Below are 144,179 nucleotides of genomic sequence, written 5' to 3' on the forward strand. Positions count from 1 at the left end.
CAAAACATTCAGTATTCCTCAAAATGAATAAAAACAGTGAAATGTAATCTCAGAATTTTACACAGACCTGTAATAATTAACTATATTAAATTACACAAATGTATTTAATCTCACTTTATTAACCAATGTCTTTGCTGCTGACCTTCAATGATCCAATTCAACCAAACTAATAAACAAAAATTACTTTAGATTAAATTTAGAAATAAGAGTGTTGAACTTTCTTCTCCTATTCTTCTTTAATCCAGAATGGCAGCACAGCTGAAAGGTTTGTTTGTTCTCTACTGTACAGGCATAAATATGCTCACTTTTGGGGTGAAAGGACCTTTACATTTGCCAAAAAAATAACCTTTTTTGTTGTTATTAAAAACAAAAAAGCAAGCCCAGCCCAGGTGAGAAAACGTAACGCAAAAGTAACTCATGCAATTCTGAGTAATGTAACATAACTTTTCACAAAAAGTGACTAAGTAACGCAATTAGTTTCTTTTTTAGGGAGTAAAGCAATACTGTAATGCATTACCTTTAAAAGTAACTTTCCCCAACACTGTTGCCTACTGACTTACCTAAACTGTACAAAGACAAAACATTTGGTCAGTCAAATCACATATATTGACTGAAGTGCATTTTGTGGCACTGATGGGAATTAGAAATCACTGTTTTCAAACAGGTTTCCTAAACACTCCTCCCCATCTGCCATTGGTTGGACAAACTTATAGACCAGCCCCAAACTCATGATTGAGCCAATGCTGCTGTATTATATAGAAGCTTATTTCAGCTATGGAATAAAAAAAGGTAATTGCTATTTATCTCACAATTATGAAAAAAGTCAGAATTGCAGGATATAAATATTTCCCGCAATTCTGACTTTTTTTCTCAGAATTGTGAGATATAAACTTAATTGCGAGAAAATGTCAGAAATGTGAGCTGACTTTTTTTAGTTTTTTTGAGTTTATATCTTGCAATTTGGACTTTATATCTCAGTTCTGAGAAATAAACTCGCAATTCAGACTTTTTCCTTGCAATTGTGAGTTTATATCCCGAAATTCTGATTTTTTCCTTAGAATTGGAAGTCATAAAGTCCAAATTGTGAGATAAAAAGTCACCTTTTTAATTTTTGTAATTTGTGGTGTAACTAAGTTTCCATAGCAGTCTGATTGAGGCATCAATCTGATTACTTATAGATTATTTGGTTGCATGTAAATGTAGCTACTGTATGGGACAAAAAATTAATTTTTCAAAATGTCTTGTGTTCCACAAAAGAAAGCAAGTCATACAGGTTTGGAGCAACATGAGGGTAAGTAAATGATGACAGATTTGTCATTTTTGGGTGAACTATCTCTTGAAGGTACCTTGTTTTGGACACATGTCCTTCATAGAGAAGGCAATTCCATAATGCAATGCAATGCATAATCTTAGTGAACAAATATATCTATGAATGTGGATGAAGCAAGATAAATGTTGATTATAAATACAGTATACTTCATATTTCATTCAACATAAAGTATTAATAAAATTAGATTCTCTAATTATTTGAGTGTTTTTTGCTTATAAGAGTATCGTGTCAAGTATGTATAAGAGTATCACGTATAAGTAGGAGTATTAGTTTAACATTACACTAACAGCAAGGAAATCACATACTTCCTTACTATATATAGTAGGCAAAAAACAGTGTGTGACAAAAGAAGTATTTCTGAATTCACAGTACATATTAAAGTCCCCCTGAAATCAAAATTTAAGTTTTTTAGCTTTTAGTATGAATATGTTAGCCTTAAGGTTATGAATAAGCTGGTGTATTCCAAAACAATGACAAAATGTGAAATTGGTCACTTATTCACATTTACTATTTTCTATATGGTGAATGGCACAGAGTGCACCATATAGGTGATAGGGAACGATTCAGACAGTGTAAATATGCTTTCCACTGAGCCGAATGAAGTCTGATTTCATGTTAGTGTCACGTGAACCACAGTGCACACAGTCTGCTCCGGTCCAGAGACACGATAGCACATATTTTTCATATATGCTATATTTTAAAGCGATATGGAGGAGATTAGGAGGAGAAACGGTAAAGTGAGCCTCTTTGATGCGTCGTTGAGTAGTTCACACATAAAGATTAGCAAGCGCTGATCACCCGCTGATTTTCCCCCGATCACAGCCCGACCTGTCGACAAGCTCGTTAACTTGCAAATCGGGCTTAAATCTGGCTTAAAATCCTGTAGTGTAAACTTCGCATTAGAGATTAAAAGGAAACTGGGGTTTTAACGAGCTCAACGGCTCTGGCCGAGCTGTGATATAAATGAAACGCAATTGGCTATTTTAAAAAAGGGGGGAGCTGTTCGATATGTCCCGCCCTGTCAAATGAAATTACGTCAACACATTAAATAATGCTGTGCGTTCCAAGGCACTTCAGTGGGCCTTTAAAGAGTAGGCAAAATGTACCCAGATGACCTACTTCAGGGGTGTCCAAACTCGGTCCTGGAGGGCCACTGTCCTGCAGAATTTAGCTCCAACTTGCCTCAACAGCTTCTAGTAAGACCTTGATTAGCTGGTTCAGGTGTGTTTAATTAGGGTTGGAGCTGAACTCTGCAGGACAGTGGCCCTCCAGGAGCAGGATTGGACACCCCTAAACCTACTTTTTCGGTGAGATTCTGAAGAGTGCATATGATGGACACTTTACTATCCCATGAGGCCACGGGAGAGGATTTGTGAATGGCAGTGACACAACTGACACTGGTAGGTCACGTGATAATGGCAACATGGCAAATATAGTATGTCCAGATTATATTCATACACATTCAGAACATACATTTTTAGCAGTCATAAATTACTTATTCAAAATAATTACCTACTCAAGAAAGTATGCAATTTTAGACACAGCCCATCTCTTTAAAACTGAAATTAGTTGTGAATTGAGCCCATGTGTAGGAGACTATTTGTGTGCTGAGCTGCTGCCTGTAGAGCGTTCCAAATCAGCTACTTATGAGGTTTGTTGAGATGTTGCCTTAAGGGCGCAAGTATGCTTCAGCTGTTCTTTTGCAGCTATGTTTTGCACATGGTATATAATGTACAATTCAATATCAACAGAGTTCACTCACACTGTGCTTATGCAGCCCACATTTTCTAGATTCATGCACATTTGCACATCTGAACCCTTTGCACATGTCCCTGGAATTTACTGCACTAATTGGTGGGTCAAATAGGTGACAACACAGTTGGGCTGTTGCTTTTAAGAACTACTCAAAGAAAAAAAAATTGAAAATGCTAATAAAAAAAAAAAAAAAAACAAGACAACAAAAAGATATGTTTACAACTCTAGTTTGAAAAAGCATAAAGTTGACAAATTAGTTCACAAGGTTTTGGAAAAGAGCTAGTCACAATCTATCAATGTTTCACAAAACTAAGTAATCTATGTAAAAGTGCTTCATGTTCTACAACCATTCCCTCCTTACAGACCTGTTTCCAGCCTGTAGTTTTGAAAGTATCCACTTTTATTTCTCATGCAACTTTAAGTGTTTTGACCTAGCATTTCCCTCCTTCCATTCAATCTTTATCAGATGATAAACACTGAAAACAGAAGGGGAACTGAATCGATGACAGGAGGGTGAAAATCTGGCCTTGCTGTGGAACTGGCACAATTCTTACACATACATCACAGGTTTCACCATATCTAGCAGCACTCTCAATAGAGATCCTCCAGAGCATTGCTGCAGAGATTTAAAGTAGGTCGCCCTGAACTTGCACACCATGATTTATGTTATGTGGACACAGCGGCCAAGTCAATTTTATGGAAATGGCAGTGGAATTTTTGACAGGCATGGATAATTTATACATTTTTAAAAATGGAACAAAAAAAGAATAAAAAGAATATTATAACATATAATAACAAGATTAAACATACAGTTCAAAACTCTGAAACCACAGTGAAATTCTAGGATTCGTAATCCTATTTAAATGGAAATATATAGAAAAGTGTCGATTTAAAAAAAAAAAAAAAGAGAAAAAAAAGAATGCATTAGAAGAAATGTAAATAATTGCATTTACGAAATATTACTTCCATTGAAACACAACATGCTCTTTGGAACATTCTTATAACATGCTGGATAACACAGAACATCAGGTTTTAAAGAAATTTGTTAAGCTCATGCAACTTGAATGCTGTCATTAAAGGCACACTATGTACATTTTCACCACTAGAGGTCGCCTATTCAAAACAAAGGCGTAGCTTGATGACGCGGAGATTGAGCACGGAATCTTGGGAGTTGTTGTCTTCACCTCACAGCCGGTGGAAAAGAATCCGACGGGACTCGGGCAGAAATCATGGTTGAGATTATTAACATTACTGTAGTATGAAGCAGAGCAGGACCGAATGCTGTGGGAGCAGAAACGAGGCCGCTAGAGCGATTGCTAATGAGAGACGAGCACGGCACACCTCAAGAACAGTGGAACTTTTATTATGCCACAGTCGCCGCTTCCGCTTTTTCCGGTCAAGCGCATGTGGGGTAACAGCGCTATTTATCATGTTAGATACATTTAACTGTGTTAAATGTTATAACGTTACTCTGTGTGCTCGTTCGGCGGCTGTTATGAGACACTTGTTGCACACTGCATTAATATAGATCGATATTAGAACATCATATTAATAAATGCTGATGGCTTATGTTGATGAATGGCATGCAATTAATTTGAAAACATATTGTATGTGTTACAGACATATACTCAGGAGAACAGGTATATCACAAAGAGGGTGTTTATTTACAACAACAGGGTGAATACAACGATGCAGGTAAGTAAACTGGATGAAGGGATGTGCAGATGTAATGATGATGATGATAGTGATACAGTCTTTTCTTACAGGTGTAGGAGGTTGTGGATGGATGGATGACGGAGGGATGCACACACACTCAACCGGAGGTAAGTTGTCACACGAAGACACAGACAAGGAGAACACACTGGAGGATCGTTGGAGAACAGTACCAGGAAACGTATGAGATAATCACAAGGAGGACTCGTAGGAGATCGCTGGAGAAACACAAGGAGAAGGTCCTCTACATTCAAACGAGATCAGAAGTGCAGCTTGTGTGACGAGGTGATGACGATCAGGTGCGGGTGATTGCTGAGTGTGAGCAGGAGGGATTATGGGAAATGGAGTTCAGTGAAGGCAAGACAGACGGTGACCGTGACAGTATGACTGAGAAAATGCTGTATTACTGTTTCTAAAAATAAAGCTGGTTATGCTATGTTAGCCACTTGACACTTGTTTTTCTCTGAGGCATGGTAAAAAACATGCAATCGCGGAAAATCAAGAAAACGAGATTCAAACAATAAGACTAAACGTGTTGAGCTATATAACAATGATTAGTTTTCTGTCTATAAATGTATCCAAGCATTTGTTCTCGTCTAATAAAACATGTCGGCCTAATATATTAAAGCGTCTTTGGTGTTTCCATGGTTTCTACAAAATAAAACCGGAAATTGAGGGTAACGCAGGTATGACGTCACTGATAGTCCTTAATTCAAAAATCTTACATATTGTGCCTTTAAAACAATAGCGGAGGTAAACCAAATAGAAATTCTTAAATTCATTTTTTTTTAGTTTAAATGTTATTATAATTATTTTTTTCTTCTTCAAATATTTATATATTGATATGTTTTCATGGAGAAAAAAGCAGCATTTTCACTATGGTTCTAGACTTAAGGACCCCAGGAAACCCCAGTTTCTTCTTGTCAAGATGTGTAACAGATCATGACAAGTCTTTGTCTAACAGGTTGATTTCAAATAACATGTTACAGTACACAAGCCTCTCCACTCTTTTTAGCTGATAAAATGGGTCAGTAGTTGCTTAACTGCACACCACATGAGCAGTTAATTTTTAACAAGTCCAAAAAAAACAAATATAAAGAAGCCTTGCCGTTTTATATTAAGAAAAAAAAGAAAGCGTTTGCCAGGAGTGGGTTGGCCTCACAAACAGGAACTTTAGAGTCAGGTAACCAGAAACCTCTGACTCCCTCTGTCCCTTCATTCGTTGTGCATGAAACGCGTGAAGTGCGTCGAGGTGGGAGAGGCACAAAGTTTTCAGTGGATGTTTGAAATTTATTTCTTGTTTTTTTTTTTTCATGTCATAACGACGTTTTTATGTCGCTTGTTAGCAGTTTCGAACTAACCGGTTTTAAGCGTTGAATTGAAGCCATAAAATCCTGCCTTTGTTTTTTGGCGACACTCCTCAGGTGTTTTGTTCTTCCAGCAGAAGAAGTTTGCGGATTACGTCCATTCGGCGTAGATCTTCGTTCGTGCTGTAAACTCGTCTTCATTTGAACTATATTAGTTCCGCTTTCAGTTTTGTTTGTAGATTTTTTTTTTAACACTTCATTACCTACTCAGCAGGACATACGGGCCAGTACATCAGGTAAGGATGTTTTAAAGCTATAGAGGGGTGTTGGTTACTTGATTTACGTTAGTCAACAGGTTGCGTCTTTATTGGTTTTACGGGGATTTTCTTCGCGCGTTCACGTATAGCTAAGGCTATTAGTGAAAAGCACATTTGTTTATTGCTCGCGGTTTTACGATCGGGGCTGCGTGATTATCTGCAATAAGTATTATTCATTTGTAAAATGACAAATGAGGATGGCTTTTTAAAAAAAAAAAAAAAAAATCTAGTTTAAAACACATTTGGAAAGAAATGTAATCTTTGTATGCATGTTGGTTTTAGCCTGTGTTATTTAAAAATATTATTTAAACCATTTTATCTAAGTTATTTTTGTGTTGCTCTAACTTGAGATGACTATCCAACCATGGGGGTCAAATGGGGTCATCTCTGTTTTGTTGTTTTGTTTTTGTCACATGACAAAATAATGATACCTTTTACAGTTAACAGTTACACCACCTAGACATTTTTGACATTAAACCCCACAAAAAAAAATATCAAAATGACTTTAAGAATGCAAAAATTGAAAACATGTTAATCACAGAAAAGGTTTAAGTCATTTTTTTAAATGAATTGTGTTTCTTGTGTTTTTGAATAGTGAAATAGGCCTACATCTGGGTAATAATGATGAAAATAAGCATCATGTCACTGACTCAATTATAAGAAAAAAAAGTGGTCTTAAAAAAATGAAAGAAAAAAAAAACACTTAGTCATAGGTTGTTGTAATTTCACATTGCGTACAATATGAAAATAGCATGCATATGAAACTTGGATTGACGGTGTCAAGTAACCCTTAAAAAATGACTACAGTTTTGCCACAATGCCACAATAACTACAGTTATTCTTGCGATAGTAAAACTACAAAAGGGATAAGGGACACTTTTTAGACACTGCTGTCATTGAAATTGTTTTTTTTTTTTTTTTTTGTTAATTTTAAGGGGTTTAATGTTCAATGCACAAATATTGTACTTTGTTTAAAGTTAATCTCATATGGCTTAATGTAACTTGACGTGCCAAGCAGGGAGTCTCTATGTTTAAAGTGGGAGTTTGCAACACTCTGTGTTGTAATCTCATCAGCCTGCATGGTAACAGAACTAAAGACATCAGTTTAGTTTTCACAGACTGAGTTGTTATTTGATGCAAGGATCAGTACGTAAATGTAAGGTGCTGGATTTGTTCAGCCTGTGTAATCCATAGCAGAACAAAAGTATTATAACCGCTAAATAAGTACCAAGTTTACATATTCAATATTTTAGGTAAGAATATGTCTGATACTTGGCAGGATTAGCTGCCAACCCAATTTCATGCTGCAGTCATTTTTAAAAGCATACACTTGCAGAATTTGGATATTGTAGGTATATGTGTGTCACAACATGAACAGCAAAATGGAGCTCTTAAAATTCACTGAACTGAATGATTGGAGAGAAAAAGAGAATCCACCTGAAGCTTTCCTCGCTTCTTAAGTTGCCTGCTTGTCTGTGCAAGAACTCCTTACCATTGACAAAAAAAAAGCTTTATCTGGAATTGACAAAAAAAAACCCACAGCAGGCCTGAAACAACTGGTAGCAAAACTGGAAACCTTCCTTGACATTGCAGTTGCAACCTGTTCAAGTGATTTAAACAAATTCCATCCGGTGCTTTCCCACCCATGAAGGGAAGAACTTTAAAGTGCAGTTCAGGTCCACCAGAGTGAGAAGTACAGAGATTTAGAAAATGAAAATAAAAGTGCAGACAGTCAGCAAGAAAAAATTGAGTGGTATAGAGAAGGAACAGTCTCACTTGGCCATCGTGTCCTGGTGAAGATTCTCTGAAGCGCCCTTTGCCCCTAGATGATGAATGTTCTGTTTGCTGAGGGGAAATTTCTTACTGCCATGGAGTCTCCATGCTGTCAAATACTCATTTACACAAAGAAAAATGACCTGTGCAACTTGAAGCATTGCTTTGCCTCTGGATTTAAAGGATTAGTTCACTTCTGAATTAAAATTTCCTGATAATTTTCTCACCCCCATGTCATCCAAGATGTTCATGTCTTTCTTTCTTCAGTTGAAAAGAAATTAAAGTTTTTGAGGAAAACATTCAAGGATTCTTCTCCATATAGTGAACTTCAGTAGGGTTCACTGGGTGGAAGGTCCAAATTGCAGTTTTAAAGCGCTCTACGCGATCCCAGACAAGGAATAAGGGTCTAATCTAGCTAAACGATCAGTCATTTTCAAAAAAAAAAAAAAATGTATATACTTTTTAACTATAAATACTCATCTTGCACTGCTCTGCGATGCGCCACACATTATGTTGAAAGGTCACGCGTGACGTAGGTGGAAGTACCGCGGTAGGGTGAAAAATTTCATCTAATTTCTCCTCCAACTTTAAAATCATCCGACATCATTGTTTTACCTTTTTTTTTTTGTAAAGTGCGTTTAGCTTAATCTTTGCACATTCGCTTTGTAGACACTGGATCGGTACTTCCGCCTACGTCACGCATGACCTTTGTAACGTGATTACGTCATGCGTGCGGATCGCAGAGCTAGTGCAAGACGAGCATTTGTGGTTCTACCCGGTGAACCCCACTGAAGTCCACTATATGGAGAAGAATCCTGGAATGTTTTCCTTAAAAACCTTTATTTCTTTTCGACTGAAGAAAGAAAGACATGAACATCTTGGATGACATGGGGGTGAGTAAATTATCAGGAAATTTTCATTCAGAAGTGAACTAATCCTTTAAAGCAGGGCACACACATTGACAGACAGTGATTAACTGCTTATCTCTTACATTTAAAGCTGAAGTGTGTAATGTTTTTCCACATTAAAACATTTAAATCCCCAAAAATGCAGAGACAACTGTGTTTCTGTGGCGTTGTGAAAACATTACAGCCTGACATAGCAACATTGGGTCTCATTCACTAAGCATGCCTAAGCACATATTTGTGCGTGAAATGTGTGTAGGAACGATTTTAAGAACAAATCATGATTCACCAAAGATTTCGTGCTAAAAATCATTCTAAATTTAAGACAAAATATAGGAGCGACTGAAAGCACTCATACGCAAAAAAATAAAAAAAGCACTTACTCCTTATAATCGTCTTATATAAATATGAAATTTCATCCTAATAAGACTATAATTATATTATGGTATGTTAAGTATGTTACATTAATTGTATTATATGATTCATATAACAATTATATAATAAAATAATTAAATAATACAATTTAATCTTAAATACATTTCTTGATATACAGTGATTATGTTGAGCTGTGAAGTTTCTCTGAATAATGCAGATTTACGCGTATATACAGCTGGCTCGTGAGAGTTCTTTAATCTGGGTCTGTATGAAATTGTTTATTGTGAGAACTGGTGAGAATGGCAGGCTTGGCATTGCTCGAGGATCAGGCGAGAGCTCTTCTTTAAACAGCGACATGTCTGACAAAAGAATGATGTAAGCCTGTTAGGAAAGCGTGCATAAAAAGCCCTTATATGGACATGGTTTGGGCGTGTTTTATGCAAATGACTAACCTCGTGCACGCTGCCGCTCATTTAGAATACTCCAAATTCACTAAAATAAGAACGAGGTTAAGAAGAAATTCATGTGCGTACGAACATGTTGTGAATTAGGCGGAGATTTTTCGTGAGAAGTTCTCCTGTGCATACAAATATGAAATTATCCACACAATTATTAGTGAATGAGACCTAATGACTCAACCAACAGCATGAGTTTGGGGCAGGACTAGCTGTTTTTTCGGACCAATGACAAATAGGGGAAATTTGAAAAAAGTCAGTGTTTTAGCAATTATTTTAGGTGTCGCAAAAGGTGAAGAAATTACTTCAGATTTAATTGTTGCATTTAGAATGACTTTAAATTTTCTTTAAAGATGTTTGTTAGAAGCTACAGTATAAAAGTCAGTAGTTCTACATGTTTGATGAAGAACTAAAGTGATATTAGTCATTCAATAATGTGGCACATCCAAATCCTAACAAAACAGATTGAAGGGTTGATGTTGATTGGCGTGAAATCTGTGATATGCAAATTCAGATGGAATGCTGCAGGATGGTGCTGCGGGTGAGATGTTCCAGTTCTTTAGGTTCCTCTCAGGCCTGTTCTGTAGGCGTTGGACCTGTATGTTTGCCAGGATAATTTAAGAGAAATGAGAGAGTGCTACGATCAATCTGAGAATTCACCCCAAACCGTCAGCATAATCAGGAAAAAAATAAGCCAGAGAACTCTGGAGGCAACCTGTCTAAGAGTTTAAAAGCTTTTATTTCTTTTTTCCACATGGGATGGTGCAAACAGATCTACTTTGAGACTTGTGTTGTTGTGCTATTAGATGCATTTCAGGTTTGATGCTAAATTGTTGTTTATACATGCAACCTTCCAGAGAACCTCTTTGTACAACAGCCTGAGGCCAAAGACGCTTTTGCTCAGTGTGTAATTTTACACAGAATATTTCCCCCATCATCCCTAGCTGCTGTCTCAGTAGTCATTTCTCAGTGTGCGCTTGGACTGTTTCACAGCGTCCTGCTGGTTAAAGAATTGGCTAGCTGCTGGAGACGTGTTTACTTTTGATGGGGAACCACTGGAAAACCACAGGAGGACAATGGAACGACATCACATTGCTGATTTTTTGCTTGCACACCCATGCAAAAGTTGTTAAAGAAATAGTTAGCACAAAAATGAAAGCTTTGTCATCATTTATTCACTCACCCTTAAATTGTTCCACACCTATATTACTTTCTTTCCTGGAACACAAAAAGTCATATGGACAATTTTTATTGTGATTTTGTGTCAAATTATATTTTCATATTTGGGTGAACTATCTCTTTTAATGTCAATACAAATATTAATACAAACATAGATGATCAAAAAACATCTAAATTAGCCAAATTATCTGTTTCATGGGGAAAAGCCTCTTGTTCTCTCATGTTTGTCTCACATGGAAACTTTATTTCAGTGCATTTATAGTCTTACTTCTTCATAATAGTTTGTGGGTTTAGGTAATTGTGAAGTCAAGCTGTTAAAATCAAACTGCCTGTTCCCATCTTAATTTCGATGTGAAAATATGCAGTGGTATCATATCTCCACTGAACTCACTGTCACTCAGAGCTTATTATTATTTCATACAAGAGAAGCTGCCGGGCCTTAGGAAGCTAACACACCCTTCTCAACGGCCTGCAGGTAATAAATCTGAAGTTTACCAAGCGCCTCTGTCTATTTTTACTGGTGGGCTCAGTGGCCCTCAGAGAGGTTCTGCTCTGTGCTGTGTTAGCTTTATAAGAGTAAATCATGGTGAATTGACTACAACTTTATATAGTATAGATTTTTTTCTAGATAGTGTTTTACAATAAACTTATTACAGTTCTTCTGTAGCAGCCTTGCTTTAAAATAGTGATAGACTGATATATTGGTCAGGCCAAATGAATTAGCCAATATTTGGCCATTTTAGAGGTTGAGAATTGCATCAGCTGATAAACATGCCCACTTGGCTGATTAACAGGAGTAAACAAAGAGTTTCAGCTTTCTTGATAACTTTTTGTTTTGACTAAATATTGTGTATAGAGCCCCTATAGTGACATTTAAACTCTTATGTGTGCGCACAATATTTCTTAGGGTTTTTTCTGCAAATGTCACTCATTTCAATTGTCAAGACTCATTTGTTATTTTTAGTTATAAAACGGTTAGTTCCTGTCCTTGATTCTGATTGATTAATAGCTGTGTTTTATTCACAATAAAACACGGCTATGACCACTTCACCCAACGGTTCTGTGTATCACTACACAACACCCTTAGCAACCACTCTTAGCAACGTAAACTGTATGTTCTCAATTGATATTGTTCATTGAAGCTTACTGTATTATGTAGAATTGTGAGAAAGAGATCGAGTGAGCAAGTTTATTCCCTCCATTCAGATTTAGCATTTTCCTTCAGGTCAGTTCTATGTTCGTAATAAAAATTCTGTTTAAATGTCCGCTGCAATATCTTGTCCTTTTAACAGTTAAGGGGTTTTCCCGTGACTGACAGCGCTAGTCAAAGCATTTGTCAGTTGCATCTTGTTCCGTGTTCACAACAATTCAGTCTTTTCAATATAAAAGTCTTCGCTACTGACTGACACACACATAAAGACAGTCTTCGCCGCCATCTAATGGCGTAATAATGTAAGTTCTGTTGCTGTTCACGGTCAAGGACTATTTTTTTCTGGCGGAAGGAAGGCTTTTAGTGATTTTACTTCATGAAAGTTGCATTGATACATATATTTTTGGCTTTAATATTTGTATTGTGTGGTAACCGTTTTATAAAAGCAATAAGGTACTCGAGGTTAGTGCTGTATCATGAATAAGTCACGGCTGAAGATTCAGTCGTGACTTATTCACGATACAGCACAGCCCCTCGTACCTTATTGCTTACTTGCATTATCAGCATTATATCGGGAATTGACATGTCCCCTGAATGTCTATGGTGGTTATGGCCCTGGATATTGGTGTGAGCAATTGAGCATCAGCCATTGAAAATTCATAACAGTTGACTAGAGAACACAGCCAATTTTAAGGTCAATTCGCACTCCATCGACAGACAAAGACTGACAAAAAACACTTTGTCGACTTTCGTCAAATTAGTGTGTTGCCCCTGTCGGTGTCTGTTGGCTTTGGTCAGTGCTTGGGTTGGGTCGTGGAATGTCTGAAAAGTTTTGTACTGTAATCTGGTGATTGTCCATATTGTCCATATTCATCTGTTGGTGCTGTGTGAAGGGTTTAAGCATATCATCTAAATACTCAATCATAAAGTGACCTCTCCAAATTGACATATCAAAGACAGATCAAAAGACAGTTTGTGTTGAACTCTACAGTTTGACGCAAAAATATTCAATGAATAAGCCTCACGAAGAGGTTTTAAACCCAGCAGATGCTCAGATACCCTGCAGAGCGTGAAGGATATGAGGTCACAGCTCTTCTGTCATCTGTGCCGTATGGAGCTGGGAATTAGTAATGAAAACTATGAATATTTTGAAAGCAGGCTTGCTGTTAGAACGCTACCTGATTAATTTCCTCTGCTTGCATGAAGGGCAGATAGGGATGCTTGTAATTATTTATGAACAGCAGTGTGTTTTATGATTTATATTCAGCTGCTGCTGTTGCGTGCTTAAAATGCTCGAATTTAATGATGTGAAATTCCTTTGGTGTACCTTGTTTGCACACTTTTTGACTACGGATATTGATAATATTGTCTGCTAATTTGTTCAGTATACCAAATCATTGTGATTTTCATGCCAGGAAACCCTTTTCTCTTGTGTCTACTCATTTTCCACTAATGATCTCCTTAGTTGTTTACTTCAGCTGCTTTATTGACTTGAATGTGGAATCTCGTCAATGTTTTCTGACCTTTCTACCACCTCTTTATCCCGATTATCTTGTTGACATGCTACAAAGGTTTGCAGGATATCCCTATGAGATGTTGTCTCTCATTTCTCACACCCAAGTTCATGAGGGTACTAGTGTGTTGTTAAAAGACTTTACACGCTGTGTAGTTTGATGTCAGTTACCCTGTAAAGTGGGTTGAGCTATTAGGCATAATTAGCCATTGCTGTCAGTCAAAGATAACTAAAGATAACTTTTGTAGTTTGACAGTGCATGATAAAAGAAAACTTCAGAGAAATGCAAAAACATGATGATTTTGATGATTTAATGATATTATTTCAGGGTACATTTTATGTCGTGCTGGCAGATCAATCTGGAACTTAAATGCAGCATCATGCAAAAGCATTTTTCAATTACTGATGACATTGTCATCAAATGGGTTATTAATTTACTGCATAATTTTTTTCAAAACTATTAATTTCTTTATGCGCAAAACTTTTTTTAAATCAAGAAACAAATACTGAGTGCACCTTGTACATGAGTGCATATGTACTAAATTGTACATTTGTTATATAATAGTATCTTTTGCAATGATTTTAATTTGTTGATTTAAAAAAAAAACAAAGGATGATTTTATCTACTGCGTTACATTGAGTTTGAAATTTTTGCACTGCGGTAATTAGAATTGGGGAGAAAATGTGCCTATTCGTTATGAAAATAATGTCACAATCAACGAAATGTTACTCGTCCCTTTTCCCTTTAGATTTTGGGGTGAAATATGACCCATAGAGTTAAACAACTTTGTTTATTAAGGAAAAGCAAAGAAGTGTTAAAATAAGTACTTGTTGTCTCAACATTGTATAATCATATTTTGAGCGTCACTTTGTGTTGACGGTTTCGGTTGTTTCTGTGATTTCTGACTGGTTTTAATTTGTCTTTGCTAACTCAAGGGCAGCAGAGAAGCATATGTGTGTTAAACATTAGACACTTAATCCATGGAGACAAAACAATGACTCAGTGCTTCTAGATGCTAAAGGGCAGAAACGTTTTATTCTGAAAAGGTTAATCTATTTAAAATAATATAGTAGCAACACATGCACTCTGAACACATGTACAAAGTCAGGATTAAAGTCACATGAAACTGCATTCTGTTAATGTGACATTTTTCCGAGTGAAACATTGGACATTCTGTGAGGGGGAAGAAAGGTCTGAAATTGATTTTATCCATCAGGAATTGATTAGATTGTAAAAATTGGGTTTTCATACTGGTCACTGTGATTTTGCCAAGGAGCACATGTTCATGGATCAACATTCTTGTCTAAAAATTTAGTCCTATCCTTACCCCTAAACCTAACCCTACTCATAAGTTATCCCTAAAATCAGAAGGAAATGATGAATAACACTGATGTAGAAGCACCTAACCCTGGTTGTAAGGCTAAACTTGACATAAGCTGTAAACTTGTCCCTCAAATCTGACTGGTTCAAAGATGTTTATCCAGGAACGTGTTGTAATTGGTGAAATCATGTTCACCGTTCACACCAGACCCGAGCAAGACCTGAATGTGAGTTTGCAGTTGATGGGGACTCCTGAACTACTAGATTATACTTTGAGGAGTTTTGTTTTTTCTTTTCAAAGGGTTAGTTCACCCAAAAATGAAAATTCAGTCATTTATTACTCACCCTCATGTCGTTCCACACCCGTAAGACCTTCGCTCATCTTCAGAACACAAATTAAGATATTTTTGATAAAATTCGATGGCTCAGTGAGGCCTCCATTGACAGCAAGATCATTTCCTTTTTTCAGTGCCCAGAAAGGTACTAAAAACATATTTAAAACAGTTCATGTGACTACAGTGGTTCAAACTTAATATTTTAAAGTGATGAGAATTATTGTTGAATATTGACTGCAATATTCAACAATAATTTCAAAACACTGCTTCATGAAGCTTCGAAGCTTTATGAATCTTTTGTTTCGAATCAGTGGTTCGGAGTGCCAAAATCAGGTGATTTCAGTAAACGAGGCTTTGTTACATCATAAGTGTTTCGAAATTTCTCTTTGGCAGTTTACGGGTGTGGAACAACATGAGGCTGAGTAATAAATGACTGAATTTTTGGGTGAACTAACCCTTTAATGTTATTGCCATAACCTTTGATGTTTAGAAAGGCTGCATTAGCTACTGCAACACACAACCTAAATAGCTATTTGGCTATTGGTTAACATTAACCAACACTGGTTAACATTAACTAACAGCCTGTGAAGGTGACATTAACTCACTGAAAGATTACACAAACATTTTCTTTCTTTGAAATAACATGCACTGATACATTAAGTATAAGGCAGGGAACATTAAGAAAGTAAATGGAATCAGTTTTGGTTTCATGTTGACCTGTAAACTCATAAATGGGAGAAGGGCATTTCCATCTTCGGTTGTAATTTCCCACAATTACTGCTTACTGCTTTTGATTGGACTGACAGAGCAGACAGATATGTGCATTTAATTTGGCATATGGGCTCATTGAAAGTGTTGCTTAATTACCCCAGAAATGTACCACATATTCATCTAATGGACTACATGATTATTACTAATGGACAATTAGTGTGATATGCCATGTGTATAGTTGGGTTTGCTCAGATTGCTCATAGTAGGTGCACATCCTATCTTTATAGTATTTGTAACTGCAGGAAAGCAGGGCACAGCTCAGAGACAATTTCAGCAGCTTAAATGAAACAAGGCCATCTATAAGTGGACACAAGTATGTGAGGAAGGTCAATAATAATGTTTAACAGAGTAAAATGACATGTTTGAAGTGCTGCATGTTCTCCAGGTCCTGGTGATAAAGTGTGCTGATGGCAATCATTGTGTTTGGTTTAGGCAGGATTAGGCTAGTCTCACATTCTTCCCTAAACCTCTTTAAGAAAATCACTAATCCCAGACAACAACAGCAACATGCCGTTACATGTCACTTTGCCTGCTCATCTCAAGAATATCTGGTGAAATATCCTGAAATGATTCATTAAGAAAGTTTAGGTGGGAAAGTGTGCTTTGAGTTCCCGTTGGGAAAAGAGATGTTTAATCATTGACCGTGGCTTACTGAGTCTGTGTTCATTAAAGTCAAAATGAATAATTGACATTGAGCTTAAAAGAAGCTTGAATGAATGTCAGAAGTGTTAGTAACTTATCTTCATGTAGATATTCACTGTCTGCTGAAGGTTATTGTGGTTATAGTGTTTAAAACTCTAATATGATCTGATATGGCATAATAGGGCTGGTTTTGGATAGTCAGACTTTTGTCTTTTCAGCATAAAAGAGAGTCCACATTGCAGCATGTTATGGTCAGGGATAGGCTGATCAGCATATGCTGGTCAGCCAAAAGTAAAAATTCAATACCCTGCATATTGATAGCGGCTTCCTGATGTTATTGGTAATAGGCCTACTGGTGTGAAAATTTCCTCACCGTGACATGTTTGACTGACATGTTAAAGGTGGGGTAAGCCATATTTCAAAAACACTGTTAGGAAATTAGTCAGACCGACACCAACAACAAACATGTAGCCAATCAGCATTAGGGGGCGTATGACGGTCGAGGAGAGAGAACAAGCAACAGGGAGATTTGACGAAAGACTGCAGAAAGAGAGATCAGACACAATACAGAAGAGCTCAAAAGAATATCACGGGAATGAAGGTTATGACTGGGCAAGCGCTTTAGGACCCGCGTTAATATTAGAAAAGCTTTCCAGTGCTGGAGAGAGCTAAGCGGGAAAACCTGAAAACAGTCGCGGAGGCTGCTTTGATTCTGCTTCACTCGTGAGTAACACTGGGTTTTGAGTGTCATTGATTGTCTGGAGCTGCTGTGCTGTTGGTGACTAACAACAAACTCTTGTTTGTATTTACTCTTGTGTACTGTACGTTCATTTTTTGTGCTTCCTTGTCGTTCGTTCATCATCTGCGCTTTATTTTTCGTGAAGCATTAATTTGTTGCGCGTCAGCTGTGATAAACAGACATCCACTCTCGCAATGCGTGTGTAACAGTGGCCAGCTAGTGAGAGTTGTGCAAGTAAACCACTGCGCACTGATGACTGCTTGAGAATGCGATGTTTTGCGTCACTGTAGGCGAGTACACTCGCCTCACCTGCCAGCAGCGATCAGGGTTCGAGACCGTATCAGAGCAGGGTGGTTAGGATTGGAGGGCGAGTTTTGGAGGCGGAGCAATGAAGAGAGGGGTGGGTTTGTTTGGGTTGATTTTGAATATTAACAATGTCCAACAGCGTTTTTGAAATATTGCTAACCCCACCTTTAAATTAGAAAATTACTTTGCTTATAGGAAAACTGATAAAATTCGATAGATACTGGTATCATATTGTTTATCGCACAATATTAGAGTACTTTTTTAAAATTTATCATATGTTGGATGTTCAGTTGTGTCTGTTTACCATATTTTTACATTTAGATTACCTTTGCAATCATTAAACACTCACTTAAAGTTAATTGTATTGTATCCGGAGCTACTTCTCTCTGTTTATGTATATGATAACCGGTTGTTGTTCTGCCTGTCTAAAATAGTCAGAACGTAAACACTTATTATAGGTGTACCGTAGTGATTCAGGATAAGACAAAAACATGGTTTGGAAGATGGATTCATGATGTACTTACTCATTATATAAAGATTAATAGCACTGTTAAGTGTAAGTGTTTTTAAGTGTATTTTTATTGTTTTATTTTAGACAAAATAGTATCAAATTTTGACATTCATTGGTTGTTGTTCATAACATGAAAATAAATCTCAGAATTCAAATAGCTGTGCATCTCTAGATAAAATCTTGTGCACCTTGACTTACTGAAATTGTCTAGCAGCCAGCCAATCAGATTGGAACTTTCGGTATGTGGATGCGCATTTGAAGCCAAGACTATAATTTTGCAATATTACTGGGTGTGTTTTTAAAGGAAATTGCCCAGGAAAGTTTTGGTAAAACAGAAGTTCACTTTAACACGTTGATGTTAAACCGCTGTTGTTATCTAAGCCCATGTATCAGCAATAAACTGAATGAGCACAGGCACAACAGTGATGCTGAACATGCTGCAATATTAAAGGTGATAAATAAATAAAAGCTTCATTTTTATATGCTGTCAAGTCTCAGTATCAGAGCTGTTTGTTCCTGTGAATGTAGGTGATGTGCAGCAGAAGTGGAATGTCGGGTGTTTTCATCTAGAGGTGACGTGCTTTTTAATGCCTAAAGCCCCAAGGCGCTGTCAGGGCCCGTCAGAACAGGTGCGCACCATCTGGGTGTCTTTTGTACCTGCTTTTTTCCACCTTTGAATTTGGTTAGTAAAGTTCAAGATTTTATAATCTCTATATACTGTATAATGTTCTGTTCACATACAATACAAGTCAGGATACATTAGACATGAGTGACATGCTCATGTTAGTGCTTAAGTTGCACTGTTGGTTTTAACTGCCTGTTAAAAGTTTGGAATAATTAAGATTTTTTTTTTTTTTAAATGTTTTTAAACTAGTCTCTCAAATTTGCAATCAGAACACATTTGAATTAATGTTTGACTCCCAATTGACTCCATTAGTTAGTTTTTTGCTAAGCTAACGATTAATCTGTCAGACACAAAGCAAATTGATGCTAAAAAATACAACACATTTTGTATGTTTAGAATGCAACATTTTTCTTGCTTTGTCCACCATTTTTTCACTGAGCTCTGAGCTATGCACTCTGGGATTGCCTTCTTATCTGTGATGCTTCCTAAGATACCTATGAGGCTGCATAATTATGATGTCAAACAACCTTTGCATTGTGAGCATGCCTGCAGTATAATGCCTTTTTGGAAGAGAACTTTTCTGCATGTGAACAATTGACTCTTGTGCCTATTTTTATTTCTTGTGAGAAATTTTGTAGAATACATCTGAAACATGTTTATACTTGACTAAGTGTGCACTTCAACATAATTGAGAAGTCTCTTGAACTAAGAACCTCACTCCACCACTGCATTCCAGGCACCTGAACCGGTTCTTTAACATGCCGGAAGTGTGCCAAACATTTTTTGATTTATTTTTTGATGTATCCGTTCTTAGTACACCAGTAATACAGTAGTATATATATATATATACAGTAGTGTGTGTGTGTGTGTATGTATGTATGTATGTATGTATGTATATATATATATATATATATACATACATATATAATTGTATATATATATATATATTATATATATATATATTTGTTATGTTATCTATGTTCTTTTGTGAATAAAATATTGGCTCATGTGATTTGAAAGTCTTTTAGTTTTCAAATCACATGAGCCAATATTTTATTCACAAAAGAACATAGATAACATAACAAATTATTAAACGGAGAAATTTTACACTTTTATCCATTAAATGAGCTCATTTCAAATTTGATGCCTGCTACAGGTCTCAAAAAAGTTGGCACGGGGGCAACAAATGGCTGAAAAAGCAAGACATTTTGAAAAGATTCAGCTGGGAGAACATCTACCAACTAATTAAGTTAATTGATATCAGGTCTGTAACATGATTAGCTATAAAAGAGATGTCTTAGAGAGGCAGAGTCTCTCAGAAGTAAAGATGGGCAGAGCTGTGAAAGAGTGCATAAAAAGATTGTGGAATACTTTAAAAACAATGTTCCTCAACGTCAAATTGCAAAGGCTTTGCAAATCTCATCATCTACAGTGCATAACATCATCAAAAGATTCAGAGAAACTGGAGAAGTCTCTGTGCATAAGGGATAAGGTCGAAGACCTTTATTGGATGCCCGTGGTCTTCGGGCCCTCAGACGACACTGCATCACTCATCGACATGATTGTGTCATTACATTACTAAATGGGCCCAGGAATACTTCCAGAAACCACTGTCGGTAAACACAATCCGCTGTGCCATCTGCAGATGCCAACTAAAGCTCTATCATGCAAAAAGAAAGCCATATGTGAACATGGTCCAGAAGCACAGTCGTGTCCTGTGGGCCAAGACTCATTTAAAATGGACTGTTTCAAAGTGGAAAAGTGTTCTATGGTCAGATGAGTCCAAATTTGACATTCTTGTTGAAAATCACGGACGCTGTGTCCTCCGGGCTAAAGAAGAGGGAGACCTTCCAGCGTGTTATCAGTGTTCAGTTCAAAAGCCAGCATCTCTGATGGTATGGGGGTGCATAAGTGCATACCGTATGGGCAGCTTGCATGTTTTGGAAGGCACTATGAATGCTGAAAGGTACATAAAGGTTTTAGAGCAACATATGCTCCCCACCAGACAACGTCTATTCCAGGGAAGGCCTTGTGTATTTCAGCAGGACAATGCAAAACCACAAATTGCAGCTATTACAACAGCATGGTTTCGTCGTAGAAGAGTCCGGGTGCTGAATTGGCCTGCCTGCAGTCCAGAACTTTCACCTACAGAGAGAAATACGTTAAAGACGGCCATGAACTCTTCAGCAGCTGGAGACCTATATCAGGCAAGAATGGGACCAAATTTCAATGCCAAAACTCCAGAAACTCATAACCTCGATGCCCAGATGTCTTCAAACTGTTTTGAAAAGATGCTACACCATGGTAAACATGCCCCCATCCCAACTATTTTGAGACCTGTAGCAGGCATCAAATTTGAAATGAGCTCATTTTGGGCATAAAATTGTAAAATTTCTCCGTTTAAACATTTGTTATGTTATCTATGTTCTATTGTGAATAAAATATTGGCTCATGTGATTTGAAAGTCTTTTAGTTTTTATTTTATTCAAATTTAAAAAACGTCCCAACAATTTAAGATATATATATATGCTGGGAAATAAAAATCCCAGCCCAGTTTCAGGTAAATTTAAGTTTGTCTAAATTAAAAAAAACAAGTTCATAAAACTTAAAACAATGAAACAAGTCAGATTACTTCAAATCTGTCAGTTTCGTAAACTCAAAAGAAAAATAAAGTTCTAAATAGTCATAAAAGTTAATTAGATTGAACTAATTTGTTTAATTTGAGTTTGCCCTACTCAAACCAATTCTTTATTTTGAGCGTTAGGGTTTACAGTGTATAATAAGCTTAATTTACATGAAAGGAGATGTGTTTTCATGAAAATAATGACTTTGACTTTATTGGCACTGGAATAGCACTGCACCGTGGATTGAGTAGGTAGTGAATAATAAGAACATTGTTTGTGGTGAAAAAACACTTCCTATGCACTCTTTACACTGTAAAAACAAACAGTGAAATTAAATGAGTTCATTTAACTTGAATGTTACTGAAAGTCCTTTTGTACCTATTAGAAAAAAGTCGCATGGACATGTACTGTTTATATTAAGCTGAACTGAATGAGTTGCAGCAGATTTCTAGTTCCCAGCATTCTTTGCATCAGGCTGTATTAATGTTGAAATTAAGTGTTATTTTGTGTGTTTTTGCACTAAATATTGCTTATACATGCAAATGTATATCAATAGTTGCCTTGCTAGTTGCATTAGCTCTTGCTAGTGTGCTAGCTAGCTAGCTAGCTAGTAGTAAGTAGTATATGAGCTAGTAGATAACTGCAAAAGACTTGAGTTAATATGATGTTTATGCAATTTAATTGTATGAGGTAGCTTAGTCAATATGTAAAGATCTGCAAACTTAATCTTTGCATTTGTTAAATATAATTGATTACCCAAATTGAGTTCTGCTAACTTAGGGTTTACAGTATAGTGAAATTTCCTCAGACTGTTCAAATGCCCAGTTTAATTGCATCATTAAAAAAGAACATGAGAAACGTTTGACTGAAAATAACCTCGATAGAAACATAGCCTGGAGGTGTTTTTTGATTTGGAGACAGAGGATTGAATTAGAAACAGACCAAAAAGCAAACAGAATCTGGGCATTCCACCAGTACATAGAGAAAGAGAAAGAGCACTCACATTCCTGTCCTTGATAAGGGCTCTTCCCTTCCTCTGTAATGTGTGTGTGAGTCCTAGAAAGAGGAAAATAAAAAGCACAAAACACACTGTTTTCCGCCCTTCGAAGTCGCAAGCGTGTGAGTACCATAACAACATTTGAGTCATGCCTTTGCAGCATGACTGCAGAAACTTGACAATTGGCTTTATGCTGAACGTCACATGAACAAACAGGAAAACAGCTCTCATTGCATCCATTTGTCAGAGAAGGTCTTTACAGCATGAACTGACGGAGATATCTATCGAGGTAATCAGCTGACCTAGCTAGTTTTTTTTTATTGTTGGTGTTTTGTTCGATATAAATATCTAAATGTTAGTGAGAAGAGATCAACCTGCATATGCAATGGACATCGGTTATGCTCATCTTTGCTTGTTCCTTTGAAGGCATTGTGAGTAAAATGGCTCTACATTTAACAAAGCACATACAAGACCTGAACCGGAAGCGATGCAACCTGTTTTACAGAATATGGAAGTTTGTTGCACAGGACCCCTATTCAGTAAACATGAGCGGCAGGGAAATTTAAGGCACCTGACATCTGTTCTGTCATGGAAACAGCATGGCACTAATATGATGCACATGCACGTTGCACGCTGTGCTTGCAGTGTTGTGGTTGTGGTTATCTAGTCATGACTCAGAAGTTGCATCTCGATCCGTGGCCTTTGCTCGCACGTGGCTGCATTTCTCGCAAGCTGTTCAAACAGAGCTTAGTGGCTTGGCATGATAAAGAAAAATGAAAAGTCTCTAAAAATAATCTTCGATGATAATTGATAGTGGATTTGAGGGACGTTATCCTGTATGGCTTCAGAAGATTATAGACAGCCTAGAGGGTGACATTTTGTTGAACCTTCCAGAGATTTGACAACTTACAGCAACGTTAAAGCGCGTTTGGTTGCACTGTTTAAATATGAAATCCTCTTATGAATCAGAGGATTTGATGGCTTTTCCAGTTTATAATTAGCTGAACTGTCGTCTTGTGCATTTTGATGAGGGCTGACCTTTCCTTATGTGCCTTCATTTCCTTTTCTTTTTCCTGCATTCTAGCATTTCAACAAACATCCTAAATTTATTAAGCGAAGCTTGCTCAGACATTCTAGTGCAAGCCACAGAATATTTGAAATATTCCAGCTGACACCTGGAATCCACCATGAAATAAACTCATGCAGTGTTAAATCTCAAGTTAAAATCTCATCGGCTCTCCTGTTAAGCTGATGGAGAGCAGTACTTGCAGCAGTCTACAGATTTGGTGTTGAGAATCTCAGCTTGATGATTAGCTCACTATATGACTTATTGACTCCTCTTGTTTCAGTGCTTGTGCAAGAACCCAGTTTCTGATCTACGACCAGCCTTCCCCCAAAAATCTTTATGTAGCTTTCACAACATCCAAGTAGTGGAAGTTTACCAACAGGTAAAAACCAACCACTGTTGTTGTGGTTGTTGTTGTTGTTGTTGTTTTCAGTGACGTTTCAGGACATTTGCATGCTGATCAAGAACAAACAAATTTTACAGGAAAAGACAGACACCACTGCAGAAAATCCTATTTTTGTTCTAAAAGAAAAATCTGACATCATTTGCTCACCCTCATGTCATTCCAAACTATTTTTTTTTTTTCTTCTTACATTTCTTATATTTTGAAAAATGTGTTGTTTGTCCTTACAATATAAGCCACTGGGATCAGGTGTTGTTTTGGACCCCATTTCACCGAATGGACAAAAACAATCAAAACATTTTTCGAAATATTATAATAATTTAATGTTCTGCAAAATAAGAAAAGACATACAGGTTTGGAATTATGTGGGTGAGAAAATGATGTCAGAATTTAATATATATATTTAAAATATAAGTTTATTTTTTAAATTTTGTTTTATACTTAATACAAGTAAAAAGAGAAGTTCCAGTCAGTGTTGCCAAGTCTGCGGTTTTCCTGCAGAATTGGGCTGTTTTAACACTGTTGCCGTGGGTTGTTTTTCATGTCCGTGGGTTAAAGCAACCCCAAATAACATGCTATTTAGCCACTGGAATCCGAATTTTACCAGGGGAACGCCACCAAAAATGCGGATTTTAACCCCCAGAATGTGATTTTTACCGGGGGACCCCCCTGAAATGCGATTGGGATAGTTTAGGACTAGTTTTGAGTACCAATTGGGCAGGTTTTGTTGTGAAAATCTGGCAACCCTGCTGCCAGTTCAGTAATAAAAAAAGTGGTAACCCTTTACATTAAGGTGTTTTTTTTTTTTTCCCTTCATTCATTAACATTAGTTAATTACATTACTTAAGATTAAATCTTATTAATGATACTCTTATTAATGCATTCATTAATCTTGAAATGTTATTATAAATATAACAAGTAATAAAAACAACTAATTAAAACTAAATAAGAAGTATTTTTTTGCACTGTGACTGACATATAAAAAGATTCCAACCTGGCAACCTTGTTAAACCAAACTTTGTTCCCTGGTGGGCTGATAAAAACCTGTACACCATGACTCATGGAAATTGCGTAAAGCCAGCAAAACAGAGCTTGACAGTTTGAGAAAGCTTTTGGTATTTTTGTGTGCAATATGCATCAGACGGTCAGTGGGAGGTCCGAGGGTGTCCCATCAGACTAACACCAAACAAAATAGTATCAGAAACAGCAGCTGGCCTGATGACACTGTCAGGTTATCAATGGAGCTCATTAGATCACGGTCAGGAGGCCTTTCCTGCAGGCATTACATAGACACACCCTCCTTCCTCCTCTATGCATTCCATTTTAGGGTTAGCAGAAGGGCGCCTGAACTCCAGTGTTCATAAACTTCATTGAGCTTCTATGAAGTTGCGATATCACCGTTATGAGTTCCATTGAGTCTCACCTGGGTCTGGAACTGTGCAGAGGATATTACAGATGGAGAGCTTTAGATGCTTGTTCCTGTCTGAACAGAGACTCTATTGTGCCAGGCAACTAACGTTTAGCACAGAGGAGCACCTGACAGAGAGGCCATTGATCCATTTCTAGCAGCCCTGCACAGCTCAATAACATCCCATGCAAGAAAGAGAGACACCCAGGGAGGCCGACACAGTCAGCTGTCTGTTGGCCAGGAACCCCTGGTCCTCCCTAGAGAGATTTAAGAAATGTTATTACACCAGTGGTTGGACTGAAGTTGCAGGCCGGAGGGTCAAACGAAAATAAGTCAGCTTGTGATGGAAATTACTAGAGCATGTACTTTTTATTGATGAGCACAGGCTTAAATTGCACTTGTATGTTGCACCAGAGGACATTCCACAGTTAGTCTCAGCCTCAGACGTCACGCCCATGGACCGTTGTCTGAACGTCTGATGAATATGGCACATAAAATTGTAAACAGTTCAGAAGTTTTGAAGTCATCATCTGATTCTACAGGATTTCCGGTACAGCTGTGACAATGAACACTTATCAGGATCAACTAAACGCTGTATTTTCAAAAGTGAAGTATGTAAAGTTCAAGGCATAGACTCTTAAAAATATGTCCAAGAGTTTTACACACCAGTCTGTTATTGCAGGGACATCGACCTAAACATGATGTGGAACAAAACAAACTGTGATTGGTTGCTTTACATGTCAGTCAGATGGCCTCTGGGCAGTCTTTGGCCAATGAAAGCTGCTATGGAGTCCAGACCTTATGCTGTCATTCTGAAGGTCTGGCTACATGAGACTATTCCACATAGGGATGTGCACCATGACTAATTTCATCAGTATTTAACTGGAAATTTTGTAATTGAGAAGTCCAGGAGTTCTCAAACCTGTCCTGGAGAACCCCCACATTTTGTATGTCTCTCTCATCTAACACACCAGATTCAACTAATCAGCTCATTAGTAGAGACTGCAAAACTCCAGGACAAGTTTGAGAACCCCTGGACTATAGTTGACTAGTCTAACATCCCCCCAGAGGAAAGTCAAAAAAGTCTGTATATGCAATCCATTTGAAATAGCCTGCAATCAAACAAAAGTCCCTTTAAGGCAATTCATTTCTCTCGGCGGCCATCTTTGAAATGCCTCTCGGGCAGCTTTTTCAGTCATGCATATACAGCTCTTGTCTTTTTGAATGGGAAAACATCAAATTGTCCAAAGCTGTTTACCAAGCTTACGATTAAATTTCATATTTGAAATCACCAATGAAACCTGTCAACAACTGTCTCGTAAATTTTGTTTCTAAACGCTCAAATTATGACAAAAAACAGAGCTTCTAACAGCAGTTGCAGTGACGTAATGACTTTTGACGCAATGACTCTTTTATTGAGAAGGCGGGACTTATTCCACCATATTGCGCATTGCATTTTCTCCCATTCGTAGAAATATGAGTGCACCGTCTTCGTATATCTAAAGTCTTTGATCAATCTGCCAATTCACGTACTGAATGCCACTGAAAAATATATGCTATGTACTTATTTAATATGTGATGTACTTGCCTTGCATTATGATCATTGTACATTAAACTTATTATCACTTAATCGATATTAACAAATATAGACATATTTATTAAAATCAACTGAATCGAAAAGCATTGTAGGGCCAATTTGTACAAACTGATGTAAACACAAGTGATCAAATAAAAGTTAGCCAACATAAATCAGCACATCAAGGTATTGTTGTGCATTATCACCACTTGAGCGTCCAGGTTTGAATGCGATTCTTGTGTATGAAAAGTACCTGTACACATGACATTCAGTAAAATCGCAAGAAAAGCTTGACATGTGCCAGCAACTAGACATTATTTTGGCTTGATTGTTGATTGAATGTTTGATTCTGATTGGTTGATGAACGTTCTGAGGGTGCCCAATCCTGTTACTGGAGATACCTACTCGCAGAGTTCAGATCCAACCCTGATCAAATGATTTCAGTTATTTCAAAGGTCATTAAAGCCTACATGAACCAAAACCTACAAAGATACTGAACAATCAAATAAATATAACAAACAATAAGATAAAAATGACAGACTATTTCCATGTTTCCCTCATTAAATTACGTTTCATTATCTATGGAAATCATGCTTTCATTCTCCTGCTCTTTTTCCCATACAGACACACACACATACAATACACTCACGAAAACATTCACGCGCACAGAAACTTGTTGTCAGCACTGCCCCGCAGCTTTATCAATAAAATAGTTTCGCATCTGCAAAACCACATGACATTTATCACTATCGAGGTAGTAACATCACTATTGAAGCAGTTAAAAAAGACGCTGCTCCCGAACACATTTGAGAGACACACAGACTCAGACGCAGTTCAAGCAATCTTTCAGTCTCTCTCTCCAATAACTGCATTAGTCTGCTATCAATGGCTCAAGCCTCTGTTACTAGCTCTAAAATGCATTTTGGATGCATAAGAAATTAGTCCTACACAAAAGAGTGTTTTAAGGACAAAATCCTGACAATTGTCTTGAAATAAAACGTTAGATCAATGCCTTGAGTTGTAGGGGAGAGTGGGGTAAGATGAACCAGTGGGTAAGTTGACCCACCCCCTGTATCTTGGCAACCATACCATTTTATTGTCATGTGACCATATATTTTAGAACCACCCATCATTTCTGCCAGACTGTGAAAAGGAGAAGCACATGGGAGGAGTGGAAGTCGCTTATTTACTTTAAAAACTGTTTTTGGCTTGTCAAAGTAAAATTTTAACACAGCGGATGTAATGGCTGTTTCATCAAAGCAAATTTGTCCAGGTCTAAAACTATTTATGATGCATATTGGTGATTTAGTAACGTATAAAACCATGCAAGTCATTTAGCTAAATATTATTCTGAATTGGTAAGCTAGTTAGCTTTTCCTAAAATGACAGCTATGGGGCAAAGTGAGCCAAATGCTGTGGGGTAAGTTGAGCCAGCGTTTTAACTTACCCCACCATAAGGCATTAAATTTAAGTTAAATCTGAAGCATAAACTGGTGTCATTTCAATGTAATATTATGCAACTGGTTTAGTTTATCTTTATTTTCGAGTTTACTTGATAGGAATAGTGTACAAGTACACCAAATCCTTCTCTGATACGAACCAGAGGATGTTTAATCATATATATCTTTCCACCTGTAGTCTCTAATGGCCTAACATGGTCGACATTGCAGAAAAACTACCATGTCAAGAACCTTTTGACTAAAATGTTTATTAGTTTCAGTGACATTTATTCATTCTTATTTAGTTTTTATTTAATTTTACTCAATAAAGTCTGTTCATGGGAAGGTTACAACTTTGATGTTCAACATATTGTTTCAGAAATGCAAACAATTAAAGATACTGAAATTTCAAATTCATTTGGTTGGTTTTGTGTTGTTTAATTTAGCTTTAAAAAAAGATATATTTGTAAAATATTTTTACAAAGAATATTTGTAAAAGGAAATGTGATTATTAAATTAGTTTTTAAAATAGGTACATTATCTTTCAAATTTCACATGGGTTTGATTCAGATTCAGTTAGATGGTCAGTTTACACCCACCTACTACCCTAACCTGGGGTAAATTGAGCCACAGGAACACTTTTTTTTATAAGAAGCCATATTTTTAGAACCCTTTGTCATAGATGTATTCTGATCATTTAAAATGATAGGAAACATCCTGAAATTACTTTAAATACTTTTATTGTACTTCTGCTTCATTTTCCTAATCTTGAGGACCACATAAGTAAAAAAAATGGCTCATCTTACCCCACTCTCCCCTGTATAAGCGACTCCATAACTAATAACTGACTCCAGGCCAGTGAATTATTAGAAAATTAATGCACACCCAAAATTCAGCTGCACGTCGTCAGTTGTTCCTTATGTATTCTATTCATTAGCATACTGATATAGGTTTTGCATACTGATATACAGTAGGTTTTGTACTGATATTGTAAAGTAAACTTATTCATAATGATCAATAATCAAGTTTCATATCAGTAGGCAATTTTCCCCTATTTTAAACTGTAGTATAAACGAGACTTATTGATATATACCAGTTACACATAACATAGACTACACAAAACCGTTGCATTTTCTTCTAAGTCAAAATAAACACATGCAAAGTCTGAGGTAAAATGAAATGATTTTGTTTTCCGCTCCAGATATACCATAAAATGTATTATTTTAAAATCTAACATTAACATGATTGTAAAAATATAAAGCAAAACATAAATATGCAAAAAAGATTTAATGTAAATGACTTGTATTTTCAATGTTGACTAGCAGCAGCAGTTTAGTTGACAAGTCTCACACATCCCTAGTCCACAGTACATATGGCACCTGTGAGAAAATATCACATTGTTTCTGTTTTCTGTTGTTTCCAGGCATACATGTCATCACACCATGCAATATCACCTATTGGAATCTGCCCGCAGGGGTGTCTAAAACTAGTTGGGCTATTTGTGACATAGCCACAGTCTCTTTCACACACGTTCACACATGCATATTCTACTTGGATTCACACACAAACTTCGTTGGAATCCTGTGTTTTCATACACTGTCCGTTTACAGTGTCACTCACAGAGAGCTGGCAGCATTGTTACAACCGCCACACTAAACGTTTCAAATTCCTCTCATACCCCCCCAGTGTACACAAACACACACAGTTATGCACACTCAGACATACACAGGCACTCACACACACACAAAAGCAGTGTTCTTCAGTGCTACGGTCAAATTCCACAAACACTATTTTGGTGTCTCTGGCCTAAGAAGAATCAAACGGGGCCAGACTGCAGAAAACAGCCGCAGTGAATCGATGCTCGTAGAAGAGCAGCCTCTAGAGAAGTAATAAAGTCAGAAATATGAACCAGGGCTCTGCTGATGGAAGAAATGCAAAGAAAGTTGAAACTTCCTCAGACTTGAGGGTGACACAAACCACTGCAACACATTTAAAATGGAGAGCTACTGTAATTTAATATGTTTCACTATTATGAACATTTAATAATGTAATATGCTCTTTTTATATGTTTATATGTAATATGTTCATATATATATATATATATATATATATATATATATATAATATATAAATATAATGAAGTAAGATTGTGGTCATATCGTCCACCTCATGGTAACCTCATGCTTCTTTTCTTTGTCTTGTTTTCTTTCATTGTTAATATTTTTTAAAATAATGCATTGCATTCCCGGACTAGCAGCAAAAATTCAGAAAACCACTGCACTGAAAAAGCATTCACTAAATAAACCACAGTTATGTCTATATTATAACATGCTTTGCATTTACATAATCACAGGACATTTGCACACAGCAAACCATGTTGGCACTATTGTATATACTGTATAATCTCTGCCTCATTTAGGTCACAAGGCATTGTATTGAAAGAGTCTCCACAAAGAGCTTTGCTTTTGCTGGTGCACAAAACAACCATGGGTATTCAAAATAGACGATACGGATTATGCGATAGAATAAGAAACATATTTTTATTGTACTGTGTCTCTCAGTTTAACTGAAAAGACTTGACGTGTTCTTCACTCCAAGACAAATCTGATAAATATGCCTGTGTTATCGAACATCAGGTCAGATCACTCAGCCTGTATCTAAATGTGGGGTGCTGGGAAAAGAATTTCAACAACACCTAGCTGTCAACATTGCAAGCAGGTGATAAACTAGATGTCTGTTTTAGACAAGCCGTGACGTGGCATTAGCACGTCACATTGAAAGACAGATTGCAAACAAGCCTGTCATCTGTGTTCTCTGAAGTGCACTTAAATAATGAGTAATTGTTACTACACACACGCATACTTTATAGAATGTACTTATAGAGGTTGCAAAGAAATTTTGAATGCACTGAAAGTGTACACTTAAAAATATGATTTTTTTTTTATGCTGTTCACTTTATTGTTTCAATTCATTTTGATTTAACACCACTGTATCAGGTTTCTGGTTCAAATGTGATTGCTTTATGCTAAATGGACTTGAAACAGTTACTCTTGACTTAATTTGATGTTTTCATTTTGAAATAACATTTCAATCAAGCAACCCAATCAAACAGGACATTTTAACTTCCCATCATGCTTTGCATGGAGATTGAAATAAAAAAGTGTTATTTTATGCATTTTCTAGCAAGACGAGAAAATGGAGAGACTTGTTAATGTTTAATGTTCTATTATGTTGGTATTTCAAAGTTTCTGTCATGTTAGTGGTTTTGGGGGTTAACATTGTGGTGAAGTGTTAAGCTTGTGCTTGGGTTGAGGACCTGCTAACAAGAATTCATATTGCTTTAATAATAAAGTAACCTAACCACTACACTTAAAAATAACTTGTAGGATTTACTTGATAAAATCCTCATAGCAATTTGCACTAAAACACATTTTAAGTAAATTTTACTGCTACTGCTCTGTGCAACTTATTATCAAGTAAAATCTACATACTATTGAACTTAAAAGGATAGTTCACCCAAAAAATGGAAATTTGATGTTTATCTGCTTACCCCCAGGGCATCCAAGATGTAGGTGACTTTGTTTCTTCAGTAGAACACAAATTATGATTTTTAACTCCAACCATTGCGGTCTGTCAGTCTTATAATGCATGTCAATGGGAACTTCGTCTATAAGAGTAAAAAAAAACATGCACAGACAATTCCAAATAAAACCCTGCGGCTCGTGACGACACATTGATGTTCTAAGACACGAAACGATTGGTTTGTGCGAGACACTGAACAGTATTTATATCATTTTTTTTTACCTCTAATACACCACTATGTCCAACTGCCTTGAGCATCCGGTGTGTGAGGTCTGAACGCGCTCTGACAACGGAAGAGATGTCTCGCACTTGTTGAAGTATTTTAAGATATGACAGTGCAAGTTCCTTTCAGTTAAAACAGCTCAAACATGCATTTTAGTCTAGGACTAGCTTAAGCTTTGTCTGTGAAACCGGGGTTATATATAATTAAGTAAAATCTACTTAACTAAATTTAACAAAATTAACATTTTACTAATATAACATTGAATTAAGCCATGCTTTTGAGGTGTATGCTTTACTTAGAAACATAGATATCATGAAGACACCATATATACATAATAGAAGCAATGCACAGAGCTGAACACAGAGACTTCAGTGCTTGGTACACAATACACAATGACGGTAACATTCGATAGATTGTTTTTGAGTATGAACGTGTCATTTTGAGTAGAAAATGAACTGCAGATGTCACATAATCGCAAGTTACTAAACCTAGCAACAAAAGCAATGATAAAACAATGTAAATAATAAAAAAAAACTCAACAGTGCATGATGGAAACACCAGTATCAGAAAAGTTGAGTAGGTTGTACTTAATTTTATATCGTTGATATTTAAGCTTTGATTTCTACAAGCTTGAATTGAGTACTAATATAGAATTTACTTGTTTTTTCAATTCTTGCCTGAACTGACTTTTTCATGTAGAAATTAGATTTGTTTTTTTCTGTAGTATTTACTCCACCATAGAATCATTTTTTATCAGTGTATAGTAGTGCTCTGGATGAAACCAGTATCACTTCTAGACTGCCAACACCGAACATCGAAGTTACATTTAGTTTGTTGTTATGTAAATCACAGGACTAAACAAGAAGCATTGATATATAAAAAAAACATTTATTCAAGTTAAACTAAAACCATTCATTCATGAACACCATTGATTCTAGTTAGATATATATGGTTTGATTCTGGGTTTTACTTGCTTCAATCACATGGAACCACTGTCCATGATTGAATCATGTTCAGCCAAAGAGCTATTTTTTGAGTGTATATAAAGTAGACACTGAAAAAAAAGTGAGACATAACATTACGGCCAATACATATTTGAAGCTGATATTTTTAAGTCTTTAGAAACTACCTGTGTATATAGTTGACATCAAAGCACTGGTTTTGGAAGAGAGACGTAAAAACTAGACGTCTGGAACAGCATGAAGTCCACATGAGTTTAGAAGCACAATCAGTAACAGCAGGATTTAAACCTCTAGGTTGAGAAAAAAATGAGCAGTTGCTATAGAGATATCTGAAAATGTTGTTATTGTTTGGAAGTGTTTATTACAGTAGACTGCTGGTATTAAGCTGCCAGTGGCTAATGCTCTGTTTGAAATTCTCTGCATGCACAAATGTGGGAAATGAACACTCAGTCAGGTCAAGACTACAAAAACTCAACAATCGCATCAATGCAGTTTCCTGTTGCCGTTTCAGCCGTGGATGTTCAAGGCTAGTTGAGCACAGATGTGTTTCCTCTCCCTGCAGAGGGCTGCGTGCCCTGCTCCAGGTGCCCTGTTGACAGGTTTATGAGCTTTAGTACGGCTGTCAGAATTCCTGCTAGGAATCTTTTCAACATGCTAGTTGGCACTAGCATTGTGATAGCTGCTTTTAAATCAATTGGTAGGTGAAAAAATGTGGGAAAAGTCAACCCAGAATCATTTGAAAAAATGCCTGTGGTGACATTTCTGCAATATGATATTGCGTTGCTTCTTGCACATTTCGCAACATTTTTTCAGTGAAATGTCCAGTGAGTGATGCTAAAAGCATGTTCATCACGTTGGTTGTTGTACGTATCATAGCAGTTTAGAAATGAAATGTCCGATGTCCCGCATCACAAGTTCAGTGCTGTACCAGTTTATAGTATAGCATTGTGCAAGAAACCACCTGACTGCTTTTATTAATTGATAATCTGTCCCTGTACTTATAATTTGTGTGAAAAGGAATAAAAGTTGTTGGTGTTTTACTACAATGAATTGTATGTATATGTACATTTTTAGAGTTTTGCAATAACGTAGGTAGAGGCAGTTTTTTCCAATGAGTATTTTGGGAAAAGAGATTTCTCGTACTGAAATACTTTGGTCAACTACTTGAAGAGTCTTGAAGTGCAGCTCAGTAGTAAACAATTCTATTTTTACACTCAGCAGTTGCTAAGACTACCAAATCATTCCCAGCGTTATCGATAAACATTCGTAAAGCAACACCGTTCATTGCCACATGGTGCACAGTCATGGCTGACAACTCATTCAGCCAAGCACAGGGCCGTAGCACAGCTGTGGAGAACCTCTGCTCAGTCATATGGGGCTAAAATGAGGTAAACTACATTGCTTTGTAAAAATGGAGAATATAAAAGCAGAAAGCATGCAAGGCAGTGTGGGGAAGTGTGTCACTCTGTGCCAGGGGCAGAAGCTTAACAGCGGTGGCTTCCACGCTTTCTACTCGATGTTTGGATTGTGACATTTCTGTCATTTGCTGCTTGTAATGGCAAGCTATTATTATAATTTCTGTACATTTAAGTAATGCATCATGAATAAAGAATTGGACCAGGCAGAAAATAGACAAATGACCCTCAGTTAACTATTTCAGCTTGAGGGGATTGAGTATATCATTCTGTGTTTTTAGTCTTGTTTGCTAAAGTATGCATCACAATTTCTATTGTTCAATACATAATATTTAGATTTTTACAAAACTCCTGACCCTAAATATTAAACTATGATGCATGACTCATCATGCACAGTTTGTGCCACAGACATGAATGGTACCTGAAATCATGGAACTTGTTTTAGAGACTTGTTCTTGTTCCCTCGGCCGAAATCGCTTTCCGGGGGGGAGAAATGGGAATGCGGTTGCACCGCGATGCGACCGCAAATGCCCCCCCCGTGCACGCCACTGGTTAGTAGATATTAAGCAGAAAGTCTGCTAATACTCTAATGACTGCTAGTTGAAATGTAGTTGCAAAGTTACTTATAGTTAGTAGAATGTCTAAAGTGGACTATAAATAGTGTTACCAAAATAAATAAATGCAAAAGCCCACCAAAAATCAAGATTTTATCAAGGAATAATGTGATTAAGGTGTTTACATGCCTGTATATTGCAAATAAAATCGGCGTACATCACTTAGTTTAATGCGATTATGCTTACTACGATTATGAGCTTAATCGCATTACTTTAATCGAAGTATTGAGGTTACATGAGGTAAAGTTTAATCGCAATATTGCCAAAATCCCATTATAATCGCATGTAAATGCACTGATATGACTTTATACTTTTGATACACTGAGGATTTTAATGATTTTAATGGACTGGCCCCATTCACTTCAATTGTAAGTGTATCATTGTATCACAGATTTTTATTTTTTTAAGAAAAAGAGAGAAGAGTTATTAAATTAATTATGAATTTTTTTTGTAGTAATCAACATTCAGTGCGTTCACATGCACTCTCATAATGTGATTATAATGGGATTTTGGCAATATTCCGATTAAACTTTAACCGCCCCACCCCAGAACCTAGATTTCTTAAAGATTTTCAGGCAAAAAACCCCCACAGACTTACATTGAGAAAAGACCTGAACCATATAGAGATCAGAATATCAGAGAGACTTGTGGGTGGGCTGTTTTGACTAGCAAGTAACCAGCTTGACACTCTCGACATCTTAGTAACTCTATAGCACTGCCCTGGCAAACTTCTAGTATGTGGGTGTTTGTGGTGGCGAGGCAGTATATAAAAGTTTTGTTAATTTCTCAGTTCCCTCTTTCTAAAATGTGAAGCTGACATTGAAAACGAAAGAATTTTTGGAGAAAATACACAAAGACGGTGCTGACTTGCTTTGTTTCCTCAGGGTTTACTGCGGTTTCTCATGAATGTGCATAATTCAGAGGATGGGTAGTGTAGATTACAACAGTAAAGCTATGTGATGAAAGAGCCATCATTATATTTTCTGCTACTTTTGCAGCCTTCCTTCATGTAAACGGTTGAAAATTGTCAATATTATTGTCAGGGGGCGTGTCAGTATGTGTGTGTGCATCTGAAGGTGAGCGAGTGTTTCATCTCAGTTCCCATGATCCCCTTCCCCCAGAGGCTCTATTCATCTCTCACGGTTTCCAGTGGGGTATGTCAGTCAGGCCTGGTCTCCAGCAGGGTAAATATACACGCTGTCCAACCACCCCAAACACATATTTGACCTAAAACCATGTCATCTCTGCTCATTGCTGTATTTACAAGTGCACTGCAGCATGACTTAATTTGAAGACTGAAGTCATCACTTGCTAGTTAGTGGTTTTTGCACACCCACACACTGCAAGAAAAACAGTCTTTGTTTATTTATTTTTTTTACTTAAAGGGTTAGTTCACCCAAAAATGAAAATTCTGTCATTAATTACTCACCTTCATGTCGTACCACACCCGTAAGACCTTTGTTCATCTTCAGAACACAAATTAAGATATTTTTGCTAAAATCCAATGGCTCAGTGAGGCCTCCATTGCCAAATTAACACTTTCAGATTCCCAGAAAGCTACTAAAGGCATATTTAAAACAGTTCATGTGGCTACAGTGGTTCAACCTTAATATTATAAAGAGACGAGAATACTTTTTGTGCACCAAAAAAAACCCAACAAAATAACGACTTTATTCAACAATATCTAGTGATGGGCGATTTCAAAACACTGCTTCATGAAGCTTTGAAGCTTTACGAATCTTTTGTTTCAATCAGTGGTTCGGAGCGTGTATCAAACTGCCAAACTCATGTGATTTCAGTAAACAAGGCTTCGTTACATCATAAGGGTTTCGAAATTTCAGTGGTTCACTGGGGGGCGCTCCGAACCACTGATTCGAAACAAAAGATCCGTAAAGCTCCGAAGCTTCATGAAGCAGTGTTTTGAAATCGCCCATCACTATATATTTTTGAATAAAGTCGTTTTTTTGGCGCACAAAAAGTATTCTTGTCGCTTCATAACATTAAGGTTGAACCACTGTAGTCACATGAACTGTTTTAAATATGTCTTCAGTAGCTTTCTGGGCATCTGAAAGAGTTAATTATCTTGCTGGCAATGCAGGCCTCACTGAGCCATCGGATTTTATCAAAAATATCTTAATTCGTGTTCTGAAGATGAACGAAGGTCTTACGGGTGTGGAACGACATGAGGGTATGGAAGCCCGTTTCCGCCACTAAATAAAAAAATAAAAATAGTAATTGCGACTTTTTATTTCAGAATTCTGACTTTTTATCTCGCAATTGCGAATTTATATCTCACAATTCTGACTTTTTTTCTCACAATTGCGAGTTATAAAGTCAGAATTCTGAGATATAAACTCGCAATTGTGAGGAAAAAAAGTCAGAATTGCGAGGGGAAAAAGTCAGAATTGCAAGGAAAAAAAAGTCAGAATTGTGACTTTATATCACGCAATTACGAGTTTATATCTCAGAATTCTGACTTTTTTTCTCACAATTGTGTTATAAAGTCAGAAATAAGATATTTTCAAAAGAAGCAACACTCCATAAGATGTTAAAAATGGTTTCCATTGACTGTATATTGAATATAAGTTATTCTTTATTCTTGTTTCTTTAGTTCCTAGATGTTCTGCTCCTTGTGTTTTTGGTTGTTTTGTTAATAAATGATTACTGCAATACTCTCCTGCATCTTTAGAGTTCACCAAACATGACACTTGTCAAGTAATCTTTTTTTTACTGTAAAATTATTATTTCTTATTAGTTTATTGGAGGGACAGCGTACATTAATAAACATTACTGTAAATGTGTCAGAGTTATTTTTCATCTGTAATCCCAGACAGAATATCACCCTATAAAACAAATTTAACCTTTGAAATTACAAAGATATTAAAATTATGTTATAAACATGAAGAAAAAAATTGTTCCAGCCTTCACAGTGCAAACAATTATTTTGTTAATCATTGTTTTTCCTTGTTTTTCAATAAACATCTAAGCATCCTTAAAACAATATATATTTACTAGAAAACTACAAAATTGTGTTTTGATTTTAAGATATTAAGACTTGTTTTCAGAGAACATATATTAAGTTAATATGTTTTTACATAATTTTTGTGAGGTTTATGCTTAAAATAAAATCACTTTGCCAGTATGGTGAGATATTTTCTAAAATTAAATCTAATTAAGCAAATTTAGAGGATTTGTCTGGAAAACATAAATACATAAGACCATTGTTTTTGAGGCACATATGTGAGCAGCAGCATTAGAGGATAATAAACGTTTATCATATTGCATAATCATAATATCATTTAGCTCTCCGGGTGAGTTTCCAGGTCACAATAGTAATTAAGCGGGTGTTGGTGTCATTCATATTTAACGGCTCTGGTTGTACCTTTTGTAGATGGTGGCATGTTTCCATAGCAACAGCTTGGGTGGACACACCTGATAATAAAGGGTGTATGCGAACGAGAAAGCAGAGGAGTGCATTGTTCCTCTTGCCTTTTCTGTTGTGTTTTTTAATTCTCTTTTTGCCTTTAATTCTCTCTTCTCCTCTTCTCTTTATTTGTGCCTGACGGATACGCAAAGCTCCACATTTTAATTAGCATCGAACTTTCTGTTGAGACCTGAAGAGAGTGAATCATCAAAGGCTCGTTTTTGTTTATTCCTCGGTGCTATTCTCGGCAAAGTTTGTCTCCAGAACTCAGATGAGACGGCTTGTTCCCCTCGCGGCCGTTTGGAAGTTACCCATTAGCCTTGGGGAAGAAAATGAGTAAACACTTTCATTCTTGGTAAAAGCATATCTCTCCTCTCTCGCAAAGCACATGAGAGACACCGGAAGGTTCCTTGTCACAGTCAGGGCCTCATTTGACATAGTTTATAAGTCCTGTGATTCCCTGCCATAGAAACCCGGAGGTCTCCAGAACCTGTATAAAAACAAGCTCTGCAACAAGCTATAGTGAGAAAGAAAAGAGAAGCGTTTTGTTTAAACTTCCTGTATTTACTGGTCTGGTTGTATTCATTGGCATAAACTCAAACAAAGGTGAGTTTATTCTGTTTAGCCTTTGCACTTCCATATATTTATTATACACACCCATATTTTTTCCCTCCTCAAGAAACAGGCTCTCTCCTGCAGGGTGTTCCAGGTACGAACATCAACAATGATCAAACGACTCGATCTGTGTGTGTTCATGTATGAAGACTCGAACGTGACCTAAAAGGAACGGCTTCTGTTCTCAGCTCTCTGTTCTCTGTTAGCGCTTCAGGCCTGTATGACAGCTATGAGAATGATCAAATGTCTTCCTGAAAACATTTCATATTTGCTCAGTCAATGTATAATATATATAATATATTAAATATATGCATTTGATTCCTAGGAAATACATTCCTAGGAAAAGAGTTATAGCCGCGGCTTCCCTGCGAACAAAAGCATGTTCTAAGAACGCTTTGCTAATGTTATAAAAACGTTATTTCTGAATGTTCTCTGAACATTCAAGACATTCAGTTTTTTAATGTTTTAAAAACATTTTATCTTGGTTATGTGAACGTTACAGGAACATTCCATTTTATCATTTTGCAAGCATTATGGGAACGTTAGTTTTGAAGGTTCTCTGAACGTTCTGAAACAAGTAGTAACATTTAAAAAATGTTAGATAAACATCCAACTGAAATGTTTCAGAAAAAAAGTACATTGAATGATGTATAAATAAAATTTTTATGCTAATGTTTTGAGAAATTTATTAAAGACCAGAAAATGAATGAACATTTTATTAATGTTACTGGAACAGCATTTGTTCGTAACTTTGAGAGAACTTTGCTAAACGTTAGCCAGAGATCAGAGAACGTTCCCTGCTTGCTGGGTTTGCGGTTAATGCACATACTCTGGTGCTCATAGTTATGAGTTTAATGCTGGGTACACACTAAAAGATTTTTAAAATCTTATAAGATTTCAAAAAAATGTGAGAGACCACAAACATGAGGACAAAAAATCCTAGATTTAACCATTTTGCTCCTATAGTGTTTGGTGTGCTGTGATGTGACAAAGTCCCGACTGTGAATATGGGAAATCTCGCAAAATCTCTCAAGACTTCAGAATAAACATGGCAGACGATAGGCAGGAGGAAATTGCGATGATAGTGTTTGGAATGATTTTGACAGAAAATTCATGGAAAAAAAAGAAAAGGGTTTGGGTGAAGTTGTGGAGATGGCGGGAACATGGTCTTTACTTTGTGCTGCGCCATGACTAAGTTTGTTATGCTTCTGTCTTCTGTCAGCTCGCTTACTGATTGGATATTGTTTCGTTTCACGTGATCTCCAGAGCGTGCACGTGTTTGTCCTCGGGGTTCCCCCCACACATCAGGATTTCTGATCGTAAATATTCAACATGTTGTTGAATATATATTACATTTTAAAATACATGTAATCAGACTATTGTTACTTTTTTATTGATTACATGATTACATGGTATTCTAACAATGGCAGCAAATTATTCATAATTCATTCCTACTACTTTTTCCTTTCTATAAAAGTCTACTGTTTATATACATTCAGAAGGTCTTCCAGGTTTGTGGAATAGACCCTTTTCACATTTCCGGGTTTCTCAGAAGCGGAAGTCGTCATAGTTGGGTAAAATTCAATAGCGGTGAATGAGAGAATACATTAAATATATTTTTTGTGTTTCCGTTTGCTCAAATAGCAAAAGAAAAACTCAACAACGGTGTTTTCATAACTTTCAAAAAGATGAAAAAAAATAGAGAGAGATTGATAATGGCAGACAGAAGAGAGAAAGATATCAACTTTACCGTTACTCCCACAGCCGTTGTATTAGAAACCCTCACAGCAGTGTTAACTAGTTTTTTGTAATTTGATGCAAAGGTAATATAATACTAAGTATAGTGTTATAAATATACATACATTTTAAAAAAAAAATGAAACTATAAAAAACAGTGCAAGATTTACGATGCTGATGACCGTTAAAACGCTGTGAAAAGGGTCTATTGCACTAGTCATGTGACTTTCCATGAAAACTGAGCAAAACACAGCATTTGATCTCTGGATTTACAGAAATCATTTTACTTTTAGGAAATCTTTTCTCAATATTGCAACATTGCATATCTAATCAACTCCCAGTCGAACACATTATTTAACTGAATTATCACTCAGTCATTTGACCATGTTTTGTCTTTTGTCTTTCAAACACATTAGAATGTACAAATTCATGTAATTTCATATTTACATGCAATGCAGGGATTCCCCACCTTTTTTGTCATTTGAACCTCTTTCACCTAGTATTTTTACTTAAGTACCCCCTGAGATTTTAAGTTAATAAGTTAGGTCAATAATAATAATAATAAATAAATAAATATGATGTCGATTAATGGTCACATGACCTGCAGGTAAACAAATAAAATATTTAATCTTTTTTAGTAAGTGTTTTATTTTGATTTTTTTTATTTAAAAAATATTATTTTCAAATCAATGTGATAAACAAGTTAGGTCAAAAGTAATCAAAAAGTAGTCAGATTATATTAGCTTAAATATGTAATGTAATGGACTACTTTATTAACTACATTTTTTTGTCATGTAATTTGGAATCAGTAACCAGCTACAATTTGTAAGTAATCTACCCAGCACTGCAACGGATCATGGCTTAGTTGGTTAGCACGGCACATGTAGCCCCAACTGCCGTTGAGATGAATGGGAATGCTAACAGATAGCATTCTTATCCTATCAATAAAGAGGCAAAAGACCAAAATAAATCACAATGAAATTCCATAGAACTAAATCTTGATTATTACTGTTTGAAACAAGTTTTCTTTTTACATATATTTCAAAATTACATATGCTGTAATGGCAAAGCCCCATTTTCTGCAGCCGTTATTCTAGTCTTGTAAGAAAATATTGTTACATAATTCTTCTAATGTGCTAATTTGGTTCTCAAGCAACATTTTTAAAAAAAATTTTTTATAATTAGCACAGCTGAAAAAGGTTTGTGCAGCTTAATGAAGTATAAAAAGTGCAATACTGTCTCTTTTTTCTTTTTTTAAGTATGTAGCTAGACACTTGGCAAGGTTAGGGTTGGTAAGAATTTTTTTTTTTTTTGAAAGAAATGATTCTTATTCTCACCAAGGCTGCATTTATTTGATAAAAAATATAGTAAAAGCAGACCAGGTTGTTTCTATTTTAATATATTTCAAAATGTAATTTATTCATGTGATGCAAAGCTGAATTTTTGTTTTTAGCATCATTACTCCAGTCTTCAGTGTCACATGATCCTTCAGAAATCATTCTAATATGCTAATTTGCTGCTCAAGAAACATTTATTATTATTATCAATATTGAAAACAGTTGCACTGCTTAATATATTTGTGGAAACTGTGATACATTTTTTCATGATTCGTTGATAAATAGAAGTTTTTGTAACTTTAAGCAGAGTTTCAAAGCAAGACATCTGACACTGATAAAAAGAAAGACTTGTTGGTAAATGATTAGAGCATTTTTTTTTTTTTTTTTTTACAGTTTTTACAGTAAGTGAGCAGTTTTGGGGGTAGTTTATGAGAAGTGCTAGAAGTTAATAACGAAATACAAGATGAAATTTTACCTGAATATCTACATAAACTCCTCAAATGCAAAAAGTCTTGCTTTTCTTGCTTTCGTTGCTGCACATGGATTCTTTGAACAATACAGCATTTATGAAATACAGATAGTCATTAACATTATAAATGTGTCTACAGCAACTTTTATATAACACTGCATCCTTATTGAACAAAAGTGCTAATTTCTTAAAAAATATCCTGTAATTTTATAGTGATTCCTCAAATCCATTATATCTGACCCTTCGCAGGGAGTTTGATTGACAAGCGATCTTACCAATCATAACGCCGAATCCGCCATTTTGTCCGACAAAGCAGTCAGTAGTTAGAAGATTAACCTCGGTGGACTTGAACTTGAAAAATGGTGTGTACTTACGTCTTTCCGCGTTTGAAACAACATTCCTTCTCATGTTCATTTATGTTTATTTGATGCTATAAATTAACTAGTAAGAAGAAATGATCGGTTCACGAGCCGCTTGAGCTGAGGCGCTACAGCAATCTGTCACGACACATTAAAGAGCCACAAAACGGTTTTTATTGTTCGAATTTCTTAAAAATACACAGTTCGAAAGCTGGGGCTTTGTTTAATATCATAAGTAACCTGCTCTGTCTTGTCTGTCGACGTATTGTCAGTGTCTTCTTTGCTCCGCGGCGTGACAGCGGGCTTGTCGGACAAAGCAACAGTAACAGTAAGGCTCGCCCCGAGCCTTTGCGAACGGTCAAATTGATGTTTGAAATATTTAGCTCTTTTTAAATAGCCCATGCAAAGTTTAATCGTCTGTATAGTAACTGGATTTTAGTTTTAAAATAAACTTAAAAAACAAACAAACAAACAAACAAAAAACCTGGAAATAAATAATGCAACCAATGTCTCTCTTATATTCCAGGTCCAGGATGGAACATGAAGCGGAGAAATACCAGCAGCGACTGCAGGCTATAGCGGTACGTCCTATAGATGACATGTTTATATTTCATATATCATTATATGACAAGCTGAACCTGCTGAACAACGTGAGTGGATTAATTTACCATTTAAATGACAGCAGCACTTAATAGTGTCGTGCAGAAACATACGGACACATCCATCATATTAGCGTCTGGTGCTGTTTGACAACACTTATTATTGCAGTACCTGTGGACTTTCAGCGGTAGCCGTTATGAATTGTACTTTTAATAGAAACATGCATGATAACAAATAGACTGTTATACAGCATGTCTCTCACAGTACACACACACAGGCATGGAAACTGGTGTTAGCTGTGTTCACGACCCTGAATTATTAAGTGTGATGGAGTCTGTCCAGACCAGGTAAAACTACACCAGACAACAGCAATGACGCTGAACCTCTTCACCTGCTCTCTGACATACAAAATATTCATGTCCTCTGAATGCATTTTAGTATTTATTTCAAGTCATAATGACACTCGGGCTCAGTGGTTGATTATGTCCAAAATTTAAATATGTAAAAAGCACCAATATGGAAAGCTTATGGTTACAGAGGACAACAGTGGGATTGGAAATACAATCCAGGTGGAGAGATGATACTCTTGGGCAAACACGCTCACTTTGTATCTTGAAGTGTTTGTATTCACATATTTCTTTTTTTTTTTTTTTTTTTGCATATTACATTGACGTACTGTACACTGGAAAATAGTTTATCACTAAAATAAGAGGTGTAACATACCTTGTTTCTGATTCATGGCGGTGTAAAAAAAAAAAAGTAACTAAAACATATTGGTTAAATAATAATAATAAATTGTGTTGGTTCACTACCATTCAAAAGATTAGGGTCTGCAAGGTTTTTTATTGGTTTGGAAAGAAGTTTGTTTTATTTGATCAAAAATACAGTAAAAACTACAGTGACTGGGCATGTTCGGTTCACTTAGTTTTGTTGTGGCCACGACATATTAACTTGTGGGAACATGATAATATGTTGTGGCCATGAGATATTAACTTGTGGGGACGCCATATTAACTTCTTGCCAACGTAATAATATGTTGTGGTGACATACTTATGTCGTGGCCTCAAGATCCTATGTTGAGGGAACTATATATTTTTGTTGTGGCCATGAGTTAAATGCGTAAACAACCTGCGTGACCATAGCAACCTGGAATTATCAGAAATCACTCTAAAAATGATTTTTTGATGCTGTTCACTTTATTTAAACAACTTACTTTGATTCAACACCATTGTATTAGGTTTCTGGTTCAAATTCAATTGCTTCATGTTAAATTGACTTGAAACGATTACTTTTTGACTTAACTTGATGTTTTCATATTAAAATAACATGTTTCAATCAAGTAAACTCAACCAGGACTCAATCAAACAGGACTTTCACTTCCCATCATGCTTTGCAAAGGGGCTGATCTGGGAGAGTAAATGTTGAAATAAAGTGTTATTTTAAGCAGTTTTTAGCAACATGAGAAAATGGAGAGACTTTTTAATGTTTACTGGCCTATTATGTTGGTATCTAAAAGTTCTGTTAGGTTAATAGTTTTGGGGTTACCATTGTGGTGAAGTGCTAGCAGGACCTGCTAACAACAATTAAAGTTGTTTTAATGATAAAAATTTTGGGCATGCCATAGATGGAATAAAACCATCTCCTGGCTAACACCTAACAATAAGAGTCTTTACAGAGTAAAGGTTTTGTAAAAGTTGTGAAAATTGTTCTTGAATGCATTCACTAAATAAACTAATCAATTCAACTGTATTGTTTTAATTTCTGTTTGATATTAATTTTAGGATAATTAATGGTTTTGGACAAAAATTAAGAATGTTAACCTGATTCAACTAAATGGCATTGAGTTAACCTTATGTAATAAATTTAAGTTAACTGAAATAAATAATGTTAATTAAATGCAACATAACCAAGTTACATGGAACCTGTTGGCAATAAAAAAATTAAGTAAATCCAACGTATCATTTTTTGACTGATGAATAGGCCTATAATAATATTTATTTTTAATTAAGAATGACAAAATAAGGGTTAAAATAAGAAATTATTATATTATAGCCTACTATATTGCCTGCGCTGATGCCTATGGACAGCATTCAAATGAAGTTTATTATCAATAAATTATAAACAAATATGTAAGAACATAAAATAATATAGGCCTACAAGAAAACATTTTTATCCATCCCATCACACAGCCTTTTAAATCCAGTCACTGGATCTTTATTTATTTATTTATTTATTATACAAATTAACAAAATTAAGATTTAAATTAAGCCTACATATTAGTGAATGGATTTAAAAGACTTTAGGATGAGATGTTTTTTTTTTTTTTTTTTTTTTTTTTTTTTTAGCTTAAATATTCTTTTAACATATAGCAAATTATTAATTTGAATGAATAAACTTCATTCGAATGCTGTCACGGGCACGAGGGGCTACAAATAAAAACATGCTCATTTTTAGTCACATAGGCTACTGGTGTAATCTACAGAAATACAGTCATAAAGTCAAAACTTTATTGGCATGTTAGGGCATTTATTTACAAAATATATACTTTAAGTAGGCCTAACATTTAATTAAACAGGTTAATTAGGTAAAGAAATATAGGAAATGAAGGAGAAAAAAAAGCGAATACATAACAATGAATAAAAAAGTAACAAATAATAATAATAATATAAAAATATTAAATAAAAAAATAAACGATCAGTGAATAGATTTAAAAAATCTAGAGATAGAAATGTACAAAGCCTATTCTTTTAACATTTATTTATAACAAACTTCATTCGAATACTGCTATAGGCACCATTGCTCACAATACAATATAATAGAAATCTTGGTAACACTTTACTTACAGGCTTTATTTATAATGCATTATACAAGTATTTTTAAAACATTAATTGTTCCTTGTAATGCACCTTTATAATGCTTTGTATGGTCTCATGAATAATGTCATTACTATCACTTTTAGTCAATTTAATGTGTCCTTGCCAAAAAAAAAAAAAAAACATTTTAATAAACTTATGAATGATAGTCAACATCCTGTTAGTGTTACCCCCATTCCATTGTTTATCAGACAAAGTGACAGACCAAAAAGTACAACAAAAAAAAAATCAAGATTTTATCAAAAACTGCTGGTAGATGTGACATCCCCTGCCAAAACTGAAGTGTACCCAGCTAGCAGGAAGGTGCTTTAAAGCCAAGTACATGTCAGTTTAAGTGTGCATCAAGTCTGTTATAATTTCTGCTTTTCAGGAGAAACGGCGGATACAGGAAGAACAGGAGCGAGCCAGGAGAGAGATGGAGGACGAGCGACTGAGACTTCAGCAGCTAAAGGTGTGACCTCACATACACACACACACACACACACACACACACACACACACTTGCCTGCACGACCTGTAACCTTGTTTTGCAGCCAGACACGTCAGGTCACGTTTGTATTAAGCAGGCTGCGTCATGGGGTGGAATTTCACAAAAGTAGGCCTATATGCACACACACAAAAACCAAAAATGCACACAGTCACCAGAGCCATGTGTACAACACAAGACACTGATACAGGCTCAACATTCACTGTATTCAAACACACACCCTTCTTGAGAATTGAAATGTTACCCTAAAGGCTTTATGTCTCTCTCTCTCTCTCTCTCTCTCTCTCTCTCTCTCTCTCTCTCTGCTTGCGTGTGTGTGTATGTGTGTGTGTGTACATTCTCTCTCTGTCTCTCTCTCTCCCCATTGTTTCATTAATATTTCCAGATTGGCGTTCCCTCTTCCTATTCCTTTGTGTTCTTAGTTGGTTCCAAGACAAAAAAAAAAATTCTACATTGTGTGTATGTGTGTGTACATTCATGGGTGTTTCTTCAACTGTGGGCCCTTATTTCCTTGTACAAAGAAAGTCTCCTAAAGCAAACTTTACACACTGCTAGTTATTTCACTTCCATTAGTGATATTCAACAGTGTATAATGCATCACAGCAGAATGACATTTGTCATTTTTTGTTGTCACATTAATCATTTCCACCACATCTCAAATCAAATTATTCCTAAGCATTTTTGTAATAAAATTAATCAACATAATATGTATACATAATATATATATATATAAATAATATTTTGTCATAATTTGACAAAATGACAACTTTTTCTCATGTCTCACATTTATTTCATGCCATTCCCTGACACTTATGAAGCCTATTTCCACCACATAAGAAAAATCGTCATCTGGTAAATCATAATTAGATAAAAAGTCATTATGACAAAAAGTTGAAATTATGAGATACTGAGTAATATTTATCAAAATGAGATTTAAAAAAAAAAAATCATAATTGTCATAAAAGGCCAATTTTTGTCATTATGACTTTCATAATTTATTTTTTATCTCACATAATTTCAATCTTTGTCAGTTTCATCTTTTTATATCATAATTATGTCTTTTATCTTATGTCACAATTACAGTTTTACTATACCAAAGCAGAAATGTGCTTCCATACACTGTTGTCAAATGAGTAAACTAACTTCTGATGAAACTTTATCTGTGGCAAAATTGTTAGGCATGTGTATAATTGTCACATGATAAATATCAAAATGGTTTGATAATCACTGTTTATATAGCTTTTAAAACATTAAGGAAAGGTGACAAGTTTGCCAGATAGTTTAAACGTAAAGTTGAAATGTCTTGGTATTAATTAAAACCAACCACTGGGACATAAACGTGACAAATGAGCAAAACACACCCTTATGTTAAGTAGCATAAAATGTGTGTGTGTGTTTGTATTTGGGGTTTAATGATCAGCCACTGTAGTCCTCTTACATTTCCAGTTTCCATGGTGCACATCACTTCCTGTGTGGCATCTGGTGACTGCACTGTTCTGTGCATGTTGTGGAATTCCCCGTTGATCTACATAGAGATGTGTTTTATTACTTGTAAAAGACATAAAAAATACACTTTAGATGTCTTGATGGTTCTGATAACTTCTGATAACTCGGAAATGAGTTGCTACTTGTTTTTGCTGTTGAAGGGGAAATTAGCAGAGAAGTGAAAGTACTTCACGCTCAGCAGGAAATTACATTTTAGACTTTAATCCTTTGGCATTTTCTAAATTGTATAAAGGATGTTTTGCAGGACAATTATTCATTCCAAGTGCACTGCAACTTTTCAAATTTCTACAGATTTTTAGTGCTTTAAAGACCCCATGAAATGGTTAGACAAACACTTTATCTTTTCTTTGTTGTATTGTCTCCTGCAGAAACGACAGTTGAGTTTGAACATATATATGTAACAACTTGTTTTTTCCCCACTCTTGACAGCTTGGATAAAAGCAATGAAGACACTTCCAGAGCATGAGCATTAGTGCAATCAAAGACACATACTGTTATTAGTCAGTGGCAGGTACAATTAGGAGAAGGGACATTAGCTATGTTTCCATCCAAAGTTGTGAATTTTACTTGGAATATCGCATAAAACATTTGCGAATAAAGCACCGTTTCCGTCCCATGTGTTCAAGAGAACGAAATTGTCACTTCCTGGGAATTTGGCGCAAAATATCTGTAATATTGGAAGTCATTGCAATCAGAGAAGCCACTGTTTTTCTTTTTTCATACAAAACTCAATAAACCCTGTAATGTTAACCTGCATTCGGATGCCTGGTGTTTGTGAACACAATTATGTGAGTCAGTTCTGGGACTCAACCATTTTGATGACAGACTTTGGCTTAGACATTTCAGAACAAACAAACTAACATTTGAGATGCAGTGCAATGAAATTGATCTGCTGGTTGATCTGTTGAGGCAAAGTCACATGATTATTTGCGCATCGAGGGATTTATTCTGTAAATGTGTTTCCACCGTAGGTTATGCACATCTCCTCTTATTGGATAAAAGAATTGTCTACCTCAATTGAGCGCATGGGTTTTTTTTATGTGCATTTTTTAAAATTATGTTTCCATACAGTATTTTTTTTTAATGCAGTATCCCAAAATGCGCATACAAATAGGTATATGGACATAAACAATTTTGATTTTATGGTGTCTTGAAAAAATTCAAACAATGCCACAGTTAAGCAACATAACAAGAACAGCTAAATAAACAAGGTTAATATTTAGTAACTTACATTTTAGAAACAAAAGTGCCATTTGTCACTTTTGTGATCTTAAGCATAACCCTGGCATCCTGGTCATATTTGTCCATTGGTGTGAATAGACCAATAGCACCAGAAACCAGTGTGCTGCAATGCCTTTGTTTGGCTGTTAGTGTGAACTGCTGATAAGACATCAATTTAAATAATGTATAGGCCGCAGTAATTACCTCTACCTCCTTTTCCCTGTTTCTCTCACAGAGGAAGTCCCTCAGAGACCAATGGCTGATGGAAGGACCTCCCGCATCTCCTGACAGTATAGGACCCCGATCGCCCCTCTGGGGCCATAAGGCTCAAGAGATTGAGACTCACATTAACAAGTACGATTTTTAATTGTTACATTTTATTTAACCCTGAGGTTGTGGATGGTTATCAGAACATTTATGCGTGGTTGAATTGTTTTTAGCACATAGCTATGTAGTTTAAAGGTTGTTTTAAATATCTGAGTAACTGTTGCCACACAGTTGCAAGCATGTTTTCAGTGCATTGCTAGGTGGTTGCTTGCCAGGCTAGCGGCTCGTTTCCACCGAGCATTACGGTTCGGTTCAGTACAGTACAGTATGTTTCGGGACGGTAAACCCTTATCCGGCTTGTGTTTCCAACACCAACAGTACTCGTACTTGATAGGCATGGTGTATGCCGGAAAGTAGCGATCGACGTCATTCTTGCGTGAAGAAGAAGTGACAGTAAACAATAATGGAGGACATACAGCAGCTTTGTTTGAGCAAAAGCTGAAGGCTTCAAGGAAAAACAGCCGAAAAATGCACATTGTGTTGTCATTCCTCTTGTAGCACACGCAAGTGACGATTCTCTGTCAACCAATCAACGTTCTGTAGTGAGTGTAGCTCCACCCTTTTGGTACTGTCACTATTGGTATTATTGTGCTAGGTACCCCAACGGAAGGGTCCTAAAAAAGTGGTACGGTACAGTTCTGTGTTTTGGTACCATTCGCAACTTCTGACAATGGAAACGGAAATAGAGTACCGTACTGAACTGTACTGAACCATACCGCTCATTGGAAACAAGCCATAAGTCAATAGAGCTCATCTAGAAGTTCTGATCTCAATATATGGCTTGAATCTCTCCTTCAATGCAATTGTTTGGAATTTTTTTATCCATTTTATTGTCCACTAGGCATTTAGAAATATGATTGCTTAGAAAAATAATAGCACACCTCCCCTCAACTAACAGCATGATTTGAGGTATCATTCATGTTCTTATCATAAATGATACCTCAGCTGTGAGATCCCAAATCTCTGTCTAAAATATATTTCAGATATATGCTAAATATGTTGTAAATGTACTTGTAAAATGTATTTTTTAAAATATATTGTGGACAATATATATATATATATATATATATATATATATATATAAAATTATATAATAATTATATTATATACAGTAGTGGCCAAAAGTGATGTCCGGCCTTGGAAAATTGACATCTTCAAACTTAATTCAAATATTATTATAAAATTTATTATTATAAGATTCTGTAAGAATATTGTTTAATTTGTAATAACGCAATTAAACAATTGTGCGGACATCATTTTTGGCCAGGCTGTCATGCAAGAGAGAACCAATGAAATATTAATAATTGATTATGTTGTAGTCAATGTATGCTTTTTCCTGTGAGCTTTTATGCATTTTTTGCATAGTAAAATAAAACCTGCAGCTGTAATTTGCCCTATTTTGCCAAATAATTTATCAGATAAATACCTTAACCAAGTTTAGTGTTTAGTTCTTCCCTCATATTTTGATGGGTTAATCGAATTTTAATTTTTTTAAGTTTTAATTTAAAACTGTCATAGAAACTCTCACGAATAATGTATGAGATGAGTTACACACTGAAGTTTAATACTTTAATACTTAGGGGTTTGTTCAAATCTCTAATCATACATACAGTGGTAAGAATGCTTCCCTTTGCAAACACCACTAATTATTCCTGCCAAAGTGCTGGAGCACCAAGCAGGTGATGGGTTTTTATCCCCCAAAATATCTTTCTATTTCTGTGTGTGTGTGAGAAGGAGTGTTTGATGTTCCTTCTTTGCACATCAGCATTTATTTGCTTGACTGAAGGAGATGGTGATTACTGTAATAAGCTGGCCGCCGAGATGTTCTTCTGTGTTGAAGCAGGGCTTTAATTAGTCAGAGCAAAGTTTGGCAGTAATAAGCTGCTCACAGGTCTATAGGGAACACACTTTCATGGTGTGTAAACAGCCATCTGAGGCTTCTCGGTCCTATGAGGAGTGATTCGTTTAATGCTTGTATTTGTTACAGTGCAGTTTTATATAGCTATAAAGCATGCTGTGATTTCCAGAGTAAATTGCGAGTAAGTAAATGAGTCCACATGAGTGCAGGTTCACTTGCTCATCTTGTTTATCTGATAGTAAATCCTGAAAAACCCACAGTATATTTTGGGAACCTGTTGGGGAAGCTCCAGTGAAATTGTAGGTTGTCAAGCCAATCATGACTACAGTCAAGCTACACTTTAGGAAAAGTTCTTAGCTACACTAAAAGCTACTAATAAAAAGTACATTGAGGCCATTTAGGGGGGCATTATCAAAGCTTTTTAAAGTCAGTGTCAATTGCTCGTTTTACTTCCATAATATATTTATGAGTGAAAAAGGATAGCAGCATGGGAATCGATTGGATCTTGAAAGTAGGCCATGGCAAAGAAAAAATCTGTAAAAATAGGGCACAACGTACAGTATTAATTTATTTTTTACAGGTGTTTTTCCCTTATTAATTTTGCACTTCATTGCGTCGGGTTAACAGAAATGTCTGTGAAATTACTGGATAATCTCCGGGTAATGAGCTGCCAGTACTTTTTCTGTTATTTTTACGGGTATATTTTTTTTTACAGCGCAGAATGCAGCCAACATGGATTTGGAAAGTCATTTCAGAGGAAGAACAAGTTATTACATTTTGATTGAATCATTGCTTTAGAATTACAGTATGTGTGGTGATGAATCCTTAGCAATAAATCCTGGAACCTGCATCAAGAAAGTAAATAGAGTCGATCTTGATTTCATGATTTCATTATCGGCACTTGAACAGATAAATTTACACTAAATGCTTAGGAGCGTGGCCACGGACTTGAGACTAGCGTACTTTTTTTTTTTTTTTTTTTTTTTTTTTTTTAACTCATACCACTGCCTGCTGTTGCTTCTGAATGCTTTTAGAGGGAAAAACTGCCCATAACTACTGGTCTAGGATCAGATTTCTACATAATAATAGCATATTGGGGAAACAGATTTGGCAAACGATGCAGTGCGTATCCGTGTTTGCGCTCTGGAGAACGTCAAAGGTTTCTATTTACGTGTTTTTGACGACACAAACATATCTCTTGATTCTTTTGTGATGAAAAAAATCAACGACCAATCAGGTGTTTAAGTTAGCACTGAACAAAAACTCCGGCGTTTATCAGTGGTTTGTGAACTTAGATGCTTTAATAACAAATAAATGATCAGGAGCATTTATGCTGGGATGTGTAGGTTGTGCGTTGACATGTAACGTGAAACAGTTTCAAGGAAATCTATTTAAATTGTTTTAAAGGGGAAGCGTATCTCCTTAGCCTTACCCTGGAGTTGGTTCACCCTCCATCTATAAATGCCACCAAGAAATCACCATAATATTTATAACTAAACATAGTTCAAAACATAGAAACAGCAGCATTTTATCTCAATTTTATACTATTTTGCAAAGTTATTGTAATAAATATCATTTTGTCTATTGCTTCCTGCTGTGCAGGATTTAAATGAATCGGTGAAACTTTTTTTAAACTAATTAATTTAAATGTCTAAACGAACTAATTGGCCAAAATGAGCAAGACTTTCAGTACTTCATTTGACAGAGTAGACAAACAAAACAAAAACAAAAACAAAAAAACATTGTTTTGTCAAGCTACACTTTTGGAATGATATTGGAAAATGTAGTTAGTACTGTTACAACTTTTAGTTACCAGAAATAAAACAGCTTCTAATAGGAAATATCTTATTTCACATGTAAAAATTCAAAAGGTGTGTGTAAGGAAGTATTAGTTGGTTGTAATTGTCTTACTTAACAACAGAAGCCAATAGTAGGTTCCCACCATATAAAACATGACATGTGTGCATTAGATTACAGGTGACGTCTGAGCAGTTGGCAGAGGAAGAATTCAAACTGAAGAAACTCATTGAAGACGGTTCCAGTCAAACTGGCACAGATGCTCAGACACAACATAAGGTGAGACACCATGTCTAACAACATGATCACGCTGAACACGCGTCTGTTACTGTCACATGTTTGCTTTGCTCTGCAGCGATTTCACCTCCTAAATCATTTTGGAACTATTTACACTATACTCTTCAAATGTTTGGGATCAGTAAGATTGTTTTTTTTCTTATGGTGAAAGAAATTAATACTTTTATTCAGCAAGGATGTATTAAATTGATCAAAAGAGACAGTAAAGACATATAATGTTACACAAGATTTCTTTTGAACTTTTGAAATATTCTGTTGAACTGTTCATCAAAGGATCATAAAAAAAGTTTCAGTTTCCACAAAAACATTAGGCAGAACAATATTCAGTTTCAACATTGATAATGATAAGAAATGTTTCTTGAGCAGCATATCAGCATATTAGAATGATTTCTGAAGGATCATGTGACACTGAAGACTGGAGTAAAACAATCAGCTTTACCATCACAGGAATAAATTACATTTTAAAATATATTCAGATAGAAAACAGTTATTTGATACTGTAATAATATTTCATTTTTTACTATATTTTTCATCAAATAAATACAGCCTTGATGAGAATAAGAGAATTCTTTCAAAAACATTTTAAAAAAAATCTTACTGACCCCAAACTTTTGAATGATGGTGTAAGATAAGAAGGCTTGCAAGTTAACAACATAAGACAGTTCTTCAAATCCTTAATGCTTAAAAATTTAAGTCAATATGCTTCATGTTCACAGTTTACTGTATGATACACAGCTCTCTGAAATCATTATGAGCTGCTTATAAGTAGCAGCAAGTCATTGCTGTTTTTGTATTTTACACTTGTTACCATCACAACAAACAGCCTTATACGGAGGTCAGCTGAACCGTAAGTAAACACATTATTTTGACTTTAAAAACACACACTGCAAGGCTTTTGAGTATGGGCTGCTGTAAGACTATAGCTTTTATCAAGCTGAGTCTTGGTCTTACAGTACTGTGTTTCCTCAAGACGAATCAAGTACGAAGGCAATGAAGTCAAAGTGTCAACATAAACGCACAGGAACTGATGTTAACCCTCATGTTCTGTTGAGATTGGCTTGACTGCCTTTATGTTTAGGGTCCAGTCACTTATGTGTAAAAACTTATGTGTGTTCTTCTGACCTTCTCAAAATACTAATCCTTTATATTGTTTCTGTTTTGGGTCAATTTACAATTGGCAGGAGTGAACTGGGTAGCACTTTATTTTAATGGTTTACTTTAGACAGTCTACTAACTGTAAGTAACTTATTCTACTAACCCTAACCTTAAGCTAACAGTCAACTAACTCTCATTAGAGTATTAGTAGGCATATAGTTGCAAAGTTACTTGTAGTTAATTGAATGTCTAAACTGGACCATTGAAATAAAGTGTAACTGTGAACTGCTACAGTGTGTACAATAACTTTAAGTTATATAAGTTAAGTAAAATCTCTGATACCCCAAATTAGAATTAATGTTGACATACTGCTTATAATCATGGGAAAAAGAAAAGTCAGGCACTATCAGTATTATGTTTTTTGTTTTTTAGATAACAATTTTGCATTGATTAAATAGGCTACTGCCTGCATTGAATACTGAATATGAACAATATTGGTGTGGTGTTGGTGTGACTCCACCTTGTGGCAACTGAAGCTGATGTGTCTGTCTGTTAATAAATGAATCTGGCAACACAGCCATATTTTTTCTAATCTTGATGAAAGATGAAAGATCTCCCCTAATTATCTAATCAGAGTGAGTGAAAGAAAGTATTAGCGTTTATGAGCCAGTGAATGGGGAAAGCTTCATATGAATTAGATGACTGCTGATATTTACAACAATAGAGGAAGGGTGAGTTATACAGTAATACAATAAACACACAAACCTGAACATGGGTAACTACTCTTGGGTAATTTTCAGTTCACGTTGAAATGCTTTCATATTATTAATTAATGTTTTGAATGTTCTGAAAATAGTATTAAAATTACTTGAATGAATTAAAACACTCAGTATTTTTGTTCATGTTAGCTTCTAGCTATTTGCCTTCAGCCATGATTAATTTATTCCATTAGTAAAGGTGTCCTATAACAAGGGAGATACAGTGTTATACAGTTGTTCACTTGGTCATGTGATTTAAACATGAAAGGGCACGTATAATAAAATCGCTTTGATAAGCATTTAAAAAAAATAAATTAATTAATTTATTTGTGTGTAAAACTTTTAATGAAGAAAAAAACTGAGTGTACATTTAATAAATGGTTTATGGTGTTTCTAGAAATCACATTGTAACCAGAGTGCTGCAGTATTTGGGAGAAGGTTGGGTTATTGGTGTGCATGTTAATGAATTTCGATAGGAAACTTCTCTAGTCTCGAGCTGTTCCTCCCATAAATGTTCCATGGCCTTGAATAAAATATTAACCAGCAGAATGAGATGGTTTAAACAGCTAAAGAGTGTGATGTGTCCTCTCTAAGGACAACTGTTGACCTTTTCTCTCTTGTTCATCCAATAGGAAGAGACTGCGGTGGAGCCAGTGGGAACAGGTGAGTGTGTGCCACCTGTCTGCTCTCTGCGCTGCTGACCATCTGTGTGGATCTGTTGCCATTACAGAACATCTAGCATGTCTGCTTTCCAGACCTGATTATTGCTTACACAAAAGAGTATAATCTTTGACAAAACAGAAGTGGTGATTCTATGTTAAATTAATTCCTATTTAATTAAGGTTCAGTTTGATATCATTAATGTTTTAGGGATCATCAACTAATGATGAATAACAATTTCACAGCATTTATAGATCTACAGTAATGGTAATTTTGGCTAATATTAATATATTTTGATATATTATTAAGTTATAAGTTACCATTATTTGAAGAATCAATGAATAGACTGTTACATTGTTTGTTTCACAAATAATTGTTGATAAGAAATATTTCTTGAGCACCAAATCATCATATTAGAATGATTTCTGAAGGATCATGTGACACTGAAGACTGGAGTAATGATGCTGAAAATTCAGCTTTGCATCACATTAATAAATGTTAAATTATATTAGGGTTTTGTTTTTGTTTTTAATTGTAATAATATTTAACAATATGACTGTTTTAATGTATTTTTGATCAAATAAATGCAGCCTTGATGAGCATGAGATAATAAAAAATCAGTTTTGTACAGTAGTGTATATTTATGATAATATTTATATTTATGTTATGGAATTGAACCTTATTTTAAAGTATTACCAATCTTTTTTAGGCTTAATTAGTGCATGAAACCATTTCGATTTAATATAAAATTTTGTAATGAAAACACTGTTAAAAAAATGAACAATAGAACTCATCTTAAGTTGCAAAGCATGATATCAAACTAATATCAATCATAAATGTTTCTAATCAAACAGAAGTTGCTGAGACGGCCCCTAATGGACCTATCGTAGAGAATGGAAATGAGGAAAAGAAAGGTATAAAATATCACTTCACTTTTCATATGTTATATACTATTATTATATATATAGTCAAACCAAAACTTATTCAGACATTTTTGATATATTTTTACTAGTGGGTGCAGGACACTATAGTTCATTTTTGTAAGTGAGGATAGCAAAATAAAGTAAACTGTGACATATTATACCCAAAAATTCTTCATACAGTGGACTACCAGTAAAATTGATAAAAATTTGGAACCAAAAATTATTCAGACACTTTGACCTGACCATGCTTTGCTTAAGTGTTATCTGACATAATTAAGATTATTTTTTCTGACACAGTTTAACTCTGAGATCTTGTCATATTGTATTACCATTTTTTTTTTAAATATAGTGAATAAACTGTATTAATGAATGAAATGTTCAAGGTGTCTGAATAAATTTTGGTTATATTCTTAGTCGCCTGGTAAAGACTTTGGAAACTTTCCAGTTATATGTGCAGAGATCATGTGGCTTGAGGAGGGCTGTATAGTTTATTTTTTCTACTTACAATTTTTTCCCTGACAGATGATAAAATAGGCAAAAAAAATCCTTAGACTTACATTGAAGGATGGACCTGATATGGCATAACCAGTAAAACACCCTAGCAACCACCTAGCAACGCCCTAAAAGCCATCCAGAACAATCTAGCAACTACATAACAATGTGCCAAAAACCAGTCAGAACACATTTGCAATCAGATAGCAGCGGCTTAGCAACCACCCTCAACACTGGCATCTGGCTATTCTACATTTCTTGCTTTTTCTCTCTGTCTGCTTTACTGTCTTTCCCTCTTTAGTTTCATATTTATGAAAAAGCCTTTAAAGGGATGGTTCACCCAAAAATGAAAATTATTTCATGATTTGCTCATCCTCAAGCCATCCTAGGTGTATATGACTATCTTCTTTCAGACGAACACAATCTGAGATATATTTAAAAATATCCTGGCTCTTCCAAGCTTTATAATTATAGTGCGGCTGCACGATTTTGAAGCCCAGAAAAATGCATCCATCCATTATAAAAGTAATCCATACGGCTCCAGGGGGTTAGTAATGGCCTTCTGAAATGAAGCTATGGGTTTTTGTATGAAAAATATGCATATTTAAAACTTTACGTTCGGTCGTCTGCCGGAAGCTAGTTATTTTAGTTTATAAAGTTTTAAATATGGATATTTTTATCACAAAAACCCATCGCTTTGCTTCAGAAGGCCTTATAGATTATTTTTTATGATGGATGGATGCATTTTTTGGGGCTTCAAAATAAAGCTTGGAAGAGACAGGATATGTTATAATATAACTCCGATTGTGTTTGTCTGAAAGAAGATAGTCATATACACCTAGTATGGCTTGAGAGTGAGTAAAACATGGGATAATTTTTTTTATTTTTGGGTGATCTAATCCTTTAATATACTATCAGTTATAGTATCAAAGCATTTCCTCACCAAACTAAGACAGTTTCTGTATTGTTAACAAAATGTCAAAACGTATTATTTAGATTCACACTGTTGGATTTTGTTGCAGATAATTCTGTGCATGCTGACAATCACGACGTGGAGGAAGCAGAACCACTCACTGATGCTAACACAACAGCTGAAGTTGTTGTGGTGTCAGTTTCTATCAATGGAAATGGGGAAGGAGAAACATCACAAGATACTCCAGGACAGGACGAACCTGCTTCTGCTAACGGCTTCACCAGCCACCCTGCTGAAGGAACAGGTACTGGTGGAATAACTATGACCTTCCTTGGCTTCAAGGAGGCGGAGCCCGGGGATGGAGTTGATGAGGATGATGACTGTGGAGCAATTATCCGAGCAGAAAGAGTCATCATCACAGACGAAGGGGAGGAAATCCCAGAGGAAGATGATGGCATGGCTCAAGAACCTACTACAGATGCTAAAAATGAAGACACATCTGGAAACACAGAAGCAACGGTTGCTGAAGAAGAGAGACAGGATGATCCGGAAGCTTCTGTTGAGCCGAAGCAGGTCGAAGTGATTGAAGATACTCCTGCTGAGGAAATAGTTACGGATGTGGCAGTGGAAGGCGAAGAGCAAACAGAGCAACATCTCCCAGACTCCACTGATACGCAACCACAAACTGTGACAGTAGACAGCCCTGTAGAGGAGGTTCCAGTGTATTCCACAACAGAACCTTCTCCAACAATCCAACCAAAAGTCGAAGCAAACGCAATAGAATCACAAACCCCAAAAGACGAGGAGACCGTGCCCGCCTCGCGCATCTCGCTCAGCCAATTTCAGGAGGTTCCACTGGATGAGTCCAACACCAAGGCTGAAACAGAGAAGCAGCGTGCCGAACAAGAACCTCTGCTGATCTCCAAAGCAGCGGCCCAGCTGGATACCAGCACCCCAAATCGAGCAGAGGACGCAATAGCGCCAAAGCGAAAAACCTGCCAGTGTTGTTCGATCATGTGAACGGTGTGCTGACGTTTGACTGTGACTTTTTATTTTTCTTTCTTTTTCATCTTGCCTGTTACTCTGAATACACAGTTTGTATTTCAAGATGATTTTCAGCTGTTCACTAACTGCTTTGCAGCGCCGTCAAAGCACAAAGTGTTTATTATGAACTGAAGCATACCTTCAAAAAAGAGCCCTAAAAATGTAAAGACTGGCATTGCCCTCTCCGTATAGGATGCCCTTAATTCCTATGTGTGTAAAAAGAAGCGTTGTAAAGCTCATTGCCTTGGAGGAAAGGACTGGAATAGGCTTCAGTGTGTATGTTGTTGATGTGTCACCATTGGTTGCATTCCCAGCCTCTGGTGTCTGATTATGATCCTGTTTTTATGTCTGGCGACTCTAGAGCGTTGGCTGCCGACCCACAGAGGCCTTGGCGGTTTTAACACTACCACATGAAAATATTTCGTTTTTATCAGTGCCGTGGGAATCAACCCACAGCGGTAATTAATACTTCTCTACTTTCAATAGTTGTTGCGTACTCTATTATACAGTAAACCGTTTGTGTGCCTTGATTATGAATCAAAACAAAGAGACAGAATGGTTACCTGTTATTTTATACATGCTGTAACATCTTTGGAGATTTTTATAGCTGATGTGAATTGAGTTTCAATTTGGCTGTTTATTGTTACATTGTATTCAATTGCCTGACAAGTGTTTTTAGAGCTTAAAGGGATAGTTCACCCAAAAATGTCATTTATTACTCACGCTCATGCTGTTCCAGACCTGTAAGCCTTTGTTAATCTTCGGAACGCAAATTGAGATATTTTTGTTTAAATCCGATGGCTCCGTGAGGCCTACATAGGGAGCAATGACATTTCCTCTCTCAAGATCCATAAAGGTACTAAAAGCATATTTAAATCAGTTCATATGAGTACAGTGGTTCGATATTAATATTATAAAGCGACGAGAATATTTTTGGTGCGCCAAAAAAAACCAAAATAATGACTTATTTAGTGATGGCCGATTTCAAAACACTGCTTCAGGAAGCTTCGGAGTATTATGAATCAGCGTGTTGAATCGCAGTTCGGAGCGCCAAAGTCACGTGATTTCAGCAGTTTGGCGGTTTGACACGCGATCCGAATCATGATTTGACACGCTGATTCATTATGCTCCGAATCTTCCTGAAGCAGTGTTTTGAAATCGGCCATCACTAAATAAGTCGTTATTTTGGGGTTTTTTTGGCGCACCAAAAATATTCTCGTCGCTTTATAATATTAATATTGAACCACTGTACTCACATGAACTGATTTAAATATGTTTTTAGTACCTTTATGGATCTTGAGAGAGGAAATGTCATTGCTCCCTATGTAGGCCTCACGGAGCCATAGGATTTCAACAAAAATATCTTAATTTGTGTTCCGAAGATCAACGAATGTCTTACGGGTGTAAAACGGCATAAGGGTGAGTAATAAATGACAGAATTTTCATTTTTGGGTGAACAAACCCTTTAAAGGGATAGTTTATCCAAAAATGAAAATTCTGCGCTGAAAATCATTTCATGTCGTTCCAAAACTCCTTGAGTTTTTATTCTGCAAGACACACAAGATATTTTGAAGAGTGTTTCAACTGTTTTGTCTGTACAGTGAAAGGCAATGGGTTCCAAAACAACTTTCTACGACAAAAAAAGACGATATTTTTGTCTGGCTGGAGAAAGAAATGCATACAGGTTTAGAACAACATGAGGGTGAATAAATTACAGAATTAACTTTTTTTTTGTTGTTGTTGAGTGAACTATCTCTTTAATGTGACCCTGTTAACAGTACTATTTCTGAACAGTATATAGTATATGTCATAAATCGCTTTAGCAATCTTTTTAAGGTTAATTCTCCAACTGACATTTCCCTAAGAACTGCTTCTGGTGTCTTTTTTTTAACAGTTGTTTAAATTGTGCGTGACAGTGATTCAAGTTTCATACTATTATGTAATCAATATTATTCAAAGCTTTCAGTTGGATTCAGGAACATCATTTTTTTTAGCATAAGTTTGACGCAAATTCTCAGTGCCTTAACTGAGTGCCTGTATGTATAGTATATACAAAGAGCTGAATAAGAAGTGAGGATTTTGTATAGAAAGTTTACATTGGAGTAATAAATAAAAGGATGAAATTTAATCAAAGGCTGTTTTTTCTTCATACAAAACAATTATTTGAGAAGGCATATAATGAGAGGATGTACAGTCATGTGAAAAAGAAAGTACACCCTTTTGAATTATATAGTTTTACATATCAGGACAGAATAAAAATAGCAGGTCTTAAAATGAGGTAAATACAACCTCAGATGAAAAACACCACATGGCATATTGTGTCATTATTTATTTAACAAAAATAAAGCTAAAATGGAGAAGCTATTTGTAACAAACTAAGGACACCCTATGATTCAATAGCTTGTAACCACCTTTAGCAGCAATAACATGAAGTAATTGTTTTCTATATGACCTTATCAGTCTCTCAGTTCATTAAGGTTTGTGGGCATTTATGCACAGCTTTTTTTTAAGGTCCCAGCACAGAATTTCAGTTGGGTTGAGGTCTGGACTTTGACTGGGCAAGTGCAACACCCTGATTCTTTTCTTTTTCAGCCATTCTGTTGTAGATTTGCTGGTGTGCTTGGGATCATTGACCTGTTGCATGGCCCAATTTCAGCCAAGCTTTAGCTTGTCAGACAGATGGCCTCACATTTGACTCTAGAATACTTTGGTATACAAAGGAGTTCATGGTCGACTGCAAGATGCCCAGGTCCTGTGGCTGCAAAACAAGCCCAACTCATCAACCCTCCACCAGCATGATGGACAGCTGGGGCCTCATTTAAGAAGCATGCGTACACACAGATTTGATCATAGAGAGTGCGTACGCTTAAATCCACGGCAACGCTCATATTTATAAAAATGGTCTTTGACATGGAAAAGTGCTTAGCGCCACGTCGGTGTCTGAGCAGATGTACGCAATTTTTCTTGTCAGATTACTGCAGGGTTTTGGAGGCCCCCGGTATGAGGTGTTTGTGCCACTTTGCTCTTGTCTGTCCAAAGGACATTGTTCCAGAAGTCTTGTGGTTTGTTCAGATGCAACTTTGCAAACATAAGCTGTGTATGTTGTCATGTTCTTTTTAGAGAGAAGAGGCTTTCTCCTGGCAACCCTTCCAAACAAGCTATACTTCAGACTTTTTCTAATTGTATTGTTATTAACTTTAACATTTAACATGTTAACTGAGGCCTGTAGAGTCTAAGATGTAGCTTTTGGGTTTTTTGCAATTTCTCTGAGCACAAAGTCTGCCCTTGGGGTATATTTGCTGGGATTTCCACTTCTGGGAAGATTGGCAGCCATCTTTAATGTTTTCCACTTGTAAACGATCTTCCTCACTGTAGAATAATGGAGTTCAAATTGTTTGGAAATGGCCGTATAACCCTTCCCAAAATAATGGCAAAAACAATTGCTTCTCTAAGATCAATGCTGATGTCTTACCTCCTTGGCATTGTGTTAACACACACCTGAATGCTCCAGCAAAACTTCTACTTTTATAGAGGTAATCACACTCTTGCTGATGATCAATTAATCAAAGGCATGTGATTAGCAGGGCCTGACTGCTACTTACCCTATTAATTCCAATGGAAGCAGCAAGGGTGCACTTAGTTTGTTCTCCATTTTGGCCTAGTTTTTGTCATATAATGACACAATGTGAAATGTCATGTGTTGTTGTTCATCTGAGATTGTACTTACTTAATTTTAAGACCTGCCAAGGACCAGTGGCCAGTTGCATAAACATAGCCACCAAGTTAAGACTGTGTCTTAAGAACTAGTCTGACCAACTAGCAGTTAGTTAGGGATAACCAGTCTTATTTTTCGGATTTAAATTAGACCAATCTAACTTTTTATATAACTGACTTCAAAAAAATTATGAACCATCTTGAAGAAGAAAAAAAAAAAGATGACTAGTCTAAGCAGTTTATGCATCCGGCAACAGTTGACTTTTTATTATGTCCTGATATGTAAAACCATAGAATTCAAAAGGGTATACTTTCTTTTTCACATGACTGTTACTACTGTCAAGATAAAACTATTCTTTTGTAAATGTATAAAAGAGAATCAAATAGTAATGCCTTTAAAAAAACAATGGCAATAATCCTTTCATCATGAAACATGAAAAAGAATATAGTATATTCTGTCGCAGTGTTTAAATATTCAATAGCTTGAACCTTATGCATATTTAATTTTTATGTTGCTACATTGGTAACACTTTACAACAACTTTTCAATTCATCAACATGAGTTAATGCATTCACTATCATTAACAATGAACAAGCATTTATTATTTGTTTAATTATAAATGTAATTTATGCTTAATATGCTATCGTTCATTGTTAATTAATGTCCTTGCATAATACATTAACTAATGTTAATTTATGCAGATTGGAATTCAAATGTAAAAAATAAAATTAACCAAACATTTTGTTCATTGTTAGTTCATGATACCAAATGATATCTAATGCAAACACACTGAACCTTATTGTAAAGTATTACAGCTACATTTAAATCTTGCAGTATTGTGGGTGAATCTAAAAGTTAGAAAGAACAGAAAGATCCCTTGCTTTCCCTGTTCAAACTCGTGAGAGCTTTGAGGGCTGTTTGGATTAGTGATGCAAGGCCTGTGGTTTACTCAGCAGCTTTAGTGCACTGTGGAAGTCGGAGAGAAAAGAACTGCACAGATTTTAACCTTGATTACTAAGCAGGGGGTGGAGGTACAGAGAGAGAGAGTTAACGAGAGAAGGAAACCAGGGGAAGAAAGAAAGGGAAGAAGGAGAGAGATTTCACAAAGCTTCTTGGCGAATCAGGTGGACGATTCAGTTTTTTGTCTTTCAGCTGACCTCTGTCGTCTTTCATCTTTTATTTTATCTCATCGGCTGGTAGGCCTATTTTTCTTTTTCATCTTATGTTTTTATGTGTATGAATGGGTCGTGCAATTCATATAGCACTTTAACTGAGTAGTATACTTTATATGTGTTACATGACAATGTCAAGAATTTCAATTTGGGATTATTTAATTTAACATCCACATTACTTGTTTTATCTAGAATTACCGAAGCATACTTATCCACATTAATGACAGCTATTCATACTGTAGTTGTCTTGAGATTTGTGGATGTTGACAGTAGTTTTCAGTATAGCTAAAAATAGATGTGTGCTACTAGGTTTTGTTTATATATTTAATATTTAGATTTTCACAAGATTGAACTTTAATCATAACCATTATTAAGTATTTTGTCCATGTATGAGTGATTTGTAATTCGTAAGGACACAAAGAACACCTCACTGTTATTGTTGTGTTATTCCTGAATCAGAATTTCCATGTTGTTTTGTCACTCATGTCCACAGTATAATCTGATTAAATGGTATTAATCTGCTGCTTATGTAATTAGCATTATGCTATGACACACCTTTAAGTCCTTGTGTTTGTTTCCAGTGGACAATGCGATACAGAGTACAAATATTATATTGTGAATGATCCACTCATTATCGACAAAAAATTATTACCTCACTTACATGGAGATCTGATTTTGCATTTAAGTAAATATGATTCTCAGAAGATCTGGTTAAATTTTTACTTTCTAAAGAATAGAGAGAAATTTCATTGACTGTGAAGGTGAAAAAGTTCCACCCTCGACCTTGCATGCTGTTTAATGTTCTTCTAACTTTAATAATTTTGTTAATCATTCTCTTAATCATTGCATGTGCTAATATGGAAATATCAGTATGTGAAGGACAATGTCATTATAGTAAAATATGAAAATGGTTACAAAAAGGGATGCTTAGTCTATAGACCTAAAATAAACCTAAAATAAATATTACAAGTAATTGTTTGAGGTGACCTATATCAACTTAATAGGAAAGGACACTAATCTGACTTTGAGGCATGGGCGTTAAAGAATAAATGACCTCATGAATTTGATTAAGACTGACACAGAGGTCAAAGAAATGTGAAGCAAGAACACAAAAGCAAGAGACTGCAACAGATTTCATGCAGTCGTACTATAACTACATTTATTATGAGCCTTCCTGGGCTACTGGGATTGAAACATAAGCTGATTATAGTTTCCTAAATCAGCAAAAAACTAAGTGTTGCCTGTATAAAGGGAAGGCCTTCAGGGGTCTCACCTTTATGCAATAAAAAACAGGGCAAGAAAAGCAGTAAGGGAAGCCTGGGAAGAAAGAGACGACTTTGTTGATTACCAATACAATCAAATAAAGGAAGCTCATTTCTGGCTTGCCATTCTGTGATTGTATGAACACATTTTGCCATTTATTTCATACAGATCTAGTGCAAAATGGAAACAGACTCTGTGACTTGCCCTCAGAAATCTGAATCCCAGGATGAATGCAGTAGTGAAGCAGGAAAAGTCAGCTTTACTGAACATATGGAAACAGCAATAATAGAAGATCACATGCAGGAAAAGAAAGGCACAGATACAGACCTCCAAGACATTAACAAGGACACAGAAGCTATTATAGGGTTCGAAAAAACAGAAACACCTGACAGCAGTTTCCATCCTCAACCTCACGCTCATCCCACCTCCTCACCAGCAGATGGAGCCGTTGAGCCAACAAGGGAAGACTTGAGCAGTAAAGTTGAAAATGACCTGGATGGTGACCAGGGTCAAGAGTGGCCACCAGTGCCAGGACTGGAAAAAGATATCCAACCAGAGAGGAATGAATGTCAAGCCACTGAGATTCAGGATGAGGTGAAGGAAAACACCGAAACCAATGTTCAGACATCTGTGAAAGACACTGAGGGTGAAGAACCTGTTACCTTGAGACAGGCAGACAAAGGCACTGACTCACCACAAGTGCCAAAGTTGACCAAAGAAGAAGAGGGACATGAGCTTGAGTCACATGGTGACTCCGACTCAATTGTGTTCCTATCAGAAAACAGTGAAGAGCTAAATATAGACTGCAAACCTTTGGACTTCCCCACCACCAGAGAGCAGTGGGTGAGACGGGACAGTCGTTGTGATGAACCACCAAATCTGAAGTATTCCAAAAGCTCTTCAAAAAGTCTTCTCACTGAAACCGAACCTTCATCAAGCATCCAAAGTGTATCCATAAATGAATCTGGGGTTAATGTAGAGAATGTCCAGCAGGGGGAGCTTGAGGTAAACAACCCAAGTGGTATGAATGAGAATGAGTTGGTACAACAGGTGTTTGGTGCTGCTCCGCCCCTAGAAACAGTTCTAGGCGAGCCAGCCAATCCAGAACCAGGTAACTCTGCCTGTATCTCTACGGAAGTAAAAGAGCCATTGATTATGTCACACGGGAGGAGGGACAGTGCAAGGGAGGAGAGAGAGTGTAGTGAAACAGGTGAAGAGCGAAAGCAAACAGTGCGTTTCACAGAAACAGGTGGGACCGGAGGAAAGCAGCTGGAGGAGGTTAAAGATCAAAGACAGGAACGGGAAAACAAAGGACAGAGAGCAGAGTCCGAGTCAAACTCAAAGCCTCATCCCGGAGAAGGGAAAGTCAAGAGAATGCAGGTGGATAATTTTGATGACAGCCAGAGCGATAGCGGTGTCTCAGCAGATTTCTCCCCCAACAGCACAACAGATGTCTCGGAGGGCCTTGTTAACATTGATGCTCCTCAGCCCTTTGAATCTCCACCTAACGAAACTCCCATTGAGCGGGAAATCCGTTTGGCTGTAAAGAGAGAGCAGAGTCTACGGCGTTCTCGAGGACTGTGTGACACAACTGACAAGACTAATGAGTTTGTGGAAATTCCATTGAGGAGACCTATTCTGTCCCAGGACCTCCAGATAAGACCCCTCTCAGGCCTTGACAAGGACCGGCAGTTTGCTGGAAAGAAGATGCAGAAGGAAATCAGCGCAGAGACAGAGAGGGAGAAGGTTCTGGTTGAACTGGGCAGACTACCTGGCTTCTATGACAAGGGAACAGAGGTACAGCTTCAAGAAAAAAAGTTGCTCTTCGAGTCATTTCAAGAACCGAAGGAATCAATGGCCGCCTTTAGCAGAAGATCTGCCTCAAACTCCACTTACGTAGAGTCTGCTGCTGAAATACAGGAAGTTGCTTCTGCCGTTAGACAACGCCTAATGCAATTCTCGCAAAATTCTCCCACCCCACCAGCCATGGCCCAGTATGGAGGCACCAACGGCAACCCGCCTGCTGCTCGAGGACCTGGTCTAACTGAGGGAATTACGGGCCAGATAATCATAATAGAGGCCAATTCTATTCCCACAACTGTGGGAGGACCAAACGGGGGTTATAAGACAGCCTCACGGACAGATGGAGGATCCGTAAAAGTGATGAATCCAGTGGGTGTGAGGGCTTCTTCTGCAGAGCCTGTTAGTGCAAGACAAAGACCAAATTTAGAAGTGACTGAAGATGAAGACTCAAGTATAGTAAAGGAGAACCCTTTCTTCAAGCTCCGCTCCTCTATGACTCTGCAGCCTCAGGTGGAGCTGGACATTAAGGAGGCAAAGGAAAGGGAAAGAGAACTACAGAGACAGAGAAACAGTCTTTATGGAGGAGCATCCATATATCTGGAAGAAGAAAAGGGAACAAGAATGAATCTGAGGACAGAAAGTGGAGTGAAAGAGGGAACGGGATCCTCTAACAAAGAGATTCTTAGTTCCCCACCTCCACGGACAAATCTGACTCCAACAGGCCGCCATTCAGAGATGTTAACCACCACTACATCAGGTTAGTCATTGTAAAGCAGCATGTGAAAATTTGGTTCACAGAGCAGTTGAAAGAAACTAAAGGAGTCAAAGCTTTGGTGCTTTCATGTTTGTGAGAGAAAAAGAGCATATTAAAGGTAGGGATGGTATACATTGAGTTTTCATTGACATCTATTCATTTAACATCCAAAGAAACTTATGTAGCATTCAACACACATTTTAGTAGTTCATGTATTGCTAAGAATTAAACCTATGAATTCTGCGTTGCCAACACTACTACTACTTTGAGCTATTCAGATAATCTATGCAAAGAACACATGACCTAACAAATCCTATAAAACTCATCTGTAGGCCATATACTCACATTTACACATTTGTCATTCAAAGCAAATTACGTAGCATTCAAAATATACATTTTATCATGCATTTGCTTTGAATCGAACCCCTGATCTTTGCATTGATAGCACCATGCTCTACTGTTTTAGGTACAGGAGGGGATATATGTGCAAAGGACATGTGACATATCTAATACATCTTTTAAAAACTATTATTTTGAAGGCCATACATTTGGCAGAGCGATTTACACTGCATTCAAGATATACATTTTATCAGTTTGTGCATTACTTGGGAAATGAACCAATGACCTTGGCATTGCTAACACCATGTTCTACTGTTTGAGCTACTGGCAAATCTTAATAGCAGCAAAACTCGACACTTGTAAACTATTAGTTAACAGTGAGACTTTTCAAGCTTTTCTCTAGTGTACAAAGTTCAGTTACATAGACATTTTATCATTTGACTGGAAGCTAATAGTTTGTGCTTCACCATGGCAGCCAACAAACAAACAGCCAAAATGCTAATATGGGCTTATGTCACTAGTACTAACTTACAGTGGATATTGAAATTTTTGTGTTAGTCAAATGTGCTGAAATGAGCAAAGTATGGATAAGAGTACTGTGATCTGGAAAGGTGTAGGTGAGATATAGTATTGTGTGTTTGCCTGTCCAATAGATAAACTAAGATTGTAACTTGAATTTATCTTTTAGTACTGTACAAGCCAGCTGAAATCCCTGCTAGTATTCATATGGCAAATGGCCAATGCATTTAATGACACATAGATTTAGTATTAAACTAGTGGAAATGAAATCATTTTTCATGTCTACCTTATTTTTTATGAAAATAAACAAAACAAAAAAATCTCCCCCCTCATTTCTATTTAGTCAGAAAAGCCTCCTTCACAATTATTTTGCTACAGATATTTTACTGTAAAATCATAATTAAGTAATATTCTTCTGTCATTTCATATTCTTTCTCTGCTGATGGTGGTTAATATCAATTTACCACAGCTTTACTGTAGTAACAACAACTTGAGTAACTATGGTAATTTTGCAGAAACTGTGGTAAATGTGGCACTTGTGAAAGGGCAGCAAGAGTAACAGTTATAAACCAATACTGCTGATATCATAACTTTATACAGTGCATACTGAATATAAATTTTTTTGTGATGCAATAGAAGTGAACTGTATGAACTGCTGCTCAATTGTGAGTGCTGGTGTAATCTATAGTGCGTAGTAAATGATCCACATGACACAGGTTACCGTTAATGCTTGTATTTTGTTTAAAGAAAAGCACAAAACAGAATAACATGGCACAGCATATTCTTGCCTCCGTCATTCTCCCCCAACACAAGGCTCGGGGAAACCCCAAACATGGGTCTTAAAGCAACATACTGTACACCCAGATCATTACATCGGGTAACTGATTACATAATCAGATTCCAAAATTAAGTAATTACATTACATTTTAAAATACCCATAATCAAACTACAGTTACTTTTATATTGATTACATGAGTACATGTTAGTCTCACAATGGCAGTAAATTATTCATAATTCATCGATTCTCTCTACTACTATATACCATATGTATATATATATATATATATATACACTATAACTTTTCATTAAACTCACTAACCCCCTGCAGCAATATTTAATGCACCTCATGTTGTTGATAACAAAGAATGGAATATATTTTCTTTCTCTTTGTATTTTTATATCAGTATGGTACAAGATTATCCTGTTCAAATCAGTGTGATAAACGAGTTAGGTCAAAAGTATGTAAAGGTAATCAAAAAGTAGTCAGATTATATTACCTTAATTGTGTAATGTAATGCATTATGTAACTACAATTTTGGTCAAGTAATTTGGAATCAGTAACTGACTATGATTTGTAAGTATTCTACCCAGCATTGTCAATTATATATTTTGAATATGTTAATTAAACTTAGCTCTACAGATACGGCTATCTTTTAAACTTTTGCCCTTAGTGTGAAATTTTTAAATTTTCAATTTGGACACACTCATGTTTCTCATCAAAATCTTGATCTGAATGCTTACATTTAAATGCTTGCATTTAAATGCATTTAAATAGAGATATATAAAATAATATGCTAATAAAAAATAGAAAAATGTGTGCCTACGCATGAATTTCCTAATTAAAACTCCTACAGTACTGTTTTTAAAGGCATATCAGGTGGATACTTCAGGTGGAGTGGAAGAATCTTAAATACAAGATGATTTGTTCAACATTTAAATATTTTGGTCACTGCATAATTCCCATTCTTCAATTTTTTACTAATGTTGACTTTACTAATATTCTAAATTTGGAATATAATTCAAATTAATGAGTAGGTGTGTCCAATCTTTTCACTGCTAGTGTACTTTATTGTCTTCTCATCCAATAATCATATGTGTGGATATTTTCATAAACATCCAGTTCAGTAATGGCTTGTTGTACATTCACTGAAATAGTTTTCACATTTGTCTTCTGCTTTCTCTATAGTGCGACAATCCACTGGAAAACTGGGCCTAACATGGCCACCACCCCAAGCTGATGAAGAACAAAGACAACTGCCAGAGGTAGATGACTTTTTGTTTATATCTTTTAAAAGTGCCATTATTTGTGTTGTTCACTCATATCTTTTACGGGAATAAATAAATCTCAGTTACAAAATAAATCTGTGTTGGTAGCGTTGCGGTTAAAGATTTGGGCTGGTAACCTGGTTCAAACTCTGAATTTGGCAGACCATGAATTGGGGAGTTACTTAAACAATAAACAGATACCAACGCTCTTCAACCTTTCAAAAGGTAATCAGAGAGTATCAAAGTTTCAGTAACCCACCCTGTGCAAACAGCCACAGACACTTAAACATGACGCCGCTGAAAAAAATGGCTTATTGTCCTTCAGATAATGATGCCAGCGAGAGCAGAGTTCAAGCTAAATTCTTAAGAATCAAGATCAGGTCTTGACCGTCATTGTTGCCACTGAATCATTCTCCTCTGCCAGGAAAGTATAATGTAACAGAAACACAATCAAAACCGACAGGTGCTGCCAAGTGAACATTGCCTTTATCTGAAGACAGAAGCTTTTTATCCAGGGTATATACAGGAATCATGGAGTTAAATTTAATACCTTTTAAGACCTTTTTTAAGACTTTTTCCATACATTTTAAGACCTCATCGCCACTTCAAGTTTAACCGGTTACATCAGCGACACTTTAACTTAAATTTACTATATATTGATTGTAAGATAGCACAACTAAACAGTCTGTTGAGTTTGTGATAACAGTTTGTGATAACTCCTTATCAATGCAACATAATTCAGAAGGGGGGAACAAAGTACAAGAGAATTAATTGAGTGACTAACCCAATGCAAGGTTTATTAGAAAGAGAAACCAGAAACAAGAATTAGACCAATAAACAAAACAATTGACAAAACTTACTGAAGAGGGAAAATAAAGCTCTCCGAGCATTTGCGCGATAGAGACCTGCATTTTGCGTCCCATAGCGGCTTTGTGGCTAGCACTTAACATGTGGGACTGGACAGCGCTGATCCTCATCGAGGCTACGCTAATTGCCTTCCGACACACAGAGCAGTACGCCTCACGGTTATTCCCAGAGACGGCCCTCACCCATGGTTCCAACTAGGGGTGCAACGGTTCAGTTTTTATCGCGGTTTTAGGGTCACTGTTACGGTACGGTTCGGTTTGTGCTATGTTCAGGGAAAAAAGGACTATGGTCAAATAAAAATAAAGAAAATAAAAATCAAACTGCAAGCAACAGCACAAATAAATACAATAGAGCAAAGATACAAAGGTTTCAGGTTTTTCTGGTATCAGTAGTTTTCAGGTATACAGAAACTGAATGAAGTAACGTTAGCTATTAAAACAACACTGCATAATGTTCACAAGATTAATCATTATTAATTAAGTTACAAAAGCTATTTCATCAAGAGCAGTGAGTGATTTCCTTGTCTTTTGTTGTTTGATTAACATTAAAAACACACAGACAACAGGAATGCAAGGGCTGCTGTCTCTTTAAGACATAATGCATGGATCAGTACACTGACACTGAACACATGCGTTCTTTCTCGAGTGTATAAGTTCACTTAATAACCGACTATGTTTGCTAGGATACTCGCCAAGACAGGCATGTTGACAATTTTTGTGTGAATTTATCCATTTAAGCGCAAGACTTGAAAGAGAACTCAATGTTTGCACACTGTACAAGCGCTTCCACGTGCGCGCTTCTGATGAGTGCACAAATCTTCTCACAGCGCGCGTGTAAGTTCTCTTTCACGCCTTGCACTCGAATGTTTAAATTAGCCAGGCTTAAATGAGTTTAGTTTAAAGGCAGATAGCAGTGTGTTCTGTTCGGGTCTCACCTGTGCTCGCGCGCTATCAACACTCGGATGATGACGGCGTAAATGACTGCTCATATAGAGCATACAGCAGTCGCATTGAACAAAGTTTAGGGGAAGCTAGAATGCGTATCCATCGACAGAAACATACATTAGCCTAACTCTGTCTGTTTTATTTATTTTCAACAAACCATATTATAGATGCGTATGCGTTGTCAGATATGAGATGAACCGAGGTGCAAGTGTGTGACGAAACGTGTGTGGAGAACGGCACGGTTGGATTTTTTACTGAGAACCGTTACACCCCTAGTTCCAACTCCTTATCCTCCAACCATTTGCACGAAAACTTCTATTTTCCCATTAGTCAACGATGTTGCTTAACAACCGAGCGTGAAAGGACCTGTGCTATCAGTCAGTCAGTGAGCGCGGTAACAGATGACATCAAATCTAGCGGGATTCTATCAATAAACTACACAGAATCACACTATTCGCCTACGCAATGATTAAATTCAGGTAAAAATTGGACAAATATACATAATGAAGATTATACAAAATGTAATACCTTGGAAATGGCTTTTAAGACTTTTTAATACTTTTTAAGGGCCTTAATTTTCTCTAAATTGATTGATCAACTTTTAATACTTTTTAAGACCCCGCGGACACCCTGTTATCAGTTTACCTCATGTCATGCTCTCATTTGCTTGGAGAAAGAGTGCCTACCTTTATAAATGAGCATGTGCTGCTCCTGTGTTTATTCTTCTTTTTAACAAATTAAAAAAGGAATAATTCACCCCCAACTAAAAATTCTGAAGTTCACTCTGCTCTCTTTCATAGAACAAGGTGTCTGGATTTAATAAGGGCAAATACTTAAGAGTCTATGACTGGATCATTGTTGCAGTGATTATTATGTTTCTAGCATGTTATATGTTTGGCAACTGTTCTTCTAACCCTAATTGGAGCGTGTAGCTTTTCATTTCTTAAACAACCATGAAAGACATATCATGGCCATATTCCAGGATGACAATGTCAAGATTCATCAGGCTCAAATTGTGAAAGAATGGTTAAGGAGCATGAAGAAGAATTTTCACATGAATTGGCACCTCTGAGTCCAGACCTTAAATCCATTGAAAGTCTGTGGGATGTGCTGAAGTAGACTTTACAGAGTGCTCACCTCTTGCATTGTCAATACAAGATTTTGACCAAAAATTGGTGCACCTTTTGATGCAAATAACATCACAACATTTATTTCCATCAAGATCTTGTATTGACAGTGCAAGAGTCAAGCACTCTGTAAAGTCTTTTTCAGCACATCCCACAGACTTTTAATGAAAATTCTTCTTCATGCTCCCTAACCATTCTTTCACAATTTGAGCCTGATGAATCTTGGCTTTGTCATCCTGGAATATGGCCATGATATGTCTTTCATGGTTGTTTAAGAAATGAAAAGCTACACACCTTTTACAATTTTAAATTGTTGTTCATATTTTCACATTTCGCATGCTTATGTGACATGTGAGAACCAGTTACAATTTGGCCCCTTTGACATCAAACCTGGTGTGACACATTTTGAAGTGCCATATTTGAATATACACAAATATGAATGAAATTCGAGAACATTTTCAGGCCCTGTTTACACTAGTGTGTTTTCGATTTAAAACGCATAAGTTTTGCTACAGTTACGCCTGTCGTTTACACTATGCCAGCGTATTAGAACATCGAAAACAGAGACTTTCGAAAACGCTGCACACCCCGTTTTAATTTGAAAACGCCGGGGTTGCATTTTCAGTATAAACAGAGCAAAACGGAGACTTTTGAAAATGATGGCGTGGCTGCCCACGTTCGCTCTGCGTATCCTTGACGACCGTGTAAACAATAACATGGAAAATGAACTGCAATCTTTGCTGGCTTTGTTGTAATTTTTAGCAGCCGTTGTGCAGTTAAACTGCATTTTTTTTAAAAATACTGCAGCTACGTACATACGCAAGGGGCAATTGTTTACACTTGAACAGTCATGTGACATGGGTTTCGGCCGTGTAGTGTAGACGGAGATCGTTTCTGAAACGCTGTGGAAACGCCACTGTAGACAAGGATCGTTTTCATTTTAAAACACCGTTAAAACAAAAACGCACTAGTGTAAACGGGGCCTCAGTGAATAACAACTCAGTATGCCTTCAGAAGGCTGGACTACTATAATGATGCTTTTTGTCATTTTGTCACCAGTTAATGTCATTGCATGTAAAAGAGCAGTCAAGACATTCTTCCAAATATCTCCTTCATGGAGACAAAATGTCAGATGGGTTTAAAACAACACAAGGGTTAGTCAATGATGACAAAATGTTCTTTTTTGATCAAATTCTTCTTACAGTATGTGGGCTAGATTTCAAATGCACTCACTAATGTTCTTATTAATGTTCTGATAAATACAGAAAACACTAAAGATCCCAAGGCAGCGAAATCCGCTGCTTGAACGATGGGAGTCAGGGATGGTGAACGGCCAAGTGGAAGACAACAACTGAGACTGAACCCCAACTACAGCATCCTGGCATAAACAACATGAACCGCCCAGACAACCAAGTGCGCCTGCATAAAATAAAGCATATGAACAAATGATCAGTTTCCCCAGAAATATCTCTGATCTTTTAAAGCAAAGCAGTACCACGTGCCATTATGGGTGGATAAAGAGAATCACTTGCCTCAAAAAGACACTGCGATATGCACATTCTACAACACACACCATGTAAATAGCTGATGGTGTTAATGTTAGTATGATTGTTGGGCAGTGTTGATTGATGTTACATGGGCTCAAATGATTTCAGTGTAATAACTATGTAATTTTCAATGTAAATCTCAGCTTTACAGCTATACAGTTATTTATAATCAATAAACATAGCTGCTCATCTCATAGTATCAAAACAGTATAACAGTCTAAAGACTGGATTATATACAAAATATATTTTAATAAAAATTATTGGATAGACATTTCATTACTCATTAGAAAAGCTAAATTAAACTAATTGGGAAATGGCTTTATTGATGCATATCTAAAAATTAATAAAACAATTATATATATATAAAAAAAATGTTGTGTTGATCAGCTTTTTTGGTGTGTTGTATAATTTTCCGAAACTCAAATGGCTGAATGTGACTCATCGTTAATATGGAGGTTTGGCTCTTGGAGTCCGAAACTAGATCACTGACTTCACAATAGGCACAATGACCAGGATGTAATGCTTACGCCTTATCTATGGCTTTGATTTTCAATATAACAATCAAAGAGGGCGACGTTCTAGCATTCATTCAGCTTCCATGTCAAAACCCTTTGCTTGTTTAATGACATCACAGTCCATTCTAACCTTCTCAGCCCGTGCTGTGAGGAATGAATACACGACTACCGTGACTCAACATGCCAATGGGCATTCAAATGCGTCACCATGGTGATGATGGTACTGTAGGAAAGGCACAAAGAAAACATCCGAGCGAGATTAGCTATGAGTGAGATCACAACACTCACACACAGTATGTTTTACTGACCCACTAGTTGCCTGTGAATTATTAATTCACTCTTTCTCAGCACAATTAGCGAAAGCTACATGGGAATGCCCATTTCAAATATGGCAGCAGCTTATCAATGGTACTGGAAAAAAGCTGCCCATTGCTTTCAGTTTTCAATGAGCCTAGTCTAACTGACCTTTAAGACCAATAAACAAAACTGTTCTTCATGACAGGAATTCTTAGGAAGTATTCTAATTAAGTATTCTTAGGAAAACAGAACTATGATTAGTGATAAGGCTTAAAAACAGTATTTGTTTACAGTAGTCTGGTAACTGGACATTGTTTTGTACCAACCAGGTCTAAGTGTTTCTGTGTAATGCAGGCTTAAGTTGCTTCAGAGAACAAAGCAGAGAAACTTCAGTCAACCATATGAGATCACCTCTGACTGGAAGAGAGCTGTAAATGCTTTATGGTTTGATAATCAAAAGAGTTTCAGTACAGATAGACTATGTGAAGACATAAATGGTAGTTTTAAACTAGTATTGTACAATAGATGTTTAATTTGATTACAGGAATGTAGTTCTGGCATGACTGTCAAATAAAAGGTTTCCTTTTTTAGGTTTCATGATCAGCAAAAAGGAAATGAAAAGGCACTACTTCAACTAAATGACATTAGTAAGAAATTCTTAATAAGCATCTGCTGTGAAAAGAAACACAAATGAAAGCTTTTCGGCTTTAGATGATTGAATCTATAAAATGATTTACAAAGATTTAGTGACCAACACTCAAAACTAACAGTGCTTCACTGAAACATTAATCTCACATTATATCTGGATGTCCAGAGCCCCCTGCTGACAGAACGATTCATATCTCAGTGAAAAATATAGTACAAAGAACTACAGTAGACAATTATTTACTCACACATTATTTAAAAATATAAAATGTTTCAACTTTAAATAAACATCACAGTATACAGAGTATGTCAAACAAAATGTAGTATCTGAATGACAGACAGACAGACAGATAAATGGTGGATTCTTTGGTGAATAGAAATAGAACAGTATTTACTTTAAATAGAAATCTTAAAACTTAAAAAAAAAAATCTTAAATAGAAATCTGTAATATTATACAAATGTGTTTACTGTCATTTTTGATCAATTTAATGCATCCTTGCTATAAAAAGTATGAAGAAATGTAAATGTTTTGATCAATTTAATGCATCCTTGCTATAAATGTAAAAGTAATAAGTTTAATAAGCAAAAAAGTCAAATTAACTTAAAGAGATCAGTTCAGCACTAGCCAAAATAATACTAGCTTAAAATAGTGCGTTAAAATGACTTAAATTTTAAGTTAAATCAACTTAAAAGTGCAAGGCAGCAACTAAACTTAAAGGATTAGTTCACTTTCACCTCAAGCCACCCTCAAGCCATCCTAGGTGTATATGACTTTCTTGTTTCTGACGAAGACAATCGGAGAAGTATTAATAAATATCCTGACGCATCCGAGCTTTATAATGGCAGTATACCAAACGAGTATGAGCTGAAGAAAGTGTCTCCATCCACATCCATCCATCATAAACATATTCCACGCGTCTCCGGAGAGTTAATAAAGGCTTTCTGAAGCGAAGGCTTTCTTATTCTTCAAAAAGCTTACGCTGTAGGTCCTACGCCTTAACTTACGGAATTGACGCAACGGCAGTTCTGTTTTTTCCGTAATTTGAATGCGGAAGGCGGTCTGGCGGAAGCTAGATATACTACTTCATAACTTGTTAAATATGGATATGTTTTTACACAAACGCATTGCTTCGCTTCAGAAGGCCTTTATTAACTCTCCGGATCCGTGTGGAATATGTTTATGATGGATGGATGTGGATGAAGACACTTTCTTCAGCTCATACTCGTTTGGTAACGAATACTGCCATTATAAAGCTAGGATGCGTCAGGATATTTATTAATATTTCTCCGATTGTTTTCGTCAGAAACAAGAAAGTCATATACACCTAGGATGGCTTGAGGGTGAGTAAAGCTTGGGCTAATTTTCATTTGAAAGTGAACTAATCTTTTAAGTTTTTAAGTTGAAACAGATGAAAATGTTTTACAATGTAGACAGACTAGATAGACAGACAGAGATAAATAGATATCAGCAAAATGAAGGGTTTTGAAAGGTTGTCATGGGACTGTCATAGATAGGCTCTGACTCTGTGGGTCTTCCTCTAAGCATCCCTCCAATGTCCTGTAGTTTGGAAACATGTTCATATTAAAAACTTGTAAGAGATGTGATAAGTCAGTGTTTCTAACAGCGGACATAATGCAACAGGATGTTGGAAAACACTGCATGATGTAAAGAGATCTTATTCTGCGATCTCATTGTTCCTCTCTTCATTCTGTCTAAACAAATCAGCATACTGGTAACTTTAGTACTGCGAGATATGAGATACTACTGTAGTGGGCCTTTTGAAAAGGAAATCACAAGAGAAGGTTTGAAATGGTTCATTATTACCTCAGATCCAATGTCAACACGCTGCAGAGTGAGGTCTGAGGAAAAGATGTGTATAAAAATAAGTCCATTGTGAGAGAAAATCAATAAACTTTAGATATGTATGGTGCTTATGATGTAATAATGGGAGAAATACTGTATGTGTGGTAGGGAATGGATGATACTTGCTTTGAAGAAATTGTCTCAATGACTTACCAACAATATGATCTCTGGAGTGAACACATTGCCAGAATTTTTCTTGTTCTCTATGGAAAGTTTTATTATATTTGTTATTGCTTTTATAACATTACATTTTATAACATTCTTTATAATTATATAACATAATAGTATAACTATCTACATAAGTGTTTTAAATATTTATATAAATATTTATTTAAATAATTATAGAAATATGCACTACTATTTAAATGTTTGGGGTTGGTAAGATTTTTTTTAAAGAAGTCTCTCATGCTCACCAAGGCTGCATTCATTTGATAGTAAAACAGTAATATTGTGAATTATTATTGCAATTTAAAATAGACGTTTTCTATTTTATTATAATTTATAATTTAATCATTACTCCAGTCTTCAGTGCCACATGATCCTTCAGAAATCATTCTAATATGCTGATTTGGTGCTCAAGAAACATTTTGTATTATTATCAATGTTAAAAACGGTTATGCTGCGTAATATTTTTGTGGAAAGTTTGATATATTTTTTCATTATTTTTTGTTGAATAGAAAGTTATAGAACAACATTTATTTTAAACAGAAATCCTAAAACTTAAAAAAAATCTTAAATAGAAATCTGTAGCATTATATAAATGTGTTTACTGACACTTTTGATCAATTTAATGCATCAAAGTATTAATTTCTTTTAAAAACAAATCTTACTGACCCCAAATTCTTGACTGGTAGTGTAAACGGAAATTGTTTAAATGACCTTTATTCCCGTAACTCAACTGGCTGAGCACAATGCTAGACTTAGAGGACAGATCAAATGTACACTTTGAATGAAACTTGAGATAAAAATGCCTACCAAATGAATAAATGTAAATTTAATTTTAATCAAATATCAGGTAAGCTCTTCAGTATTGTCTCACCTTTGTCTCCTTCTTTCTGATGTGTTTTTGACTGCAAATAAATGGATAATGATTACAATGCAATATATTAATGAGGATTACATGCATGAATGAAAAACAAACAACAGGTGTTTTCACTTTGTTTTGTTCCAGTGGTAAGCGGATTGAGAAGATAATCACCACTGAATGGATATTATAGTTCATGAGAGACCAGACTAGTAAACTTATGAGCAACTGAAATAAGACTCACTATGTCTGTGCACCATGAAGCCCAGGAGTGACACCACCATGAGGAACAGAACACCCGCAGACACAGAGCCAACAATAAGAGCTATGTCTGTGCTGCCTTTCCATAGACGTGTATGAAAACAAAAGGAGAGAATGGCATATTAGATTTGCTGCATTACTATGGTGGCAAACAAAACCATGAGACTTGAGTCTTACCTGTAGAGGCCTGTGTGCATGAGTGATATCCTGAAAAATTATGCAATAAAACAGATTTTAGGGTCTTATTTATATGACATTATGAGTTATACTGTATCATATTCAGTACACACCTGTAATGCATGGGAGAGGTACTGGCGTGCTCATTTTAGAGTATGCACGAGAGTTGCCCAGTGGCATGCTGTACTGACACTGATACTGTGCACCATGTTCATAATAAGTGGGTATGGGAAATCTAGCACTGTATTGGGTCAGGGAAGCCTGATGGGTCGCCTCAGGTGACAGGACACCCACACGAAATAAAGAGAAGAAGCCTTGTAGATATGAGGGTGACCCCACACACTCCAGAAATTCACCCTCGTGTTGAGATAAAGACAGAGTGGGGACTGGGAGCTCTGTGAGAAGAAACACGCACAGACACAGATATATGAGAACGAGTTACACGCCAAAGTTTAACACTTAAGTAAGTTAGTAAGCTCTGTTCCAAAAACTAGTGAGATGCCTTTCTGCTTACTGCCTACATAGGCAGATGCCTACTTAGGCAGCATCTTAAGAATGATAGAACTTCATAAAGTGAATCATTAGAGAAATTTCATGGGCCAAAAAGGCCCATTGTCTATTGTCAATAGGGTAGCGATGTATGAAGCACAGCTCTCATAAAAGTCACTTTCAAACCAGGCAGCTTTCTGTTGGTCTACACAGCGAACTGGTGTAATTTGTGTGGAGAAATCTTTCACCTTCATGCAAAATTCCCAATCACGTGTTTATGAAATGACTTGTTTCGCACATTAAAATTTGCTGAACAATGGTAAATGTGACCGCACATTAAGTGACCATTTTGGAGCGCTCGAAATAGGCAGGAACTCTATGTATTTTGCTGTTAGTTTAACCCCTCTGGTTCTGCTCACACCGCTCGGAGAGGGATTCGAACCGGCAGGCACCTTAACAAGGACGCTGAAGAACGCAGCCTCTAGTGTCTGTTGCTAGGGCGCCTCTTGAGGCCAGGGGAGTGAAGTTTACTCGCACAGCTCTTACTAGCTCACCCCCCTAAACCTCACTCGGGTCACGGCATCAACCCCGTTTACTGCGTCTGAATTCACAAACTGTCAGAGTATGTACTGCATTTGATAGGGAACTTTTTTACCGATATAAGTACATATGCGTGAACATGAAAACAATCAAAACATGACACGTCCATGGCCCGCCATGTTGTCATTGTCATATATTACGATATCAGCAGGATACTAGGTCATTTGGGTATTTTACACCTACTGTTTTATGAATACTATTTATAAGTGTTCGAACCAAGTGTCACACACGTCCTGAAAAGTGAAGCCAAAATGTTTCGAAAGCCCCCTGGTGGACGGCTACAGTATAGGTCATAATCACCATCCTCTCCATGTAATCGAATGGGATGCAAGCTAAAAGGTCAAATTATACTCCAAATAATTTTTTTCTGTCATTTTAGGTAGTTCTTATCACGCTGACATATGCTCAAGTGTTTGTTTCTCTATTAAGTTTGGTTTTAGCTAGTTATTTGATGCTATAAAAGCAGGGTGTAACATCATGATTGACAGCTGTGCTTGCGATTGAGTCAAATTGGCCGTAACTGAGCTTGCTGTAGTGCATTTTGAGATTGCTTTCTGCCTTAAAGGATATAATTAAGTTATACACCTATGATTCCTTGAAATTCTGCCTCAATAGGCAGCTCACTAGGGTTTGAAAAATGTCATATATAGATCAATAGTGATGCTCACATTAATTGTTGTATCAAGTCCAAGATGTTTTCAAAAACAAGACAATATGGACACGAGATGTAACCAGAATAGCATCAATCCGATTTTTTTCTCCTCACCTATGACATTAATATGTACCGGCTGACTGGCTGTGGAGTTCAATTGTCCCGTGTTTGGTAATTTGAGTTGGTAGAGGCAGACATACTCCCCACTGTCCTCCCGTCCAATTGTCTTCACACTGAAGTGAGCTTCCTGGGACTGAGACACCAGCTTGGCTGGGGCGACCATGGAGCCTGGGGTTCCTATGGCTCTCCGGAGCAGGAGGAAAGCCTTTGGGGGGTGTTTCTGATGGTCAGGTGGAGCCTGACAGTGGAATGACAGTGTCTCACCAGGCATTACATTCCCACCAGAGGGCTCGACCTTCAAGTGAGGGGATGGTGGGGGACTGACAGAAACTACGTCTAGAAGAACAAAGAAAGTTAAGAGCACTTAGTGCTTTAGAATATATGTGTGCAAAACTAAAGATAAGAGAGAGAAATACTGACATACTGATTGAAATACACCGCTAAAGATGTAAAGCACTGCTGGGTGGAGTAGCTTGGTTTGGTGGTTACTAACTGAGGGTTTCAACGCAGTAGAGAGAGCAGTTACTTTAACCGTCACACCTCTATGACCTCAAACATTTCCCGCCACAGTGCAGGTGTGAACTATAGTGCTATTACTAAACCTGTGCCTCAGCTAGTGTGACAACAGAGATTCATGGCGGACTCATGCAGGATCATTAACACAGAGAAATCTAATATAATAGATAAGATAGTCGATAGTCCACTTTAGACATTCTAGTACTAATTATAAGTACCTTTGCTACTACATGTCAATTGGCAGTCATTAGAGTATTAGTAGACTTTCTGCTTAATATCTCCTAATGCTTCATATTGATGATCCCCAATAGACATTTGACTGACTATAAGTAACATTGCAACTACGTCAACTTATTCTACTAAACCTAACCTAACAGTCTACTAATACTCTATGAGAGTTAGTTGACATGTAGTTGCAAAGTTACTTACAGTTAGTAGAATGTCTGAAGTAGACTAATATAATATAATATGATATAATATAATATAATACTCACCATTTGGCTCTGGCTGCATGTAGGAACTGTACATGCTGTTTTCATACTGACAGCAATACAGATTCTCTTTCTCTGTATCTTTTCCCCTAAGCATAAAGAGAGCACTTTGTTTTTCTGTTGAATGCTCTACGGTGTCCACCAGCTGGCGAATTTTAAAAAGTTTAAATACAAGTCCACCATGACCCAGTGGAGCCTGACAAATCAACTCCACAGATGAGCCTCTGACGGCTGTCTGGGTCAGGGTCGGAGCCGCTGGAACAGAGTGTTCAGCAGCTAAAAAGATCAAGGAATTACAATATATTAGGTATATATTATTACAACTCAAGTACTCAGAGTCATGTCTGGTCAAGTAGTCAACCAGCTAAATCATCTCACTACTTCATCAGACTAAATATCTATATCTATATATCTTCAGTTAAATATCTATTAAGAGCAGAGATTTCAACCATATATGGACCAAAAACAACTCAATATTGAAATTAAACTCTAAAGACATATTTAGATATTATGTTTACACTCAGTGTTTTATATACAGTAAAAAGACAATTTTGTGATATGCTATGTGATTTAGATTACAGTTGGACAGATATGTTGTGATCATATTGAAATATAAATATGAAATGTGAACACACTTACCATTAAAATGCAGCTTGATGATGATCAAAGCTGTGAGGAAACACCAACAAAATGACATTCTTCCAGTGCTGAACTCCAAATATTCAAGGTTCTTCACAGCTATTAGAGCTTCGAAAATCCTATAGATCTGTGTATATTTTTTTATGACCAATTGTCTTTATGACTTAAAGTGGTAAGACAGATGCATGAAATTACCACTAGCTGAACCTCCCTTCCCATTCACTTGCGCAAACTTCCTCATCCACGCATTAAAAACACCAACGAACATGTTTCATATGCTTAAGAAAACCACATCCTTCCATCACATCAAAGAAGAAAGGCAGAACGGCACTCCTATAAGTGGCCCTTGTGAGCTAATACTGAACATGACAATGACAGGAAATTCATGTGCACATCTATGTATGTGTCCTCTCCTTCTAAACCACCTATATCTGTCCATTATAGTGTGTATGTGTATAGCTCTGAAGTAAGCAGGACTGTAAGCCACACAGACATTGAGGAGGATCCATTCTTCCGAATATCCAGTTGAGTCGACCAATATGGTTTTATTTTTTCCTCTCAGACCTGAACATGTGGTTAGGATAGTAAGTGCAGGAACTTTAAATCTAACATCATGTTTACAGCAGCTGGGAGGAACTGTGGTCATTTGATTGTTTTGTCAGTGTCACACGGACAGGAAAAACAACTATTGCCATTTCTGTGTCTTGTCTTGGGCATTGTCTCACTTTGTCATTCTTAATCATTTAGCACTTTCAAATTATTGGATTGATACTTAAAGGGGTCCTTGATTATAATTTCACTTTTTTAACTTTAGTTAGTGTGTAATGTTGCTGCATCATTCTGCAAAGTCACGATGCTCAAAGTTCAATGCAAAAGAATTTTACAGAAATCACTTTTTAAGGACTACAAAAGATTAACATGATGGCACATGCTAGTTGATGAGTTGAATCAACTCCACAGCAACTACATACAGTTGCAAGAAAAAGTATGTGAACCACTTGCAGAATCTATGAAAATGTGCAAAATTTTAACAAAATAAGAGAGATCATACAAAATGCATGTTATTTTTTATTTAGTACAGTCCTGAGTAAGATATTTTACATAAAAGATGTTTACATATAATCAATAAGACAAAAAAAAAAGTAGAATTTATTAAAATGACCCAGTTCAAAAGTTTGTGAACCATTGATTCTTAATACTGTGTGTGGTTACCTGGATGATCTACAACTGTTTTTATGTTGTGTGATGGTTGTTCATGAGTCTCTTGTTTGCTCTGAGCAGTTAAACTGAGCTCTGTTCTTCAGAAAAAATCTCCAGGTCCCAAAAATTCTTCAGTTTTCCACCATCTTTTTCATATTTGAACCCTTTACAACAGTGACTGAATGATTTTGAGATCCATCTTTTCACACTGAGGACAACCGAGGGACTCAAACACAACTATTAAAAAAGGTTCAAACATTCCCTGATGCTTCAGAAGGAAACACGATGCATGAAGAGTCGGGGGGTGAAAACTTTTGAACAGGATGAAGAGGTCCAAATTTTTCTTATTTCGCTTGAATATCATTTTTTTTTTTCATTGAGTACTGCCCTTCGGAAGCAACAGAAGATACTTGCATGTTTCCCGGAAGACAAATTAAATACAATTTACCTTGATCTTCAAATTCCAAATGTTTTCACCCCCATCTATTAATGCATCATGTTTTTTTTCTGGAGCATCAGTGAATGTTTGAACCTTTTTTAAAAGTTGTGTTTGAGTCCCTCAGTCGTCCTCAGTGTGAAAAGATGGATCTCAAAATCATTCAGTCACTGCTGGAAAGGGTTCAAATATGCAACAAATGCTGGAAAACTAAAGAATCTGCAGGACCTGGAGATTTTTTCTGAAGAACAGAGCTCAGTTTAACTGCTCAGGACAAACAAGAGACTCATGAACAACCATTACAAAACAAAAAAACAGTTGTGGATCATCCAGGTAACCACACACAGTATTAAGAATCAATGGTTCACATACTTATGAAAGGGGTTATTTTAATAAATTCAGCTATTTTTTTTCTTGTGGATCATATGTAAACATCTTTTATGTAAAATATCTTACTCAGGACAGTACTAAATAAAAAATAACATGCATTTTGTATTATCTCCCTTATTTTGTTAAAATGATTAACATTTTCACAGATTCTGCAAGTGGTTCACATACTTTTTCTTGCAATGGTATATTTATCCACTAACCATTCAGAAACATCCAGTTTCATTCTAAAAGTTGTAACTTCTTCCTGAGTCTCTCCATCTGTGTCCGACTTCGGTTTGAACAATGTAAGGCTGAACACTGTTACTGACAATCGTTGTTTTGGCTGCATGAGATTCTCCAGCTTTGTTGTTGTTGAGCAACCGAAGCGCGAGCTGTTAAAGCTCCGCCCTCTTTTGGATAGGGGGCCGGAAGCAGCAGCTCATTTGCATTTAAAGGGACACACAAAAATGGCGTGTTTTTGCTTACACCCAAATAGCTATTATAAATGATCTGTGGGGTATTTTGAGCTGAAATTACACAGACACATTCTGAGGACACCAGAGACTTGTATTACATCTTGTAAAAGGGGCATTTTAGGTCCCCTTTAAACCATCTCATAAAGACCATGAAATAATATCTTTTCGTCAAATCAAGCAATTCATATGAAGCTTTCACAATCAACAAGCACTTTCATAATAACCCTCTTGATTACATTTATAGGTTATTTCTACATTGTAAATTTGTTTGCCATAATAATAAGGTAATGATCTGATCACTCAACACATGACACATAACCCAGTGATACTCTAAAAATAATCAGTCATTTAGTCATTTGTTGCGATCATAAAGCTACTTCTGTAAAAATGCAATTATCCTGAAACTACTTTTAGGGAAATTACGTTTATGAGAATCCTGCTGAAAAATTTCTAAAATATTATATATAATAATATACAATGTTCCAGAGGAAGGTTTGTAAACATCTACATATTATTTATTATTTGTATATTCCTCATTTTAGAATAACAGTAAAGTCATGAAAAAACATGAAATAACACAAATGGAAGTATTTTCATAGTGATCAAAATATGTTAATAAAACCAAAACTCTCTTATATTTTAGTTTCCACAAAGTAGCCACTCTTGCTTAGATCATAGCTGTGCAAACTGTAGGAATTCTCTCAACCAACTTTATAAGATGCCACCTGTGAAGATGTCTTTTTTGAGTAATAAATTAGGCTAAACACAAGCCTGCAATCAGGTAGATATTAACCCAAGGACATTTTTTATATATTCTGTCTGATTCTTTCACACAGGCTGTGCTCTAATTCACCTTGCAGACTCAAGACGCAGGAATAATCAGGCTCACAACAGACCAACAGAGTTGGATTTCAAGACCTTACTGACATTACTGATCTGCTTGTGTTTACTTAACCACTCATTTGAGCGACCTTACCCTGTTTGATTGTTCTCACAAGCAAAAAACTGCATAGGAAAATGATGTGTTCCCATTCAAATGAGTCAGTGCAGTTGCTTTCAACAAAGGCAACTCAGCAGCGAGGTTTGACGTTGTAAATGTGTGTATGTGCTGTTATCTATGGCAAAAGAGGCATCAGAGGGACCCAGAGCTCTATTATCTCGCACGGGACAGGAGGCCTCTCATCAGCCTAAGCACACTGATAACTGCTCTCCAGAACATAATCACCTACTGAACACCGGCCTTCTGAGAATCGCACACTCGCACAGACACCGAACTGAGTTTATGTGTGCCGTGTGTTTCAAGAGAGATGTATCGCATTAAATTCTGAGAGTAAATGTAGACACTGTATATTTCACTGTAGCTCCCTTCATACTGTCTGCAAACAATGTTCTACTCATCTTAGCTTTCGATATCTGCATATATAGTAGTTTAAATTACTTTATTATACTATTTTAAGCATTCAATAACATTTATCATTACTTAAAAAGTGCCGTAGTTACATTGTAATTACTTAAATAAGTAGTGAGTACTACTAATTAATGACATGTACTTACTATAGAGTTACAGTTAGGGTTAGGGTTTGGTTTAGGGTTAGTTACTTGTAATTATGCATAATTTACTGTTATTACTATAGTAAGTACATGTAGTAACATGTAACTACGACACTAAAATAAAGTCTTACCATATTTTTTATTTATATTTAATTTCAACGTTATTTAATTCCTTTTATTTTAATTATTATTTTCAAATGTTAAATATTTTTGCATGAACATATATTTTACAATTGGATAATTAAATAGGCGATAAGATAAATAATGTTTGTTGGCCACATTGCTTCATTCTGTTAATTTAGTGGAGTTTAACTTACTGAATTGCAATGCACTTTCAAAATTCTAGGCTCAAATTTTAACTCCACCCACAATCACAACTGTCAGGGGTCTTAAACGTAAGTTTATCACTGATAGAGGGAAAAAGAGAGGGGGAAAGAAAGAGGGGGAAAGAGTCACCAGCATTAATGCCACGGTGAACTTTATTTTTTGTAAATATCTTTTGAATTTAACACTAAGTTCTGGGTTCCTTCCCTTTGTTTTTTGCACAAAAGACTACGTATATATTTGCCTCTTTTGGCGACATTAGAAAATTATTTCTGTATCTAATAAATGCTGAAAGGGCACCAAACGGATGGCTGTGACTCAAGCCGTATTGCCTTCGTTTTCAAACTTCTGCAACGCCTCTGAAAACATGAAGGTATGTTTGTTATCTCACATTTTATCTTGAACAAACTTGGATAAATTACTGTTTTTTTTTTTAAGGTAATCACAACTGTAATTGTTCATTTTCATACTGTGACTTTGATCTTATGAAATCATTTTCCATTATGACAGGTGACTAGTTTTATACTAAGCATGAGTGTATAATATAAAGTGCAATAAAAATGCAACTAAAACCCCACTCACATCTCCAATACATCACCTAAAAGAGACCTTTTTTACATATCTGATTGCACAATTCAAAAATAGTTAATCAATAAATGTAAATCAATCAATTTTAAAATATCTGATGACTCTAAAGGCTTGGAAGTTTGAAAAAGGCTGTTTGGACCTGGACTGCAAGGATCTACACCAAAGCAACAGCAACTACAAACCTTCACAGTTTCTGACAGATGAAGACCATGATGATGGTGAGGGATGCTGGGATATGGAGTTCCTGCTGTCTGACTGGGGCAGTGCATCACCTGAACGGTCCAACTCTCAAAACTACACTCCCCAACGGCCAGCGCTGCAAGACCAGGTTCACAATCCTGATCTTTACCAGGTCCAAGAGTTGAATGGACCGAGGGACCAGACAAGATCAGATAGACACCAAGTGTCTGTTACAAGTTCACTGGCTGAGCTGCTTCCTCATGAAGCAACTTTAAGTTCCTCATTGCCTGACCTCTTTAACGGAGGATATTTGGAACAGCAGCAGCAAACGGGGAAATCATTCTCACAACCAGAAATCCCCCATCAGTTTAGTAGTTTCCCTGTTGCTAATGACATAGAAAATGAGAGAAGCAGCATGGGGAAGATGAAGTCGTGGGATTTTGGACACTACCCTCAACCTGCACCTCTGATACCCTTCACCGACTCCAAATTTGTCCAAGCGTCTGGGATTGCCATGGACGCACTGGTCTTTCCTCCACACCATCACTATAACTTCATCCAAAACTACTCACACCCCAGACTCTACCAACAACAAGTGAACTACGTCCACAGGCAGCCAACCAACCACTATCTGTCCACACAGACCATGGTACCTGACTCCACAGTGCCACCTGCAGGTCTGGAGGGGAAGCGCATTCGGAGGGGGGTGGTGAAGAGGAAAGCCACGGTACACAGTTGTGAATACCCAGGCTGCCATAAGACTTACACCAAGAGCTCTCATCTCAAAGCACACCTCCGTACACACACAGGTAATCTGAAAAGCACCATTATGTCCATGTTTAAGGCCTTAACATTATAGAATGGCATGTTTTTAACCACAAATCTGCAACAACAAATCCTACAATAAATTAATTTTTAGTAGAAAATAGCCTCGCATCTCCAGACTTTCGGCTTTGACTTCACTGGAGCTAATTCTAGCCAAGAACCATCAAGGCCACATGAGATCAATCCTATTTTAGTATTATTTATATGTTAATATGATATGTAGGTGTAGGTTGTAGGTTGGTTCTATATGTAGCTTTAATTTAGGCTGTTTCAGTTTCAGCTTCAGTTACCTTAGTTGCCAAGGCAAGTTCTAAATTTGTATTTCTAATTTTAAAAGAGTATATATTTTTAAATTTTATTTCCACCTTATTTCAATTAATGGAAACAATGTTTAAGCTTTAGTTCAACAATAACAACACTGGCTTTTCATTGGCTTCCATTCAAACACGTGCAAACCCTAGAGTGTGACATCATATCCTGTTGCCAATATTTATTGTGGTGTCTGAATTTACTTCATATGCTCAAAGCTATGCACCTTAAGAGAGAAAAAGACCATCTGCCTGATTTGTAAAGCATCCAATTACAGCCTTTCAGGGGCGGAGTTTTCTGAAGTAGATTATACCCCTACAGACCATTATGTAAAAAATTAAATTAAATTGCAGTCTCTGCAAATGACTGCACAGAAAACACTGAAAATGTGTATAGACACTGTGATCAGAATTTCACAGACAAACAAAACAAAGCGAAATATAAAGAATATGTAGACTATGTAGAAATGCAGCACATTTCTTTACCTTCTTTTTTGTCCTCAGGTGAAAAACCATACCACTGCTCATGGGATGGCTGCGGGTGGAAGTTCGCCCGTTCAGACGAGCTGACAAGACACTTCCGGAAACACACGGGACAGAAGCCATATGAGTGTATGCTCTGCCACAGAGCCTTCAGCCGGTCCGACCACCTGGCATTACACATGAAGAGGCACGTGTGAGGGCAAACACAAACAAAACAGAAAAATACAAATGCATACACACAGAGGTTAGTCCATAAGGGCATTTCAGAGGATTTAAGAGGACCTGTGTTCAGCTGTCGATTGTTTATACATAAAAGTGTATTAGCACTATTACATGACCATACAACTGACATGTACATACTGTTCATTATGTGATAAAGGAGATGAGTTGGTGATTTTTTTTTTTTTTCTTACCAAATTAAATCATAATAATAAGCAGATTTCACACCGAAATCCAGATCTCCAAATTTGTAATTACTTACAGTAAAAACATCAGACTTATTTCCAATCTGGACCCTTTAGCTAAACTGTATGAATTGGGAAACGGTAAAGAATCTATTGAAATCCACCCATCAAAAATGGATTACTGTGAAAAGTGAAATAAAAAGGAAAACATTTTCAGAAAGTAAAATAGTTAACTGGCAGGACATTGTTGTAATGTTCCATAAAGGAAATTCCTGATGAATATGAATTGGAATTAGTTCATGTACATAAATATGCAGAAATGCATGTAGCTTAAAGTGTGATTTTTACAGAAAATTATAAAACAAAATATATATATGTTGCTGTTCAGCTGTGAGCATTGTATTATTTTATAATTTTGATTTAGTATTCACATCTAATTTATTGTCTGTAGTCCTAGTGTGGAAGTTCTGTGGCATTTTAAATGTTAGCAAAAGTCATAAAAGTCTTCATGTGTAATGGTAATGTCGTTATTTATATAACAATACCATCTAGACAAAAACAAATATATTTTGCTTTTTATAATAATGTTAATGTTTTTGTGAAGCATTTAGTGTTTTACTGAATATATGATCTAATTATTTGATCTTATTCCATAATAAAGCAACTGCAATTCTGTCCTTTCTGTATGTCTCATTTCCAACCAACAGATGGCATGGCGTCCGTGCAGATAAATGTGAATCATAAAGTATATACATATTCAACTAAACACACACATAAAGACTCACAGTTACCACAAGCACCACAAACCATGCACACCATAAACACATAAACAAAGTTTACGAGATACATTGGCCATAGTAAGGCTATAGTTGGTTTACGGTGTTAAACCTGTTTGAGGGGTGGGGGGGATACAACTGAAATTAAGTAGCTTGGGATTAGCCTGGGTTATGTTTTGAGCGTCAGACACACGTCACACATGCAATTATGTCATCATTAGAGGGCATCTGAGGACACAATGCATTATGGGGCTGCATTGTGTTTAAGAGGCAAAGCAGGAGGAAGCTGGAAGGAAGCAGACTGTTACCATATATCAATTTAGGAGAGCTAATTAGAACATATTCCTGGGTAGGGATTTTTTGTTTGTTTGTCAATGAAAATATGTCTTTAATAAATTATTCTTTGAGGACAAATAGAAATGAATTCCCAGTAGTTAGCTGAATCTGATACAAGACAATTTTCAAGACATCTCAGTACATTCTCAATTAGAAATACTTCTACTGTATGTTCTCAATTAGTATGTTCTCATGTTGTTCCAGTGGCATTGTTAACCAGTGTTGAAGGTAAGACATTAGGTAAGTAATGCGATTATGTAATCAGATTACTCTTTTACTAGTAAAGTAACTAGTAAAGTAACACATTACTTTTAAATTTACAACAAAAAGATACTCTGGAGTCTGATTGTCAATAATTATCAAAAAAAAATTACTAAACACTTTTACTAAAATGGCTGTAACTCATGAATGGAATGAGATATTTTCACCAAACTCAGCACACCTATGTAAGAGCTCATTCTGTGGTCGTGTGAAAAAGGACGCAGCGACTGACCACTTGGTGGCGATATAACAGGAAAAAAACATGAAAACGGCTACAACTACTTCACTGTTAGTCCGATCGATTTGAAAATTGGCATGCAGTGTCTTTGTCCGAGGGGCCATGATTATCTATGAGGACACTGACGCATCTCAAAAAACATCCGCCATCGGCCAATGAAGTTTGATCAGCTGTCAGACAAGGTTAACCTCCCACGACATTCATACCACATTGTAAAACTCCTCATTATGAACAACTTTGCCTATAGGACCACTACTGTCCACCAAGATTATTTAAAAAAAATAGGTCCTAGGTTTTTGGCTCAACCTCTATAAAACCACAATTTTTGAGACTCTCTAGGTCAATAGTTATCAAAAAAAATGTTGAACTTTGGTCTTTGGATAGCTATAGCAGTGTCATTTAAAAAAAAAAAACAGTCGTGGCCAATTCTAACCAAAGCCTATCATTTGTAAACGAAAAACTCAAAACTTTGCATCATTACATGAGCACATGCGGCATGTGATTTTAAAGAAGCATACATACTTTAATGGAGATTGGCCCATAGGTGGGGCTATAACTGTTAAAAAGGTTTAAAAAAAAAAAAAAAAAAGATATATTTCCCATGGTAAATTACCTGTTTTGGCTGTAAATGGTCTTTTCCATCTATGGTCTAAGTGGTTACATTCTTGCTAAATAAAATTTTATATTTACATTTTTTTTGCTATTAAAAAACAAGCAAGCAAGCCCAGCCCAGATGAGAAATACAAACACAAAAGTAATGTAACATATTACTAAGTACCACAATTAGTTACTTTTTTTAGGGACTAACAATATTTTTAATAAATTACTTTCAAAAGTAACTTTCCCCAAAACTGTTGTTAACCACTGATACCACTTTGTAATGGTAGAAAAAGAATGAAACATCTTGTCCTCAGCTCTGGGCCACATTCAACATATATTTTGATATGAGCAATATGGTGGCACATTGCTGTGTCTAATAAGATCATTGTGAAGAAAATTATGTTGTTAAACAAGGATCAGTGACCCATAGTGAAAGACAGGGAGGAAGAAGGGAGGCAGGAGGCATAAGGTCACTCTACAGCCTTTGCATAACAGTTCACCTAATGCAACACAACAGCACTTAAGTCAGCATGAAACGGAAGTTGTCTTTTCTTTTCTATTGTGACATATTTGAGTGAGATGGCTAAATAGTGCAATATTCCATAAAAAAATATGAATTGTCAATTTTGATTTCATGGTGATTTTAGGAGAAAGTTCACCAAAATATTTTGTCATTATTTATTCACTCCATGTTATTCCAACCCCATATTATTTTACCTTTCTCTGGTATCAAACAGATCTGTTGACAATGAACTGGAGTCTTTGGCATACTGATTAATTAACTCGGCTTGCATGTCCAGAGACAAGGCTGTAATACAGCATTACCAAGCCATGGAAGAATGTTAGGGGAAATTTGTCATGTCCATGGGTAAGTTAAATAATTAGAAGAAGACAAACACAATTTACATTTCAAAAATGAGAAAAAAAAAATATATATATATAAAAGCACAATCCTCTCTTTATTTATTTGTGCATATTGATCAGACTGAGCTGAGTTTACTTGCAGACTTACACAATATGCACCATAAGCTGAAAACTGCACAGAGAGAGAGGGTGATGAGTAAGTGTTGACATCACTCTGTCCTCAACTCACCCTGTGATATCAGTCTAAGAGCTCTGTCTGTGTGTGTGTGTGTGTGTGTGTGTGTAGGCTCAGTGACTCAGACTCAAGCAACTGCCTTAATGTACTTATAACAGAGTCGTCACAGACCATAGCAGGTCATGTGTGTCCTTATTCTGCATAACAATCCACTCTTAAAACACTAAAATTGGTTAACAGGTGTTCATAAGTATTTAAAGAAGCCATATCATGACCGTTTACAAAGTCTTGATTTTGTTTTTGGGTCAAAGAATGGGTTTTCATGTTTGAATGTTTAAAAAAAATAATAATAATAATTTTTCACATATTTTACACTGTTGCAGCACCTCTCTTCCCAGTCTGTCAGTAACACTCTGTGGTGGATTTCCCAAAAACATTGGTAGCCAACTATGATCGCAAGTTCTGTCTTTATCAGCATAGTTCAACGAGTCAGTGTTTCCCGAAAGCATAGCTCCAAAGAACATTTGCAAACATTTTCACAAAGTTGTGTGTTTGGAACTATACAGCTCTTTGGTTAGTTTCTTGTTTGTGTGCCATATGGACTTAATAAATCCTTATCTTGAGCAAAATAAGCAAGCTGGCATTCAGTACAATCTATATTTTTGATTTTGAATATATACATATTTCATTTACCTCTTTTAGTTTGTCAAGAGATTTAAAGCACCGTTTCTGAAGAGTGCGCATGTGCATATGTGATATAGTAGGCTACGTAAGAAGGAGCCTATGAAATGAAGCAAAATACCTGAGGAAAAAACAGAGAATCAATCCTCAGATGCCATGTCCATAATTTATAGCAAAAAAATCTGCCATTAATTTGATCTCAAACAAATTGATTAAAAGAAGTTATTATCCACCACCAGCGTGACATCATTAATTGATGTGGTTGAATGACAATTTCCAACAATACAGTTTCACGAATCTTCAGTGATGCATCGTACTATGGTAGTTAAGCAGTGAGTTATGTTGTTGTACAAAAAACACACCCCTGTTTAGTTCCTGTCTCTATGAAGCCCTTCCTTCTGAAAAGCGCAGTGCACTCTGATTGGTCATCTGGACCAGTGTGTTGTGATTGGTCAACCGTTTTGAGCGTGTTTCGGAAACGTAACCCCCCTGACCATAAGCGTGAATTTCAACACACTACTAACTTAACTCAACCAGGCCCCGCCCCTTTATTTTGCTTATACCTTGAGTGGGAATTATTTATTTAGCCGTTTCAGGGAGTTCAGAAACAGTGCGCACTGATATAGAGAATAAATCCCTTTGGAGTGGACTTTGTGCTTTTTAACTGTGCAGATCTTTTTTACATTAAAACAGCAAAATTACACACTAAAGAAAGTTTAAGAAAGTTCTTTAAAGGTGCAGTGTGTAAATTTTAGCAGCATCTAGTGGTGAGGTTGCGAACTGCAACCAACGGCAGCTTACCCCTCCCTTTCGAAGCAAAATAGAGAAGCAACAGTGGCCGTCTGGCCGACACAAGTCAAAGATGTCGTCGTCTGAGACAGCAGAGAGTGTGTTAGCCAGTCAAGCCAGTCTTCTTACTTCTAACAAAAAACGGTCTCTGCTTTTAAAGGGTTAGTTCACCCAAAAATGAAAATTCTGTCATTAATTACTCACCCTCGTGCCGTTTTACACCCGTAAGACCTTCGTTGATCTTCGGAACACAAATTAAGATGTTTTTGTTTAAATCCGATGGCTCCGTGAGGCCTACATATGGAGCAATGACATTTCCTCTCTCAAGATCCATAATGGTACTAAAAAGATATTTAAATCAGTTCATGTGAGTACAGTGGTTCAATATTAATATTATAAAGCGACGAGAATAATTTTGGTGAGCCAAAAAAAAACAAATGGCCGATTTCAAAACACTGCTTCAGGAAGATTCGGAGCATAATCAGCATGTCGAATTGTGATTCGGATCGCGTGTCAAACCGCCAAACTGCTGAAATCACGTGACTTTGGCGCTCCGAACTGCGGATTCGACACGCTGATTCATTATGCTCCAAAGTTTCCTGAAGCAGTGTTTTGAAATCGGCCATCACTAAATAATTTGTTATTTTGTTGTTTTTGGTGCACCAAAAATATTCTTGTCGCTTTATAATATTAATATTGAACCACTGTACTCACATGAACTGATTGAAATATGTTTTTAGTACCTTTATGGATCTTGAGAGAGGAAATGTCATTGCTCCCTATGTAGGCCTCACGGAGCCATCGGATTTAAACAAAAATATCTCAATTTGCGTTCCGAAGATTAATGAAGGTCTTACGGGTCTGGAACGGCATGAGCGTGAGTAATAAATGACAGAATTTTCATTTTTGGGTGAACTAACCCTTTAATAAACCAGACGACTACTACTACTACTACTACTTCTTGCATATTCAACGTAGTGACGATGCAAGCTGCCTCTAAAAACACGAACGATTTAGAAGAAGAACAACATAGTGACGAAACGCGCTCTGTAGAGTGTTTGTCCATTTAGGGCTGCTGTAGAAACATGCCGCCGCATAATGGTGACTTGACATGGAGGGGGGACCTGCAGTGTATGTAGATATAAATGGCTCATTCTAAGCTAATAAAAACATAACGGTTCATTATGTAAGGTCTTTATATACCACTGAAAACATAGTTATGTATATTACATTTCTGTCAATAGATCCTCCCAAATTTTACAGATTGCACCTTTAAATGTAAATGGACAAAAAAGAATGCTATTTTATGCATCATTTCTCTTTTCCAGTTCTTTGCACATTTTGGAGCATATCTGCATATTCTGATATCTGAATGTGACATTTTACAATTATTGATGTTCTGCTGAACTGACTACTTAAGACCAATGTCAGTCCTAGTAATTGCTTTACTACTTTTGGAATAAATTGAAACTCTCTTGATTTACAAATCATTAATAATTTGGTTAAGTATGATCAAATTGGTTGCCCACGCATACTCTATTAGTTAAGGGCGAAGGTTCTTTAAGGTAAGAAAGAGTACAGGTTGAGTACAGGAATGAGATTTTCATTGCATGCTTTGTTACAGTGTAACTCAATGAAGAGCTGCTTTACAAAGGGTCTTTATGTTGTTTATCTCTGGCTGTCTGAGGACAACGGTTCATTTCAAGACCTATGCAAGACTATATTTGTATATCTGTCCTCTCAAGGATTAGAATAATTGAATCTACTTTATTACCAATTCAACCTTTTGCAAGCCAAGGACCCCTTGGTGGACAGAGAGACAGACCAGGGATGTTCTGTTACATTTTGTCATATAATTTATAAAACTGAATGCTGCATTTAAAGCTTGGCAAATAACAGCATGTGCACTGTATAGCATAGATGCAGAAAGTACAGCAAGCTTGTACGGTCGGTAAGGAGCTCTGCAGGATTACACATCAACTAAATCACTCCTCTTAAGCTCTTTCTCCATTCAACATGGCTATTGTGCTGATTCATTTGGTTAAAACTTGATTCTGACATAAAAAGGTGATGTTTCTGATTGGTATCACTGCAGGTGAAATAGTTTAGAGCAGCTAAGTTAAGAATGCAGGTTAGGGTTTTAACAGATATTCCAGCAGCACATATACAACCTTCTGTAGAGGACCAAAAATTTTGACTTGCCCTGTGAAATAGATCTGGGACCGACTAGAATGGTTCAGAATTCAAGATCGGCTACAAGCTTTTAGATAAAGGAATATTCCAGGTTCAGCACAAGTTAATTTTAATCAACAGCACTAATGTAGATTAGGAATTTAGGAATATCAGATTAGGAATAGATAAGGAATTTAAACTTTCTTTCAACTAAAAAAAAACGTTACACTGAGGCACTTATAATGAAAGACAATGAGGCCTAAAAAACTACAATTAATATATTTACAGTGCAAATTATACATTTTAACAGAAGTATTAATGGAGGATTTTATAATATAAGCTTCATATTTTAAATCCTCCAAAACTGGTCCCATTCACCGAAAATGTAAACTCGATTTTGCCGTTTAAAAGAAAATGAGGGATGAGTTGAAAATATTTTTGGCTGTAATCATCAATATACCACAAATGCTGTTGAATGGGCTCAACTTGAACCTGGAATATTACTTTAATCTAGTCTAATTACATCAAGAGATCATATGTTTCTGTTACTACCAAGTATGTCAACATGACCATAAATAAATAGAATAAGAATACTGTATGTTACAAATATTACATGTCAAAACAATTCAAAACACTGCCAGCATTTGAACATTTGTATGTTGCTGCCCTTAACGATGTGATAATATCTTTTCAAACGGAGATATTTTTGTATTCGGTTTGTTTGTGTGTAATCCCGCGCTGAGGTGCATCTCGCGCGCGCCTGTTGCGTTCGTTGTTCAGTCTGACGCAGAGTTCAAACCAGTTGACCTCGAGAGTCGCGACCCGAGATAAACCCTTCAGAGAAAGAGAGAGATGAGCAGCAGTTTACAGATGAGGACAGACAACTTCGTTCACTACAAGGAGGACGTCGTTTTTCTCTTGACATGCATCTTCCGATTTTAAGAAGCGTTTTACTGGAAGGTAAGCAGATGTAGTAATTTTAACAGCTCGTGATTGGCCGTAAATGATCGTCCATAGTACAGGCTATTTGTACGTAGTACTTTGCAAAAAGCCTCAGACTTTGAAATAATCACTAAAAGCGTAATAAAACATCCTAATCGTTAGTTAGCGCGTTTCTAAGAAAACACCACATTCGGCAATAGCGCGTACAATTTTGTGTTAACATGACTAGCATGCCTACAATTTTAAATCTTACCTTAGCTCTGATTATAGATACAACATCACTGTGTTTTACTTTACATTACTTTCAAAAGTTGTCAAATATATTCCTCAATGTAAATGTTAAATATTATTTGAGTCATGCTATAAAGTTTTTTAGTCACTCATGACTTTGTATAAAGAAAATCTAAATATCAGATTTTTATTGTTCTGATAAAACTGTAGTTTTTAAAAAGATTGCTTTTTTATTTATTGAGAATTAAAAGTGATATTTTAAGCCACAACCTTCAAAACTGTGGTTAATTAGAATATAAAATTCTAATTAATTTTTTTTATGTTCATATTTTCTAAAGATATTACAATATGCCTTTGTTTTAAATTTGCCATATTGCTACACAGTTATGTAATATGTGAGCCTATTAACGCCTCAATTTTATCTCCGCACTCAGCCACTAGGGGGAGCTAAAGGTCTTCAGGACGGCAACAAAGAGAGTTTCTCGAATGCCATCATTACAAGACCTGTGAGTGTCTTGAGATTTCACACATTCATTTAAACCCCTGACTCACAGCATGAGGGACCAAAGTGTCACGCTGGCAGAACAGAGAGTGATGTACCCTAAAGGACTACCTGATCCAGTAAATCAGGATGGTGTTGTATCCTTCACAGAGGAAACAGTGTCCAGCAGCATGCTAGCCGGCTCTTTTCTTATCCATCCCAGAAGTCTGAGACGCCAAAAAAGTTCAGAGACCTTTGGCAGTATCACACTGCGCCGCAAACGTGAGTCTATCCCTGCCGAGAACAAAGACGAAGGTTATTGGGACAAGCGCAAAAAGAACAACGAAGCTGCCAAGCGTTCACGTGAGAAACGCCGCATCAGTGACATGGTGGTAGAGAACAAAGTTCTGGCTCTTCTTGAGGACAACGCACGCCTGAAAGCTGAGATACTGGCACTTAAGTTCAGATTCGGTTTGATCAAAAATCCCACAGATTCACAGATCTGCTCACATGGTTCATATAACCAACCATTTCCAGCAGTACCCTGCTACTGCCCCAACACAAACCCACAACCTACCCATGAACAACTGTTTTCAAACTCACAGCAAAACTATGGGATCTTCATCCCTGGAGGATCAAGCATTGGAAGCCCAGGGCTCTCAGATGATACTGTAGGTGAACATATTAGAGGACCTTATAGAGGTGATGAACAGCCAGGTCGTGTTGCAGAAGTGGATGCGAATTCAGGCTGGCAAGAGAACAATATGAAAGGTCTTCCTCATAAACTGCGTTTCAAGACGCCATCTAGAATTGAAGGTGCTGAGGTGGAAAATCTCTCCTCTTCACAGTCTCAGTCTACAGCTGGGTGTGAGTGGACAGAGGGTTTATGGAGGCCGCAGACACACACAGTGCCATCAGCTTGTTCAACAGCACATCAGAATAACTCTTCAATTCACAGATGTACAGAAAGTCACAGTGCTATCAGATTCCAGCTTAGCGCTTTGACTGAAGAAGTGGCCGAGCTCAAAAAACTGCTCTCTCAAAAGCAGCAGTGAACTGAGATTGAATCTGTGACACATGACTTCTGACCTATCCAAAGAAAGAAGCTCCTTTTTCTGATTGTTACAGACAAATATAAGAAGCCAGCTGATTGTTCACTGGAATAGTTTTTTTCATTCTTGTGAAATTTTCACATGCCTGTTTGCGCCACTAGTAATGTTTATGACGTGCTAGATTAAATGAGAAATATTGTGAAAACAAAAGCTCTGCTGTTTTCTCTTGTATACGGTTGTGGCATATTGTGCTTTGTTTAACACTCAACATTACAGTTTTACAATGAAATAAAATTGAAACCTTTTCTGTGTCTATTCAGAGCCTGTTATGTTTTCATTACATTTCTGTTTAAGGACTTTTGGTTTACTCCGTTTAAATGCACATGGGATATAAAGCATTGGTCTTTTTTACATTCATTTCACACATCTGGCAAAAATGATTCTTGTTTCATGAATAAAGTGCACACTTTTTTTGTTTTTTTACTCAGAAAGAAAGGAAGTGAAAATCTGATTTAAACCATGGGTCTGTTATTAAAAGATCTGAGATTAAAAAAAGCCTCTGGTGAAAGTGGTAGAACACACAAAAGTCCACAATATAGATCACAATATGATATTTGATTTTTTTTATACATTTTTACTTACTATAAGGTTAGGGTTAGAAAAAGGGTTAGTTGCATGTAGTTATGCAGTAAGAACATGGACACTAAAATAAGGTGTGTTACAGATTTTTTTTTAAAGAAATTAATACTTTTATTCAGCAAGGATCCATTTAAAACGTGACAGTGACAGTAGTGTCAAAAAAGTGACAGTTAAAACATTTATAATGTTACAAAAGATTTCTATTTTAAATAAATGCTGTTCTTTTGAACTTTCTTTTCATCAAAGAATCCTGAGGAAGAAATGCAACACTGTTCCTACAAAAAATATTAAGCAGCACAACCATTTTCAGTATTAATAATCATAAGAAATGTTATTTCTTGAGCAGCAAATCAGCATATTAAAATAATTTCTGGAGTATCATGTGACACTGAAGACTGGAGTAATGATGCTGAAAATGCAGCTTTGCATCACAGGAATAAATTATATTTTTAAAAATATCCAAATAGAAAATCGTAGTAGTATTCCACAATATTACTCCCTTACTGTGTTTTTGATCAAATGCAGTCTGGGTTGATAATATTTTGAGTTGCCTCTTCCAGCATCGATGACTGCAGCAACCTACCTCAATTGTCCTTATTTTAAAATTTTTTAATAAGCATCTTGCAGAGCAGAACTGTACATACTTATATAGTAAAATATACTTTTTATTTGCCATTTTAAACATTTAACTCTGGTAGCCAAAGCACATGAACCTCATATACTCAGTAGTTGACTGATCACAAGCAGCTCTTTGCGGGGCAACAGTCTATTTGGCTCCCACAGTGCTGAAGACTAAGTGGCTGATTACAGCAACAGCTTCAATGGCAGCGTCAGCATCCAAACGGCTATTTAAAGATGTGAGAGTGAAAGTCATTGATTCCCTATAGTAAGGTGTGACTTCAACATGCAAAGCTAAAAGAAACATTCGTTTACGCATGGAATGGTGTTCTTATACCAAGGAGCGAGTAGTAGAGCAGAAAGAAACAACAATTTCTGAATTTATTTCCTCTAGAGATTCCCACAGTTCCAGTGTCTGCGAGACAGTTCAATGTCAACATCAGCACTTCTGTTGCTATTTTAAGCAGCGGGAGACAAAGTTATTGATTCACGAATGCATTTTTGCTCAACGTTAAACATGCAAAGCATTGCAAAAAAGAAACAAGCAAGCAGCAGTGGATCGAAGCAAAAGGTTTACAGGCTCATTCGCCTAAATTGTGCACTGTATTCTGTACAGACTCAGAGTTTTCTGGCTTTCGGGCAGATGTTTGGGTTGATCTGTGCTTGGTTTATCTGTTGTGTATGAATAAACGCATAAATTTAATGTGTAAAGCAGCCATGTTAATAGGGGGTAAGGGGTCAAAGAGTCAATTTGAAAAGTATGAAATGGAAATGATAATAATAATAATAATACATTTACATCATACCCCTTTGAAATAGTTACTTTATTTGTTGTACAACCTGAAATCAAAACTTCATTTACAAATTTTGCCTTTCAAAAAAAAAAAAAAAGTTCTGAAACAGATCTGAAAATTAATAAAAAAAACAACAAAAAACAAAACAGAATAACTAGAATAACAGGTTTGGAAAAGTCATCAGTCCCCTGATTTTATACTTCATAGAGCTACCTTTTGCTTTAATTACAGCCATTAATCTTTTTTTGGATATGTCTGTACTAGCTTTGCACACCTGGGAAATATTTTCACATTCTTCCTTGCAGAATTTCTCGAGTTTATTCAAATTCTGTGGTGAGTGGCAATGGATTGCTCTCTTCAAGTCCATTCACATTTTCTAACGGATTTAAGTCAGGGCTCTGATTTGGCAACTCAAGGACATTCACCTTCCTATCCTTAAGCCATTGCTTTGTTCTTTTGGCGGTATGTTTAGGATCATTGTTGCCCATCTTCAGCTGTCAAGCAGAGGGACGCAGGTTTTCCTCAAGAATTTGGATGTTCTTGGCAGCATCCATTTTCCCTTCAATCCTGACCACTCGCCCAATCCCTGCTGAAGAGAAACACCTCACAACACAATGCTGCCACCACCATGCTTCACAGTAGGCATGGTGTGTTTTGGGCGGTGTGCTGTTTACTTATCGCCAAACATAGAGCTTGGAGTTCAGTCCAAAAAGGCATCAGAGTCTTCCAGGTGTGTTTTTGCATTGCACAAACAAGACTGGGTGTGGCACTTTTTCGGGAAAGGCTTTTTTCTTGCCGCCCTGCCATACAGGACAGGTTTGTGTAAAGCCTGTGAGATAGTTGTCACATGCACAGACCGACCAGTCCCAGCCATAAAGCCTTGTAAGTCCTTCAAAGTTGCCTTTGGCCTCTTGGTAGCTACTTTGATCAATGTCCTCCTGGCTCGGTCATCCAGTTTGGACAGACGGCCTTATATAGGCAATGTGTTGGTGGTGGCATATGCTTTCAACTTCTTAATGTTGCTTTAAACAGTACTCAAAGGGAAAGCTAAAGCTAAACCACTACAACTGATGTCAAGTGGGGCAGTTAGCCTGGTGTTTGGTCTGGAAGTTGAATGGTTGCAACTGAGCAAGTTTATAATGGTATACTCTAAAGCCCAAAGTATAGTTCACTTTTTACGCGTACGCGAGGGTCAGCGTACAATGCGAGTGACATGAAATTCATCATCAGAAGAGTACGCGTGTACTGTACACACACCGCCTGATTTTTGTAACCGTGCATAATCCGATCACATGAGAATGCGTATTAATAGTACGTGTGTAATTTCGTGGAATATATATATGCCAAAATGAGTTTTGGCATGCATATGATATGCATTTTTTCGCGCGCATATGATACACACTTTTTGGCGTGTATTTAATACGCTTGGTACTTTTGGGAAGGATTAGTGTTGTGGGGTTCATGCATATTACACGTAAAGTGCATATCATATGCATGTGAAAAACTGCGTATCATATGCACACATATTTACACTAGCGTACGAGTAAAAAAAAACGAAGTATACCCATTGCTGAGGGGGCTGATCACTTTACCAAACCAGGTATTTCACTAATTAATTTTTAATAATCCTTCAGAATGTTTTAAAATGTTATTTTCACTTTGATGATGAGGATTATAATGTGTACATACAGCTCAAAAAAGGTAGACTTAATTTATTTTATTTTCCAGGGTGTACTGTTTACAACAGGTAAATATTTTCACAGGGTATGATGACTTTCTATAGGCACTGTACTGCTATAATATACTATAATTACACTACTAATACATATGCTCCAGATTATCATTTTAATTTGCTAATAATTCATAATAATAATAATAATATATGTCTGATATAGTATCAAACATAATATTCTACTAAAAGTACTAAGTGTCTCCAATCTTATAATTTGTTAGGTCAGAAGGGAACAATCTTTAATAGTCAATCCTGATACATGATTTTATGCAGTAAACACCTTGTAGGGTCATGACCTTGAACACAAGACTAGTAATGGCTAAATTATCTTTAAAAACGAAGTTTTTTTTAACAGACACAGTTATTTTTATTATTATTAACAACACTTAATTATTTAATTAACACCTAATTATTTATTTAATTAATTATAAAACACTTAACATGCCTCATGTTTCAAATGTTACCATGTGGGGGCACTACCATTGGTTGGCTGTTAACTATGACGTAATAAAATTTGTGTTTTTAACCTGTACTTTAACTACAAACATACCAATAAACAATATGCACATCTACAACATAAAGATGGTCTTGATTTGAAACACTGAGGTGTAATTTTTATTAGGTGTTCTGCTTTTATGAATTTGGCTGGATTTCATATTATTGCCCCCACTCATAACTACTAACATCTGCTCCCCTTGGATCTCAGATCTACTAGTGGAACGGCAAGTAGACAATACAGCTTCACAGAGGATGCCTACACTGCTTCCTGTTCCATGATCCACATTAGATAAACACACATTGGGTTCTTTGTCTCTCCCAGCACCCCTCATCAACCCCTCTCTATCTGCAAGGAGGGAGGGGGGGTGGGGGGAACCAGTTGCTAGGCAGGCAGCATAACGGTTGCCTAGGGAACTGTAGCAGACGCAGCTGTGAGTGAATGGGGGAGAATGCGGAGGGGGAGGGAAAGGCAAGTTCAAGGCCAACACCCCCAATCTGCATAGTGTCCGTCAGCACCGCAACAGATGAAGGGGGGAGAGCATGGGCTGGCGGCGGAGGGCTAAAACTGGCATGTCTCCTACTGCGACCCTCTTGATCCTAGCACTTCACTAGGATGTTCTGCACAGAGCAAGAGGTCACATGTTAAAAGATTGTTGCAGCTGGCTTTAAAATATTGGTGCCACTGGTAAAAATACACAAATAGTTGAGTTGATTTGTATCAAAATGTTCTTAAGGTTCACATACAAAACAATTGTATTACCATACTTGAATTGTACTACCATACTTTCCAAACCTGTATGAAAAGAAGATATTTTGAAGAATGTCAGTAACCAAACAGTTGATGGACTCCATTGTCTTCTATAGTATTTTTTCCCCCATACTACGGAAGTCAATGGGTTCCATCAACTGTTTGATTACCCATATTCTTTAAAATATCTTCTTTTGTGTTCAGCAGAAGAAAGAAATTCATACAGGTTTGGAACAATTTGAGGGTGAGTAAATGATGACAGAATTTTCATTTTTGGATGAACTATCCCTTTAAACAGTTATCTAATGATTTAAACTGAGTAAACGGTTGGAATACCCTACACTTGTTCTCTGAGAGAGGACGTTAACCGTTTGTTTATGTATAATTAGCATTTTCTGAGAACTGTACTGTTGCCGATATGTTCAGGTCAAAGAATTTGAGTAAAACAGGAAGAACCTACTCATTCATGTTGTGTAATATGTGACTTGGAAAAAAAAACCACATAACCAAATGTCTGTAAATGTATGCGTGTAATGTGGCCTATATCATGTTTTGCAAGAGGCAGGCTATGTACAAGACATACCTTCTTAAACAAGCTGTCCTGCCGGAAATAAAATGCAATTTTGGGCAACTGAAAATCAAATGTGGAACTAAAACTAAATAACACTTCATTAGTTCACTTTCAAATGAAAAATACCCCAAGCTTTACTCACCCTCAAGCCATCCTAGGTGTATATGACTTCCTTCTTTCTGATGAACACATTCAGAGATATATTAATAAATATCTTGACGCATCTGAGCTTTATAATGGCAGTGAGTGGGATCAACGAGTATGAGCTGAAAAAAGTGTCTCTATCCACATCCATCCATCATAAACATACTCCACATGGCTCCGGGGGGTTAATAAAGGCCTTCTGAAGCAAAGCGATGAGTTTGTGTAAGAAAAATATATCCATATTTAACAAGTTATGAAGTAAAATATCCAGCTTCCGCCAGACCGCCTTCCGCCTCCCATTATAAAGCTCGGATGCGTCAGGATCTCCGATTGTGGTCATCAGAAGGAAGTCATATACATCTAGGATGACTTGAGGGTGAGTAAAGATTGGGATAATTTTCATTTGAAAGCAAACTAATCCTTTGGCAGCAGGATATATATATATTAGGCTCATTACTACTTACAATTTAGTATATATTTCAATATGTCATATTATGTGTATTTAACTGCTATTTACTTAAAATTACAATTTATTTTGATGGTCCACATTAGACATACTAAGTAACTTTGCAACTACATATCACTCTCAGAGTATTAGACTGTTAGGTTAGAGTTAGGGGTTACACTTTATTTTAAGGTGTCTTTGTTACACTGTAATTATACATTTAAGTACTGCATATTATTAAGTAACTACATATACTTGCTATAGGGTTAGGATTAGGGTTTGGTTTGGTTTAGGGTTAGTTGCATGTAATTATGCATAATTTATAGTTATTACTATAGTAACTACATGTCACATATGTAACAATGACACTGTAAAATAAAGAGTTAGGTGTTATTAGGGTGTGGTTTAGTAGAATAAGTTGACATGTAGTTGCAAAGTTATTACTTATAGTCAGTAGAATGTCTGTTGGGGAACATCAAAATAAAGTGTTAGCAGATATTAAGCAGCTATGTCTGCTAATACTCTAATGACTGATAGTTGACATGTAGTTGCAAAGTTACTTATAGTTAGTAGAATGTCTAAAGTGGACCATCAAAATAAAGTGTTACCACAATTGAAGGGTGAATTCAGGTTGATTGAGATCATGGAAAAAGTGTCAAAATCAGCCTGAATTCACCCTATGTATTGTTACACCGCACTTACTAATTTGCAACCCAGTGTAAATAGTAACATACATATACTACATTTACACTAATAATATACATCCTCCAGATTATCATTTTAATTTTCTAATATTTTATTATTAGATTTATATTAATATGTCTGATATAACCTTTTAGAGAACATAATATTTTACTAAAAAGACTTGAAGTTGTGTCTATAGTTTTATAATTTGTTAGAACAGTCTTTAATAGTCAATACATGATTTTATTCAGTAAACCACTAAAAACTGAAAATGTACAGAAATATCAGCATTACATTTTTTTAAAACACCTTTCAGGGTCATGACCTTGAGCACAAGGCTATTAATTGCTGAATTATCTGTAAAGATAGATAGATAGATAGATATTCAATTATAAATATAGAATGTTTCTTTGGTTAGCATTGAATTTGTAATCAAATGACACTTCCTTTGAGCCAAATTGTCTTTTATGTAATTGTGAATATTTACGCAACAGTTTACCATTCTCGTAACCTCCTTCTTCCAGAGAAGCTGTTGATACACAGAGGCGTGTTGGAGCAACTGCACACTGCTGCTGCCGTAGCCTATATGTGATCGGTGTATGAGGTGAATGTCGTTACAAGGAACCAGAGAAGAGCTTTTTTGTCCATCTCCGTCCCCGGTCTCTTCGGTCATTTCGGCAGGAGCGGAGGCTTGTGTATCGTCATGATCAACAAAAACGTGACTAGGCACCCAAAGCTCCGTGTTATGCAACCGCTGACCTACTAACACACATTCGAGGACGACAAGAGGAGAGAGTGTGTGTACGTGTGTGTAAGAGAGGAAAATTGGAGCAAAGCCTCCGACATAACACAAGGACGAAGAGGGAGGGAGAGATAGACGGCGAATAGCAGCACATTCAGGGAGTCATATTAATCGACACAAAGCCGGCGAGTGGATCACGACCCACGCGGGACATTTTCAGCCCAGACTGAAGTTGTAATAGGAAGAAAGACCAGAATCGGGACGAGAAACGGCACATAGAGGCGCGGACGTGCGATTTATTAAAGAATAAAAGAGGATTCTTCCGTTTAACTAAACGAATGCGCCATTTCACATAGGTAAGTTCAACTGCAGCCCGTTTATCATATAATATTTCATAATATGTGCTGAATGTATTGTGTTTTACGGAGCTTGTAGCAGGCTAAACAGTTGTAGGCTAGGCTCTTACCTTGCAACGTGGTCAGGGCATGTTATTGTTCACATGGAAACCGACTCAGGGTCTGCATGGCTCTCAAACGCTTCGCTGACTGAGAATTTCAGTGGTTTTCAATGGTTGTTTATTTATTGTTTATGTTTGCCTGTTGTAGACTGTAAGGTAGCAACAGATTATCTTGCATTGTGCATTGCATACATATTCACATTCAATGTCAAGGCGAGACGGTCGTGGCGTGGGGGAGGTGGTGATCATTACGAAATCCAAAAGCATGAGTGGTTGTGGGTCAGTTAATGTCTGTGCATTGCGGTGGCACCATTGCCGTGCATTACAATAAGTAAGTTGCAAGGCAGCGTTTCGTACAACGCATATGGTTGTAAAATAACGCGTGGCGGATTGCATCTCCTGACAGGATAATGCGATGCCACGCGAAGGGTTGTTGAGTTGCACGATGTTCATTGGCAAGCAGAGAAAGACCTTCCTTAGATGGCGCGAGATATTCAAAAATCCTGTCACGATAGGGAATTTAATTCTCGTAATGTGAGTGCCTATCTCGTGTTATATTGTGCAATGTGAAGCGACGTAAAACTTTTGGTTGGGAAAGAGAGGCAGGTTTAGTTACAAGCAGACTAATGTCTAAACCATTCAAATGTTTAATAATTTATTTGTCTATATTGTGGGGACAAAATTGTGATGCAATCCTCATTGCATGCTTGGCTTATAAAAACTGACCTACTCCCAAACTAAGTACACTATGCCCCTTAACAATTCCACCACTCCCCATTCAGCAATGCCAGGAATCTGAAACTGCCTCACAGTGCTCCCAAACTTCTTACAATATGGAGCATCAGTCCGAAAACCAAATAAGCATTCAAAAGACATGCAGGTAGTGAGTTTATTCCTCCACGACATAAACTAATCTGAAGGGTATCCTAGTCTCTGTCAAACTTTGTGTGAATTTGATTTTCATAGACAGCTATTGTGATTTCAGCATTAACCCCTGTAATTAAGAGTCTAGCCAAAACACTATCTCACAGTCATACTGGCCTACTTGGCCTTTAGGTTAGAAGGAAGACTAGAGGCGTAACAGTTCTGCTTGCATGTGACTGGGCGAACACATGCAGGGAGGCTTCCAGCTGTAAACACTATCCATGTGGGACAGTGCATAACTGTGTGTTTAACTGGACCTTAAGCTCTTTTTCCTCAACTGTAGACTCTTAATTCTTGGAAGAGGAAAAGTAAACAAGCTGAGGGAACCAATAACACAAATGTGCATGTGGTCAAAATATCATTAGGATGGTTATGTTTCCCCCTTTTTCTTTAACCACCATTACTATCCTAAGCCACTTATCTACCATAAAATAAAGGTTTACAGACACTGTATTTATAGTAACTTAAGCGTCTAAACTTAGCTCAGCATGTCCTAAAATGATCCTCAACTGTGATAACAATCTGGCATCGAGCCACAACCTGCAGTCTGAACTGATCTGCTCTGATTCACATATTACAAAAGCTGGACTCAGAGAAGCCTTGTGGTGTAAGAGCAGAATCCCAAATTTTGAAATCTTCCTCCCTTTCTCAATGTGTTACAGGAAAATGCTAGTGCGTTTGATGCGTATTAGTGCATCACTGGCGTGAATCATAGCCCACTTTAATCTAATATTCTAATGCTGACGTATTTGCTCTTTTTTTTTTTTCTCGTACCTCCGCAGTGCTGGTAAATTCCTCTCTCATCCCCCATTTGGAATCCTTAACTCCTCCCTCACCCAAGCACACTATTTTTGGTAGCCACTATAATTCCTCCCCTCTTGCTCAGACGCACTCTCTCACAGACACACACCCGCGGACGCACACACCGTTGCCGCCCCACTGACCTATTTTACAGCATAGCATTGAATGCAGTGCGCGCACGCAGCGTGTTTACGGAGCAGCCGGTTTCTAGGTCAGTGGGACACACGCGCACAACGTCCACCACCCTCCCCGTGCTCTCATTTGCGTTCCTACGGAAAAATGGTCATGCATGGGACCATGCTTTGCGCTTCCATGTTTTCTGGATGCTTAGTCCCCAAAATGCTGTTGGTCTAACCACAGTGGGCAAAGTTACCCACAAATTTAGAAATACAAAGTAATACTCACTCATGTGGTTAAAGATAAGGGAACATTCAATCGGGCTTAAACAAAACAGGCATAGGCAAAGTTCTATGTTTGCTTTTAAGAACAATGGGCTGTTTGTGTTGTACTTTTTTGTTCCTCTTCCTCTTTTTACTGTTGAACTATGAGAATGCTGAATATTGAGGTTGTGTTTTAGCGATGGTGCAATAGTTGTGTGCAGTTATGTAACATGAACTCAGATTCTCACGATGAGCTGCAAAATCGGATGAGCTAACAAATCAAGGACAAAGGTCCTAATGGTTTAAGTACAGCAAACAAAAAGACATTCTCTATTGCAGAATAAAGCACAAATCTTAACAAAAAGGTATCATAAAAATAGCACAATAAGAAGTCATTTAAAAAGGTAGTTATGTACATTATGTACTCATTTATAATAAATGGAATGTTCTTAGTTACAATGTCAATAAATGATGTTTGGATCACAAATAAATGATGCAAAGAGAATGAGGGTTATTCCGGATATTCCACACCTTTAGTTCCCTGCAGTCCTGGCAGTCAGTCAGGTGTCTCTGATTATGTGACAGTGCAGTATCTTACACAATAAGTGTACTGCAGCACGGCATGATCTCCTACTCGCTGTGCTACACTACTCTACTGACCTACATTTCTCTAGAGCTCATAGGACAGAGGAAAAGCAGAACATTTAAGTTGCTGCCAAAATTGGAAATGGAACACTAGGTTGTTTCTGAATTACTACATGAGAATACATTTTTGCGAATGCATCATTTGACATTCGTCCATGGTATTTATCATCAAAGCATCAAAACTTTTCAAGGAAAATTTAAAGGAAAAGGACTTCACACACCCTCATATTAAAGTTAAACACATGTTCTAATTTAAGGGATTAAAATTACTTCGAAACTACGTACACACAACTACAACAAAGTAAAAGACAAAAGAGAGTTGTCACCAATGCAATAAAGTAGAACACTCTTTCATACATTCAAAGTAATATACCATTCATAATAAGTAATCCTACTCCTTTAATTCTTGTTACCTTTAAGTTTATGGTGTACTTGTTTTTGTGCATTCTTGTGGACACATTTCAGTAAACCCATTCTGTTTCATTGTCTTTACAGATCTGTTCAACAGAGACTGGGATAAAACATTGAGCTGAGACGGATCTGATGAATGATCAAAATCTATCGGGGGTGCTTGAAAAAAAAGTTTATTCTCCAACAGAAATCCCAGCCTATACTACCACGTCACAAGGAGTTCTGCCAAGTCAACAAATTTACGTTGTCTAAAATCTGAGAGAACTGAAAGCAAGCTAAACAAAAAAAGAAGACTATCCCTTTTCTGGGACTAAAATAAAACTTGGAACACACTTATCCAATGACGGTTGTTTTTGTTGCCTTCCATCTTTTTCTTATCTTTTTGACCAGTCTGGACACTTGAAAGGAAGACTGGATAGAGTAGGAGGAAAAGAGCATCGAATTTCCTCTTTGGAGGAAAAAACAGAACCTCATACGTCATTGTACATACTGGGAATTAAGTGTGTTTTTGAAGTTTTAATCAGAAACAAATATTCTTCAGTATTAAAACATTAATTTTCAATGTCCACTAAGTGCCAGTTATACAAACTGGCCTCAATAGGACCACAATGGAAAGCTTAAATCTTCCTACCCAAAACAACAGTGCCAGCTTGGACACATTAGAAACGTTCTCAAACTACAGCGAGAGTTTACCATCACCTCAAATCGCCAGCCCTCCTCGTCAAGGTCGACTAATAAAACCAAAACCCAACACCACCTGTCGACGGAAGCGGGAGTTCATCTCGGATGAGAAAAAAGATGCATCCTACTGGGAAAAACGACGCAAGAATAACGAGGCTGCAAAGAGGTCAAGGGAGAAACGGCGGCTCAACGATATGGTGCTGGAGAACAGGGTAATAGCACTGAATGAGGAAAACGTGCGGCTGAAGACAGAGCTCCTGCAATTGAAATTGAGATTTGGACTCATAAGCTCTGCCTCTTACATGGAAAAGACCCAGCAGATCAGCAGTGGTTCAGAGGCAGCGACTAATGGAGCTAATGGTACAGGAGCAACTTCTGGAAATCCATATTACTCAAGCAGTGGATACTCTAGTGCTTCTCAGGTCATGATGAACTCTGATTCCTCAGAGGCTGAGCAGCCGACCAGGAGCGAACGCCACACAACGTTACCCAAGTACTCCCCCCGTGGATCACTCTCTGACATGTCTGATGGATCTTCACGGGACAGTCCTGAACCTATAAACTTTGACATCAAACATGAGAGCTCTGGAATGGACATTAACAGGCTTGAGGCAAGTGTTCTTAATGGCATGTTCAATAGCCATCAAAGTCTCGGACGACTGGAGACTCACCAACCTCAAGAAATGGAGCAAGAAGGCGTCAACAACCCAGCCCCTCCATCTGCCACGCCCCAAAGAAGTGTCATCCTCTTTCGTTCTGGTAGCAGCTCCTACCCTGTTGAGAGCCAAAGGGTTGAGGACATGGAGCAGCAGGTGGCATCCCAAACACAACAGAATGGGCAAATCACTCATTTTACAGGGTGCAGTCTACCAATAAGACCTGATGGTCTAGAGACTCTTTCAGAGGTGGCACAGCAGCTGGCCAGGAGGTCTTTGGATTCACCAAACTATGAATTCACTAACGGCAAGGCAGATGCCGGGGAGAGCAGACGGTTTGTCATACAGCAACAAGACCTGAGTTTTCAAGGACAATGCAGAAGTCAGGTTCAAGACAGCACCCCAAATTCTTTTGCCCCAGATTTGCTCAATGAGGCCAGAAAAGCCCTTGTATGCCAGGGGTCCAATCCCTACCTCGGCACTCTGAACGAGGAGCCACCAGAGCTAACGTATGAAGGTTGCCCGAGAGCAGATGGCTACTACCAAGAGCACTCCTCCTCAGGCAAGGACAGCTCCTCTAGCGACGGAGACCCACGGAGCTCAGATAAAGAAGCCTCCACTGACGATGAATCTCCCTCATCCTCTTCCTCTGATACTGGTGGATTTCACGCCGTCCACCAGTCAGCATCCTCACCCACCATGGTCATCAGTGATTCTTACCAGTATGGAGACAACCAAGGTGAAATGAAAGGCACTGCTCTGCCACACAAGCTAAGGCTTAAGTATAGAGCACTATCCAATGGTGGCTCCCAAGACGTTCCGGCTACAACAGCTGCTACGTCACCTGATTCCGCTCTGCCTCAGCACCCCTACCTGGCACTAGCACAGGTTAACCAGCAGCAAGGCAGCAGCTGTGGAACCAAGGAAGGGGAGAGTGACACAGCAGATGAACTTTGCACACAACAGTTTCCTTCCAGAGAGAAGGAAGAGGGATGGAAGGAAAGCGGGAAGAGGAGCTCAGGAGGACGAGGTAGCAGAAACAAGAAACGTGACTGAAACTGGCACATCACATCCTTTAATAGAGTTAAAACAGGACTTGATAAATGTCATCTTTACCATCCTATAGAAAGAAAAAGGAAAATGGTACCAATTAATTGCATGAAAGTCTATTGCTTATACATAACAACAACAAGAAAGTAACTCATGTTCTTGGTCCGTTTTCTTATCAAGAGCAATTCTGTGACTTTTAATGCAGCTCTGTTCTCTCACTCTCTTTCAGAAGCACTTAACTATAACTTTAAAAAGTTACAAAGAGGAAATTGAGCTCTTTTTAATGATCTTTTTCCTCTTTCAAAACAAACCTACAAAACTCTGTATAGCAACCTTTGACTCCACCTTTGAATATTTACATATCTCTGCCATGTTTCGTAGCTTAGCTAATTTGATGGGTAGTTCCTGAACCCAAGTAGTTTTCGCCACAATTCACGGAGTTGAAGACACAAGTCCTTTTCTCCCTACTGATTTCAGAAGGAAAAACCTCAACAGATTTATGCCTGTCTCTCTCCTCCTCTGCCTTTGGACTTAAGCATTATTGAAGCACTTGGATTATTATAATACTGTGACATGACTAAACATATCATATTTCAGTATATTTTATGAAAAATGTCAACATGTCAATCTTTAAGAGTAGAAAAGTGGGAGAAAGACTACGAACACTGTCTACTTCTTACTGTTTGAATTCCTGTATAGTCTATTCCTAATGTTCATGTCTGATGCTTCCATTATATTTTCTAAGTCCATCGTATTTATGTCACTGTATCATTTGAGAGATACCAGAATGTTCTCTTCATAGTGTTTTGGTCATTCATAGGTCAACGTTAACCAGTGAAAATCACCTTTTGTCCAGTACATTGCTATACTGTATCAATGTAAAGGAGCCTGATGGATCGACCCTCTCCAAAGGTCACTGTGACCAGTCCTTTTTTTAAAAGTTGCAATCTACCTGACATTTGGCCAAATTAGAGTAAAAGCCCTTTCAGAAATGTCAAGGTGGTCTCTTCCAAGGCAGAGTTAATATGCGGACTGTACAAAGTGTAAAATATATCATTGCCATCTCAAGATGGTCGTGTCCTCTGTGATCAGGTTTCAGAGACGCCTCACATGCTACCTCATGAGAAGAAACGGTTGAGGAGTTTCTCCTTTGGTGCGTGTAGCCCATTGCATCATCATACCCATTAAATGTTGCATATAAAAGTTAACAAAGTAAAATGCTGCAGCACACAACTAAGTGTTACCTAGACACAAATCCAGTCCCACTAGTTGTCTTTGTAGAATTTACCACAGCTGAAAGCTGCTTCTGCACTGAATTTTTTTCATCAGATTTTATACAATCTGTGTTTATTGTTCCCAAACAGGTGCCTGGCACTGGCCATTATGTAAAAAGTGTACAGACAAATTCTCTTTTGAGTATTTTAAGTTTGTATCAAGTTTATTTTGGCATTCTATAATAATAATTATAATTATTAATATTGTATTTTTATTTTATTTTATATTCCAATGCTATTATTCTTTTTGGGTTGATATTTCTTGTGTCTGTTGTCTGTTCACCTCAATGTGATACAGTATGTATTTTCATGTCCTGTTCATCTATTTCACCTCTGTACCCTGGTGTATTGTGTGGTATTTACTGAAGTTTTATGAGAAAAAAAAAAAGTTTGTTAAAAGAGGCTGGCGTAATTGTCAAGGTGCTCAGAAGGACACTAAAGGAGTGGAAAGAAAAATAAACCATGTTGTATGTTGAATTTAAGTCGCCTAATGTTGTTTATACCACTCAGCAAGCCTTAATGCCCCATAAGAATGTGTTACCATAAACAATCCCAACACAAGATTTAAAACCAGACCAAAAGAATAGCAGACAGACTTTATGCTTCCAACTTGACTGTTCCTCTCCATTTCTAGCACAATAAATTAATTGAAATTAGAGCTTTGCAAATGCATAGGGACACATTGTACTCCTGCAGGGCACAAGAGTCATCCAATATGATGTAACACTGGCCGAGTCATAGGACTTATGTCACACACACACACACACACACACACACAACCGGGGAGCTGCAACCGAATAGAAGTACGCATACAAATGCTTTTATTTTCTCTCCTCCAAACACCCATCGACGGATTAAATGACTAACGTCATAAAAATAAGTCGTTTCAAAGAACGTGAGATAATTGGAAAGAAACATGATGTAGCCGGTCTCACTGTTCACTGGTGGAGAAAATACTCAAAGTACAGGGACTAATTCAATGAAAAAAATAGACTAGAGCAGAAAACAAGTTATGTAACTGTTCTGATATCAACTGACATTATAAAAAGAATTGCTTGAAGTGCAGGTCATAATCCAATCTTTTCTACCCACCGCCTCAAGAAATGACATCTCGTCTTCCTCACGATTTCTCCACTAGATCTTTTCTGATACACTTTTTTTTTTTAAAGCGTTAACAATTACCTGTCATTTATTTATTAATTTATTGCTGCTGGTGGACTGCCAGTTTGTTATATCACTTACCCTGTCCGGCATTAAGTAATATGCATGCGTAGTACTTACACAACCTGTCGTATAACCTTCATCTGAAAAAATGTTACCCGTTCTACCATTATTCAACTACAACTACAACTACTACAGAGCCATAATTCAGAACAGACAATACATTTTTTTAAAATGTGTCTAATTTTTTTTTATTTATTTTTTTTTCTTTAAAGAAACGTATCGTTGATGATGTCACATGAATAAACAACTGTGCCGCACTACCGGTTGCTACGGTAGCGAGAGCCAACGCAAGAACAAAAGCAAGGTGACTTTTAGCAAGAGCTGCAGTGCTTTGTTCTTTTCGCTGGTCTTTTTTCACTCTTTTTTCCCCTCTTTCCCTGTTTTTTTTTTTTTTTTTTTTTACTTGTTCGGAGTATGCGCAACCTTACGAAAGCAGGTCAGTGGAAAAGTAGGTCAGTGTGAAGGGGAGGAGAGGGATGAGAGAAGGGGAATTCAGAGAGTGAGGGTTGGGGAGGAGAGAGAGGGTGGAGGTGCAGACACGTCATTCAGCCTGCAGAGCTTGAAGGGGAGTAAGCAGAAAGCTGCATTGTGATCTTATTAATAACTGAACACTACACACATCTGAAAGCTAGTTCTAGTAGTTGAGAAATATCAGAATTCTTTAATGCTTTGCAGCAGTGCATGATGTCTAGTCCTTTAATGATTCATACACCCTATCTAAAGAAAACAGCCTTTTTGCATAATATCAGATATTATTTCAAGCAAATACAGAGATTTTAGAAGAATTTATCATTAATGTTCAATTGCTCAAACTTCACTGGAGGCATTAGGAAATCAAGAAAATAAATCTGCTATGCTGCTGCTGTTGGTTAAGAGGTCGTTCAAATGTTGCGTCTTTTGCGTGCTCAAGTTTATTTCAAATGTAGACGTGTGGCAAGCACTCTCATAAAGCCCAAAGTATAGTTTACTTTTTACATGTACATGAGGGTCAGCGTACAGTGTGTGTGACGCAAATTTCGTCATCAGAAGAGTACGCTCGTACTGTACACGCACCACCGGATTTTTGTAACCACGCGTACTTGTACGCAGGTAGCACATGCACATTTAATTTTTGTTGCAGTAATTAGTTTATACACAAGGTGGCAACCATGCCCTGGGGGCGTCGATTCACAAGGTAGTCAATGAAAAACTGCATAAACCAAACAGAACGGAACGCATGCAAGCTACAGTGACGATGGAGGCCTACATAGACGAGATTACCCTCATTTTTACAACTCTAGCATGAATGAAACCAAGATGTTTACATGGGTTGTAACTCGTGGCGAGAGATTGCTCAAAACGGTGCATGCATCAAACGGCTGTGAATGCGTACGAGTCGAATGAAGTATGCTTTGCAAGGCTGTGCGTTCGATTGTGCGCATAAACTAGCGTATATTTAAAAAAACGAAGTATACCCAGGGCTTAATAGAAGCAATGTGGTCGTGACGTTTATGCGGTGACACACTCGTGCGTCTACGCCACAGCGAGATGAAAAAATCTCAACTTTTCAGAATGCCGCATGCGCACCGCAGGTCATGTGACAAGAACCAACTGATCAGCTTTGGCCTTTCCGCATCGAAAGCTAAGCCAAGATGGACGAACAGCGGATCATAGCTGTAGGTTACAGGGTGGGTTTTTATTTATCTTTATTGGGTTTTTATCTCCGTAAATATATCTAGTAGTAGAGCTAATGCTAGGGCTAGAAATACAGTTATCCTCTGCTGAAACTTCTTCATCTTCATGGAGAACGTGGCTCATGATTGCTTAGCAATGGCAGACACCACAGGAGCGCAAGCTCAAGTGCTTTTGAAAAGAGGAGAAAGTGCCACGGCCGGTGTTTTCCACGCGTTTTTAGATGCGATGTGTGAACGGGCCCTAATGCTGCTGCTGGCAAAACATACATGACACGCTACTGTGAGCAAGTAAGACATGCTGCTGCTGTACAATATAGCATTCATGAATTACCCGTAGCAGATCTATAAAGGTGGTGCTGGGGAAGGTGGAGGGTTTCTGAAAGCGTGCTGCAAGTACTGACCAGAATTTGAAGGTTGAGCAGCGAGCTCATTGGCTACTGATACAGCAGGAACCAGCTATGCCTTATAGAGAATGATGTGATTGCAAGCAGATTGAGTTAAGGACCTATCAGCCTGTGCCATCTAGAGTTTCATGACAGAACTTTGTATATTTTACATTTATCGCGATAATTATCGATATCGACTGATGAACAATCTTATCGTGATCATTTTTTTGGCCATATCACCCAGCCCTAGATTAAAAAACTCAGGCTGTCTTAGTATTTGGTTCAGCCCCATGAACTCCAGAGGTTTGTGCAAAACCTCATGATCCATGTTATCTGAGAACAGCAAAGGAAGCAAGAAAATCTGACCTTTTGTACAAAGATTCACACAGTCACACTTTTGATTAGTGACCTATAGAAATAATAATAATGCAGAATATAAATATTTCTGATTCATTTTAGGATTTCAAATTTGAAATCCTAAAATGTTCTGTTTACTTAAAGGGTTCGAATTAGATTTTGAATGTGTATGTGACAAAGAGGCAGGACAAGTAGGAAAACGAGAACAGAAAAGGAAAGCAGAGCAAGAAAGAAGGAAGAGCAAAATGAGGAGAGGAAGAACAAGGAGGAAAAGGAGGCAGAGAGAGGAATGGAGTAGGAAGAGAAGATGTTTTGTCTCGAACATCTGCAGGAGCGCTGGGATTCCAGAGCACAACATAACTCTGGTTACGTAACTGAGCTGCCTAAGATGTAGGTCAAAAAAATAGAGAGCGCAAACAAGGGAAGAAGTGTCTGAGCGTGTATGTGTGTCATGTGGAACAGTATTATAACATATGATGATATGCGTGCTTATAAGTGGGTGTACATCATTAATAACGGTATCACAGAATGTTTATTAATGAGGGCATGTGTGAGTGTATAATAAGTGTTGGTAAGAGTTTAAAAGAGGCAGTGTGATTCACCCAGGCAGATCACTGAAAGGCCAGCAGAATGTAGGTCAGCCAGCCCTACCCACACCCCATTCCCTCAGTCCTAAACCGTGTGACCCTCTGAATTTTATTCTCTCTTATTCGCCCTCAGGTCATTGAACATTCACTCACTACCTTTATGCTCTATTTATCTCCCTTTTTTCTTTTGCTAAGACAATTAATTAATTAACAAATAATTATTGGCACTGTATACCATTTTTTACTATTCTTCCTACTTTAAAAAAAAGTTTTAAAAGTTACAAGTGAATTTTCAGGCATCACAATATTATAAAAAAAATATTAATTTTGATTTTGCTAAAGATACATTACCATGCAAAAGTTTTGGGTCAGTAAGATTTTTTGGAAAGAAATTAATACTTTTATTCAAGCAAGGACACATTAATCAAAAGTGACAGTTAAGACACGTATAATGTTACAAAAGATTTTTATTTCAAATAAATGCTGTTCTTTTGAACTTTCTATTCATCAAAGAATCCTGGAAAAAAAACTATATCACAGTTTCCACGTACATATTATGCAGCACGACTACAATGTTTTCAACAATGATTGTTTCTTGAGCAGCAAATCAGCATATTAAAATGATTTCTGAAGGATCATGTGACACTGAAGACTGGAGTAATGATGCTGAAAATTCAGTTTTGCCATCACAGGAATATATTACATTTTAAAATGTATTAAAATAGAAAGCCTGTTATTTTAAATTGTAACAACATTTCACAATATTACTGTTCTTACTGTATTTTTGATCAAATAAATGCAGTCTTGAGCATATGAGACAAAAACATTTAAAAAAAATCGTACCAATATCAAAGTTTTGAATGGTAGTGTGTATTTAATAGTGTTATGAAATTAACTTTAAATGATGGAAAAGCTGATATAAATTAAAAACTGTGGAAATGAACTAATATTCAATATATCGACCAATACAGTGAAATATTAAAACATCTGAAATGTCAGTTATGTTAGCCGATATGCTACCAAAATATTGTGCACCCCAAGATGCCTCATATTACTCTTTTTATATTATTAACCAACCACCTATAAACAACCCAGAACACACCCAGAACCGCATAGTATCATGCTAAAAACCACTCTGAACATCGTAGCCATGGCATAGTAACACTCTACCAATCACTAATGACAGCTTGGCAGTGTCTTGCGAGCACCACTCACATTTTCCTCAGAACTTGTAACAGTCTAGTTCATCTTCCTCCTTTTGTCTTTTTACCACTTTTGTTGATTGTTCTCACTCTCACAACTCTTTATCAGTCTCCCTCCTCCGCTGCACCTGTGGCACAATCACCAATTTACACGCCAAATTCCTGTCATTATCCTCTCTTTTGTAATCAGTTACTTTAATCAAACCCAAATCTTCCCAAACAAAGAGTGAAATGATACTGACAGATACCCTATTGAGAAATGTTCCACCACTCATAGTGACACATCACCCACTGTGTTCAGCTCGAGATTACATGCAGTGAGTTAAAGGGGCTGAAGGGTTGCTTGCCTTGAAATTAAGAGCATAACTCTGTTCTAATGGAGGAATTTTGCTCATGTGACCGACAGAGACATGGGCATGCATAAAAATAGCCATTCCACAGACAATTCTGGAATATCCAGTAGATATACTGTAAAAGCCCATGCAGGAGACCTATATTGCTCTGATGTTGCTCTTTCATAATTTCGTAGAGATTGGCCCCAAAAAGTATTTGGATGCTTAAGCTAATTTAAATTTATCAAGTACAAATTTCAATTAAAAATAAAAAAGAGGTTTGTTTTAAGTTTGATATACTAATAATAATCAAACTGATTAGGCCCAATCTCACAGGAAAACATATGTGGCAATTTTGCAGTTCATAAGATGTGAATCCTACAAAAACATAAAATTTTTGGAAAAAAGTAAGCGTGAAGGTCTTCCCCTAACCGCACTCCTAAATCTAACCGCCACTGGGGCGTAAGCAGATCTTACGAAAACGTACAAATGAGATTGTATGAATTGTGAAAACGTTGAAAAGTAGTTCTCTCACAAAAGTTTTGCGTTCTGCCAACAAACTTTGCATTCATTCGCAAAGAACTCAAAAGTTTTGACAGTGAAAATTTCTTAGGGGAATGCAAAACATTTGCGAGAGAACGCAAAAGCATTCAAATTCATTTTTCCTCCCATCACATATTTTTCCTCCCATCACCATGTCCCTTTAGAGTTTCCATAGCCCCTCATGTGACCCACAACAAAAAACAAAAAAAATAGGCCTATAATAAGGGATGCAGTTGCTAGGTACTTTCGACTGGTTCATCTCTGATGATTGTGCCAATATACAGTTATTAAAAAACATTTAAAATTAAATACATTATTTTTTTTTGATATTGACAGCTGTTTGGGGGATTATTTTATGGTGCCAAAATCTCTCTCTCTCTTTTTTTTTTTTTACTTTTACTTTTATTTGTCATTTGTCATTTTCTCCGTGCTCATATATTAATATTCATTATTCTGTATAATGAGTGTGTTCTATGTCTGTGCTTCATTGGTTGTTGTCTCCCCTCTTCCCCCCCTCTACACTTCCACTTTTCCAGAGCTTTACACGCCCATTTTAACAGACTTTTTGAGCTTTGAGGTGTGAACGACCAGGGTAAAACAGGGGGGGTTTCATGACCCTTTAAGGGCTTAGGGCCAGATTTACTAACAGATTGCGCTAGCGCAAACCCTCTTTTGGTGTTAAAAAACTACTGTCAGGATTTACGAAAGACACGCAGTGAAAAATTTGCGCTGAAAAGGCATGGGCACAGTTATTTTTGCAACTGAGCTTATTGCATATGCATTTGTAGGAGTTTCCCTTTCAGATGCCAAAATTATGGGAGGAGAGTATTTAAATGAATCATGCAAGGTGATTTACTAAGGTTTGTGCTAGTCAATTTACTGCTATTTGCACCATTATTTAACGCCCAAAAAGGCATGTCTTATACCAGACGCTAATATGTGCTGTTCTTGGTAGATTGTGTTGGTCATTATGAAAATGATCCGGCTGCGTCTGTGTTCTTTAATTTGTGTGTTGTCAATATATCACAGGCAGAACTTTCCACTACCATCATTTTTTGTGTGTGTGTGTGCTCTTATACTAATTTGCCCTGTTTAGTAAATCTGGCCTTTAATGTCTACTTCTAATTTATTACTTTAACAGTTAAATTAATTAAGAGCAAAATTAATATATAAATTACATATATTACATGATACAAATGTTGTATTTTTTGACCAGTTTTAAAGTTTTATTACATTTTTGTTCCTGAAATCCACCCTTCTGCTGAGGTCAGGATAATCCTGATTTTTTGGATCAAAGATATCCCAATCTACCAAAAAGGTTTAAACAACACAAATTGCAATTTGATCCAGATCAAAACCAAGATTGGATTTTGTGATCTAATCCAATTTCAGAATCCTTTTTTTCTTTTGAATGAACAACCCATTTTCAAGATTTGATCCAATCCGAAAGCTGAAATCCGATCAGATTACTTTTAAACAACTGGGCCCAGTAGATTTAAATGGCAAAAACAGCTCCAAAAAGTGGTTTATTTTGAATAAAACATTTGTTTGCAGAAGCCACTTTGATATTTTATCCACACGAATGAAATGTGTACTCTTAAGTGTAACTTAAGTGTCTAAATACTGTTTCCTCTCAATATCAAGTTTTGTTCAAGTAGAATATAATATTCCAAAATCCAGCAAGTTACAAGAACCAGAAGTCATTTTAATTGCTCACATTAGTTTATTTATGAAATAGCAAATGTCTAATATCCAGCATGAGATATATATCACCCATTTACGCTTTTACCTATCTAATTATTAATATAGGTCCTATTGATTAAAAACAGCAGGGCTACTTATTAGAAAAGGATTGATTTAAGCATTCTATAGAAAAACGTACTGGTATGTTTAACCTTGCCTTATTGAAATGAAGTGTAAAAGGTTGTGAATGCACACACCCAGCCTTGACAAACTGCAAATGCATAAGTGCCCTCTTATGCCATTTGAGCGAATACATAATCAGCACCAATAAAAGCTCCAGCCTCAATAACAGCTCTTTATTATGTCATGCACACCAATGTCACATTCCATTATATGAGTAAGGCCAAGATTTCAGCCATAAAAGAAAGCATTAAACAATGTCTCAGCCCTGAAATAATGATAGGAAAGAGGCTGGAATTGTAAACAAGGTGTGAGATTGAGTTTTCACTTTGAAAAAGTCAAAGAAAGTGGGGCAGAAGTGTATGAGGACTAGATTTCTGCTCATCCATTAAAAGTGAAGGATGAATTAGGCCACTAGAGCAATGAGTCAGGCTAGAGTTATGCAATGCGAGCGCTCAGGGTATTGCTACACTCTGTGTGAAGGAAAGGGGTATGGAGTAAGAGAGAGAGGTTGTTTTGCATGCACGCATCTGCGTATGTGAGAACATGACTGACATATGTTCTGGGTAAAATGTGCGTGGATGGAACAGCTGCCTTCACTGTGAGGCAGAGGACCATAAGGTTTGTAGGCAGATTGTGTTACTTTGCATATGATTGTTTAAATGTGAAAGGCAACAAAATATGTTCCAACCGCTCTAATGATAGCACTTCATTAAAAAGGCATTATTCTACAATCATAAATCAATACATCCAGAATGTGTGAAGTATTGTGCGCTCACAGTTTCTGCATCAATATTCCACTTACAAGGACACTTCATATTAATAGAGCACTTGAGCTTTATGAAGTCCAGACCACTATCCTCTTAACTTATCGCTCTGTTATCGCAGTTATTTCACGGGATTAAATATGAAGCCTTTTCACAGATGGACAACAGTTGTTCACTCATTCTAAGATGAGTTCCAAAATGATCAATTTCATTCTGGATGTTTGTTTCTTCAGGTTCATGTCCCATGTTTTTACACTTTAACCTTGTCATCATCTAAGTCATTAACTTAAAAGTTATTTAAAAATACAAATATTTCAAAAAGATGAGTAAAGTTTGTAAAAAAAAACTTTGAAGTTGGCTTGAGAAAGCCAGAGAAAGTAGTTTTAACAACATTATAATGTTGTGATGCCTAGCTAAAACTGCTGTTTCTGTTTTATTTTTATTATTCACTCAATTTACTATAAGATTTGATATATATATATATATATATATATACAGTCAAACCAAAAGTTATTCAGACATTTTTGATATATTTTTACTAGTGGGTGCAGGACACAATAGTTCATTTCTGTAAGTGAGGATAGCAAAATAAAGTAAACTGTGAGATATTATACCCCAAAATTCTTCATACAGTGGACTACCAGTAAAATTGATACAAATTTGGAACCAAAAATTATTCAGACACTTTGACCTGACCATGTTTTGCTTTAGTGTTATCTGACATAATTTTTTCTGACACAGTTTAACTCTGAGATCTTGTCAAATTTTATTACCATTTTTTAAAAAAAAAAACTATAGTGAATAAACTGTATTAATGAATTAAATGTTCAAGGTGTCTAAATAAATTTTGGTTTGAGCGTATATATATATATATATATATATATATATATATATATATAATTGGATATTTTATATATATTTAATATAAATAAAATAATATAAATATATTATATATAAATAAATATTTTATATATATTTATATATTTTTATAAATATTTGTAATTTTTAAAAATATATAAATATATATAAAATATTTATTTATGTATAATTAAAATAATTTATATATATATATATATATATATATATATATATATATATATAGGATCATACATATGGAGTTTGTTCCTTGAACTGAGCTTGTAACTTAAGTAAAAAAACTAGTGACCTATTTTAACTGTGGTAATAGTTTTATTGTTGATTCTAATATATCTTTTAAACCATTAATCATAGTCCAACATCATGGTGGTGTCGACCTCCTGCTGTAGTAACAAATTTAAATGACACACTGAGACCCCTCGGCCTACATTTTAAAGATTACTAGAAGGGCTATAACTGGAACTAGTAGGTCTCGGGCCCCTCTAGCTCCCTGTATTCAAACACCTATTTTAATCCCTCTGAGGTCACTTTTGCCCTTGGAACTAGACAGCATTAGTCACATTTTAGCTGAAGTTCAGTAGTGCCACAAGCACATTAACCCGATTATCCATTAGATAAGCATCTGTCTCCTCCTTCTGTCTAGTTACCTGTAGCTGCCGACAACCTGTCGGATCCCGTCGTACGGCCCAGCACAGCACTAGTACAGCTCAGTCTTGACCTACTTGCTACAGACACGCACATGCTAACTGAAACACAATCTAATCTTCAAGACATGATGCTAATTTGTAGAAGCATTCTACAAATGTAAGCTTCTTCTTTAAAGACATATACACTTTCAGCCATGACACATAAAATTAATGAAGAAGTAAGCAAATTAATGTATTCTTAATAAATGAAATGATATAAACCACAAAGTTGAGCAAATTCAAAATGAGAAACTCAAATACCTCAGATTTCTACTATTCAAGCTAAATGTCTCCAAAATGAGTTCTTGACATGAAAATGACATGCAGTTTTTATGACCTAATATTAAATGAGAGACTTGAAAAACATAATTTGGCACACCACAGAGCTATTTAAGTTAACTGAAAAAAGCTAAAAGGATTTACAATACCATTTACAGCATCTAAAGTATATTCTTTCCCTTTGACACACATTAGGTGTGCACATTAAATTGGTACCATATCATACTGGTTATCTGCGAATATTAAGATTTTATCAGCCACGGCCAGTATTGGATATTTATATGTGCATGCTCATTTCCCCTAATTTTAGATTTTAGATTACCTTTGCCATCATCTACACTGTAAAAAGTAATACGATATATCTACTCTATAAAATTTTGGCAACAGATTACAAGCAATATTATTAATTAAATTCAACAAATAGAATTAAGTTAGAATTAATCAAATTAATTCCTTAAATGTCAACCATTTAAAACAAGTAACATTTAAGTGAAATTTAAACAAAAATATCTGAATAACAGACAGACGTCAGAGTTGAATTAGGAATTATAATAACTTATTTTTTATTGCCAACATTGAAGACACCTGATGAAAACAAGCAGAATCACTGAAGGAAAGAGATACACAAGAATTAACAGAGGTTTAGATGTTGATGTTGACTTTATTGAAAATGTTTGATCGCCATTATGGTGATCCGTGTTTCATTTAGTTGGGCAGTTTCACTCTTTGCTTTTTATGTCAGTTTGTGGTTTTTGTAATGGTGCTTGCTAATTTTACACATTTTAAATGGTTGACTTTTAAGGAACTAATTTGATTAATTTTAACTCAATTCTTATATGTTGAATTTACTTAATAATATTGCGTGTAATCTGTTGCCACAATTTTATTGAGTAGATAGAGCGTATTACTTTTTACAGTGATAGCAGTTACTTAAATGTAAACTTTAATAGCACTAATAATTTAACAATTTTAAATGTCATTTCTTTCATACTATATAAATAATGTGATGCTTCAATACACTTATAGTATTTAAAACGACTGATTTCAGCTTTTAAGTGTTTTATTTTTAATTTATTTACACAAAATAGTATCAAATTTTAATATCACCATTTAATTGGTTATTGGCAAGAATTTTGATATTGTTGCATCCCCAAAATGTATATAAATTTTAAATTAAAATCTTAATGTTAAAAAATAACAAGTTGGCATTTCCATGTAATTTGTATGGAAGCCTATTTACGCCACAGAATAATAAGAAAGGGTAACTGCAACTAAATAATCACATCACATGACCGCATTTTCAGCCAGTTAAATTGCTTATATATATATATATATATATATATATATAAAATCTCCTTCCAAACTCTCTAACAAACCTATAATATCCATTTCTCCTCTGCATGTTCCGTTCACTCAAACCCACTCAGACCAGGCCAAATAAGGCATTTCTTTAAGGGTGGCTGTGCTGTCTCACAAGTGACTCAGGGAATCATGATAATGGGTAACAGAGCTTCACATCTACAGCCAAACAAACCCACTAAGCACAACCCAGGGCCTGGAGTGGCCAGCAGCTATTGGGAGGAAGCTCTCTGAATCACAGGAACAACAAAAGAAGTCTGTTTACAACGGCACTCTTTCACCCATGCCCACATCTTCTTCTCATCCTCTCCAGTGCTTTCCGCCCACAGCCTGAACGGTCCTGCTCTTTTTGCTCTAATCTAAACACCCCAGGTTGTTGGGAGGTGCGAACATGTGACCGAGGGCTCACATGAGGCCAGACGCTCTGTGTGAGGGCGAGTGAGGCGAGTGTAAAGCTAAAGGTAACAGAAGTCAACACAATTACACGCCCGTTTAGACAAACGAGGCTCTTAAACAGACTGGAACTGTACACTAACCGCACTTGACCATGCGGCGACTGCTTTTCAACATTGTGCTGTTTATTTTTATACTGACGTCATCATGCATGAGTCATAATGCAAACCATGCAACTTTCTTAAAAGTATCTCATGCACCTTCCTTTGCACTTCGTGAGATGTCTTTTATCTTCCATTTGCAGTTTGTTTGAAACGCCTTCTGGCATTGAATTAAATAGAAAGGTTCTAAGAACTATCTAAGCAGCGTGTTTCCAATTAGTTGCTATATCATGTCCAGGCGAGACACAGGAGAGATGGGATAATTTAAGTAGGTTAATCAGCAGCATCAGGACATGGGCAGTGATAGAGCATGTTTCTTGTTTCTGTTTGGGTTACTGGGTCAAGCAGGAGGAGAGAAACATCACGTGAAGAAGCAAAGCACGAAGAGGAGGCATCATTTGCCAGAGATGGATATGGTTGGGTTTCTTAAATGCAAATGCAAATGCAAAAAAAAAAAAAAAGCCACACATGAAAATTATATTATGATTCAACTGTTCCAGCTCAAAAGATCCCAATGAAATACATTGATATTGATCTTTGCATTTGCATTGGTTAATTCATGTGTGTGTAAAAAAACAACAACCAACTAAACAGCTGGTTGTCTTTTAACCTGACATGAACCCTGAAAACAAATGCTAAACTAAACAATGAAAAACCAATCAGCACATCAATTACATCAGCACAGCTAAAAATAACAGAATTAAAAAGAAATATATAGGCTAAAGTAAGAAAAAAGACTAGTCAGCAACCTTGGTTGCTGGAAGACTGGATGACTAGTCAGTTAGTCGACTACTGTAACCCACTCCAGTTATGTTTATAAATATGAAATCATCCGAATGATATTTGACATCTGCTGATGCTATGATTTCAGAAGTCTTGGACTATAGTGCACAAGTATTTATGGTGCTTTTCCATCATTTTCAGTTTTTTACTGTCTCTGATGACTATTCAGTTAGTATGAAAAAGAGCAGTATGAATGTCTTGCTTAACATCTCTTTATTGTGTGTTTGGCCACTTCTATAGAATATCAGGCTGGGCTGACCAACCAGCTAAAACCAGCTGAAAACCAGCTCACCCAGGCTGGAGAACAGCTGACAAACTTAAACCAGCTAAGAGCAGCTATCCAGCTAAGGCTAGTTTAAGCTGCTTTTTTCCACCATTAGTCATGGAAGAAATAAGTAAAACAGGTTTGAAAAAACAAACATGAGTAAATGATGACAACATTTTCATTTTGGGTGAGCTACACCTTGATGACTGATCTGAATTTTCAAGACCTGACATGTACGTGTCATATGTAAACTGGAGTTTCATGTTGTTCTCATTTAAAAGAGCTAAATCATTTATTTAGTTGTTTAGGAAGTAGTCATGAGGTAACAATGAATGCCACACAGATGACAGCAGAGTCAAACTGCCGTAAATAGGAATAAATAAGTGTAACTTAACGTATGAAACGCTGCTGCCCTCTACTGGATAACCAAGTGAACTGTTTTGAGACTGAATGCAAATATACAAAAGAAAATCCTCACCATAAATAGCTGGTAAATGATTATAAACAACTGTGATCACAAACAAGTGGAACTGGTCCATCCTGGTCACCGCTACCAACAGGTAGCACATTAAAAATGCCGACTGAGCAAATAAATAATAACAACGACTAGAAATAATCACTAAAATTGAGTTTAGTTTAAAAAGCGTTAGAACAAGGAGAAGTAACTAAACCCACCTGAGCAAGTACACAATTCCAGCCTCAAAGCCGCGCTCACCACTGAACTCCAATCACTGGTAAATGGACGGGTGCGCCATCTTGCGGCAGGCAGAGTTGGCAAGCTTGTGTCATTTCAGGTTTGTTTGTTTTGACGTAACTGTTTTGTTACGTTACCCAATCGTATCTTATATTATCATATATTATATACTTTTCTTAAAGACTGCTCTGAGGTGGTTCCGCGCCAAATTCTGTGTACAAAAGGCCACATAACGGCCTTCTAAAATGTGACAGATCTGACCACCTCAGCCCATTTTGTATCAGAGGCTGCTCTGGTCTTCAGAGTAGCCTCAGACTTTGCCACTGTCATGACAGGTTTATATTTTTTATAATTTGATTCATATTTTTAATATATTTCCATTCATAATTTGAAGTTTCTTTATTCAGAGAATTCATATTTAAGTTAAATATCACATTTGAGCAGTGTAAAGACCTATTAGATATATAAGTTATGCATCCTGGTGCCATGTGTTGCCCAGGTAAGCGGCCATCCATGTGATGTAAAAGAAAATGTGATTCGTCAGACCAGGCCACCCTCTTTTTTTTGCTCCGTGGTCCAGTTCTGATGCTCACATGCCCACTGTTGATGCTTTCGGCGGTGTACAGGGGTCAGCATGGGCACCCTGACTGGTTTGCAGCTATGCAGATCCATACGCAACAAACTGCGATGCACTGTGTATTCTGACACCTTTCTATCAGAACCAGCATTAACTTGAGCAATTTGAGCTACAGTAGCTCGTCTGTTGGATCGGACCACACGGGCCAGCCTTCGCTCCCCACGTGCATCATTGAGCCTTGGCCGCCCATGACCCTGTCGCCAGTTCACTACTGTTCCTTCCTTGGACCACTTTTAATAGATACTGACCACTGCAGACCGGGAACACCCCACAAGAGCAGCAGTTTTGGAGATGCTCTGACCCAGTCGTCTAGCCATCACAGTTTGGCCGCTCAAATCCTTACGCTTGCCCATTTTTCCTGCTTCTAACACATCAACTTTGAGGACAAAATGTTCACTTGCTGCCTAATATATCCCACCCACTAAGAGATAATCAGTGTTATTAACTTCACCTGTCAGTGATCATAATGTTATGCCTGATCGGTGTATAACTCCAATAACCATAAACATAAACCAAAACATAATTTTTTAAACAATCAAAAAATCAAAGAATGTAAAACACACAACACTAAGTTGCCAAATTAATTTTTTATTTACACACAGACAAAGACAAATACACATTTCAGTCAGGAATTGTGGCTTTCTGCTCAAACAGCAAATGTGTGCTTTTAATGCTGAATAAGGCCCCCTTTCCATTTGGCAAAAAAACACTTATTATAGTTTCCAAGAAACACAACAGCTCCACCATTATATAGCAGCAAACTATTCCACACAGACCAAGTACTTACTTTTCACAGACTTCAGCAACTAACTTACTTTAACTTTCACGAAACACATACAAAGTCAATGAGATTCACCTAGTGCACTCAGTGCTCTTCAGTTCTCCAAAACGCATTTGCTCAGAAAGTCACAAGATATCCAATATGGACAAGCAACTTCATTTGATTCTACTAGAAAAACAACTTAAAAAGAAAAAGTATTTCTAGTATTTCTAAAAGTGATTATGAAGTGTGAGAATCCTTCATTGGGACAAAGATTAGGCACGAACGCCACAAATCAATAAACATCTTCCATCATTACAAGTTTTAAATAAAGTTAAAAAATAAAGTTTTAGAAGAGAAACAGCTTATGGGTTTGAGATAATCGCACATAAAAACAGGTAAAAATTAAAAGCAAGAGCAGAAATGAAAGGAAACAAAAAGAACAACACAGCCAAACACAAAGAGATTAATGTGCACATATAAAAGTTAAATACTCTAAAACTGAAATGCATCAAAACATTTAAATATTGCAATTAAAATAATGTGATCTTTATTAAAATTATATTAAAACATTAAAATATATTATCTCACTTAGAAAATGACCTAAATTACTTAACTTTATATTCAGTTTTAACCTGAATATTAGCTACATAAAAAGCTTGTTTTTGTAGGTCATATATAAAACAAATGTGCTGATCCACCTACATACAGATGTTGGTCACCTGTGTGACCTCCCATTTCAAAGCAAAATCTCTGAATAAACTGGCAGTAGATGTGGCTTTTTATTGCAACTTCCCTGGGTTGGATCATCTGATCCTTTCTTCCTTCAGTGTTAACTGGTTAGAACTGTTGTAGCTGCTGTAAGAATGCTACAGTTTCTTTGTTATTAGTAAATTACACATTATTGAGTGAGATGTTATCATAACCTGTGACTCCAGAGTGCTCAAGAGCTCAATTCTGCATCCATCAGTCTGTTTTTAAATTTATCCGAGCTTCGAAGTCCAGTAGTCACCGGTTCTCCACATCAGCTCTTTGTTTGCTAACAGACCATTTATTCTATGCAAAGTCACCACAGTAGTCCATGTGGTTATATAGTCTCTGTTCACGGTTCACATTTTCATGTATTATTCCACCATGTTGCGGGTTGTCATTCACGTTACTTGCGTCCCCTCGGTACTGCTCCAGGACTCCAGGATGAACCAGGAGCCCTGCTGACGTTTTTGTAAAGCTGACGAAGCACAAAGTCATAGTTGGCAGTGGTGCACATGGCATAGAACACGTTGGCTTTGTCTGGGATCAGCAACTCTGATATAAAAAAAAAAAATAATAACATTGATTTACTGAGTGCTAAATACGTCAGTAAAAAAAAGCACCTGCTGTACTGTACATAAACAGTTAAAAGTTTAGATACACTAAACTTGTTTTTCATGATTATAAAAACTTTGAATCTAAAGGTTTATGGCAAAATAATCAATATTATTAACTAAAACTAATAAAAAACATTTTCGGTAATGGAAATTAAATGAAATATAAATATTACATGAAAAGCTTGCACTTAAATATTGCTCTTTACACACACACACACACACACACACACACCTATACATATATAGACCGTGTGCAGAATTATTAGGCAAGTTGATTTTCTTATCATATTTCCAAGCACATTTTACCAATTCCAAACCACATTAATCTTAATAACTACTATTAATTTTGTATTTAATCATAATTAAATACATAAATATTTGTATTGTGATATATAATTGTTCATGAAGGCTGGAAATGAAAAACGCCTTATATTCAGGTGTGCAGAATTATTAGGCAGGTTTTCTTTTACAGGCAAAATGAGCCAAAAAAAAGAGATTTAACTCAGACTGAAAAGACATCTGAAAGTTTTAATGACCATCCTTTTTTTTGTTGTTGTTCTTTATTACGATACGAACAGAAAATACAGGAAATGTGTACACAAAATGTAAAAAAACAAAAAAACAAAACAAAAAAAAAAACATTTTTGAACAAAATGGCTTCTTTAAGCAAAAATCAGTATTTAGCGTGACCTCCTGGACTTCTTCCAGTTTCTCAAAGAAGAAACTCTGAGAAACTTCTCATCAGATTTTGAACGTTTTCTTGGCCTTCTAGTCCTTTTCCATTCTATTTAGGTTTAAGACAGCCTGGTTCCTGCTTTTGCTCAAGTGTAAGGGGAGGTCACTAAATACTTGCCACTTTAGCCTATAGAAGTGTTTTTTTCTGTTTTTTAATACTGCATACAAATTTCCTGTATTTTCTGGTTATATTCTAATAAAAAGACTAAGAAATAATTATATATGGTCATTATACCACTGCTAAAACAACATCTAATGGTGACCTAAGACTTTTGCACAGTACTGTATATATAAATATATAACATATTATATATATATATATATATATAAAACATATATTAGTATATATATATAAAATATATATAATATAAATATATAACAAAATTACTAAAATTTAAACTAAAATTGAAATAAAAATGAAAATATAAAAATAAAAGCTAATTCAAAATATTAATAGATACTATAATTATAAATAATCTATACTAAAATAACGCTGCTTGAAATGAAGTTTCAGTCTTCTTTCAAGGTCATACACAGAATCAAGAAGCTCACCTTTGTCATTAGAAAGCACTTGTGTGAGACTAAAATCCTGGCAGTTCATCTCCTCCAAGTTGTGTTTCTCCAGAGCTCTCTGAATCACCTGAGCTGTCTTGTCCTGACTGGTTATCTGAAGATAAAGAGATGACACACTTTCAAGACTTTAGAAATCACTGGCCCTGACAAAAAAGCCCAATAACAGACTGCTAAAAGGAACTGTAAAATAAAAAAAAGACCAAAAGAACACAGCAGAAATCTAGGACCGCAAGCCATCAATTTTTAAAGCCAACTTACCAAAATACTTTTATAAACGTTTCCGTTGCCAAATTCCACGCTGACTCTGATAATACAAGTATCGGCAACTTGCTTGTTGTACATTGGATGAAGGGAAGCATGCAGCTGGAGAGAAGGAGAGGATGACGAAGATGATGAAGATGTTGCAGATGAAGTGGGGGAAGGGCTGTCAGACAGATCTGACTGTAGGGATCTTCGAAAGGAGGTGGGCGGAGTCAGAGAGATGGTGGGTGTGTCTACTGAGATGTCCTGACAGGATACTGACGGTGACTGTGAATACAATATGACAATTTGAGGTGCATCAGAAAGCTTAATCGTTCAGATGTACCTGTCTTTTTATCTGGGTGTTCAGCAACACAGATTGCAAGCAATAAATATAACGTCACAGGCTGGAGGTGTTATCATCTAATACAGTGTGTTCTGTCAACTTCACAGAAGCTCTTTGTTGATAGTGCAAACATGAACTACTTTATGACTGCAAGGTTAAGGTGAAACAAATCAGTCACAAACACCTGAATGGATTTTACTAACCCAAAGGTCTCAGTATAAACATGGTCAAATAGGTTTTGAGTTTATTTTAGGCCTGTCAGATTCAGGACTATTGATTTAGTTCAATTAATTAATTTAAATAATGTAATAAAAAATAACGTACTTAAATATACCTCCCTGACCCGCATACACAGAAAGACACTGAAAACACAAGACGTCATGCAAAAGCTAAAGACATCTGTCTGACGCATGTGTTCATCAGTGTTATTTTAGTATTATTAGTACTTATTTTATCATTTGAATAAGCTTTTTATTTTTATATTTTCCATTTTCTTTTTAATTTAGTTTTAGTAATTCTGTTTTGTATGGAAGCTTGTTTCTGCCACGGAATAAAAACTAAAAAAGATAATTGCAACTTTTTTCCTCGCAATTCCGAGTTTATAACTCGCAATTTTGACTTTTTTCCTCTTTTCTTCAGTTTTAGTTTTATTAATTTCAGTAATTTAACTTAAGTTATTTAGTTTATTTGTATTTTCGTTTACTTTTTTTCAAATATCAAATATTTATATTTTATTTCAGCTTCATTTCAATGACCAAAAACTATTTTTAATAGCTTTAATTAACACTGGTGTACATACACATACACAAAACTAGTGTAGTAGACAGATGTGAGAACGAAGTCTGCGTGAACGGCCCCTACATCTACAAAACCATCAATATACTGAATTTTTAAAGCCACATTTAGTCAATTCAGTGCTTTTATCAGCCACAATAATGTAATTTCTCAGCAAATATATGCCATTCTGTGCTACTAATTAATTCAGCATATCATAATCAAATTGATTAAACATTTTAATCGATTGGTGGCCTAAGCTTATATTAAAAAACGAAGATATTGTAGCAACTAAAGTACAAAACATCTGTAGCCCTAGTCTACAGTTTTTTATGCCGAGTTGTTACCCTGTACTTTGTATCTAAGGGGTGACAGGTTGGGGCTGCTGAGGTCTTCCATCTCTGAGCCACTGGAGCCAGAGGATGATACACTGATCTGATCAGCAAGAGTTTTCTTTGAGAAGTTCTCACTGCCAGACAGCAATCTGCAGTGAGCAAAAGAGAAACACAACACAGAAAGAAAAAAAAAGTTAGCAAAATGTCTTATTACATTCTGAGTCTGAGCCTAAAGGCCCCTATATACTTCAAGTGAAATCGAAGAACGAACTGGTGTGACATCATTTCGAACAAAGGCCAAAACGAAGTTCATTTTGTGAGTTTGAAACAGCTTGCCAAAGCGAACTTTCCGGAAAAGTTTGCTGTGGCTGGTAAGCACCTTCGAACCACCACTGGTCTGTGGAAATTACATAATAGATCGGTGTGGCTCTGAGGCTCTGCCTTCTTCGATGTGTAAATCTTCTTCGGTTCACTTCTTCTGTTCAGTCCATCGAGGTGAGACATGAGTGAAAACATGAACACTCTAGAGAGCTGCTTTATAGTAGAAATTGAAGTTATAATTCTAATTGAAAGCAACAACTGACATTGTTTTTCATGTTTAATGCTGTAAAAGCAATCAATTGTATAAAATGCTATGCAAATAAATGTGACGTGACCGAATGGAGTGCCAAATTGCAGAGCTTGTGCAAACATATTCACATCCTGATCATATGCTTTCTTAACTGCCGTTTTCTATATATGGCTTGTCCGACAAGCCATGGCGCTGTCACCCCACGCAGAGTGAAAAATACATCGCGGAGCAAAGAGGACACTAACAACACGTCAACAGACAAGACAGAGCAGGTTACTTATGATATTAAACAAAGTCCCTGCTGTCAAATTGTGTAATTTTTTCAAGAAATTCAAACAATAAAAACTGTTTTGTGGCTCTTTAATGTGTCGTGACAGATTGCTGTAGCGCCTCAGCTCAAGCGGCTCGTGAACCGATCATTTCTTCTTACTAGTTAATTTATAGCATCAAATAAACATCAATGAACATGAGAAGGAATGTTGTTTCAAACGTGGAAAGACGTCAGTACACACCATTTTTAAAAGTTCAAGTCCACCGAGGTTAATCTTCTAACTCCTGACTGCTTTGTCGGACAAAATGGCGGATTCGGCATTATGATTGGTTAGATCGCTTGTCAATCAAACTCCTGGTGAAGGGTCAATTGTCATTTTTGTTGTGTGATTATTTTGTTATTGAGAGCAGCACATATTTATATATTCATCTAAATGTCAGCAGCATGGGTGGTATTAGGATGTTCGCTAACAGTATATCGCTGCAAAAGTATATCGCTAAGCGGTAGTATATTGGGGCCTTGAGTCCATAAAATGGAAACATCTGCTTTGAAACTGCGTCTCATAAGAATAACAACACTCACGAGGTCAGTTTCTTGGTGATGAGCCGGTGGCTCCAGGGGTTGGGAGAGCCTGGACAGGGGTCAACTGGTGGCTCCAACTCTCTTGACAACTCATAACTGATGAGAAAGAAAAACTGACTGTTGGTATCTAAATATCTGAGATGCTGAGATGTCAAAGTCATTTCTTTTAATCTCAACTAACATTCTTAGCAAGCAAATGTTCACACTGAGAATGATCAGCAGAATGTGCAAGAGGCGTCTCACCTCTTCTGGTCAGAAAGGGGCATGCTGCTGTTGATCCAGGAAATGATGTGAGGATGTGATTGTAGAGTGTACTGAGCACATGATGCCTGCAGCTGTCTGATCTGAGACAGGATCTCAAACTCCTGAATACAGAAAGGAACGCAGAGAGAGAAAGCCATGAGTTAACACTCTTGACCAAATCCTAGTGAGCTTCTTTTCATTAAAACAATATTTAAAATAATTGTACTTACTTTTCTACGCTTCTCAAAGTTGATGAGACCTCCCTGTGAGCACAAAGAAGAGAGTTTATATATTTGGTTATATATATTTTTTAAAACCTCAGTGTGGGAGCTGAGTTAGAAAACACTATGGGCCAGATTTACTAAATGGCAAATTAGTGCGAGAGCTCAATTCCAAAAAAGCGGCGATGGGAGTGGAAAGTTCTGCACGTGATCTACTGACGACGTGCAAATTAATGAACACACAGACACAGCTGGATCATTTCCATAATGACCAACGCAACCTAAAGAGCAGCTCAAATTAGCGTCTGGTTTAAGACTCTTTTTGGTGGTAAATAATGGTGCAAATAGCAGTAAATTGACTAGCGCAAACCTTAGTAAATCACCTTGTGTGATTCATTTAAATATTCTCGTCCCATAAATTTTGCATCTGAAAGGGAAATTCCTACAAATGCATATGCAATAAGGTCAGCTGCAAAAATAACTGCAGCCATGCTTTTTCAGCGCTAAATTTTCACTGCGTGTCTTTAGTAAATCCCGACAGTAGTTTTTTTAATGCCAAAAGAGGGTTTGCGCTGGCGTAAGCCATGTCTATGACATGAATTAAGGTCAGAAAACAATTCTCACCTGTACATTATCACTTAGTGCTGTGTCCAACATGGTGAGAACTGTCAGATAAGTGCCCAAGTACGGCACCTCACCATTGGAGGGGTTCTGTCAGAAAAACAGTTGTCAGGCAAAAATACACTATTGTTCAAACGATCAAAAGGGGTCAGTAAGATTTTAAAATATCTTTGAAAATAGTCTCTTATGCTCACCAAGGCTGCATTTATTTGATCAAAAACATAGTATAAACAGTTGAATTGTGAAATATTACAATTTAAAAGAAATGTTTTCTATTTTAATATATTTTAAAATTATTTTATTTCTGTGATGGCAAAGATGACTTTTTAGCATCGTTACTCCAGTCATCAGTGTCACATGATCCTTCAGAAATCATTCTAATAAGCTGATTTTGTGCATTTTATCAATGTTGAAAACAGTTGTTGTAATCAGTGCAATTAATATTTATAATCATTTTTTTTAGGTTTCTTTAACAAAGAAAAGAACATTATTTGAAATACAATTTTTTTGTAACAATGTAAAAGTCTTTACACTTTTGGTCAATTTAATGCATCCTCGCAGAATAAAAGTATTATTTTCTTTAAAAAAAAAAAAAAAAAATCTTACTGACCCCACACTTTTGAACGTTACTGTATATTATATTTAAACACATGAATCCACAGACATGTTTCAATTAAAACTTCCTCTTTTAAGCACACACATCTTTTCCCAACAGCTAAAATTGATTCATGCCAAGTATAAATATCTTAGTTAGAGGAACACAGTGTTGATGAATCTTTACCGATGATAAACCTGACTCCATCATACTGTGTCGGCCCTCATTATGGTAATACTCTTTTGAGTGTTTTAATTAATGAGCTGGCAGATTCACATTTAGACACATTTTCGTTTTGGAAATGAAATTACTTGAGTCAAACTAGACCAGCAAGTAAATTAGCTGGTGCAGATGCATACATCCCAAACAGGGTAGTTGTTTCCCAGAAACAACAGCTTAATAAAGTTTCAAAAGCAAGTTGTGCCAGTAACCTTAAATTAGACAAATGCACAACATTCAGCTGGACCTTGTTATTATGAAAGTGATTCTAGTGAATCTTACCGTGTGCTTAGAAGTAGGACTAAGTCTGGGAGACTTTGGTGCAGAGTGAGTGTCTGCCTCTGCTGACTGGTTTCCTTCCTAAATCAATCAAAAATAAACAGATAAGAGGACATTTGTCATAGCGAAATGCAAACAGTCTGCAATTTAGATAACCATATGACTGCCCAACAAACACAAGATACACTGAAACAACTGGCCTGGAGAAACATTTACATAAATCACTTTAAAAGACATTCAAAGCCAATCTCCCACACCCGAAGAGATGCCACAATTCAAGATTAAGTACAATTACAGAACATTATAAAGATGGAGGTTAAAGAGGAGTGGGATAGACTACCACGAGCCACCATAGATAACAATAATGAATGTTTTGTTGTTATACACTGAACACTAAACACTGCAGAACATTGTGGGATGTTTTGCCTCCATAATGGTTTCTTTGCCAACAGGATGATTCTGCATTTTTTTTAACCTCATAGGTTTTGGACGAAGGTCCAGCCCCTATTGATTTACTCTTTGTATGCGAGCTAGAGTAAAAGAGGTGTGGAAAATATTGAATGTTGCCAGGTAGCTTCTTTTAAGATAGTAAAAAGGGCATAAAAGCGCCATGGGATGAGATCACATCATAATCTTATCAGAGATTCAACAGTGCTATCAGCTCTTGCACGTTGCAGGCCAAAGTGTTAGATATTGTTAGATAAGTTTGGGGTCAGTAAGATTTTTTTTGGACAGAAATTAATATTTTTATTCACCAAGGACGCAGTAAATGAAACAAAAGTTACACTAAACACATTTATAATTTTACAAAAGATTTCTATTTCAGATAAATGCTGTTCTTTTGAACTTTCCATTAGTCACGTATCATATATATATATATATATATATATGGTTTCCACAAAAATATTAAGCAGTACAACCATTTGCAACACTAATAATAATTAGAAATGTTTCTTAAGCACCAGATCAGCATCATGTGACACTGAAGACAGGAGTAATGATGCTGAAAATTCAGCTTCGCATCACAGGAATAAATTACATTTTAAAATATATTAAAACAGAAAACAGTTATTTTAAATTGTAATAATATTTCACAATATTACTGTTTTTACAGTGTTATTGCTAAAATAAATGCAGCCTTGGTGAGCATAAGAGACTTTTTTTAAAAACATTAAAAAAATCTTACTGACCCCACATTTTTGAATGGAAGTATACATACATGTCAAACATTTTTAGAAGATTAGGGTAGACAACAGGTATAAAACCAGTGAAACGTACCTCTACAAGGATCTCTCGATTGATCAGCACACAGTTCTCATCGGAACAGGTGTCGCACAGCTGATCAAAAGCAGTCATACTCTCCCTGAAATTGGCATTGCACATTTTATGGATTTACATTTACTACTATGTATTATGCAAACTGTGTGCTTAACATTTCTCTACAGTTTTAATGGCTGGTTTGTGTCAGGATCAGAAAGCACTACCTGCTGACTGCTGCCCAGGTTTTCTTTAGCCGGTAGACAGCATTGGACTGAAGAGCAGATAAGATGGCTCTTAGAGAGGAGAAGTTTCTCAACTGCCGGCACTCCTGTAAAACAAATAATAATAAAAAGAACAAATTAGCTTAAAATAATAAAACCATAAAGACTTGCTTAAGAAAAGAAAAGAAATATTAACTTAAACTCACACTGGATCAAATATGCACCAACAAAAAGTGATAACGTTATCTTTAAATGCCCAGCCAGATACTTTTCAAACAGTAGCTGTGTCACGATAGTAATTAACAGGAAAGAGAACATTTTAGCAAAGTGTATCCTCCTAATGCCTATTATAGTTCTCCTTGTGACAATGCTGAGAACTGCAGAAGTGCAACATTTATATATATATATATATATATATATATATATATAGGCAACACACAGTTTCTCATTGAGCGTTTTTACATAGAAAACCATTATAAAGAAGATGCTTAACCATTCAGCATGTTGCGTTCAAATTCTGGAATCATCTGAATATAGTATGCATCGTCAATAAGGTGTATACTGAATTTAATCTTATAACATCACTGTTTTAGTACATTAAGGCGCTATAATTTTTCACGTTAAGCATTTTAGAACGCTGTTTTTAGTGATTGAAATACTGCAGCAGGTGCTGTATATGCATCACAAGTGCCCCAAACTTGCATTTTGTTCACATATTTTTGGTTTTCTTCTTTCGAAAGGTGATCTAAATATTTGTGGCTTGAAACAGATGGAAAATTGGCAGGCCTGTGCTGCAGTTCAATGGATGTTTTGCCCTCCAGGTAAACTATGAAAACTATGAACAGTATGTTTCGAGCCTTATACACACCTGAGCCACAGAGATCCACTTCTCAATAATCTTTGCCCTGTGTGTAGGGCTGCTACGAGGGCAAGATGGAGAGCCGGAAGGGGAGATGGCAGAAGGGCACAGCAGAGAGGTGATAACGCAGTTAGTGACGGCATTAAACTGGGCAATGGTTGCACGGACCGTGGGCGCTAGATTCCGGTTCTCTTTTTTGTCCCTTTGAGACCAAATGCAGCCAAGGCAGTGAAATGGAACCACTTTGACAAAGAGTTCCTGAGAAAGAAACGGAAAAAGATCAATAAAAGTAGACCAAAAATAAAAACTAGCACCAGTATGCAAAACTTGACACCTACAGCGTCTAATAGCGTGAGCTGCTCAGCTATGTCTTGTGCGGGGAAGGCCAGTACATCCCCCATCTCTTCTATGTCCTGTCTGTCCATGGTGTCTTCAGTTGCTGGACTCTCTACACCAGCAGCACTGGCTTCTGCTGATCTACCCATGTGCTTGTCTGTTGATTCATAAGAAGTTTTTTAGCACTGATGTTTGTATGTGCATAAAAGCTAAATTAGCCATATTTCAAGGCTTGCCTTCAGTCTGAAATTTTCTGAGTAGAGCATCGGCTTGATGAACCAAACGTCTGAAACAAAGGCGATGACGCAGATGAACACAGAGCAGCCGGAGAGCCTGGTGATCCGGAGAGTCCCGAAGGTCCTCGTGATAATCGTCTAACCACAGCCGGATCAGACAGGGCAGAGAACTGCGCACACACATATACACATGCTCTTTGTTAGCACCTTATTGTTTTAGACTAATTATTGAAGCTCTTGTAATTAGAATGAATAACCAAGATAATAAACCATTTTCAAAAAAAGTATAATGGTTGCATTGGGCAAGCAGTTTTAATTTAAAGGTCATTATAAAACATTACATGGCACTCTGAAATACTTGATTCTGATTGATCAGTCACAGCATTCTGAGGTCAGTTATTCCCCAATAATGACTATAGAAACGCTGTATAATGATCGCTCAAATGGGTAATTGAGGCCGTCACTTCTTTCACGTCTCTCGTATCACACCACGCACTGGTTTTATTCACTCCAAAGATTTTAAAACGTTTTCTTCTCAAATCAATATTTCACATGTCCATCATTATTATTATGAAAAGCTGTGCAATAAGTGATATTGACCTATCAAAATCAAGACTTCCAGGAAGTTTCTGAAGATTCAACTCACCTCCTGATACAGACACTGTTGTCCAGATTGGTGACCATGTCCTCTCTACAGAGACAAATAAATAAGTCCAAAGTTTATATTCAAAACATTCCTAAAAACCCATCAAAGAAGCTTTAAGTTTATGAACATTGCAACAATTTCTGTTCATTTTTTAACAAAAATGTGTCACAAGTGCTTTTTCAAGGCCTATTGCCTTTATTTATGCTTCAACAGAAACACAAAGAACTCTCAACGTTCAACAAAAGGGCCTCTGACACCTCTGACTAGTCAAGAGAAACCTGTTCTACAATGTGAGGTGTTCTCCTCCATTCCACTGCATCACTAATGCGTATGGTGTGACTGTCATACTGCTAGTCATTAAAGATGTCTCTGGGAAACACTCTGAATTTAGAAATTTGGGCTTCCCCCTTCATTTGTTTGTTCACGGTCACTGAGCCTTACATAAGCTGTGTAAATATCATATTTAGAGGGACAGATGAGTCAAAAACGGAAGTCAGTCAATGACTTGATGAAGGTACCTTGAGAAGAAGCTGACACAATAACTGATGACTAAAGTGCTAGAAGACATTTAATTATGTTTTAGACAAAACTAAGCAAATATTAAATGATTATAATGCTTATTTCTTTAGTAGAAATGGAATCATAAGTTGAAAAGATAAATACATTTTACAGAGCCC

General features: G+C 36.6%; 7 protein-coding genes across 17 annotated transcripts in view; 5 read left to right on the forward strand and 2 right to left on the reverse strand.

The window, feature by feature from the left end:
- Window positions 1-5,909: 5,909 nt before the first annotated feature.
- On the forward strand, window positions 5,910-60,939 carry palm3 (paralemmin 3). 6 transcript variants are annotated; one of them, XM_051897705.1, is made up of 8 exons: window positions 5,910-5,981; window positions 43,799-43,853; window positions 47,116-47,196; window positions 50,195-50,313; window positions 54,115-54,220; window positions 56,724-56,754; window positions 57,606-57,665; window positions 59,189-60,939. In XM_051897705.1, exons 2-8 carry the CDS (start codon window positions 43,806-43,808, stop codon window positions 60,097-60,099), a joined length of 1,356 nt encoding a protein of 451 aa, XP_051753665.1. In that variant the 5' UTR covers window positions 5,910-5,981; window positions 43,799-43,805; the 3' UTR covers window positions 60,100-60,939. The 6 variants fall into 6 exon arrangements, with proteins under 6 accessions (XP_051753665.1, XP_051753663.1, XP_051753668.1 ...); XM_051897703.1 differs by lacking the exon at window positions 5,910-5,981 and adding an exon at window positions 5,993-6,401 and having other exon boundaries at window positions 59,189-60,938; XM_051897708.1 differs by lacking the exon at window positions 5,910-5,981 and adding an exon at window positions 17,543-17,564.
- Window positions 60,940-64,714: 3,775 nt separating this feature from the next.
- misp3 (MISP family member 3) lies at window positions 64,715-76,590 on the forward strand. Of its 3 annotated transcripts, none has more exons than XM_051897694.1 (5): window positions 64,715-65,033; window positions 66,441-68,832; window positions 71,654-71,730; window positions 75,731-75,825; window positions 75,937-76,590. In XM_051897694.1, the coding sequence occupies exons 2-5, from the start codon at window positions 66,453-66,455 to the stop codon at window positions 75,944-75,946; spliced, it is 2,562 nt and encodes an 853-aa protein (XP_051753654.1). In that variant the 5' UTR covers window positions 64,715-65,033; window positions 66,441-66,452; the 3' UTR covers window positions 75,947-76,590. The 3 variants fall into 3 exon arrangements, with proteins under 3 accessions (XP_051753654.1, XP_051753653.1, XP_051753655.1); XM_051897693.1 differs by having other exon boundaries at window positions 64,716-65,033; window positions 75,753-75,825; XM_051897695.1 differs by lacking the exon at window positions 75,731-75,825 and having other exon boundaries at window positions 64,762-65,033.
- An 847-nt stretch (window positions 76,591-77,437) lies between these two features.
- Window positions 77,438-88,788, reverse strand: LOC127514653 (uncharacterized). Of its 3 annotated transcripts, XM_051897712.1 has the most exons (11): window positions 86,736-88,788; window positions 84,510-84,539; window positions 83,874-84,146; window positions 82,858-83,199; window positions 81,116-81,397; window positions 81,003-81,032; window positions 80,809-80,904; window positions 80,580-80,610; window positions 79,694-79,743; window positions 79,502-79,536; window positions 77,438-79,234 (listed from the first exon to the last, which is right to left on the reverse strand). In XM_051897712.1, the coding sequence occupies exons 1-11, from the start codon at window positions 86,746-86,748 to the stop codon at window positions 79,142-79,144; spliced, it is 1,275 nt and encodes a 424-aa protein (XP_051753672.1). In that variant the 5' UTR covers window positions 86,749-88,788; the 3' UTR covers window positions 77,438-79,141. The 3 variants fall into 3 exon arrangements, with proteins under 3 accessions (XP_051753672.1, XP_051753673.1, XP_051753670.1); XM_051897713.1 differs by lacking the exon at window positions 86,736-88,788 and having other exon boundaries at window positions 83,874-83,959; window positions 84,510-85,546; XM_051897710.1 differs by lacking the exon at window positions 86,736-88,788 and having other exon boundaries at window positions 84,510-85,546.
- A 170-nt stretch (window positions 88,789-88,958) lies between these two features.
- klf1 (Kruppel-like factor 1 (erythroid)) lies at window positions 88,959-92,330 on the forward strand. The gene is made up of 3 exons (XM_051897714.1): window positions 88,959-89,238; window positions 89,563-90,442; window positions 91,271-92,330. Exons 1-3 carry the CDS (start codon window positions 89,173-89,175, stop codon window positions 91,444-91,446), a joined length of 1,122 nt encoding a protein of 373 aa, XP_051753674.1. The 5' UTR covers window positions 88,959-89,172; the 3' UTR covers window positions 91,447-92,330.
- A 5,755-nt stretch (window positions 92,331-98,085) lies between these two features.
- Window positions 98,086-101,566, forward strand: nfil3-3 (nuclear factor, interleukin 3 regulated, member 3). 2 transcript variants are annotated; one of them, XM_051897716.1, is made up of 3 exons: window positions 98,086-99,505; window positions 100,153-100,224; window positions 100,371-101,566. In XM_051897716.1, exon 3 carries the CDS (start codon window positions 100,391-100,393, stop codon window positions 101,252-101,254), a length of 864 nt encoding a protein of 287 aa, XP_051753676.1. In that variant the 5' UTR covers window positions 98,086-99,505; window positions 100,153-100,224; window positions 100,371-100,390; the 3' UTR covers window positions 101,255-101,566. The 2 variants fall into 2 exon arrangements, with proteins under 2 accessions (XP_051753676.1, XP_051753675.1); XM_051897715.1 differs by having other exon boundaries at window positions 98,091-99,505; window positions 100,153-101,566.
- A 7,424-nt stretch (window positions 101,567-108,990) lies between these two features.
- Window positions 108,991-116,627, forward strand: nfil3-5 (nuclear factor, interleukin 3 regulated, member 5). The gene is made up of 2 exons (XM_051897700.1): window positions 108,991-109,222; window positions 112,569-116,627. Exon 2 carries the CDS (start codon window positions 113,093-113,095, stop codon window positions 114,875-114,877), a length of 1,785 nt encoding a protein of 594 aa, XP_051753660.1. The 5' UTR covers window positions 108,991-109,222; window positions 112,569-113,092; the 3' UTR covers window positions 114,878-116,627.
- Window positions 116,628-131,784: 15,157 nt separating this feature from the next.
- Window positions 131,785-144,179, reverse strand: part of rgl3a (ral guanine nucleotide dissociation stimulator-like 3a) — a 21,620-nt gene continuing 9,225 nt past the window's right edge. The window contains exons 5-19 of the mRNA XM_051897699.1: window positions 143,503-143,547; window positions 142,857-143,026; window positions 142,623-142,777; window positions 142,294-142,542; window positions 141,429-141,532; window positions 141,223-141,307; window positions 139,948-140,025; window positions 138,855-138,941; window positions 138,240-138,272; window positions 138,010-138,131; window positions 137,767-137,862; window positions 136,362-136,491; window positions 134,906-135,175; window positions 134,627-134,741; window positions 131,785-133,277 (exon numbers count right to left, since the gene is read on the reverse strand). Coding sequence (XP_051753659.1) covers window positions 133,129-133,277; window positions 134,627-134,741; window positions 134,906-135,175; window positions 136,362-136,491; window positions 137,767-137,862; window positions 138,010-138,131; window positions 138,240-138,272; window positions 138,855-138,941; window positions 139,948-140,025; window positions 141,223-141,307; window positions 141,429-141,532; window positions 142,294-142,542; window positions 142,623-142,777; window positions 142,857-143,026; window positions 143,503-143,547 — 1,888 coding nt within the window. The 3' untranslated portion in view covers window positions 131,785-133,128. The remainder of the gene's footprint in view (window positions 133,278-134,626; window positions 134,742-134,905; window positions 135,176-136,361; window positions 136,492-137,766; window positions 137,863-138,009; window positions 138,132-138,239; window positions 138,273-138,854; window positions 138,942-139,947; window positions 140,026-141,222; window positions 141,308-141,428; window positions 141,533-142,293; window positions 142,543-142,622; window positions 142,778-142,856; window positions 143,027-143,502; window positions 143,548-144,179) is intronic.

The sequence above is a fragment of the Ctenopharyngodon idella genome, chromosome 6 (assembly GCF_019924925.1).
Source record: "Ctenopharyngodon idella isolate HZGC_01 chromosome 6, HZGC01, whole genome shotgun sequence".
Classification (NCBI taxonomy): domain Eukaryota; kingdom Metazoa; phylum Chordata; class Actinopteri; order Cypriniformes; family Xenocyprididae; genus Ctenopharyngodon; species Ctenopharyngodon idella.

What these genes read in the sequence shown, in the direction of transcription:
- palm3 (XM_051897705.1), top strand. Translation starts at nt 43,806, where the DNA reads ATGGAACATGAAGCGGAGAAATACCAGCAGCGACTGCAGGCTATAGCG. An exon ending in AGCGACTGCAGGCTATAGCG is followed by an intron (nt 43,854 to 47,115) that starts GTACGTCCTATA and finishes TCTGCTTTTCAG; the next exon opens with GAGAAACGGCGGATACAGGA. An exon ending in ATGCTCAGACACAACATAAG is followed by an intron (nt 54,221 to 56,723) that starts GTGAGACACCAT and finishes TTCATCCAATAG; the next exon opens with GAAGAGACTGCGGTGGAGCC.
- misp3 (XM_051897693.1), top strand. Translation starts at nt 66,453, where the DNA reads ATGGAAACAGACTCTGTGACTTGCCCTCAGAAATCTGAATCCCAGGAT. An exon ending in AACAAAGACAACTGCCAGAG is followed by an intron (nt 71,731 to 75,752) that starts GTAGATGACTTT and finishes TGCATGTAAAAG; the next exon opens with AGCAGTCAAGACATTCTTCC. An exon ending in GGGTTTAAAACAACACAAGG is followed by an intron (nt 75,826 to 75,936) that starts GTTAGTCAATGA and finishes TGATAAATACAG; the next exon opens with AAAACACTAAAGATCCCAAG.
- LOC127514653 (XM_051897710.1), bottom strand. Translation starts at nt 84,567, where the DNA reads ATGTCATTTTGTTGGTGTTTCCTCACAGCTTTGATCATCATCAAGCTG. An exon ending in CATCAAGCTGCATTTTAATG is followed by an intron (nt 84,147 to 84,509) that starts GTAAGTGTGTTC and finishes TGATCTTTTTAG; the next exon opens with CTGCTGAACACTCTGTTCCA. An exon ending in GTGTTGACATTGGATCTGAG is followed by an intron (nt 79,235 to 79,501) that starts GTAATAATGAAC and finishes TCCAAACTACAG; the next exon opens with GACATTGGAGGGATGCTTAG.
- klf1 (XM_051897714.1), top strand. Translation starts at nt 89,173, where the DNA reads ATGGCTGTGACTCAAGCCGTATTGCCTTCGTTTTCAAACTTCTGCAAC. An exon ending in ACGCCTCTGAAAACATGAAG is followed by an intron (nt 89,239 to 89,562) that starts GTATGTTTGTTA and finishes ATGACTCTAAAG; the next exon opens with GCTTGGAAGTTTGAAAAAGG. An exon ending in ACACCTCCGTACACACACAG is followed by an intron (nt 90,443 to 91,270) that starts GTAATCTGAAAA and finishes TTTTGTCCTCAG; the next exon opens with GTGAAAAACCATACCACTGC.
- nfil3-3 (XM_051897715.1), top strand. Translation starts at nt 100,274, where the DNA reads ATGAGGGACCAAAGTGTCACGCTGGCAGAACAGAGAGTGATGTACCCT.
- nfil3-5 (XM_051897700.1), top strand. Translation starts at nt 113,093, where the DNA reads ATGGAAAGCTTAAATCTTCCTACCCAAAACAACAGTGCCAGCTTGGAC.